A 144,179-nucleotide genomic window follows, 5' to 3' on the forward strand; every position below is an offset into this window, starting at 1 on the left:
GAGAGGGGTCGTAGGACCGGGGCGGTGTAGTCCAACTTAGGCAATATAATTGTTTTGTATATGTTGATAAGTGTGTGTTTGTCTTATGGCTCTCATTAAGTTGAGATCCTTTTGACAAGAGTTGACCAAGTTATGAATGTGGGGTGTCCATGTCATATGTTGGTCGAAAGTTACTCCTAAGAATTTGGCTTCCTTTTCAATTCAATTTTTTGATTATTTAAGTGCAGCTTGGGTGTGTAATTTTGCAATCGTTGAGTTTTGAAACGTATGCCCACGGTTTTTTTACATTTATGAGGAATCCCCATTGTTGGGCCCAATTTTGGATGTGGTTAAGCATTCTTTGACATTTAATAGAGACTTGTTTAATAGAGTTGGAAGAGGTCTAGAAGGAGATATCATCTGCAAATTTAGCTTTGGAAGTTTCTAGCCATTTTTCTGGGAATATATCATTAATCATGAAGTTAAGTGTTGGAGATAATATGCTGTCAATGAAGTGAAGCAACTCATCAACAAAAAAACCTACCGATGCCATTAAAATGAAATTGTTGTGAAAATGAGAACTGTCGGGCTGGGTCGACATGAGGTATTTGTACCAGGCCGGCAAAACTCGAGGGAGATAATCGGCAATGCACCACCGACCCCTCGTGGTCCATCAAAACGTACCACTTCGATCTGGTGGATATCAAAGAAGACGAACCCTATTTGTATTACCTCAAGGAAGAGCCGGTCAGGGGATTCATGTGAGAGGAATTACTCATCGTATCCCACAACACGGTAGTACCCCCTATCTAACGATAAAAGATTTGAAATCCTAACCTATGTATATCATGTGGAGATTGATTGAGAAACGGTTGTTCAACAGTGTCTTTGTGGACATCGAAGGGCTTGATATTTATTCAGCCCTTCGCCAAGTACTGAGACTAGGTGAATTCATGACACTGTACGATAGTTAAGGTCATGTGGGCATTGAACGGCTAGTCTTGAGATAAACGGTCCCCTAACCGGTACCAAACCTACTCCTTAGCCGACTTTGATCAGTTTGATCAGTTTAAATAATTAAATAAATGAAAAATAACACCATCAGTGGGGGATACCCAACGATGTCTAACACTCAGGGTGTTCTTTTTCAGTAGGTGATGGGAGCTTCATTGGCCAGAAATAACGCCCTGAGCGGAAGTGAGCCAGTACTCCTCATCGTCATACCACTAAGTGCAAAGTGGTGACTTACCTATATTCGGACCTTGTGTTCCTCTGGATCTGCGTCTGTGTTTCGTTGAGACTGGCTTAGGTCGGGAGAGCTTCTTTTATTTGTTTTAGGAAATCCATGACTCAGAACTGGAAAGAGCGGATGAAAAGCGGGACATCAGTGAATTATGTAGTGTTATTGGTACAATCAGTTTGACAACCAAGTGATTGTTCCTCAGTTATTTCTCCGTTGTTAGACTATCTTTCTCCTTTCAAACTATGCAACACATCGAAATACCTTTAGGAAAACGTTTGTAACTCGTGCTTGAATATATTCAGACTCGTGCTTGAATATATTAAGGCAGATTCTTGACTTTACAAACTATATAATGGTACCAATAACAGTTTATCTAACATTTTGCGTGTATGTATGGTCACTCTAAACGATTTGACTGCATGGCAGCAAAATTAAAACGTTGAAATGGCAGTGATTATACACTCTTAAAAAAAAGAAACGCATAGGCCGAAAATAAGGAAATATATTAAACGTATTTAAGTGTACATAGGACGATTAAGCTTGAACATAGATGAAGAAAATTTGACAGGTAGACGGATTTGGTGGAGCAAGCGTCATGGTGTGGGGGACCATGTCCTACACGGGTAGATCTGGTGGTGGTGGGCGTGGTGGCTCAATGCAATCTTACGACAAATCGCTACATCGACCTCACCTCCTCCCACTTTTTAACCAGAAGGAGCTGTTTCAACACGACAACGCTCGATCCCACACAGCTCATGTAACAGGTGCCTATCTCGCAAATGCAAACGTCAGTGGCCTTCAAAATCGACTGATCTGCTCGATCGAGCATCTATGGAACGAACTCGACGCGTCCGTAAACGTCACCTTTGTCTTCAGACACTTGCAGATCTTTCCAGCACGTTGCTGGAGGAATGGCAACAAATTCCTGAAGCAAATGTCCGAAGATTTGTGCAATCTCTTCCAAGGCGGTGTCGAGAAGTACCTGTGCATTACGTTCTTTCTTTCCTTTTTATTGTTTGGTTTTTTGGGGGGTGGTTTTTTCGTCATGCTCCAGCGCACACAGTGACTTGGTTCGTTCCCAGCGCAACTTCGGCTGCTTTTAACAGTACTTCAGCCAGTGTATTGTATCAGTCGGAATTTTACAATGAATGAATGAATGAATGAATTAAGAGCAAGAATTATATGTGAATGAATGAAAGAAAGAAATATAGAAAAAGAACAAAATAAAAAAAATGAATGAAAGAATAAATGATACACCACGGCCATCCCTCCCCAAACATGTTAAAGAACGCAAACCTATCGGTAGAACACGTGTTTACATCAGCTGTCCTTTTTAAAAAAAAATCTACTTTGAGACATTTTTTTACATTGGTAACTAATTCAGATATCTTATACTATGATCAACAAGAAAGAAAGAAGTTTTAGAACTATAACACTCAAGCATCACAAGCACCAATGGCGTATGTTATATTTTTCACACACCTCAAATACACCCTAACAAAAAAAAAATTAGTTATAAAACTATCACTATTACTTGCGAAAACCTTTCACCTGATGGTATATTCCCCTCATAAAAATTAAAGGTGTATGTGAAAGATGTTTTAGAACAATAACTAGAAACACTCAAACAACGCCCTGTAGTATTTCAATGGCAGATCGGCCATATGTCATATATTTCACACACCTCAAATACACCCTAACAAAACAAATTTAGTTATAAAACTATCACTTTTACTTGCAAACACCTTTGAACTAAAGGTATATTTCCCCTTCTAAAAATTAAACGAATATGTGAAAGAAGTCTTTAGCGATCGAATTTAGTCTTTCTTCGCTGTGTACTGAGAATTGAAGCCAGTGAGCTACAACAAGCCGACTTGAAACTTTACTACAAATCTACTGTAGTAATACTGACACTAATGACAATTATTTGACTTAAAATGAAGTGACAGAATAGGTAACTTATCTTCTACATGTAGGTTTTCAATTGTCACAACACTCAGCGTATATAATCAGCTGTTGAAAATAAACCGGGCTCAACCTTAAAAACTACACGTCCGCCATATTGCCTACACTGGTCACGTGACGAGTCGAGGCATAGCTTAGGGGTTTTCCGAGGAGTGAACACTCCCCCTTGTAGAGTCTCCTAGTCTGTCTCACAGTCCCTGAACCACATTATTTTCCCTACTACCAAGCCCTCTCTGCGGTGCTAAAGCCCTAAATAAAGCAAGTCTAGATTTCCTCAGGTTCTGAATCTCTGGTCTCCCTAGGGCTCCTTTTCCATATAAATGGGCTTGTTTGTTACTATCAAAATTATATATATATTCAGAGACTAAGCCTTAGTCTAAGAGTCTCCCTGCTATTTCTATTCATACATGAATGCCTTCCACTAGGCACCAAGCCACGCCGTTTTCAAATGAGACCACACATGTTATCCCTATGACATGAGATAAATGAAAACAGACTGACAAAGGTAGTCCATACAAAAACAAAAACAACAAAAAAACACTCAGAAATTTTAGGTACAAGTACAAATTCGTGGATAACCTTGATTCGTGGATCGCGGAAATTATCGTGCTAGCTCGTAAATTAAGTCTCGACTGACGTCACGAAGCGGTACTTTTGATGTACATACAATGCCACGCCTCGCTGACAAAAAACTTCCGAATCTCTGCATTATATGCAAGTACACTAAATATAATTGTCCAACATTGAGAAAAATAGCCCCAAATCACTAAGACCACTATAGTAAGTAAAAAAGATACCGTTAGCTCCAACTTCTCACTTCTCGTTGTCTGCTTTCCTTGGTGTCAATACCTACTGCAGTGGGATGTGGTACATAGTGGTATAAAGTAACCGAATATGTAATCCACGAAACAAGGTGACGTAACATTTTGTGGGCACACGATTGGGTGATGATTGCAAATGGCTTCCGTAAATAAACGTTTCATTCACGAACGGAATATTAGGCATTTTCGATTTGCTGAATCAATGAATAAAATAATCAGTGCGTATACAAAATGAAATCATGCATTTAAAATATGAATTTCGCCGCATTTCCCTTATATCCACGAATCAATGTTACTCGAGTGTATTTCTTTATCATGTTCAGTGCGATATAACATGTACTCAGATGGATGATAAACGTTATGTCTATGATGATGTATATTCGTGTAATCTACTTACCTCAAACTTATTTTAACCAATAGTAACAAATGATGATCCACATCCAGGCTAACCACATTATCGTAGGCGGACCCAGAGGAGGGCCCATGTTCAGTGAAACGAAAAGAGAAATTAGAATGGCCGTAGAAATAGACAAACATTTAACGCCTTGTGTTTTGTTTGTTGGTTTCATGTAGAGTTGTGGCATGTGTGTTATGTACAAATGTATTTAGATGAAGCAACTGTCTTGTACAACAACAATTCTTACTCACGTGACAAAGGTAAGCACTACCCGAGAGTTCCCGTGTTATTCCAACAGTGAAACGGGTACGTGAGTCACGTGATTATAACGACACCAAACTGCGTTCAATGAACCGTCAAAAGACATTGTTCCTTCAAAGCTTCCGCGTATGATAACACAAGCATTTCTATGTATATTCACAGTGTATGTCGACTATGGTTTTGTAGGTGTGTATCTATTGAACTATTAAATGCATGTGGGAATAATAAAGGGTTGGTGGTGGGAATTGAACCAAGGTCTGCAGCGTGACTTGCTAAAGCATTAACCACTGTGCTACCAGACCGCCCCACAGATTATGAACATTTCAGAACGTCAGTTTTTCGTTAGTGCGTCAGCCGAGGGGGCTTTCAGTGCCATGCGCCGTTTTAAAGAAAAAATAATTATCTTAATGAAAAGTTGTCTTCAATAACCAAAACAGTCCCGAGAGTAATAATTCTTCATGCATAGGGCGGATGCCACACCAAGCTGAGATAAAATTCACTGACAGATTTTCGTCCAGTAATTTGATTGTTGATAGTGAGTGAGTTTAGCTTTACGGCGCTTTCAGCAATATTCCAGCAATATCACTTCGGGGGTCGCCAGAAATGGGCTTCACACATTGCACCCATGTGGGGAATCGAAGTCGGGTCTTCTTCTGACGAGCGGGACTGTGCAGTCATTCTTAGTTAAGTTGTACAAATGCTGTCGGACTGGTTACAGGCCCCGCTATCCTTAACGTGAAACCGTTTTTCCTATGAAATCGACAGTATTCAATAGTCAAATGTAATGATGTAATGAAAGTTTTTGGGAAACTACAATAGTCACAAACATTTTGAGAAAATATTTGGAACTGACTGTTCTTTTACAGTTGGTTATAATTTTCTTACTGTCGGCAAAACATATTGCCGTCGATGATTCTCTTCTAGATAATACTAATTAATTACAAGTGAACGGAATAAACCAGCATTTTAATTTTATCGGTAGTCGTAACGTAATTTACGTTATGGTAACTTATATACATAACATGTACTACATATAAACAAGTTTAGCAAGTTAAATGGGTTGTATTCTATGTGGAACACAATACTACTTTCAAACAAATGTCAACTGATCAACAAGGAGAATTAATAGAACGAACTAACCTATTTTATCTTTATTTATTGGAACAATTTTTTTAAGGATGTAATCATACGTGACGGCCACAGTAAAATAAGTCTCATAGGAATCAATGCTGGCCCTAATCCATTTACATGGATAGCATTACCGTGAATGTTTCCGGGGCGGTGGGGTTGCCTAGTGGTTAAAGCGTTGGCTCGTCACGCCGAAGACCCGGGTTCGATTCCCCACATGGGTACATTGTGTGAAGCCCATTTCTGGTGTCCCCCGCCGTGATATTGGTGGAATATTGCTAAAAGCGGCGTAAAACTAAACTCAGTCAGTCAGTCAGTCAGTCAGTGAATGTTTCCAAACATTAAATCACCAAAACAGAGTAATGTGGCCCTCATCCTGGACATTTAATATAAGGATGTAATTTACGTTTTGAAAATTGCGTTTAGTAGATTTTTTGTAAGTGAAAAAGTGCACCACAAATACCCTATACAATCACACGTTGGAAGCAGTTGTCATTTCAGTACGTCAGTCGAATGAGAACTTTGATGAACCGGATTTTCCTGATTCATCCTGAAGTGGAATAAGTGTTTTTCAGTGATAAGGATGACTCTACTGTTTTGACACATGCTGTATAATGATTGCGAGTTACATTTTTGAAACATTACGACAACATATTGATTAATCAGTTTAAATACTTTCATAATTCAGACATGATTTATGAAAACCATTCTTTGCCTTCAATGCATGGCCCTGTAACGTAAATTACAGGAATTGTGACGTAAATTACTTTCCATTGCCTCTACAATAATCTTTTCTGTATAAAGCACAGGTGTATAAAGTAAGCTAAATGTTGAAACATATGGTTTCCTAAATCACTAAACCTGTGATTGGATCGTGGAGATGTAAATTAAAAGATGTAAACAGAACTAGTTTCAGTGTTTCATTATTTGTTGATGTAGTTCTTTACATGATACTTGTGAAACTGCACACAATGATGATAATACTTAAAAACATGCATGTTTTATCCTTAAACAAATGGCTTTTGAGATACTCTTCAAAGTAGTGATGTTACTGGATGCGATTCATAATAAAGCATTTATGAAGTCTAATATTAACTGTTAACGTAAATTACATTACTTTATTTGGAATTGTTTGGAAAGTGGCATTATGTTAAATGATGGAATCTATACATTATTGCTTGAATTGTGGTCATCTATTGCAGATATTATTGCTAAATCTCAAACAGAGAGACAGAGAATACAGAGAACGGGAAAATCAGAATTGGGAAACAAATGGAATAGGAAAGAATTGGAACCTGTTGAAAGTATTATAAGCAGGCCAGTACACTGTCTAGAGTTGGAAAAAAAAAACGTTGAGAAAGAAACAAAAAGAAATGTCAGAAAGTACTGTATGGAGAAAATGTAAATGGCATTCTAGCTACTTTGACCCAGAATGAAGCGACTGCAGAAGTTGTTCTACGGGAGCCTGTAGTGACTAAATTGTCTGATGACAATGGTGTGTCCAGTACAACACACGGACCAGTGATTTTAAGCTACCCGCTTTATTCATGTACAAGTTTCTATGTTTTATACGTTCATATACGTCAAATGTTCTCCGAAAGTTCTGCTTTGGTCCTTGCTTATGATAGTATCACCTATGCCCATTTATATTTAAAGTTGCAATTGTTTAATGGTAATTATAATTTACGTGACAGTCGTATTTTGATCTCAGCTGAATAAATACTAACATGTGTAGTGTATGGTGGCTCATTCGGGCCATCGCTTTATCGCCCTAAAAAGAAAGGAAGGCGATATCGCGACAAAGCGATAGTACTATAAGGGTAATGCTATTTTTGAGGGCATTATCATTTGCAGAAGCCCGAGGTCTTCCATAAAAGACCGAGGGCTTCTGCAAATGATAATGCCCTCAAAAATAGCATTACCGTTATTATTGCTAAAATACATGGAATTTGTGTTGAAAAGAAAAAGGAAACAATGAAGGAATCGGACTGTAAGTTTACCGAAATCAACTTCTGACGGGCTTGACTGCCCGAATGCAATTACGTTTTCGAACAATTCAAGTGACGTCACAACAGAAAGTGACGATTTTCGACCTTGGCCTTTGACAAGACCATAGCCTGCAACCTGTCAAACTATGACGGTGTTCGGTTTTGGTCCTTCAACAGTCTTAATAGTGCAATTGTTAAGGTTAGCACCAACAAGAAAGCCAATATTACCGCTATTTAAAGCGGGAATTTGGGTTGCTTTGACTTGTTTGACCCAGAATAACTGCCAGTCGAAAGCCAATTAATGTCGAACTATGACGTCACTTGACAACAGAACTGATAGTGGCCCGTCGTTAAGGTTGAGCGGTCCAATATCATTTTGCAGCGGACCGCAAATTTCTGATAATGGCCGGTCCGTTTCATGATAATTCCAGGTATTTTAGCTATAATATAAGGGTAATGCTATTTTTGAGGGCATTATCATTTGCAGAAGCCCGAGGTCTTCCGCCCGACGAAGGAGGGCAGTTGAAAAAGACCGAGGGCTTCTGCAAATGATAATGCCCTCAAAAATAGCATTACCGTTATTATTGCTAAAATACATGGAATTTGTGTTGAAAAGAAAAAGGAAACAATGAAAGAATTTGACTGCAAGTTTGCTCAAATCCAGCTTCTGACGGGGTTGACTGCCCGAATGCAATTACGTCATCGAACAATTCAAGTGACGTCACAACAGAAAGTGACGATATTTGACCTTGGCCTTGACAAGACCATAACCTGCAACATGTCAAACTATGTCAGTGTTCGTTTTTTTTTGGTCCATCAACAGTCTTAATAGTGCAATTGTTAAGGTTAGCACCAACAAGAAAACCAATATTATCGCTATTTAATGCGGGAGTTCGGGTTGCTTTGACTTGTTTGACCCAGAATATGTGCCAGTCGAAAGCCAATTAATGTCGAATGAACCGTAAGCCCACGCACCCACTATGACGTCACTTGACAACAGAACTGATAGTGGCCCGTCGTTAAGGTTGAGCGGTCCAATATCATTTGCAGCGGCCCGCAAATTTCTGATAATGGGCGGGCCGTTTCATGATAATTCCATGTATTTTAGCTATAAGACACGATATTGCGATACGTATGGCGACACGATATAGCGATATTGCGCCTAGATTTTTCAGGGCGGTAAAGCGATGGCCCGACTGACCCACCATAGTAGTGTGAGGAACACCGTTATTTCACTCATATCATGTGTTGTATCTCAGTATACCACCCCGTGTTATATGTACAGACAGAATGCGGATGTATGTTCGGTTCTTGGAAGTACTTTACCCTGGTTTACCCTCAGCCTAAATATAGAATCTGACGTGTTGTCGAAAGGGTATACTCGTAATAATGTTGTAGGATTTGTCAGCTACGAGTTTATTTATTTTGCAATGTCATATTTTATATCTTTAAATATAAAGGAATTACTTTACAGGGATGAAATATGCAAGAAAATGAAAATGTGTATAAAAAAATTTGTCATCTCATTTCTCTGACTGTTTATTTAACTGTTACATACCATGTTACAGATTGCATATAGACGCCATACATATTTATTTGCAGTAGGTCGGAGTGAAGGTTATATACTTAGAAGAGCATGATGCAATTTTCAGATGTAACCTTGACAAGACGGTATCGACAGATAAATATGTATTTTAGGCATTTTCATAACTGACTTAAAATTAACGGTAACGGTAAAAATGAGATGACGGTTTCTTTCGTTTCATGGACAGATTATTTTTAAAAAAAAAACAGAAATACCTATATCTGATAGTGTTTTCGGATTCATAATGCGATATGCACGTGATCTTGAAAGACCTGTTTAGTATATGTGTGGTTAGTTCAAGGGTTTGCTTCTCAAGCCAAATCCGGGGCGGAGGGGTAGCCTAGTAAAAGCGTTCGCTCGTCACGCCGAAATATTTCAAATTTGAACGAATCAAATCCATTTCTTCACTCATTTCTTCACTAATCACATAAAATATGTATTTTAATAAAATGAGTGTAGCGGGGTAAGTTTCTAAAAATTCCATTTCTTTACCGATTTCGTTCAAATTTGAAATATAAGTTACTCATAACATAAAAACAATATAAGGTTGCAAAATCCTAGGTTTTTATTTTTGAAAAATGATTGTCCAATCAGTGATTCGAACCCCTGTGTAATACATTATGTCATAATGTATTATATTATACTGTGAAGCATTTCGAGTCGGGGTTCATCTCGAAAAACAATATTTTTTTTTAATCTTTAATCCTCGCAAAGACACGAGGACCTGTGAAGACAGGTTGGGAGTGCACCATATCCTAACCAGCTACACAATGTTGGTCAAACAGCCCTCAAATCTTGATGTTTGGGCGAACTGTGTATACGTTTGTTTCCATGTCTATAATGTTGTAGGGACTGTGTCTTGTTGTTTTAATGCGTTAAATATCTCGATGGAACTACTAAATGTAAACGACACATGTACACAATTAAGCCCTTTATTTCTGTTTCACTAAAACGTCATGAGAATAAACGACGATAAGAGGTTGCCTTTTCTTGTCAAAAGGCTTATTTATCACGAGGGCAATATTTGGCAGAGAGCTGCATAAAACTGGTATTTTGTTACTCAAGGGCGGGTCCAGGGCTGCAAACTGTGGACTTCCCGATATAATATTTGCACCCAGCCTTCTTTAAAACCCTAGATCCGCACCTACATTATAGACATTGTTGCTATGCGACCTGGTTTCACATTGTGTTCACTGTAACTTCAAACTGTGTAACTGCGTGCACATTTACTAGAGACGTAAGACTTTGTTATGACTATAGCTCCCGAATACAAAAACTGTACCAAACGTACCTTTTCTGTACACAATTGTAGCTGATATACTTAACGCATAAACAAGTGTACCCCATGTACCTGCAGCTGTCTATGTACACGGAGAAATAGTTGCATAGTGTAACACTAGCAGCCCCGAGAAAAGAACGCTGTACACCTTGGTGACAGCAGATAGGTGTTGTGACTGCTACCGACTGGGGCATGGACGTATGACGTATGTCAGTCATTTTTTTCAGATGTGATAACACTGCCCTCGCTTAGGTGCGAGTTTGGCCATTCGTCATCGTTCATTACAATCTACTGACAATCGTTCATTACAATCTACTGACAATCGTTCATTACAATCTACTGACAATCGTTCATTACAATCTACTGACATATATTAAAGTATCAACAACTCGCGTCCAGCAGGCTGCCTTGCTGTGGGGGAAATAAGGTGACTGTATAGGTCACATGCATAGTCGGCCTATCTGCTGTAATGTGTAGGGTGAAGTGATGCTAGTACGCAGGTGGGATGGAGTAGTGGTACACTGGTACCCGGGTGTTGAGGAATGTAGTTACGCGAGTACCCGTGTGGGTAGAGTTGTGGTTGGATACATATGGGGGGAGGTGAAATGGGGTTTAGCGTCATACTTGAGAATATTTCCCTCATATGGCGACGTCCATGCATGCGTGTGTATGTGTGGCTGCTTTTTACTTGCCCAGACCTAGACTGGTTTTACAGTGATAGCTGGGATAGAGTAGTGGCTGCGAATGTACGTGGATGGGGTTGAGTAGTGGTTTGGCCTACGATGTGCGGACATAATCCCCTGTGGACGAAAGCCCCGAATGCGCAAAAAAAACCTAAGACAAAACCCTCTTAGAACAAACAAAAAACATCATGTCGGACAAAAAAAAAAAAGCTCCAAATGAATAATGAAGATTGTTTATTGTTCTAATATTTTATTTAGCCGACATCAAATACAATGTGTACATACATACATACATATAAACAGGTTACACCACATCACAATTTGAGGAGCACCAATGATGTTATGTCCTAGCATAAACTGGGTGCCAGCGTTGGCTCGTCACAATTTGAGCACTAATTAGCCCTGTCAACACAACCCGTGATGTTAAAAGCGGCGTAAAACACCGATCAGAGTCAGTCTTCAATGGAGATCTTAGCATTTCTTCGATCTGAACATAGGTTTAACAACCTTGAAGCCCTGTGGTCTCTTGATTTCATGGTTCTCTTGGCTGGACGTACTCCTCGGGCATACTGGTGGAGGAGAGTTGACACTATAAGCACCCGTCTCTCTGGAACCCTGGACAACAGACCACACTGAAGGATTGTCATGACCAACTAGTTTCTTCAAACCGGAATTCCAAGATTCGCAGATGTTGTTGGTTTTGCTGTCTCCCTCAGTGTGTCATTATGGACGTTCCATAGTTCTAAGTGGTGGGTACACAGGAGGCACTCTTCTCATTCTCGTGGGTGGTCGGGGTGCATCGATCAGGACTGCATGATGGGGGCTGGATTATCTTGAACGTTCCGCTTACATTGGTTGCATCAAAGTAACTGACGAGATCTTCAAGGCCACCTGGTGTATTCAGGTAGCTCATACTAGAGCTGATATCTTCCATGGGAGGAAGGGTAAGCATCCAAGATGCCACTGAAATGAGTAACAGTGGCATCTTTTTGTAAGCCTGAACCAGTCCATGTTCCTGGTCTGTCTCACAGTCCCTTGACCACATTATTTTTCCGACTGCCAGGCTCTCTACAGTGCTAAAGCCCTAAATAAAGCAAGTCTAGATTTCCCCAGGTTCTGAATCTGTAGCTGGTCTCCCTGGGGCTCTTTTCAATTTAAATGGGCTTGTTTGTTACTATCAAAATTATATATATTCAGAGACTAAGCATTAGTCTACCTTACGCCATGTAGTTTGAGTCAGGTGATGAAAAACAGCCCTGGGAGAGCACATGTTCAACACACTTAACATTATAGTTTGAAATGTATAATTGTATTGTTTATTATTGTCGTAGAATAATATAATTTGACCGAGTCACAATAAGGATGAAATACTGCCGACGTGGCTTACATTAAACTGACTCACTCATCACCCATAAATCGACTCCAAAAATAGCACTGATACGGCGTTGTGCAATATTGCCTACAACAATAAAAGCGCCCTGTAAAATCATTGTTAGTTTGGCTCCACGAATCGGAATGTCATCCTACAAAGCTCTTCACAGCGATAACGTAGTCCGAAAATAACTCACTGGAGGATGCGACATATGCAGCACGTGATGTTGTGGAGTTTGTATGTAAAGGTCAAGGCTGAATAGGAAACCTGAAGTAAGTGGATTACTTGGGTCGCTCACGGATCTCTCAGGTGTGATCCTACGTGTGCTTACAAGAAATAACCGGTGACAATGTCTGATCCGACGCCTAACCGTAATCCCGAAATCAAATACAAGCAAGTAAGTAGTTGACACCTTGGAGAAAGTGTGTAGACGTCGGCAGCTCGCCACACCCCCGTATAAAGTCTTGTACTTGTATTGCTCTGTTGATGTGTCCTGTGGAGACGTACAGTTAGTTATTGTCTCTCAGTCAAGATGACAGCAGTCGACGTCAGTGCAGCTTTCCCTTTTCAGTTTGACTACAGGAATTAGTAACTGAACGAGACTGAAAAACAGCATATTGGTGACCCATGGCGACATTTCTTGACCACATATATGTATAGTACGAGTTAATAGATCTCTATCCATTTGTGTACATTTGTTTACCAATTCATGCATTTTATGGTACATATGATCTGGTAAATTCCACATCTCCGACTCATCACAATTTTTGTATGTGTATGTTGTAATTACAGTACTGTCACATCTGCAGTAAATGTGTTTGGTTTAACATGCTATAAATATTCCAGTATTCCAGTGGATATCACATGTTGTGGGCTTCATGTTAGAGGCAGACCCTATACAGCAGACCCAATACAGCAGACCCTATACAGCAGACCCTATACAGCAGACCCTATACAGCAGACCCTATACAGCAGACCCAATACAGCAGACCCTATACAGCAGACCCTATACAGCAGACCCTATACAGCAGACCCTATACAGCAGGTCATATGTGAAACCCATGAGCCTATGTTTGGTGATAGCGAACTTTGAAACATGGACCGGTATTCGAACCCATGATCACACCTTCCTGCTGTGTCCAATGGTTGGGTGAATTGTTATACCTTGTGCATAGACCCCCAGCCCTGTTACTTGTGCGCTGTTACATGACTGTTTTTCAAAACCAGTCCTTTAAATTATCTCCACAACTTTCATTGTGGTGTGGCTCATGGTCTTCAAAATGTTATCAATGTAAAAATGTTATGTGAAAAGAAAATGTCTAACAATAGTATGCATACCAAGTGAGCATGATGTAATTTCTGCACGTGTGAAAGGCACTTTCAGTTTGCTCTCTTCTCTTTTATGTTAAATTATTATTTATTTACGATTAGCATGAAGACAATGACAAATGATTGTATGTTGAAGATGCAAACAAACAATAAATCAAAAATAGATATGTCATTTATGGTTAAGGTGCCTGAATTAGTTTGGCAGCTTTTATGTGTAAACACTGCAGCATGGTCTCAGTGTGTGCGTGCGTGCGTGCGTGCGTGCGTGCGTGTGTGTGCGTGCGTGTGTAGACTGAGTAGGATAGTCTAGTGATTAAAGTGTTCGTTCGTCAGGCCCAAGACCCGGGTTCCATTTCCAGGGCTCGATTCAGTGCTTTGTTACTTGCACTGGTGCAACCCAATTTTGCAAGGTGCAACCTAGTTATTAGTCTAACTTGCACCAGGTGCAAGTCATTTTTTGAGAAATAAATCAACAATAAATCTAACAATATAAGCATAAATATGTCAGCTCCATTTTGTTCTAAACTTTGAATAGCTATGGCAACGAAACATTGCTATTCATAGACACGTCGCGGCTATGATAGCTCAAGATTGTAAACAGGGATCAGCTGTGTCTCTGTGTTGCTATGGTTTCAATGGTACTACATGACAGAAATATGTTTATGTGCACCGAAACCTCTGATGTTTTAACACTCTACGTTGCAACTGGAATTTGGCTGGTGCAACTAGGTTTTTATCTTAGGTTGCACCTGGTGCAAGTAGGTTAACATCTTTTATATCAAGCCCTGATTTCCCACTTGGGTTTAATGTTGGAAGCCCATTTTGGTCGTCCCCACCATGATATTGCTGGAATATTGCTAAAACCGGCTTAAAACCATACCCACTCACTCACTCACTCAATGTGGCAGGGGAGGTAACTCTAAGACTGCTTCTCCTGACTGTCATAGGGCCAAACTATGACCTCCGAGTTCTGCCGATATACAAATTAATTATGCCCATACATGCTTTCAATAGTGAAAGAGTGCATGACTTTGAATTACAATATGCCATGTTCTTTATGTTTTAATTGCGTCTCGTACGTGCCTCCAATGTTAAATATTCATTGAGTTTTACCTGATGTTCGGCTTCCATAGTCCTTAATTTGTAATATACAGAACAACATTAGAAACGCACCACCCATATGATACGAAATATCCCCGTCAGACTGAAATGTACCCATGATATAGGAGCATTGTCGGTGCATTTTATTATGGTGCATTTCTAAAGTTGTTGAGTATATCATCTGCTCTGGTTTTACTGAACTTATCAGTTTCACATAATATGTAAAGCACAGACACATTCAGTAACAACAGGATTCCGATGTTCTTGAGTTCTTGAATCAAGCAGGCAGTCAGTCAGCAGTATCGCAATCAATATGAAATAACACTTTCATATGTGGGATATGTTTACATTAATGTATTGCTTTATTTTTATGTATGTGACTGCCTCCGTGGTGTAGTGGTTAGGGCATCTGCCCGGAGAGCGGAATGTCGCGGGTTCGATCCCCGAGCGCGTCATACCAAAAGACGTTAAAATATGGTACTTGTTGGTCCCTGCCTGACGCTTGGCATTAATGGTTACAACAAGGACTGGTCGGCTCGGAGTCAGTATACTGTGTCTGAGTGGGGTATTCATGTCTGCTGGATGGTATCTCAGTGGGCTAGCATTATAAAACCAGCTTACGTCTAGGCTAGTACCAGCAGCCACAGATACACAAACACACGCTGGGCGGTGGGGTAGCCTAGTGGTTAAAGCGTTGGCTCGTCACACCGAAGACCCGGGTTCGATTCCCCACATGGGCACAATGTGTTAAGCCCATTTCTGGTGTCCCCCGCCGTGATATTGCTGGAATATTGCTAAAAGCGGCATAAAACTAAACTCAGTCAGTCAGTCACATACACACGCATGTACGTCGTCATATGACCGAAATATTCTCAAGCACGACGTTAAACCCAATCTCACCTCACCTTTTTATGTATGTATGTTAGTTAAAGCAAGGAAATAATTTGGATTGTTGAAGCAAAACCGTGGAATGTGAGTTAGTGAGTTTAGTTTTACGCCACTCTTAGATAGTCCAGCAATATCACGACGGGGACACCAGAAATGGCTTTACAGATTGTACCCATGTGGCTTAATCAAACCCAGGTCTTTGGTGTGACAAGCGAATGCTTTAACCACTTAGGCTACCCCTCACACGCCCCTGTGGAATGTGAGATGATGGTAATTATTCTTTGGTCAGCATAGAAAATAGAATAGTAGTTCATTTCAAGACTGATGTCACAAAATGCTCCAAAAAGTATACAAGATTAGTGAGTATGCTTTTTATACATATGACTATATCTGTCACATCGTCACAGAAATGAACAAAGGTGAGTTACTGTAACTGTAGTGCTCTCATTTTTTGATAAAGGACAGAATATGGGTTATCTGATTTTATGATCTAAATTCCATCAAAATATGGGTTATCTGTAAATCTCAGATTCACAAACATCTACAAAATTGAGTTCAAATGTGTCACACAGCTTGTGTCTAAAAATAGCTGGATTAGGATCACAATCTATTAAAAAATAATAGTGTTTTGTTTATACTCACAGGATTTTTTCTATATGCAGAAACATCTCATACACACAGTAAATTGAGTGAGTGAGTTTTGAGGCCAGACCAATTCTATTTCTTGTTTTACATACACATACACACACGCGCGCGCACACACGCACGCACACAAATTCATTCATTCATTCATTAATTCCACGGCGCTTTTTAATTAATTAATTAATTGGCCAAAAATGTTAATATGCAAGAAAATATTTTTAGATTGTTTTTTGCGTGGTATACACTTCATAAATTGCCAAAAGTAAAATACATTTAGTATTTAAAAGGAATATTACTTTTACTGGTGATTTCTATTTTTGTTTTTTTCCCTCCTGCTTTAAGGTTTTCTGAGGACAAAAAAAAATATCATATAGTTTTCACTAGTTTCATCATGTAACTTTTGGAATGTACTTTGAAAATATTACATCACAGAGTTTTCCTTACTAGAGACTTGAATCCTTTAGGAAGGGATTGAGGTCAGGTTGTTCATTATTTTTCGATTCCTAGCAAACTATTCTTCACGACCTGGGCTCCGTTTCACAAAGCTATCGTAGGGCTACGGCTATCTTACCTCCTATACTGTAACATAGACTTATGACAGTCATGGTGCTGCGGCTATCGTACCTCCTATGCTGTAACATTGACTTATTACAGTCATAGGGCTACGGCTATCATATCTCCTATGCTGTAAAATAGACTTATGACAGTCATAGTGCTGGGGCTATCGTACCTCCTATGCTGTAACATTGACTTATGACAGTCGTGGTGCTACGGCTATCGTACCTCCTATGCTGTAACATAGACTTATGACAGTCATAGCGCTATGACTATCGTACCTCCTATGCTGTAACGTAGACTTATGACAGTCGTACTGCTACGGCTATTGTACCTCCTATGCTGTAACATGGACTTATGACAGTCGTGGTGCTACGGCTATCGTACCTCCTATGCTGTAACATAGACTTATGACAGTCATGGTGCTACGGCTACCGTACCTCCTATGCTGTAACATAGACTTATGAAAGTCATGGTGCTATGGCTATCGTACCTCCTATACTGTAACATGGACTTATGACAGTTGTAGCGCTACGGCTATCGTACCTCCTATGCTGTAACGTAGACTTATGACAGTCGTACTGCTACGGCTATTGTACCTCCTATGCTGTAACATGGACTTATGACAGTCGTGGTGCTACGGCTATCGTACCTCCTATGCTGTAACATAGACTTATGACAGTCATGGTGCTACGGCTACCGCACCTCCTATGCTGTAACATAGACTTATGAAAGTCATGGTGCTATGGCTATCGTACCTCCTATACTGTAACATGGACTTATGACAGTTGTAGCGCTACGGCTATCGTACCTCCTATGCTGTAACGTAGACTTATGACAGTCGTACTGCTGCTACGGCTATTGTACCTCCTATGCTGTAACATTGACTTATGACAGTCGTAGTGCTACGACTATCGTACTTCCTATGCTGTAACATAGACTTATGACAGTCGTAGGGCTACGGCTATCGTACCTCCTATGCTGTAACATAGACTTATGACAGTCATAGTGCTACGGCTATCGTACCTCCTATGCTGTAACACAGACTTATGACAGGCATAGTGTTGGGGCTATTGTACCTCCTGTAACATAGACTTATGACAGTTGTAGCGCTACGGCTATCATACCTCCTATGCTGTAACATAGACTTATGACAGTCATAGCGCTACAGCTATCATATCTCCTATGCTGTAAAATAGACTTATGACAGTCATAGTGCTGGGGCTATCGTACGACCTATGCTGTAACATGGACTTATGGCAGTCATAGCTCTACGGCTACCGTACCTCCTATGCTGTAACATAGACTTATGAAAGTCATGGTGCTACGGCTATCGTACCTCCTATGCTGTAACATAGACTTATGACAGTTGTAGCGCTACGGCTATCGGACCTCCTATGCTGTAACATGGACTTATGACAGTCATAGTGCTGGGGCTATCGTACCTCCTATGCTGTAAAATAGACTTATGACAGTCATAGCGCTACGGCTATCATATCTCCTATGCTGTAAAATAGACTTATGACGGTCATAGTGCTGGAGCTATCGTACCTCTTATGCTGTAACATTGACTTATGACAGTCGTGGTGCTACGGCTATCGTAGCTCCTATGCTGTAACATGGACTTATGACAGTCAAAGCGCTACGGCTACCGTACCTCCTATGCTGTAACATAGACTTATGACAGTTGTAGCACTACGGCTATCGTACCTCCTATGCTGTAACATAGACTTATGACAGTCGTGGTACTACGCCTATCGTCCCTCCTATGCTGTAACATAGACTTATGACAGTCGTGGCACTACGGCTATCGTACCTCCTATGCTGTAACATAGACTTATGACAGTTGTAGCGCTACGACTATCGTACCTCCTATGCTGTAACATAGACTTATGAAAGTCGTGGTACTACGCCTATCGTACCTCCTATGCTGTAACATAGACTTATGACAGTCGTAGTGCTATGGCTATTGTACCTCCTATGCTGTAACATAGCCTTATGACAGTTGTAGCGCTACGACTATCGTACCTCTTATGCTGTAACGTAGATTTATGACAGTCGTAGTGCTATGGCTACCGTACCTCCTATGCTGTAACTTAGACTTATGACAGTCGTAGTGCTATGGCTATCGTACCTCCTATGCTGTAACGTAGATTTATGACAGTCGTAGTGCTATGGCTACCGTACCTCCTATGCTGTAACTTAGACTTATGACAGTCGTAGTGCTATGGCTATCGTACCTCCTATGCTGTAACATAGACTTATGAGAGTCGTTGCTACGGCTATTGTACCTCCTATGCTGTAACATAGACTTATGAGAGTCGTTGCTATGGCTACCGTACCTCCTATGCTGTAACTTAGACTTATGACAGTCGTGGTGCTATGGCTATTGTACCTCCTCTGCTGTAACATAGAGTTATGACAGTCATAGCACTACGGCTATTGTACCTCCTATGCTGTAACAAAGACTTATGACAGTCGTGGTGTCATAAGCTACGGCTATCTTATCTCCTATGCTGTAAAATAGACTTATGACAGTCATAGTGCTGGAGCTATCGTACCTCTTATGCTGTAACATTGACTTATGACAGTCGTGGTGCTACGGCTATCGTAGCTCCTATGCTGTAACATGGACTTATGACAGTCAAAGCGCTACGGCTACCGTACCTCCTATGCTGTAACATAGACTTATGACAGTTGTAGCACTATGGCTATCGTACCTCCTATGCTGTAACATAGACTTATGACAGTCGTTGCTACTGGTACTACGCCTATCGTACCTCCTATGCTGTAACATAGACTTATGACAGTCGTGGCACTACGGCTATCGTACCTCCTATGCTGTAACATAGACTTATGACAGTTGTAGCGCTACGACTATCGTACCTCCTATGCTGTAACATAGACTTAGAACAGTCGTGGTACTACGCCTATCGTACCTCCTATGCTGTAACATAGACTTATGACAGTCGTAGTGCTATGGCTATTGTACCTCCTATGCTGTAACATAGACTTATAACAGTTGTAGCGCTACGACTATCGAACCTCCTATGCTGTAACGTAGATTTATGACAGTCGTAGTGCTATGGCTACCGTACCTCCTATGCTGTAACTTAGACTTATGACAGTCGTAGTGCTATAGCTATCGTACCTCCTATGCTGTAACATAGACTTATGACAGTTGTAGCGCTACGACTATCTACCTCCTATGCTGTAACGTAGATTTATGACAGTCGTAGTGCTATGGCTACCGTACCTCCTATGCTGTAACTTAGACTTATGACAGTCGTAGTGCTATGGCTATCGTACCTCCTATGCTGTAACATAGACTTATGAGAGTCGTTGCTACGGCTATTGTACCTCCTATGCTGTAACATAGACTTATGAGAGTCGTTGCTATGGCTACCGTACCTCCTATGCTGTAACTTAGACTTATGACAGTCGTGGTGCTATGGCTATTGTACCTCCTATGCTGTAACATAGAGTTATGACAGTCATAGCACTACGGCTATTGTACCTCCTATGCTGTAACAAAGACTTATGACAGTCGTGGTGTCATAAGCTACGGCTATCTTATCTCCTATGCTGTAAAATAGACTTATGAAAGTCATGGTGCTACGGCTATCATACCTCCTATGCTGTAACATTGACTGATGACAGTCATAGCGCTACGGCTATCATATCTCCTATGCTGTAAAATAGACTTATGACAGTCATAGTATTTTGGCTATCGTACCTCCTATGCTGTAACATGGACTTATGACAGTCGTGGTGCTACGGCTATCGTACCTCCTATACTCTAACATAGACTTATGACAGTCGTAGTGATGGGGCTATTGTACCTCCTTTGCTGTAACATGGACTTATGACAGTCGTACTGCTACGGCTATTGTACCTCCTATGCTGTAACGTAGACTTATGACAGTCGTAGTGCTACGGCTATCGTACCTCCTATGCTGTAAAATAGACTTATGACAGTCATAGCGCTACGGCTATCATATCTCCTATGCTGTAAAATAGACTTATGACAGTCATAGTGCTGGAGCTATCGTACCTCTTATGCTGTAACATTGACTTATGACAGTCGTGGTGCTACGGCTATTGTACCTCCTATGCTGTAACGTAGACTTATGACAGTCATAGCGCTACGGCTACCGTACCTCCTATGCTGTAACATAGACTTATGACAGTCGTAGTGCTACGGCTATCGTACCTCCTATACTCTAACATAGACTTATGACAGTCGTAGTGATGGGGCTATTGTACCTCCTTTGCTGTAACATGGACTTATGGCAGTCGTACTGCTATGGCTATTGTACCTCCTATGCTGTAACGTAGACTTATGACAGTCGTAGTGCTACGGCTATCGTACCTCCTATACTGTAACATGGACTTATGACAGTCGTGGTGCTACGGCTATTGCACCTCCTATACTGTAACATAGACTTATGACAATCGTGGTGCTATGGCTATCGTACCTCCTATACTGTAACATGGACTTATGACAGTCGTGGTGCTACGATAGGTTTGTGATACGGTACCCAGATATCTTGTGATGATTATGAATGCTGCTTCTTCTTCAGCTGTTCATCAACAATGAGTGGGTGGACGCGCAGAGTGGACGCACCTTCTCGACCTTGAACCCGTGCACAGGGGAGGTAATCTGTGAGATACAGGAGGCAGACAAGGTGAGCATGCTTTGGTAGAAAGGTTGGTTCAGTATATTGAAAATGATATTAATACCTGTTCTGTAAACAGAGTGAGTGAGTGAGTTAGCATTTAAAGTCACATCGCCAATTTTCAGCCTTATCGTGACTATGAAATTTAAATATTAATAAAAGACAATCTTTAACAATATGAAAACCTGTCAACAAAGGACAGTAAAATAACTAGAATATTACCTTTAGATTTAAAACTAGGACGTAACGAAGAAATGATATTTTCTCTGTAAATTGAGAGTAGTGAGATATCACATTGTGAATAACTTCGAACTTATGAACGTTTAGTTTTTTCATAAGGATTTGTGTAGATTGGGTAAGAATTGTCCCCAGACACCTACGCTTGTTGTAAGAGTGGACCATAATGGATGCTGTCTGACTTAGTGACGTGACCACAAGTGTGTCATCACAATCTGATAGCATCACTCATTGCTCATGGTATCAACCACTAGCTCATATGGCTCAGAGTCAGTGTTCATAAGGCTGGAATATTGATGACTCAGTCACAAGTACAAACTAACATATAAAAACTTGGACATTGACATGTTTCATTTAAGGAGAATGTTTGTAAATGTTTAGATCTGTGAGTCTTAACGATACAGATTTGGTTCCAATCTGGAAACGTTGTAGATTTTACCATATCATGACTCCATGTTGGACCAACTGCACAGCCCTGAATAAGTAAATCTTGAAAATGATATGCCTTCCCAATCACTGCGACTGAAATGCAACTAAGTACTAATTAAGTTCCCAGTACCAAAGCAACACATTGTGTCAGCATGAGATGACTGTTGTATCCAAAACATTGTGTCAGTGTGTAGATGACTGTTGTGTCCGAGGCATTGTCAGTGTGTAGATGACTGTTGTGTCCGACACATTGTGTCAGTGTGTAGATGACTGTTGTGTCTGACACTTTGTGTCTGTGTGTAGATGACAGTTGTGTCTGACACATTGTGTCAGTGTGTAGATGACAGTTGTGTCTGACACATTGTGTCAGTGTGTAGATGACTGTTGTGTCCGACACATTGTCAGTGTGTAGATGACTGTTGTGTCAGACACATTGTGTCAGTGTGTAGATGACTGTTGTGTCTGACACTTTGTGTCTGTGTGTAGATGACAGTTGTGTCTGACACATTGTGTCAGTGTGTAGATGACAGTTGTGTCTGACACATTGTGTCAGTGTGTAGATGACTGTTGTGTCAGAGTGTAGATGACTGTTGTGTCCGACAGGCTGATGTGGACCTGGCAGTAGCATCAGCCCGGTCGGCCTTCAGGACAGGGTCAGCATGGAGGACGATGGACGCATCCAAGAGAGCAGCTCTCATCACCAAGTTTGCAGATCTGCTGGAGCGGGACAAGGAGTACATCGCAGTAAGCAATCAAACCACAGACCTCTTCCGCTGCAGCTTACCTCCACGAATCCACCATCATATATAACCAATACACCATGTTTCCACTTCACCCCTGGGTATTCCAGCTTAGAGTTCGTTTAAAGACTGGTGCTTTATTCACTTGTCCTCAGGATTGTACCAAGTTCAAAAACAAGACAAACATGTTTACATTTCCTGTTATTCCTTTTCTTTTCTAGTCAGCATAAAAAATTACAGCATTGTGAACTGGTTGAGAAACATTGCCCAAAGATCTTTCTAGTTAATGAGAACTAACATTTGTAGACTTATACCTATGGGGGTCTGGAACTAAATGTCCTGCATATTATAAGCTATTAGCTCTAACCTTATGTTGTGGTGTTGACAGAGTCTGGAGACTCTGGATAATGGGAAGCCATTCCTGGATTCTGTAGATGACATCGGAGCAACCATTGACTGTTTCCGCTACTTCGCCGGCTGGTGTGACAAGATCACTGGTCAGACAATCCCTGTTGGTGAGTCGTCCAGAGCCATTATGACAGGGAATTGTAGTGTTAATCTCAATGATCACATACTCTTTGCCGTGACAAGAGAATCCCATCAGACATGTAGACTCTACATAGTGACAGACATATATGTGGTTACATGTGAAATATATTATACTGATTGAAAATATATCTGTTGTCTGCTATAATGTACAATTGCTTTAAAGCCATTGTTACATTAATTGACCGGAAATTTTCTATTTAAGTGGATTGGTTGGTTCTCATTGATGATTGGATGTGTTTAATAGTATAGCAGGTGTATTGTTATGTGTATTGGATGGTCACTTCACTACATTCCACCACCACCAGTGGATACACATGCCCACTGTGCTGTGGAGTTTCAATTCCTAACAGGACGGTGGGGTAGTCTAGGGGTTAAAACGTCCACTGGTCAAGCTGAAGACCCGGGTTTGATTCCCCACATGGGTACAATGTGTAAAGCCCATTTCTCGTGTCCCCTGCCGTGATATTGCAGGTGTAGTGCTAAAAGTGACAGAAAACTTACCTCACTCACTCACTGATCCTTCAGATGGAAGCTACTTCACGTTCACACGGCGCGAGCCTGTTGGTGTGTGCGGACAGATCATCCCGGTGAGATACTGATATTAAAAAACTTGGTGTTTTTGTGAAAAAGACGCACAATCTTCGATGCAATATGACACATAATGGATATGTTGACATAACTCAATGCCATTTACCAACATTAAGAATATTGTGGAATGATAATGACATGAACATAAAGAAACCTGACGATGGGGCTGGAATAGGCCCCGAAAAACGTATCAAAGAATAAAAAGAAGATGCAATCCAGAAAATGTTCATCAAGTAGCGTCTTCTGAAATGCCAGTCAAGCATCTGATAATGATATGGTTCAGTATTGGTGACTGAATTTCTAAATGTTTTGGAGTTAAATAAATATGATTATTATACATGACAGCACATAATGATCTTTTGAGTTTTAGGCTTCAAACTGAATTTGTACATGATTTACAGATATGTTGACGGATATGATTTGTTTCAGTGGAACTACCCCCTGGCCATGGTGTCATGGAAGTGGGCTCCAGCTCTCGTCTGTGGCTGTACCATCGTTCTGAAACCTGCAGAACAGACACCCATCACCGCTCTGTATGCTGGGGCTCTCATTAAGGAGGTAGGTGAACAGACGCCCATCACCGCTCTGTATGCAGGGGCTCTCATTAAGGAGGTAGGTGAACAGATGCCCATCACCACTCTGTATGCTGGGGCTCTCATTAAGGAGGTAGGTCAACAGACACCCATCACTGCCCTGTATGCAGGGGCTCTCATTAAGGAGGTAGGTGAACAGACACCCATCACTGCCCTGTATGCTGGGGCTCTCATTAAGGAGGTAGGTGAACAGACGCCCACCACTGCTCTGTATGCAGGGGCTCTCATTAAGGAGGTAGGTGAACAGATGCCCATCACCACTCTGTATGCTGGGGCTCTCATTAAGGAGGTAGGTGAACAGACACCCATCACTGCTCTGTATGCAGGGGCTCTCATTAAGGAGGTAGGTGAACAGACACCCATCACTGCCCTGTATGCAGGGTTCCCATTAAGGAGGTAGGTGAACAGACGCCCATCACTGCCCTGTATGCTGGAGGTCTCATTAAGGAGGTAGGTGAACAGATGCCCATCACTGCTCTGTATGCAGGGGCACTCATTAAGGAGGTAGGTGAACAGACGCCCATCACCGCTCTGTATGCTGGGGCTCTCATTAAGGAGGTAGGTGAACAGACGCCCATCACTGCTCTGTATGCAGGGGCACTCATTAAGGTGGTAGGTGAACAGACGTCCATCAATGCTCTGTATGCTGGGGCTCTCATTAAGGAGGTAGGTGAACAGACGCCCATCACTGCTCTGTATGCAGGGGCACTCATTAAGGTGGTAGGTGAACAGACGTCCATCAATGCTCTGTATGCTGGGGCACTCATTAAGGAGGTAGGTGAACAGACGCCCATCACTGCTCTGTATGCAGGGGCACTCATTAAGGAGGTAGGTGAACAGACGCCCATCACTGCTCTGTATGCAGGGGCTCTCATTAAGGAGGTAGGTGAACAGACGCCCATCACTGCTCTGTATGCAGGGGCTCTCATTAAGGAGGTAGGTGAACAGATGCCCATCACCACTCTGTATGCTGGGGCTCTCATTAAGGAGGTAGGTGAACAGACGCCCATCACCGCTCTGTATGCAGGGCTCTCATTAAGGAGGTAGGTCAACAGATGCCCATCACTGCCCTGTATGCAGGGGCTCTCATTAAGGAGGTAGGTGAACAGACGCCCATCACTGCCCTGTATACAGGGGCTCTCATTAAGGAGGTAGGTGAACAGACGCCCATCACTGCCCTGTATGCAGGGGCTCTCATTAAGGAGGTAGGTGAACAGACACCCATCACTGCTCTGTATGCAGGGGCACTCATTAAGGAGGTAGGTGAACAGACACCCATCACTGCTCTGTATGCAGGGGCTCTCATTAAGGAGGTAGTTGAACAGACACCCATCACTGCTCTGTATGCAGGGGCACTCATTAAGGAGGTAGGTGAACAGACGCCCATCACTGCCCTGTATGCTGGAGGTCTCATTAAGGAGGTAGGTGAACAGACGCCCATCACTGCTCTGTATGCAGGGGCCCTCATTAAGGAGGAAGGTCAACAGACGCCCATCAATGCTCTGTATGCTGGGACTCTCATTAAGGAGGTAGGTGAACAGACACCCATCACTGCTCTGTATGCAGGGGCACTCATTAAGGAGGTAGGTGAACAGACGCCCATCACCGCTCTGTATGCTGGGGCTCTCATTAAGGAGGTAGGTGAACAGACACCCGTCACTGCTCTGTATGCAGGGGCTCTCATTAAGAAGGTAGGTGAACAGACACCCATCACTGCCCTGTATGCTGGGGCTCTCATTTAGGAGGTAGGTGAACAGACGCCCATCACTGCTCTGTATGCAGGGGCACTCATTAAGGTGGTAGGTGAACAGACGTCCATCAATGCTCTGTATGCAGGGGCACTCATTAAGGAGGTAGGTGAACAGACGCCCATCACTGCTCTGTATGCAGGGGCACTCATTAAGGAGGTAGGTGAACAGACGCCCATCACTGCTCTGTATGCAGGGGCTCTCATTAGGGAGGTAGGTGAACAGATGCCCATCACAACTCTGTATGCTGGGGCTCTCATTAAGGAGGTAGGTGAACAGACGCCCATCACCGCTCTGTATGCAGGGCTCTCATTAAGGAGGTAGGTCAACAGATGCCCATCACTGCCCTGTATGCAGGGGCTCTCATTAAGGAGGTAGGTGAACAGACGCCCATCACTGCCCTCTATACAGGGGCTCTCATTAAGGAGGTAGGTGAACAGACGCCCATCACTGCCCTGTATGCAGGGGCTCTTATTAAGGACGTAGGTGAACAGACACCCATCACTGCTCTGTATGCAGGGGCACTCATTAAGGAGGTAGGTGAACAGACACCCATCACTGCTCTGTATGCAGGGGCTCTCATTAAGGAGGTAGTTGAACAGACACCCATCACTGCTCTGTATGCAGGGGCACTCATTAAGGAGGTAGGTGAACAGATGCCCATCACCGCTCTGTATGCAGGGGCTCTCATTAAGGAGGTAGGTGAACAGATGCCCATCACTGCTCTGTATACAGGGGCTCTCATTAAGGAGGTAGGTGAACAGACGCCCATCACTGCTCTGTATGCAGGGGCTCTCATTAAGGAGGCAGGTGAACAGACGCCCATCACTGCTCTGTATGCAGGGGCTCTCATTAAGGAGGTAGGTGAACAGACGCCCATCACCACTCTGTATGCAGGGGCTCTCATTAAGGACGTAGGTGAACAGACATCCATCACCACTCTCTATGCAGGGGCTCTCATTAGGGAGGTAGGTGAACAGACGCCCATCACCGCTCTGTATGCAGGGGCTCTCATTTAGGAGGTAGGTGAACAGACGCCCATCACCGCTCTGTATGCAGGGGCACTCATTAAGGACGTAGGTGAACAGACGCCCATCACCACTCTGTATGCAGGGGCTGTCATTTAGGAGGTAGGTGAACAGACGCCCATCACCGCTCTGTATGCAGGGGCTCTCATTAAGAAGGTAGGTGAACAGACACCCATCACTGCCCTGTATGCTGGGGCTCTCATTAAGGAGGTAGGTGAACAGACGCCCATCACTGCTCTGTATGCAGGGGCACTCATTAAGGTGGTAGGTGAACAGACGTCAATCAATGCTCTGTATGCTTGGGCACTCATTAAGGAGGTAGGTGAACAGACGCCCATCACTGCTCTGTATGCAGGGGCACTCATTAAGGAGGTAGGTGAACAGACGCCCATCACTGCTCTGTATGCAGGAGCTCTCATTAGGGAGGTAGGTGAACAGATGCCCATCACCACTCTGTATGCTGGGGCTCTCATTAAGGAGGTAGGTGAACAGACGCCCATCACTGCTCTGTATGCAGGGCTCTCATTAAGGAGGTAGGTCAACAGATGCCCATCACTGCCCTGTATGCAGGCTCTCATTAAGGAGGTAGGTGAACAGATCGCCCATCACTGCCCTGTATACAGGGGCTCTCATTAAGGAGGTAGGTGAACAGGCGCCCATCACTGCCCTGTATGCAGGGGCTCTCATTAAGGAGGTAGGTGAACAGACACCCATCACTGCTCTGTATGCAGGGCACGCATTAAGGAGGTAGGTGAACAGACACCCATCACTGCTCTGTATGCAGGGGCTCTCATTAAGGAGGTAGTTGAACAGACACCCATCACTGCTCTGTATGCAGGGGCACTCATTAAGGAGGTAGGTGAACAGACGCCCATCACTGCCCTGTATGCTGGAGGTCTCATTAAGGAGGTAGGTGAACAGACGCCCATCACTGCTCTGTATGCAGGGGCACTCATTAAGGAGGTAGGTGAACAGACGCCCATCACCGCTCTGTATGCTGGGGCTCTCATTAAGGAGGTAGGTGAACAGACACCCATCACTGCTCTGCATGCAGGGGCTCTCATTAAGAAGGTAGGTGAACAGACACCCATCACTGCCCTGTATGCTGGGGCTCTCATTAAGGAGGTAGGTGAACAGACGCCCATCACTGCTCTGTATGCAGGGGCACTCATTAAGGTGGTAGGTGAACAGACGTCCATCAATGCTCTGTATGCAGGGGCACTCATTAAGGAGGTAGGTGAACAGACGCCCATCACTGCTCTGTATGCAGGGGCACTCATTAAGGAGGTAGGTGAACAGACGCCCATCACCGCTCTGTATGCTGGGGCTCTCATTAAGGAGGTAGGTGAACAGACACCCATCACTGCTCTGTATGCAGGGGCTCTCATTAAGAAGGTAGGTGAACAGACACCCATCACTGCCCTGTATGCTGGGGCTCTCATTAAGGAGGTAGGTGAACAGACGCCCATCACTGCTCTGTATGCAGGGGCACTCATTAAGGTGGTAGGTGAACAGGCGCCCATCAATGCTCTGTATGCAGGGGCACTCATTAAGGAGGTAGGTGAACAGGCTCCATCACTGCTCTGTATGCAGGGAGCTCTCATTAGGGAGGTAGGTGAACAGATGCCCATCACCACTCTGTATGCTGGGGCTCTCATTAAGGAGGTAGGTGAACAGACGCCCATCACTGCTCTGTATGCAGGGCTCTCATTAAGGAGGTAGGTCAACAGATGCCCATCACTGCCCTGTATGCAGGGGCTCTCATTAAGGAGGTAGGTGAACAGACGCCCATCACTGCCCTGTATGCAGGGGCTCTCATTAAGGAGGTAGGTGAACAGACGCCCATCACTGCCCTGTATGCAGGGGCTCTCATTAAGGAGGTAGGTGAACAGACACCCATCACTGCTCTGTATGCAGGGGCACGCATTAAGGAGGTAGGTGAACAGACACCCATCACTGCTCTGTATGCAGGGGCTCTCATTAAGGAGGTAGTTGAACAGACACCCATCACTGCTCTGTATGCAGGGGCACTCATTAAGGAGGTAGGTGAACAGACGCCCATCACTGCCCTGTATGCTGGAGGTCTCATTAAGGAGGTAGGTGAACAGACGCCCATCACTGCTCTGTATGCAGGGGCACTCATTAAGGAGGTAGGTGAACAGACGCCCATCACCGCTCTGTATGCTGGGGCTCTCATTAAGGAGGTAGGTGAACAGACACCCATCACTGCTCTGCATGCAGGGGCTCTCATTAAGAAGGTAGGTGAACAGACACCCATCACTGCCCTGTATGCTGGGGCTCTCATTAAGGAGGTAGGTGAACAGACGCCCATCACTGCTCTGTATGCAGGGGCACTCATTAAGGTGGTAGGTGAACAGACGTCCATCAATGCTCTGTATGCAGGGGCACTCATTAAGGAGGTAGGTGAACAGACGCCCATCACTGCTCTGTATGCAGGGGCACTCATTAAGGAGGTAGGTGAACAGACGCCCATCACCGCTCTGTATGCTGGGGCTCTCATTAAGGAGGTAGGTGAACAGACACCCATCACTGCTCTGTATGCAGGGGCTCTCATTAAGAAGGTAGGTGAACAGACACCCATCACTGCCCTGTATGCTGGGGCTCTCATTAAGGAGGTAGGTGAACAGACGCCCATCACTGCTCTGTATGCAGGGGCACTCATTAAGGTGGTAGGTGAACAGGCGTCCATCAATGCTCTGTATGCAGGGGCACTCATTAAGGAGGTAGGTGAACAGACGCCCATCACTGCTCTGTATGCAGGGGCACTCATTAAGGAGGTAGGTGAACAGACGCCCATCACTGCTCTGTATGCAGGGGCTCTCATTAGGGAGGTAGGTGAACAGATGCCCATCACCACTCTGTATGCTGGGGCTCTCATTAAGGAGGTAGGTGAACAGACGCCCATCACCGCTCTGTATGCAGGGCTCTCATTAAGGAGGTAGGTCAACAGATGCCCATCACTGCCCTGTATGCAGGGGCTCTCATTAAGGAGGTAGGTGAACAGACGCCCATCACTGCCCTGTATACAGGGGCTCTCATTAAGGAGGTAGGTGAACAGACGCCCATCACTGCCCTGTATGCAGGGGCTCTCATTAAGGAGGTAGGTGAACAGACACCCATCACTGCTCTGTATGCAGGGGCACTCATTAAGGAGGTAGGTGAACAGACACCCATCACTGCTCTGTATGCAGGGGCTCTCATTAAGGAGGTAGTTGAACAGACACCCATCACTGCTCTGTATGCAGGGGCACTCATTAAGGAGGTAGGTGAACAGATGCCCATCACCGCTCTGTATGCAGGGGCTCTCATTAAGGAGGTAGGTGAACAGATGCCCATCACTGCTCTGTATACAGGGGCTCTCATTAAGGAGGTAGGTGAACAGACGCCTATCACTGCTCTGTATGCAGGGGCTCTCATTAAGGAGGCAGGTGAACAGACGCCCATCACTGCTCTGTATGCAGGGGCTCTCATTAAGGAGGTAGGTGAATAGACGCCCATCACCACTCTGTATGCAGGGGCTCTCATTAAGGACGTAGGTGAACAGACATCCATCACCACTCTGTATGCAGGGGCTCTCATTAAGGAGGTAGGTGAACAGACGCCCATCACCGCTCTGTATGCAGGGGCTCTCATTTAGGAGGTAGGTGAACAGATGCCCATCACCGCTCTGTATGCAGGGGCACTCATTAAGGACGTAGGTGAACAGACGCCCATCACCACTCTGTATGCAGGGGCTGTCATTTAGGAGGTAGGTGAACAGACGCCCATCACCGCTCTGTATGCAGGGGCTCTCATTAAGGAGGTAGGTGAACAGACACCCATCACCACTCTGTATGCAGGGGCTCTCATTAAGGAGGTAGGTGAACAGACACCCATCACTGATCTGTATGCAGGGGCTCTCATTAAGGAGGTAGGTGAACAGACGCCCATCACCGCTCTGTATGCAGGGGCACTCATTAAGGAGGTAGTTGAACAGACACCCATCACCACTCTGTATGCAGGGGCACTCATTAAGGAGGTAGGTGAACAGATGCCCATCACCACTCTGTATGCAGGGGCTCTCATTAAGGAGGTAGGTGAACAGTCACCCATCACCGCTCTGTTTGCAGGGGCTCTCATTAAGGAGGTAGGTGAACAGACGCCCATCACCGCTCTGTATGCAGGGGCTCTCATTAAGGACGTAGGTGAACAGACGCCCATCACCGCTCTGTATGCAGGGCACTCATTCAGGAGGTAGGTGAACAGACACCCATCACTGCTCTGTATGCTGGGGCTCTCATTAAGGAGGTAGGTGAACAGACGCCCATCACTGCTCTGTATGCAGGGGCACTCATTAAGGAGGTAGGTGAACAGACACCCATCACTGCCCTGTATGCAGGGTCTTTCATTAAGGAGGTAGACCACTTGCTGTGATCCCCCATGTAGAATTCCCATCATTAATGAACAGACCTACTAAAGTGATGCAACTCTCCCCACTTTTAGCCACAAAACAATATTCCCCGCTACACAGATGTAGTTTTCAGTGAGAATTTACATCTGAATTAAGCATTAATTAGTAATTCTCAAATTTGAGGAAATTCAGATGTTCTTGTCATATGTTTTCAGTGGATCATTTTTACATAACTGTACTTCCAGCATTCTATTGGCATGTGTGTCTTATCTGAGCAAAAACTGATGATACCTGTGTAATTACTCATTGAGAGTTTGACCAGCTGTGTGTGTTCAGGAATATTTGATGATTAGTTGTCCAGATCCCCTATGTCTATGAGCCTTGTGTTGTAGGCAGGATTCCCCCCAGGAGTTGTCAACATTGTTCCTGAAGTTGGACCCACGGCCATGCCATCGCTGAACACACATGGACGTGGACAAGGTGGCCTTCACTGGCTCCACTGAAGTAAGCAGATTGTTACACTGTTCCAGTCTCACCCCGTGGAGATTCCTGAATTATATGGTTTCCCATGGACATATGTTTGTATCAAATCTTTGTGGGATTTCTCCTTCTTGCATGCAGAGAGGACACAAAAGGGAGACAACTCTGAGACTATATAAAGTAGCCACTAAAAGATAACAGTGCACTATAGTTACATACAGCAATACCTTTTATAATAAAAAAATAATTATCTAAAGGACACTATGTGTAATGAAATATATAATGGACACAATGTATGATTATTTAAAGGACACAATGTATAATTATTTAAAGGACACAATGTATAATTAAATACTTAAAGGATGTAATATGTAATTAAATATGTAAAGGACACAATGTATGATTAAATATTTAAAGGACGCAATGTGTAGTTAAATATACAGAGGACTCAATGTGTTAATAAATATATAAAGATTAGGGGTGTCGCGATACGAATCGCGAATGTATCGATACATCGATACATTTTTACTGACGATACGATACGCGATACATGCTTGCGTGTATCGATTCCAATTTCAAAACTTTATCGATTCAAATTTTTATGCTATATCCATCTCCTTCAAAGTCTTGATAGTAAAATTATACGAGACCGCTCCGATAAATAGATGTAGCTAGCTTTACTTAAAAAATAGGTTGGAAACTAACAGCTTTTGTGATTGGCTAGACTATTTTGATGGACCAATCAGAGAGCGCGTATGTTGCCGGTAACGTAATGCTATGAATACGCGAAAATTATGTATCGCGATACGTATCGTAGTGTGACCTTAAAATCGTGATACGTATCGTATCGTGAGATTGGTGTATCGTGACACCCTTAATAAAGATCACAATATATAATTATTTAAAGGACACAATGTATAGTTAAATAGTTAAGAACGCAATGTGCAATTAAATATTTAAAGGGCACATTGTTCAGTTTGTTAAAAGACACAAGATTGATTGTTTATTTATTTGTTCGCAAAACATCGCCCTGTTCTTCACGTAGGTGGGCCACCTCATCATGCAGGCTGCCGGACGCAGCAACCTGAAGAGGGTCAGTCTGGAGCTCGGGGGGAAGAGTCCTCTCATCATCCTTGCTGATGCTGACGGTGAGTCACTCCATGTGGCCAGAATAAGAATAATTATGTCAATTAAACTGAGCTAAAATTACTACTTTGCCATCATATTGTCACTGATTGGTTGTCTAGTAATGGCATGCTTTGAATGATTAAACAGGAGTATTTGAAGGTATTATTGTTAATGTATTTATGTTATAAAAATTGACTTCAATATGTATTTGCTTATTTGCTGAGCATAAATATGCATGTCAGTTGCTAGTTCAGAAATACACCATTGATTTCAGTTTTGAAATGTGAGTCTGTTTCCACAGTGGAAGATGCAGCCATGTGGGCCCATGCCGCCATCATGACCAACCACGGCCAGAACTGCTGTGCAGGGTCAAGGACGTTCGTGCAGGAAGGGATCTATGACAAATTAAATTGGAGGTCGCGAAAACCATGGCAGAGAACCGCATCGTAGGAGATCCGTATGATGTCATGACGCAGCAGGGGCCTCAGGTGATACCTACACGCTCTTCATCGTCAGAATCTGTTTTACATTCAACATTCTTCTTGGTTATAACAGATGTCAGGGTGAGACTCATCCACAAGTCCGCCTGTCTAAGGCAGGCGAAAGTCCAGTGTGTTTCTTGTTAACCAAAATCTAGTTCTGTTGTGTAAACCACTGGTCTGAAATGAACCATCACACAGTGGTGTCTACAGTGGATGAGTGTGAACATAACAGAGAAGTTAAAGCCTTTTATGGTCAAACATTTGGAGTATGAAGCAGATGTCACTTAAAGGTCACATGCAACCAAAAAATCAAACATAATTAAAACACAATTATCACTTCTTCATGACATATAATATGCATAGCTGATTATGAAAAAACAAATAAACAAAATTATAAGCGTATAATCGCAAATCAAAAGTGCAATATTTTGTACTTGGGTTTACCTCCCTCGAAACGAAGCAGCCGGGATACCGAACCCAGTCAGAGCGGGTGGGTGTGCACTCAAGTGTAACGGCTGGTTCATTAGCAGATGCCGCCTTCAGGCCTCATATTGTGTGTGTATATAGAGATGTTGGGTTTTGTAAATACATGCTCATTTTTTGTGTATAACATTTTGCAATCAACAGACATCATAACATGTCATGTGTTCAAGTATCACACCTGCCTGTCTGTGTAATTACATAATGTGACAGAGACCGAACTCGGGCCATAAATCAATGCGTTTTGTTTATGGTGTATAGCCTGATTGGTGTTAAGTTCAAATTGCATGTGGTCAGTGATTGCAGTTGTGTATTGAATATTGTCATTAGCAGACAGGCAGGCAGACACATAGGTGCCAATAAAACAAGACATTGAGTTTTGTCTGTGACAATCGACATATCTATATCACAGTTAGAAACTGTGTCAACGCTAAATAATGACATTGCTTTTAAGCATCGAACTGAGAAAGCCGCTCTCGTAAGAAGAACGTGTGGTGAAATAGACAAATGAAATTATATAAACAGTTAATTTACTGTCATAACATATAAAAGCTCGCGCCTGTGACATATCAACAAAACATTAGAAAAATAGCTCACACCAAGGCCTTCACCGAGTATTCACCCGACAACCCGCTTCCAAGCTGCGCGAACCTATTTACTTGCGCACGTGCTAGGGGCGCAGCCCAGCTGTTGAAACCCGTTTCCCCAGAAATCTCTGGGGAAAATTAGTGAAACGTTTGAACTCCGATTTCGCGCGTTTTTTTTCATCGCGTTATTTTTCAACTTTATAAGTTGAATTTGCATTTTTGACTATTTGTTTCGGTATGTCCATACCGAAAGGTATCAGAATCTGCAAAGTTGTTTTACGTTGCATGTGACCTTTAAAGCACAAAAGAGTCAAAGGATATATATATGATCTTAAAGATGCCAAAGATGTCTTCGTGATAAATAGAGGATGAGAAATGTTTTGATATGTTGGTACAGTGGAGAGAACATAGGGCAAACAGCTGTTGCTTTTCATCCACTGTGTGACAAAGAAAGATACCAGATTTCTGAGTCCACATGAATACTATACTGTAAGCCATTAAAAACTCAATTGGTATTTGTTGTCCTGAAACTTACAGAAGTTCTATTAAAGATTTTTGTCCTGCGATACAGAGGATGTAGGGATAAAGGGCTGTTATTCTGGCCCATTTCGAGTTCGAGTCCAGGAGCATTCCTCTCACATGAACTTTGATACTTAAAACTGAACCTTTGACATTTTTCGTAAACACAACCGAATTCATGAAAGACGTTCTGCACATGCATTACCTGCACCCAGGCCCTGTAAATTCACAAGGCATTGTGGAACTCAATCACTTTGAGAAAATGCCACACTTGACACAAGACGAAAGGAATCAGGGTATCGGTATGGTCAGCCAAGGTGCTTCAGATGTGATGATTGCCAGGCACTTTAATGTGCATCCATCTACTGTAAGTCGACTCAGACAACGTTTTCGGGCTACCGGAAGTGTTGCTGATCGTCCACGACCTGGTGCACCACCTGTGATAACAGCTCGACAAAACCACAATATCCGAGTTTCACACTTGCGAAATCGGTTCCAAACAGCTGATGATTAGGCAAGGAGGACAATTGGGACAAGTCAACGTCATTTCAGCGCCCAAAAGGTGCAAGGACGCCTTGCTGCCTTCAACATCCGGTGTCATTGCCCGTACCGTGGTCCAACCTTATTGCATCGCCACAGACTTGCCAGACAGCGATGGCAATAGCAGTGACAAAGAGTATTCTCAACCAGGACTGGACTGTACAATGCTGTTATCACTGGCCATTTCCATTGTGGAATTCTTGGTTCAGAGTTATGTCCCTTGGTCATACCAGGATTTGCTTATCATACATTAAAATCACATGTCCTGATTGATCATGCTCCTTGAATTGTCAGTATTAAACATTTAAGCTTTTCATCTGTTTGTTATCTGGTTCACACAATTACACATTATATGCCTGGATAACAGGAGGAACGTCATGGTAGCAAGTCTGTCAGCCCTGTTGTTGTTACGGCCTCATGTGGCTAACTGTACCTTCCGTTGGCTGCAGGTGGACGATGCACAGTTCAAAAAGATCCTGGACATGATAAAGAGTGGCAAGGATGAAGGTGCCAAGCTGCAGTACGGGGGCGAGAGATGGGGGAACAAGGGCTACTTCATCAAGCCTACAGTGTTCTCCGATGTCACTGACAACATGAGGATAGCTAGGGAGGAGGTAGGTAGAGAGATGGGAGGAGACAGGAGTGTGTATGGGGGACAAGGGCTACTTCATCAAGCCTACAGTGTTCTCCGATGTCACTGACAGCATGAGGATAGCTAGGGAGGAGGTAGGTAGAGAGATGGGAGGAGACAGGAGTGTGTATAGGGACAAGGGCTACTTCATCAAGCCTTCCACAGTGTTCCGATGTCACTGACAGCATGAGGATAGCTAGGGAGGAGGTAGGTAGAGAGGGAGAGGAGACAGGAGAGTGTATATGGGGACAAGGGCTACTTCATCAAGCCTAGTGTTCTCCGGATGTCACTGACAGCATGAGGATAGCTAGGGGAGGAGGTAGGTAGAGAGGGGGAGGAGACAGGAGTGTGTATGGGGACAAGGGCTACTTCATCAAGCCTACTGTGTTCTCGGCGTCACTGACAACATGAGGATAGCTAGGGAGGAGGTAGGTAGAGGGGGGAGGAGACAGGAGTGTGTATGGGGACAAGGGCTACTTCATCAAGCCTACTGTGTTCTCCATGTCACTGACAACATGAGGATAGCTAGGGAGGAGGTAGGTAGAGGTGGGGGAGAGACAGGAGAGTGTATGGGGACAAGGGCTACTTCATCAAGCCTACAGTGTTCTCCGATGTCACTGACAGCATGAGGATAGCCAGGGAGGAGGTAGGTAGAGAGGGGGGAGACAGGGTGTATGGGGACAAGGGCTACTTCATCAAGTCTACAGTGTTCTCCGATGTCACTGACAACATGAGGATAGCTAGGGAGGAGGTAGGTAGAGAGGGGGAGGACACAGGAGAGTGTATGGGGGACAAGGGCTACTTCATCAAGCCTACAGTGTTCTCCGATGTCACTGACAGCATGAGGATAGCTAGGGAGGAGGTAGGTAGAGAGGGGGAGGACACAGGAGAGTGTATGGGGGACAAGGGCTACTTCATCAAGCCTACAGTGTTCTCCGATGTCACTGACAACTTGAGGATAGCTAGGGAGGAGGTAGGTTGTGTTAGGGGTGGGGAGGGCAGTGTCCTTCTTATTGCTGTGTGGGATACAGGTTTGCTTTTTGTTGACTTTATTGTTTACAACATGAAATACTGCATGCAAAAAAACTTTTACTCACCCCAAGCTGCAAACCTTACACCTATCTTGGGAAGAGTTGGGAGCATGGATCTTCATTTATCGTAAAGTGTGACAGTCTGATGAGCATAGTTGCTTCCCTTAGATAATACACTCAAAATTGCAAATTTGATGCATATTTTATGTATGAAAGGGAGGATGGATGGCCATGCAACTTAAAGTGGTGCAAGTAGATGAGCATAGTTGCTTCCCTTAGATAGGATAGGATCTTGTGATTATGGGTTTGAATCACACACCCTGTCACACGTTTCCTGAATTTGGCCATATGATTGTCAGTACCACAACCATACTAATCTTACTGCACACTTAAATGTCGCTGTCTGATTGGCTGAGCGTTCTTCTATTATTTTGAATTTACCCCGCTTACAAGCGAGAAACATTTCAATGTACCCCGCTGTCAATGGCAACTCATTCTGTACTTCGTGGTAGCACTTCTTGAACAACATGGCATCACAAAAATTACCGATGTTTTGCGAATGCAAAGCGATGGAAGGGAGATAACTCTAAATCTGATTTTCTTGTCAGCAAAATCTACAGATATGTACCCGTGCTTCAAACAATTCAAAATTAACATTGAGGTGTTTTTCGGTAAGATAAATATGTTGTTCACTGGTCCCTCGGGGGCCCTGGGTTGATGTACCCTCGATGTTTCTTTATGTTACAGATACAAACATCGAGGGTACATCAACCCATGGCCCCCTCGTGACTAGTGAACAACTTATATTGTAGGGTTTTGTGGCAAAACTCTCAACACATCACTTTTCTTCCACATCACGATGCATGTATTACATTCCAGTTGAAAGTGGCCTTACACCGAAGCCGTCACTAACACAATGAATACAATTCTACCTGCAGATATTCGGACCGGTACAGTCCATCATCAAGTTCCGTGACGTGGAGGAGGTTCTAGAGAGAGCCAACGCCACCAAGCACGGGGTCGCAGCGTCATCACAAACGACATTAACAAGGCACTCATGCTGTCACAGAAGCTCCAGGCCGGCAGTGTGTGGTGAGGCTGTTGTCATGGAAACCATTCCAATCTTGCCAGTATCATTACTTATTTCAAATGCTTGCTGAGACAGTATTCCCTAGACTCCTTGTGGGTGTTGAACAGTTGACATAAGCTGGTGATGACTTCTAAAACGTTTTAGTCAAAAGTCATGTTTTACTAAGTTAATGTAACATTTCATTATGTGGACATTTTTTAAGATAAATTTGCTTTTTGAAACTCCTGTCTACGGTACTGAGTAAAGTGAGTGAGATGTCATTTGATGTTGTGTTGACGATCAGTGCACTTCATGCCTAGCGCCACTTTTATGGTACTAAACCACTGAGATATTGTGCATCAATTTTAGATGGATACCCCACTCATGCAATCTGTACTGACTCTCAGGCAAATAGGCCTTTTATTACCTTCATGCTAAACTTGACACAGTGTAACAACAAGTACAGTGGAACCTGTCTAAACCGGCACCCCACGGGACCAAAATAAAATGCCGGTTTAGACGGGGTGCCGAATTAGACAGTGACAGTATTTTCCAACATGATCTTTTGTAATTGTGGAAGGAATAAAAACAATGTTGATGATGTATTGGATTAAGGGACCATGATTGGACTTCTCATACCAATGCCGGCTTAGAGCGTTTGATTCACCGCGGAATCACTACTACCTGATTACCTAGCGTGCCAAGAGGATTAACTAGTGTATTGGATTATGGGTCCTTGATTGGACTGCTCATACCCATGCCGGTTTAGACAGGGTTGGTTACAGTAAAATTGCTTGTTGCGACCGGAAAGTCGTGCCAGAATATGGAATAGACAGGTTTTGACAATGTTTTAGTGATCATAATATCATTGTAAATTTGTGGGACCAAAATTTGACGCCGGTTTTGACAGTGTGCTGGATTAGACAGGTGCCGGTGTTGGCAGGTACAAATGTTTGTGTTACATGCACCCTGTGCAGACATTTTGTCCAGTGAACCTCAGAGATGAAAATACAGAAATGTTCCAGACATATATGTCTGTATTGACACCAACTGACAATGCATTCCAGGATTGCTATGGTTTAAAATTCTAGATCAATAAAGTTAACTGTTGATGGTTGATCTTGAATCCAATCATATTGAGTTAATTAGGTTTTGTGGCTCCTTGGAGGTGATCATGAATAGTCGTTATCTGAGAATCAGGTTCTGCAAAACATTTTCTGAAAAAAAATGATGTAAAATATGATCTTCATATGTTTAATAAGAACTCAAGCTTTTACCAAGTTTAACAAGGTTGTTATTTTATTCCTTTGTAGGGTGAACTGCTATGATATTGTGACCTGCCAGACGCCATTTGTCGGCTATAAGATGTCGGGTCAAGGGAGAGAACTGTAAGTTGACTTGAAACAGTGGGTTGTTCTATGTAATACTTACATGCCAGTACTATAAGTAGGTTTGCCACAAAACTCAATCAGGACAGATTTGTATTGCCTGATGGAGTTTGGTGGAGCTGTATGAGATTCGTGTCAGTCTGCAGTAGTCAGTGGTTGCTCAGGGAACCCAAACTCATGTGACTGCGATGTTACTTGATGTTGTAGTTAGTTGTTCATGCTATCAACCCCTTGTTTGCCTCAAGTGTTTACAGGCTGCAATGTATACTATTCCAACACAGTGTTTATGTTTACATCTGTATCCCAGACATTTCAGACTGTTGGTCTTGGGAATAATGACAATTGTAAATATATATACATAGTTATGTCCTCTGGAAACTGTAAGCAACACACAAAGCTATTTGGTCAAAAACTATGGAACTAAGTTTGACCTACTACCAAAACAAACTCTTGTGTCACAGGAATTTTGCAACATTTTCATCAGTCACTGAGAAGTTGTCTATTGCTCTGGAAGGTTGTATGGTCAGAACAACTGTACATGGAACAGAGTTTGTCCTCCAGTTGTATATGTCCATGGATTGGATTGGGTCACAGTGTTGATGTTTTTGTTATCTGTTTGTAGGGGTGAGGAGGCTCTCAAACAATACACTGAGACTAAAACGGTAAGTAAATGTGATGAGTGTAAACAATCAACCCTGGTGAGCCGGGGTCAGTTGTAGTCATGTACAGGTCGATGTGGGGGAATATCACCGACTCGGCATTTACAGTTATCCCCAAGTTCTGTAGGGATTCCTGTGGTTGACTAAATGGTTTAGGGGGCAGTAGGCTAGCCTAGTGGTAAAAGCGTTTGCTCTAAGACCTGGGTTCGATTCCCCACATGGGTTCAAAGTGTGAAGCCCATTTCTGGTGTCCCTGATAATGCTGGAATATTGCGGCGTAAAATTAAACTCGCTCTCTCACTAAATGGTTTAGGTGGCACGAGGTGGGGATGTTGTTGACTGAGTTTCATCATAGCCTTGGTCACAATATCTCTCTCTTGTCTATTCAGTGAGTGAGTGAGTTTAGTTTTATACAGCTTTTAGCAATATTCCAGCAATATCGTATGGGTACACCAGAAATTGGCTTCACATTGACAAATCGCGTGGGGAATTGAACCCGGTCTTTGGCCCTCTGAGCAAATGCTTTAATCACTAGACTACCCCACCGCCTTGTCTATGCAGATCATTTGAAGGCTATGTCATTTAATTTAAATATTGTGTTAAACAAAAAGCAAGGTAGCATGTTTGTTTGAAAGTATTATTGCTATTCTCATGAGCCGTTTTAATTAATTAATGTTGAAACTACCATTTTATTCGTAAACCTCATTCAGCCATGTGATTTTGATGATAGGATCATGAGCCAAATAGATAGTAAGTAAAGATCTCACTTCAATTGGGTTGTTTTTTCAGGTGACCATCAAAATCCCACAGAAGAACTCCTAGCAGCCATGTGAGATAAAAGACCTTTCAAACTATGGAAGACAATCTGTGCCATAATTGTGTGGTTTCCTTCATTCGCATATATACACACAGATGTTGGGAGAAGCTGCTTTCCTCAGGACTCATTTCAAAGTTTTCTATAACCATGGTAACCTGTTAAGTATGCCTATATATTTACTCAGATATCAGCATTTTTCTACTCATCACACAAAGTATTATTTTTATGTACTGTGATGGAAATTCCTTGAAGCTGTATGGAAGAGGGATGTCCGAACACTTCCTGTGTTTTCCAAGGTTGTGAGTGCTTGAACAAACAACAACCAATACAAAATGAAGTCACAACATGCATGAATGCATTTATGTCCGGTAATCATATTTCTGCTCAAAACATTTTACTGGAGTTTACATATTTACACAAGTGTAGCTTTTGTCCTTCAAAAGTAAAAATAACCTATATTTGTTTCAATGAATGTACACGGTGAATCCTAACCCTGTTACAAATCATTCCCAGGTTGTTTTGAACCATGCGCACAAACCTGACCTCTGTGACTCGTCAATGTCTGTGATCAACAAATAAGGGCATTTTTTCCACACATGCTGCAATACACATGTAGTTTATCAAGTCTTTATTGTATGTAGTCTTTCATGCAGGTTGTGTGCTGACAACATGTAGTTAATCAAGTCTTTATTGTAGTCTTTCATGCAGGTTGTGTGCTGACAACATTTTAAGAAGCACAAATTTCTTACATTAAACAGAACTCAACTTTTTTACTTTGTTGTCATTACATGATGCGGACGTCTTTGTTAAGCAGATTAAGTCATCATTATCCAGTCTTATACCGAGTGAGGAGGTAACGTTGACTTGTCTGTTGTAAATAAAAGATGAGTTTTGTCTGCTGTTGTCTTTAACTTCAATCAGGAGCAGATACTTTCGGTAGATAAGGCGAGATGGATTTCCCTACATATTTTTGATATGGCAGCAAAAAGAAAACGAACACAGATGGCCATATTCCTTTGTTGCTGTGGCAACTCAGACTAAACGCCCTACACCAACTTCATGGTTGATACATGTGAACATGACATGCTTATATTAATGATAAAGTTATCATGGTGGTTGTTATCTATCAAATAACAACAATAAGTCCCATACAATCATACTTTTACTTTTGAAACAATAAGACAGAACAAATGAACCTCATGAAACAATATATATATTGTTGTTTAACGCAGCACTCACAATAATCCCTCCATATGGCGGCGGTCTGTAAACAATCAAATCTGGACCAGACAATCCAGTTATTAACAGCATGAGCATAGATCTACGGAACTGGGATACAATGACGTGTCAACCAAGTCTCTTACAACGAGCATGGGTTACTGAAGATCAATTCTAACTGGGATCTCAACGTGTCTCTGATGTATACTACAAGCAGAAAGTATGGGAACACCCTCAAATTTGATCGCCATGCACAAACCTGACAGTGCTGGTTTCATTAATTCATAAAAGTGAAATGTATCTGTGACATGTGCTTAGTGGACACTTTAAAAGACATGTTAAAACAACAGTTGAAGCAATTGCTTCAATATTCGTGAAGTTTTGATGAAATTAAAAAGTGTCCCAAACAGCAAAAAACGAAGGTATCAAAACACACCTGCACTGTGTCTGATTCAAACGCCCAAACACAACAACTAAGTGCACGTGAAAGACAGACTTCCCATGCATGGTGTGGCAACTTTTTCTTAAAAGAAGCTGAAGACATTTCTGAAGCCTCATATAATTACCCAACATGCCTCAGCGTAGACCATTAAACAACAACAGCAGAAGCAGGGCCATTGCATGGCTAGAGAATGGTGAATCCTTAAAGCGTTGGTCGTCGTCTTCAGGTGCCCCTTCAGTCATTCATAGGCTGAGGAACGGTTCCAAACCACCGGACAGAGCGCTCGATCAGGAAGGCCACTTAAAACCACAAGGGCAGACGATCGATATGTTGTACTCCACGCCCTTAGAACCGCTTCACAACTGCCAGTGCTCTACGGCTGCAGCTCAGACATGCAACCAACCACAAACGTCAGCATCTCAACCATCAGGAACCGTCTCAGAGCTGCTAATATGCGGTCACGCCGTGGATCCAGCCGGTATCGATCCTCATCACCTCCCACATCATAGAGCTGCAAGACTGGCCTGGGCAGAGCACATTTGAGATGGAATCAGCAGCAGTGATCCGGGTACTCTTCACTGACGAAGTCACGTTTCTGTCTTGAAGCACAACGATGGAAGGATTAGGGTTTGCAGGAGGCGTGGAGAACGTTACCATGATGCTACTGTGAGGGGAGAGGAACAGATTTGGTGGTGGCTCTGTGATGGTTTGGGAGGCTTCAGCTTACATCACAGTACTCCTCTGTACCATGTACAGGGCAATTTGACTGGATTGAGTACGGGATGAGATTCTGCGTCCTCTGGTTCTTCCAGCTTTGAACACCATTGGTGCCGGAGCACAGCTGCAAGATGACAATGCCAGACCACATCGAGCTCAAGTCATTAGAGACTTCTTGCAACAAAATAATGTGAATGTGATGCAGTGGCCAGCTAATACACCGGATCTGGCTCCAATTGAACATCTATGGGACAATCTTGCACGACGTGTTAGAGACAATCATGGAATGACACCGACTCTTCAGGTTCTTGTACAGTGGCTCCAGATGGAATGGCAGTTGATTCCCCAAGCTACCCTCCGCACCCTTGTCAGGTCCATGAGGCGCAGATGTACAGAATGCATCAATCAACGTGGAGGACACACCCACTATTGATACTGTGACTTTCAGTTTTGACCCCTATCCTCTTCCGCTGCTTGTACTGCCATTGCAGTCAATGATATCTCCCCATAAATCCATTACATTGTAAGAACAAATAATGTTTTATTTACCCTTGTAATAAACCGACACTGCCACTTTACATTTACTTTGTTATACTTTGATATTTGGGTGTTCCCATACTTATTGTCGGTAGTATATAAACTGAAAAAATACAGTTGGTGATCATGCATAGTTTGGGACATCTTTTGCAGTGAAAATTGAGAACACAATTTCATTAAGATAATAACATAATTAAGATATTCATGGTCCTATTTTTTAAAATACTATCTCGTCGATATTCTGTTTCATTTAATGACTGATCCCTGTAGTTTCTGGGCTGTGGCATCAGTATGAGGACGTATTCAATTCAAAACAGCGAAAGGAATTGTTATGTGTATTTTCTATCCCTTGAGAGACAGTGACATTATGGACAAACAGTCAGACTGAACTCTGCATTTACTTGAACATGAAAAACAACAGATTTTTATCAAAGACTAAGGGACCGTTCATAATTTATGGCTTGGGGGTGATGATGATTTTAAAGGGGGCTCACCCATTTTGTTCTGGGGAGCTAGGGGGTCATCAAGTTTGTAGACATGTACTGGGGGTGGGGGGTGTATTAGCAATTTTGTACATGAAAATATGTTTAAAATTATGCTTAGAAATTATGGGAAGTGGGGGTAATTGATTTTGTACATGACATGCAAGGGGGGTGGGGATGTCACTTATTTTGTACATAGATTTTAGGGGGGGGTCATTTACATTGTACATGCTTCTCCATAAAAATCATATCACATCACACACACACACCAGCCATAAATTATGAACAGTCCCTAAACAATAGATATGTGAAGACTTGATGTAGGACTAGAAATTACAATCTTCGTAAAATTGATTCCTATCAGAAAGAAAGTTCACCATCTACTGACTGCTTAGTCAGACTTGCAAATGTACCAACACAGATATGTGTATCAATTCACTAAATACTGAATCTACAGCTCATTGAGACTTAAAGCTCATAAATCTTAAAATATATTAAAAATGAATACTTGCAAATACATGCAGCAGCACATAAAAATTCATCAACATATTTGAAAGCTCCATAATATACTAACAGCAAAAGAAACGCACGTTTTCTAAAAATGAAATCTCATAAAAGTAAGCGTTCATGTTTATGTCTTCTATTTAAAAACTTGACCAAAAAACCCAGTTGCGTTTCTTTTGCTGTTCATTATAAATCTCTGCTAAAGGCTCTTTGACCCATATAACAGATAAAAGTGACTCACGACAGGAAGAAAGTTCCCTGTCCACCTGGTCAGCAAATGTTCTTGGTAATCTTCTTTGTACCAATACACAGTGCAAAATATGAATCTTTAGTACGCTGACACTTAGAACTCAAAAGGCATCCTCTTAAAATAACAACAATCACTACGTGACAAATAAACCACTCCATTTCAAGGCTCCATATTACATCTCGGCTAAAGGTCTTTGACCCATGTAACATGAAAGTTGACATATTTGCCAGCACCTGACACTCCGAGGACTGTATTTCAGTCTAACGTTTAAACTTGCTGACAATCCCACATGCCTGGTATCTCACGGTCTTGTTCCCCAGATCATTAAAGGCTTTGACGATCTTCTCCTTATCACGCCCTGGTGGGGTCTTCTTGAACAATCGGAAGAATTGGAGGAGCTCTGGCCAGTAAACGGTCAGTGAGTGAATGTTTCCTTTCTGTGTCAGGACGTCAATGATGGCCATTCCATAGCTCTCCTGGTCCTGGTCTGGGATCTGACGCTGACACGACTCACATAGCCCGTCTGTCAGTTGGTAACAGAAACATCGGGGGGTTGGGCATGACATGTACAGTGTGACGTCGATCCCGACAAGCGTACCTCTTTGGTAACGATCCTTCCGGATATGCTTTAGTTGTGTGGAGGGTAGGTACTGGAAATACAAATGACGGATCGTACAATAAATACAACGGCAACTAAATTTGCTGAAACTGGTTTAACCGAAACTCTGCACTGTTTCCCCAAAGGATGTCACAAAAATATGTTCAATCCCTAACAAGACCTGAATTCTGTAAGCTGTCTATATACCTTTAACTGAAACCAACTCAGTGAAGCACACTCAAGGCAAGTTGATACAAGCTTTATCTTCAAAATTGTTGACAACAGGATGCAATGCCACTAATGTTTTCTTAGTTACTGGCAACATTGACAAACAAGTAGAACCCACTTTGAACCAATCACAACCAAATGCCAGAGGTTACCTTTACTGAAGACTTGGTTGTTGTGGTGACCCATGGGTCATCAGGACTTGAAGTTTGTCGCTTCTTGCAAGATTCTACCTCAACAACCTTGCTTGATTGCATCTGCTCTGCGCTGTCGCCCCACACGTCCACGTAGACAGAACCAGTATCATCCTTCAGATTGACTTGGCGATATGATAACACCTTCCCATAGCACTTCCTTTTTCTGAGAGGGGATTGCTTGAACAATGATACAATGTGATGTGTGCAAAACGCCGTATAAAGAATAAAAAGAAGTTGTCATCCATAAAAATGTGTCATGTATTCAGGTTTTGGTGTAACTTCTCTGAGAGGCATTATAGAAGTTGTATAGATGAAGGAAAACCAAGTTTGATGGATAGTCAACTTCTTTATTGCAATGAGTGTGACGTTTTGGTGTAGGTACTAACGTGAAGCTTGATAACGGTGTTAGTACCTACAGCGAAACGTCGCACTCATTGCAATAAACAAGTTCACTATCCATCAAACTTGGTTTTCCTTCAAGTTTTGGTGTCGTAAAGATGACAAGCAGAAATGTCCCTTACAGCCTTTGGATTTCAACAAAGCTGTTTCACAGGCCTGCTAATAGTGCAAATGCTGTGCCTTGTAAATATTACGTTAAGAATGCCTAAAGGTCCACCAACCTTCACAATCTTTCCTCTCAATTTAATCCAGGACATATCAGGCAGAGTGCGGACTTTTGATATGGGCACTGGGTCACCTTTCCCAAATGCTTTGGCGATGACATGTTTGGGCACCAGAATCTCCGAAGCAAAGGTTGCTGTAGAAGAGGGCTTAGTGAATAAAACCTTCCCGTTCCAGGTGACATTTCTCAGAATAATGCAGCATTCCAGTTTGAACTTGTCAAAGAGTTTGTCATTCCTCACACAAATGTCAACAGCTGAGGTGGCATCAGCCACAGTGGCCCTGAACTGGTTCTTGTTGGACTTTTCCTCCACTTGTTCACCTCAAGGACCTTGACATGCAAGGTCACATCCTGCTCCTGAGGGTCCATCTTGAAATCTTTTATAAGCTTCAGCTGAGGGTAGAAAAACGGTCACAAAACTCAGATTTTGACATTACAACATTCAGTTGGGTTACTGACTGTTGGCACAGTATACTGGTATTAATAATAATAATGATAATAATGCACTTCTATAGCGCTAAATTCTAAAATTTAGAAACTCCGAACATGCCACCTATCCAAGGACTCTCCCTGACCACCATTGCTTAACTTCAACTGATTTGTGACCTGAGCTCTATACATAGGACCACACACCAGTGTTTTGAACAGTGTGTTGAACAACAAATAGAGCAGGCCAAAGACTGTGTTGGAATTGGTCTTCACAACCCAGGCTTGTCATAAGAGGAGACCACTACCATATAGCTGGAATATTGCTGAGTGCGACATTAAGCAACATACAAACCAAAGAGATTTACAGTGAAAACACACATGCATGTGTAGGGTGCATACAGATCATGATATAATCATGTGTAATTCCAGGATTTGAACCCAAACTTAACAATTGCAAACAGATGATTACCACAAATCAATCGATGAAAATCTGTGATTATGTGAAAGCGGAGTGATTTTTATAAAAATCTAAATTACAGTTACCCTGTCAACAACAGGGACTGGGATAGAGAACTTTAACAATGGGCAAGTTTCAGGATTGTTAGACATTTTCTGAATTTAGAATGGGCCACTGCCCCTGTATCAATAATAAACTTCAAAATTTTAATGGGCCATTTTTTATTCTAATGTGCAAAATTGTCCATGGCCCCTGCCTTTCCTAATCCCTGGTCAAAGCAATGCAAATGCAATGTTTATTCCTAAAACTTGATATTTACCATCCCAAAACACATTGAGTGCTAACCTCTATATATTTCCATATGGCAAAGTAAGTTTCATGTTGTCATGTTCTGTTTCATTATTTCATCTTAAAATATCACATGTATAACTTTCACATTGTCACACTGTCTATAGCTGGTTGTGGAACTGACGTGTTGTGTGGAGTTTCGAGGGGAATGTTCAGTCAGTGGTGAAATGGATTAAACAGATAACAGGCCTCACTGGCTGACCGCTGTCTTCGTCGGTGTCACTGCCCTCGCTTCCATCCTCATCACTATCATCGCCACAGTCTTTTTCAGTGTATTCATCCATAGGTTCCGGGTCCTCCGCCATTTCCACATCAGTGTTACTATTTTCTTCTGAAGATGCTGCTGTACAAGGACTAGAGTTTAATTACCGAGCATTCAAACATATATATTTACTGTATTTCAAACAATCAGGTTACTTTGAGACTTGAGGTCGTGTAGTTACTACCAAGACCAGGTTGGAACTGTACACTGGATGCTTATCATTATCATCATTATGGTTTAGTTGATTGTACATGTATAGTCAAAATTCTTACCCCTCTCCTCTTGAAGATAGTCCCTAACATGATCCTGTTCCCCTTCAAGTCCCTTCATGAAATGTTTAAATTCGTGAGCTGGCCTCTTCATCAACAACGTAAGCAGTTTTGTTATTTTCTTGCTGGTTTGGGGAATATCTAGGATGTCTTCCAGTTGTGTGGGAGTGATCACCTTCTTCTCGAGAAGATATTCTAAGAGACGTGTACCTTTCAGTTGCAGGCGCTGCTGTAGGTATATACGTTCTGTCTGGAGTATGCTAAAAGAATTCACAGGCGGCATGTTCCTGAAACAAAGATGGTTTATCAATAACTTTACCTGAAATAATGAGGACTGGTGCCCTGTTCCATGTAGAGACTGTAGAGACTTGGATCACTTTGTGCTACGTTCTACATTATACAGCTTCAAGTCATATATTGGGCGGTGGGATAACCTAGTGGATAAAACGTTCACTCATCACACTGATGAGGACCAAGCTTACAGACTGATGTAGTGGACTAGTCCAGGAGCAGGGATCAGATGGAGAGGACCAAGGTTACAGACTGATGTAGTGGACTAGTCCAGGAGCAGGGATCAGATGGAGAGGACCAAGGTTACAGACTGATGTAGTGGACTAGTCCAGGAGCAGGGATCAGATGGAGAGGACCAAGGTTACAGACTGATGTAGTGGACTAGTCCAGGAGCAGGGAGCAGATGGAGAGGACCAAGGTTACAGACTGATGTAGTGGACTAGTCCAGGAGCAGGGATCAGATGGAGAGGACCAAGGTTACAGACTGATACAGTGAACTAGTCTAGCAGTAGGGATCAGATGGAGAGGACCAAGGTTACAGACTGATACAGTGAACTAGTCCAGGAACAGGGATCAGATGGAGAGGACCAAGGTTACAGACTGATGTAGTGGACTAGTCCAGGAGCAGGGAGCAGATGGAGAGGACCAAGGTTACAGACTGATGTAGTGGACTAGTCCAGGAGCAGGGATCAGATGGAGAGGACGAAGGATACAGACTGATACAGTGAACTAGTCCAGGAGTAGGGATCAGATGGAGAGGACCAAGGTTACAGACTGATACAGTGAGCTAGTCCAGGAGCAGGGATCAGATGGAGAGGACCAAGGTTACAGACTGATGTAGTGAACTAGTCCAGGAGCAGGGATCAGATGGAGAGGACCAAGGTTACAGACTGATACAGTGAACTAGTCTAGCAGTAGGGATCAGATGGAGAGGATCAAGGTTACAGACTGATGTAGTGGACTAGTCCAGGAGCAGGGATCAGATGGAGAGGACCAAGGTTACAGACTGATGTAGTGGACTTGTCCAGGAGCAGGGATCAGATGGAGAGGACCAAGGTTACAGACTGATGTAGTGGACTAGTCCAGGAGCAGGGATCAGATGGAGAGGACCAAGGTTACAGACTGATGTAGTGGACTAGTCCAGGAGCAGGGAGCAGATGGAGAGGACCAAGGTTACAGACTGATGCAGTGGACTAGTCCAGCTGTAGGGTCAGATGGAGAGGACCAAGGTTACTGACTGATATAGTGGACTAGTTCAGGAGTAGGGTCAGATGGAGAGGACCAAGGTTACAGACTGATGTAGTGGACTAGTCCAGGAGCAGGGAGCAGATGGAGAGGACCAAGGTTACAGACTGATGTAGTGGACTAGTCCAGGAGCAGGGATCAGATGGAGAGGACCAAGGTTACAGACTGATACAGTGAACTAGTCTAGCAGTAGGGATCAGATGGAGAGGACCAAGGTTACAGACTGATACAGTGAACTAGTCCAGGAGCAGGGATCAGATGGAGAGGACCAAGGTTACAGACTGATGTAGTGGACTAGTCCAGGAGCAGGGAGCAGATGGAGAGGACCAAGGTTACAGACTGATGTAGTGGACTAGTCCAGGAGCAGGGATCAGATGGAGAGGACGAAGGTTACAGACTGATACAGTGAACTAGTCCAGGAGTAGGGATCAGATGGAGAGGACCAAGGTTACAGACTGATACAGTGAGCTAGTCCAGGAGCAGGGATCAGATGGAGAGGACCAAGGTTACAGACTGATGTAGTGAACTAGTCCAGGAGCAGGGATCAGATGGAGAGGACCAAGGTTACAGACTGATACAGTGAACTAGTCTAGCAGTAGGGATCAGATGGAGAGGACCAAGGTTACAGACTGATGTAGTGGACTAGTCCAGGAGCAGGGATCAGATGGAGAGGACAAAGGTTACAGACTGATGTAGTGAACTAGTCTATGAGTAGGGACCAGATGGAGAGGACCAAGGTTACAGACTGATGTAGTGAACTAGTCTAGGAGTAGGGATCAGATGGAGAGGACAAAGGTTACAGACTGATACAGTGAACTAGTCTAGGAGTAGGGACCAGATGGAGAGGACCAAGGTTACAGACTGATGCAGTGAACTAGTCTAGAAGTAGGGATCAGATGGAGAGGACCAAGGTTACAGACTGAAACAGTGAACTAGTCTAGGAGTAGGGATCAGATGGAGAGGACCAAGGTTACAGACTGATACAGTGAACTAGTCCAGGAGCAGGGATCAGATGGAGAGGACCAAGGTTACAGACTGATGTAGTGGACTAGTCCAGGAGCAGGGATCAGATGGAGAGGACAGCGGTTACAGACTGATACAGTGAACTAGTCTAGGAGTAGGGATCAGATGGAGAGGACCAAGGTTACAGACTGATACAGTGAACTAGTACAGGAGCAAGGATCAGATGGAGAGGACCAAGGTTACAGACTGATATAGTGGACTAGTCCAGGAGCAGGGATCAGATGGAGAGGACAAAGGTTACAGACTGATGTAGTGGACTAGTCCAGGAGTAGGGTCAGATGGAGAGGACCAAGTTTACAGACTGATGCAGTGGACTAGTCCAGCTGTAGGGTCAGATGGAGAGGACCAAGGTTACTGACTGATATAGTGGACTAGTTCAGGAGTAGGGTCAGATGGAGAGGACCAAGGTTACAGACTGATATAGTGGACTAGTCCAGGAGAAGGGATCTGATGGAGAGGACCAAGGTTACTAACTGATGTAGTGGACTAGTCCAGGAGTAGAGATCAGATGGAGAGGACAAAGGTTACAGACTGATGTAGTGGACTAGTCCAGGAGTAGGGTCAGATGGAGAGGACCAAGGTTACAGACTGATGTAGTGGACTAGTCCAGGAGTAGGGTCAGATGGAGAGGACCAAGGTTACAGACTGATATAGTGGACTAGTCCAGGAGTAGAGATGAGATGGAGAGGACAGAGGTTACATACTGATGTAGTGGACTAGTCCAGGAGAAGGGATCTGATGGAGATGACCAAGGTTACAGACTGATGTAGTGGACTAGTCCAGGAGCAGGGATCAGATAGGGAGGACCAAGGTTACAGACTGATGTAGTGGACTAGTCCAGGAGTAGAGATCAGATTGAGACGACCAAGGTTACAGACTGATGTAGTGGACTAGTCCAGGAGCAGGGAGCAGATGGAGACGACCAAGGTTACAGACTGATGTAGTGGAATAGTCCAGCAGTAGGGTCAGATGGAGAGGACCAAGGTTACAAACTGATATAGTGGACTAGTCCAGGAGTAGGGTCAGATGGAGAGGACCAAGTTTACAGACTGATGCAGTGAACTAGTCCAGGAGCAGGGATCAGATGGAGAGGACCAAGGTTACAGACTGATGTAGTGGACTAGTCCAGGAGCAGGGATCAGATGGAGAGGACAACGGTTACAGACTGATACAGTGAACTAGTCTAGGAGTAGGGATCAGATGGAGAGGACCAAGGTTACAGACTGATACAGTGAACTAGTCCAGGAGCAGGGATCAGATGGAGAGGACGAAGGTTACAGACTGATGTAGTGGACTAGTCCAGGAGTAGGGATCAGATGGAGAGGACCAAGGTTACAGACTGATGTAGTGGACTAGTCCAGCTGTAGGGTCAGATGGAGAGGACCAAGGTTACAGACTGATATAGTGGACTAGTTCAGGAGTAGGGTCAGATGGAGAGGACCAAGGTTACAGACTGATATAGTGGACTAGTCCAGGAGAAGGGATCTGATGGAGAGGACCAAGGTTACTAACTGATGTAGTGGACTAATCCAGGAGTAGAGATCAGATGGAGAGGACAAAGGTTACAGACTGATGTAGTGGACTAGTCCAGGAGTAGGGTCAGATGGAGAGGACCAAGGTTACAGACTGATGTAGTGGACTAGTCCAGGAGTAGAGATCAGATGGAGAGGACAAAGGTTACAGACTGATGTAGTGGACTAGTCCAGGAGAGGGGATCTCATGGAGACGACCAAGGTTACAGACTGATGTAGTGGACTAGTCCAGGAGTAGGGTCAGATGGAGAGGACCAAGTTTACAGACTGATGCAGTGGACTAGTCCAGCTGTAGGGTCAGATGGAGAGGACAAAGGTTACAGACTGATATAGTGGACTAGTTCAGGATAAGGGTCAGATGGAGAGGACAAATGTTACAGACTGATATAGTGGACTAGTCCAGGAGAAGGGATCTGATGGAGAGAACCAAGGTTACTAACTGATGTAGTGGACTAGTCCAGGAGTAGAGATCAGATGGAGAGGACCAAGGTTACTAACTGATGTAGTGGACTAGTCCAGGAGTAGGGTCAGATGGAGAGGACCAAGGTTACAGACTGATGTAGTGGACTAGTCCAGGAGTAGGGTCAGATGGAGAGGACCAAGGTTACAGACTGATATAGTGGACTAGTCCAGGAGTAGGGTCAGATGGAGAGGACCAAGGTTACAGACTGATATAGTGGACTAGTCTAGGAGTAGAGATGAGATGGAGAGGACAGAGGTTACAGACTGATGTAGTGGACTAGTCCAGGAGAAGGGATCTGATGGAGATGACCAAGGTTACAGACTGATGTAGTGGACTAGTCCAGGAGCAGGGATCAGATAGGGAGGACCAAGGTTACAGACTGATGTAGTGGACTAGTCCAGGAGTAGAGATCAGATTGAGACGACCAAGGTTACAGACTGATGTAGTGGACTAGTCCAGGAGCAGGAGCAGAGATGGAAGCGACAAGGTTACAGACTGATGTAGTGGAATAATAGTCCAGCAGTAGGGTCAGATGGAGAGGACCAAGGTTACAAACTGATATAGTGGACTAGTCCAGGAAGTAGGAGTCAGATGGAGAGGACCAAGTTTACAGACTGATGCAGTGAACTAGTCCAGGAGCAGGGATCAGATGGAGAGACCAAAAAGGTTACAGACTGATGTAGTGGACTAGTCCAGGAGCAGGATCAGATGGAGAGGACAGGTTACAGACTGATACAGTGAACTAGTCTAGGAGTAGGGATCAGATGGAGAGGACCAAAAGGTTACAGACTGATACAGTGAACTAGTCCAGGAGCAGGATCAGATGGAGAGGACGAGGAGGTTACAGACTGATGTAGTGGACTAGTCCAGGAGTAGGGATCAGATGGAGAGGACCAAGGTTACAGACTGATGTAGTGGACTAGTCCAGCTGTAGGGTCAGATGGAGAGGACCAAGGTTACAGACTGATATAGTGGACTAGTTCAGGAGTAGGGTCAGATGGAGAGGACCAAGGTTACAGACTGATATAGTGGACTAGTCCAGGAGAAGGGATCTGATGGAGAGGACCAAGGTTACTAACTGATGTAGTGGACTAATCCAGGAGTAGAGATCAGATGGAGAGGACCAAGGTTACAGACTGATGTAGTGGACTAGTCCAGGAGTAGGGTCAGATGGAGAGGACCAAGGTTACAGACTGATGTAGTGGACTAGTCCAGGAGTAGAGATCAGATGGAGAGGACAAAGGTTACAGACTGATGTAGTGGACTAGTCCAGGAGAAGGGATCTCATGGAGACGACCAAGGTTACAGACTGATGTAGTGGACTAGTCCAGGAGTAGGGTCAGATGGAGAGGACCAAGTTTACAGACTGATGCAGTGGACTAGTCCAGCTGTAGGGTCAGATGGAGAGGACAAAGGTTACAGACTGATATAGTGGACTAGTTCAGGAGTAGGGTCAGATGGAGAGGACCAAGGTTACAGACTGATATAGTGGACTAGTCAAGGAGAAGGGATCTGATGGAGAGAACCAAGGTTACTAACTGATGTAGTGGACTAGTCCAGGAGTAGGGTCAGATGGAGAGGACCAAGGTTACAGACTGATATAGTGGACTAGTCCAGGAGAAGGGATCTGATGGAGAGGACCAAGGTTACTAACTGATGTAGTGGACTAATCCAGGAGTAGAGATCAGATCGAGAGGACCAAGGTTACAGACTGATGTAGTGGACTAGTCCAGGAGAAGGGATCTCATGGAGACGACCAAGGTTACAGACTGATGTAGTGGACTAGTCCAGGAGTAGGGTCAGATGGAGAGGACCAAGTTTACAGACTGATGCAGTGGACTAGTCCAGCTGTAGGGTCAGATGGAGAGGACAAAGGTTACAGACTGATATAGTGGACTAGTTCAGGAGTAGGGTCAGATGGAGAGGACCAAGGTTACAGACTGATATAGTGGACTAGTCCAGGAGAATGGATCTGATGGAGACAACCAAGGTTACTAACTGATGTAGTGGACTAGTCCAGGAGTAGGGTCAGATGGAGAGGACCAAGTTTACAGACTGATGCAGTGGACTAGTCCAGCTGTAGGGTCAGATGGAGAGGACCAAGGTTACAGACTGATATAGTGGACTAGTCCAGCAGTAGGGTCAGATGGAGAGGACGAAGTTTACAGACTGATGCAGTGGACTAGTCTAGCAGTAGGGTCAGATGGAGAGGACTAAGGTTACAGACATAAGCTGACGGGGATGTCCTCTATGTTGGTTTGTTAAAAAATGTATAGTACAACATATAATACTGATTAGAATATCCTTGAAAATAGCATTCAAACATATTACAAACAAATACTGATTCGAGGAAATTGCCTTCTTTCACCTGGTGCCAACTAAGATAATTACTTGACTGCACCAGTAAAAAACAGGTTGCGCCTTCTCCTAAATATAGAATTATTTATATGATTGGAAATACATCAAATACAAAGTTTGGAATACTACCTGATCGCCATTGTAGGATCATTTTTATGCATGGAACAGTTTGATCGGTAAACACTGACAGTAACGCTTCTGCTGCAGTATATATTGCAAACATTGTAATTATAACAAAAACATTCTAGAGAATATATCAGGCAGTTACCTTGCAATGAGATATATATCCTTCTATCCATATATGGAACAATATCCAATATGTCTACAGTAGTTGAGAGAAACGTATGTAGTTCTTGGCCAAATGCTGGAACAATCTGCATCTTTTACTAAGTTTTAGGATCTCTCAGCAGCAGTATAAGTGTAATTCAGTAATAAGTATGACACCTCCCATCTTGCAGAAATTCTTGTTGATATAGATAGCCACAGAATGTATCAGGTTACTAAAACAAACAAGGGTTACCCCACTGTTGAAACAATGTCCACATGTTCATAGACCAACTGAATGAGTATTTAACTGCATGTTCTAATGGACGGTGACAAGCACTGGCGTTCAAGATGGTCAAGATATGCAGAGTGGGTGATAAGGTGTATCATATTATCTGATTTAGAGTTTGTCTCTACATTTGGTATTGGAGTATATTCCATGGCATGTGTCTATATAAAAGTATGATACTTCAGCATCTTGCAGATTCTGATACCTTTATGGACTTACCGAAACAAATTATCAAAAATACAAATTCAACTTATAAGCTTGGAAGCGGGTTGTCCCGTGAATACTCGGAAAATACAAATTCGGTGAAGGCTTTGGTGTGAGCTATTTTTCTAATGTTTTGTTGATATTTCATAGGCGCGAGCTTTTTATATGTTATTACAGTAGATTATCGATTTAACTATTTATATAATTCCATTTGTCTATTTCACCATACGTTCTTCTTACCGAGTCACTTTCTCAGTTCGATATTTAAAAGCGATGTCATTATTTAGCGTTGACAGAATTTCTATCTGTGATATAGATATGTCATTGTCACTGACAAAACTCAATGTCTGTTTTATTGACACCTATGTGTCTGCCTGCCCGTCTGCTAATGACAATATTCAATACACAACTTCGATCACTGACCACATGCAATTTGAACATAACACCTATCAGGCTATACGCCATAAACAAAACGCATTGATTTATGGCCAGAGTTCGGTCTCTGTCACATTATGTAATTACACAGACAGGCAGGTGTGATACTTGTACACATGACATGTTATGATGTCTGTTGATTGCAAAATGTTATACACAAAAAATTAGCATGTATTTACAAAACCCAACATCTCTATATATATACACACAATGAGCCGTGGGGGCATCTGCAAATGAACCAGCCGTTACACTTGAGTGCACACCCACCCGCTCTGACTGGGTTCGGTATCCCGGCTGCTTCGTTTCTTGGGAAGTAAACCCAAGTACAAAATATTGCACTTTTGATTTGCGATTGTACGCTTATAATTTTGTTTATATGTTTTTTTCATAACCAGCAATGTATATTATGTGTCATGAATGAGTGATAATTGTGTTTTAAGTATGTTTGATGTTTGGTTGCATGTGACCTTTAAACGGTTTCGGGATATTATAACCCATGTTCCTCTTTCTGCTCATGGTTTTAGCTATTTGACACAATCGTGTCATATCCACAGGGGCGTGTCACGCTTAGAAACAGCGCTAGAAAGACATATAGGTATATAGACCCAACCTTAGTACTATCCTTTCATATAAGTACTAGGGTTGGGTCTATATACCTATATGTCTTTTTAACTGTTTCTAAGCGTATTTCTAATGTCATATATCTAACTGGTCAGCTTAAGATTGGCACAAGTGACATCTATGCTCTTCTAAAACCATGAACAATGAATCAACATGTTATTGGTTAATCTATCATTGAGTAATAATTAATAAAAAATCTTTATTATTTATTACCACTGCAAGCAATATATTAGGATTCAAATATTAGGAAAATATAAATACAGAATATTAGTTTCATCATGATCAGTAATAACTTAGAGAAAGACACCAGTTTAAAGTAATAAAAACTCAGCTCACACACATACTAGGTATATGTTAAGACTACATAATTAAAAGATGTTTCTATATAAATCCTAGTCTATGGTAATAAGCATGACAACTACTCAACTCTTTAACTCACCTTTCTGTAAGATAAAAGCTATGTGTAGACAGGTTAATCAATTCCTTTGATGTATTTTATAAAGTAAACATGTCATTACCTACATTAGAATGATGGTATACAGTTAGCTAACTTTGTGACAGTGTACATAAGAATGCCACAAGTGTGATTTGATGGTTCAACATGATCTCAGCATCATCATGATCATGGTACATATACTGACATAAGACATTCTGACACATGGCAAGTTCAACATGTGAATATATTAATAATTCCATTTTCTCCATCCAGCGGTTGTTATTTGCAGGGTTTACACAATTAAAGGGATGAACCACAGACGGCCTGCCCATACCCTTGACAAGTAAATGTGTTGTTTACTTTCAGACTGTTGTTATTTTGGCATGCATATATTTGGGGAGGATCCTGTCTGAAGAACTGTTATATATGAGGCAAGTTCCTTGAAGCTGTTCAAAGTTCAAAGTCCATACAGCAACCATATATTCGGATCTAACAGATACTCAAGCAGCATGATACAGCATGATAGCAAAGATGTATGTGTACATATTATATGGTCTCTGAATAGGAAGTTTGACTCCGATATATTTATAAGCATGACCTATATATATAAGATATAATATATATAGGTCATGCTTATAAATATATCAGAGTCGAGCACCTATGGGTCTCTGATATAACCAGTTCATGTGCCTTAAAGTTAATTATTGATTCTAGTAGCTATGCTAAATGATTTTTCCAAACATGTGATATTATCATAAGAAAAATGGCTTTATCTCATATGAACCTTAAGAAAGAAAACCATATTTTGTAGTGATTTTATTGTCCATATATCTCATGTGAAACATCCTACAAAAATGGCACCGTCAGGACCTCGAGAAACACACAAAACAGAAAAAGTGAGAACTGTATATAAAATATTCACTTTTGGTGGAAAAAATGAAATCTTTAAATCACAAATGTGTCCTTATCAATGCTGATTGGTGGGAACAAAATTTAAGGTCAAGGGTGTTCATAGTGATTCTAGTAATAGAAAAATAGTGAAGAAAAAATAGCCTGAAATGGATGAAATTCTCCCAAAACATGCATTAATGTCTTTGCACTCAGTGTGTCAACCACAAATTCAAAGGAGATGTGTTAAGGGAACTAAGTGGAAGATATGTTTTATTGAATCGTTGCATATACATACAGTGAGAGTACAAGTTTCTTGTCTTGTGTAATATGTTGCAATCATCAGTGATTATCATTATGATACCGTTGGTCTGTTTAGTTTAGTCCAGCCCTACTTGATGATAAATCTTTAATTTAGGGAATGTATACTTGATTTTGATGATAACTTATTCAGTGAAAATTATGTAATATCCCACCAGTATGTAATACCTTGTCTGTCGTCGATCCGTCTGTCCTGTCCATCCGTCTGTAATTCATTTTGTTTCGGAGCAGATCTTGAAAAATGTTCATTATTTCTTTCTGAAACTTTGTACACATCAGCCAAGTACTAAAGTGGTGCCTTTTGCTATTTTCAGAATACTAAACTTTTATTTCAATGGTTAGACTTAGAATTGCTTCCGGGTAAGGGTTTGTTTATGGATCAGAAAAATGATCTTAGGATTTATGTGGAACTGGTGGGATAATTATCTTCTGATGATTCTTGTTGTCACATCGATATACAATAAACCTGACTTGACTTGATATAATAACTACTTTTAAAGCAAATTTAAAATATATATACTTAATATAAACTCATGTGAAATAAAATGATATGGTAGACTTACCAGGACAGGCAGGCCATGGGCTCTTAATAGACAAAGGCTGATCCTTTTATATCATTGCATTCAAATTTTCCAAATTTGTTTCATTTGCAAATTGTCTAAATTTTCGAGACTGAACGACCTTTTCTCATTGAAAACTTTTACAAAATCACACAGATTAGCATTAGCAAGGGGGGCTGGTGTGTGTGTGTGTGTGTGGGGGTAATACTACACTAACTGAGAATCGCTTGCTCACTGAGCGAGAAGCGTATGTAAACAAATGAAGAGATAGAGACATGTGACAGCTGTGATTGGATGAAATAGTGTAAGATGTTTATGTTTTTTAAAAGCATATCCAACCAGCAATTAAAACTGACCACAATTTTAAGTATTCAGAGCTGTGATTTTCATCACCATGACTTATGCTTATTGTGTGTACAGATATTTTCCAGTAGGTGACATTTGGTGCGGATCTGGGGTTGATGTGTTCCGCTTCCTGTGCTCGCAAAACAAGCAGGACAAGTTGGCCAGATAGTGTGTTTTATGGTAGTTTAAAGGCCAGAGTGTACCCATGTGCACATGGAATGGCTGTTGATAGCATGGATTATTTAAAAAAAAATATAAGGCTACTATAGAAGTCTATGGGAAAACATTTGGTGGTGTGTAACCTGTAGGGTTCGAAAGCACTTTTCAATAATTCATACTTTTACATGATGTCCTGTGTTTATTTCACCATGGAAACATGTTAGCATTAATGTAGAGGCAAATTTAAAGGTACTGGGAGTAAAGATAGGGCTGTTTTGAGTGGAATAGATTGTTTTAGTGTCCAGAATATGAGCGTTGCTTACGTTTTGTTGTTTAGAACAGTGGGAAAAAGACCCTCACGGTGAGTCTTACCATCAAGTAGTAGTTCCCTGGCTTCTAAATTTGTTGGAACTGATGAATTTGACAACAAACTGGGTTAAAATCACCACTGACACAACAATGTGAGTGTCTAAGTTAATCTACTGAGGGTCAATTTGAAGTCAAATGATAAGAATATCATGAAATATGTTCACTGCTGACAGCAGAACATGTCACAAACCCTTGTTTTAAATGCAAACAGTGCAGTATATGATCAATTCTTTCTGCCTGTCCCCTTTTGAATATGCAACGACCTAATTTTTCTTTTTCCTTTTTAAAAATATACCCCTTTTTCACCCATAGGACTGTCAAAATGAATTTCTGTTTTATTAACAACTGTCTCATTGCTGTTATAGATTTCATGATTTGACATTTAATGTAATCTCAACACTATTTTCAGCTTGTAGGAGAATGCCTGTTGGTGAATGGGGAGGTGTATCTTCACAAATACAGCAGAAAAGAAGCCTTCACATCCAATGTGGTATTTTCGACAAGCCGTCCGAAGTCTGTTGTTGGCAGTGTCTAATCAAGCATACTCCCTTTGCTTGATATGCTTCACCGCCTTGTAGAAGTTGCAGTACTTGGACATGTAGGTACATATAGTACATTTAAGTGACCCAGTCCAGTTAAGGCACCACAATGTCTCACTACCAAATTCCATCACTCGGTCATCCTCATACATTAGAAATTTCTGACAGTGTCCCCTTAATGCCTCAGTGTGTAGTATTTCAGCTTCCCAGACATGAAATAAGGGCTGTACATCAATCCCAAAAGCTGCTTAGATGTAAATAATAACAACTGACCCTTGTGGAATGTAATATTATGGGTCTGAATTCACATTTTATTGACATGAGAGTGTTCGATATCTTAAAATTATCTCCCCTGTTTACCCAAATACATTGTGTCTTTCTCTAACCCAGTAACCCATAAATTACTGCAGAGGAGCTCTGTTTTTAGCTGATATTGCCAAATACTGTTAATTTTAATTAAAAATATTCAGTTTAGGGCAGGGTAACCAATACATTTCCAAAGTTATGTGGATTTTTTCACTTTGTTCCCTCTAAACTGGCTTATACATGAAATTGGCAAGTGTAACAGCCTCAAAACAATACACAGTCAATAGTTTTGAATTTCTGGAAGTATTTCAAAGTCTTAGCTTGATGAATCAATAGATTCAAGTGTAAGTTCTTATCATGCTGTGGTCTAAAAGTGATTTCATCTGTGGAAGGGTCATTTGGCTTGATCGACTAACAGGCGGCAGGGTACTGTGGTCAGTGTTTCAGACTGCTAGAGCATAATCCAACCCCTCACTTATTACATTCTGGCAAAGTTCATCATCCAGCCTTACATATGTCAGGATGTTAAAGCTGCTTAATGTTGAACCTGTCCAATTTCTGGCCTGAATTCCATGATTTTTGTCGTTCAAAATATAGTTTGGATTGATATGATCAAGGCAGTCCCAGTCATGCATGGAATTAACCCATGGCCCCCTTTTGTGAAATAAGAGTAAACTCCCATGGTATATGTATGATTTAAAAACTTTCTCTATTAATGCAGAAGTGCATTTTGTATAGCTTTGGTGAAATAGACATGATATAACTCTTACAGCTCTGTCAGTGCAGCAAATCACTATATTCTTGTGCCATATAGATATGTTGGACAGGAAAAAGTATTGAAGCTTCATGCAGTTTTATATTTTTTTCTGAGAAGTTACATGTATATACAGTACATAAGTCACAGATTTGCCTAGGGCAAATGTTTCTAAATTTCCCTACAGGTTATACTACACTAAATGAGAATTGCTTGCTCACTGAGCGAGAAGCGTATGTAAACAAATGAAGAGATAGAGACATGTGACAGCTGTGATTTGATTAAATTAAAACTGACCACAATTTTAAGTATTCAGAGCTGTGATTTTCATCACCATGACTTATGCTTATTGTGTGTACAGATATTTTCCAGTAGGTGACATTTGGTGCGGATCTGGGGTTGATGTGTTCCGCTTCCTGTGCTCGCAAAACAAGCCGGACAAGTTGGCCAGATAGTGTGTTTTTATGGTAGTTTAAAGGCCAGAGTGTACCCATGTGCACATGGAATGGCTGTTGATAGCATGGATTATTTAATAAAAAAATATAAGGCTACTATAGAAGTCTATGGGAAAACATTTGGTGGTGTGTAACCTGTGTGTGTGTGTTGTTAGGTTTCAAAGGGAGGTAACTCGATCATGAAATTGATAAAAATGCAGACCACATGTGAAAGTCACCCATTTTGAATTTGTTTTAAAATGCCTTTGTCACTTGAAAAAAAATATTTTAAGGTATGATTTATTAAGTATATACTTTTTTCTTTAAAATACGAAAGTTTCATTAGTGTAATAACACATTTTCCCCACAAAATCAAATTTTCAAATACATATTTCTGATTTCATTATAACAAAACCATTAAACCAAGTCTAGCTCTAAATATAGTCATTACACATCTTCCATTTAACACAGCCTGTAGTGCACATACTATTTCCCGTCTTTGTAGAAGGGATTTGCTTCCAATCAACGTAAACTGAGGGTATCCTCATGACCAGGTCCTGGGTTTCAGCCCTCACTGGTCGGGATGAGTTATCCGCCCTTACCTTGAGCATTGCCAAATTCTAGACATCTCATCCTCATTTATCAAACTCATCGAAAACATCGCATGTGAACCTGGACCTTCAATCTCCTACCTACCTGACACTGGCATTTACCAAAGATGAACAGGTGCACAGTTAAATCAGTTTATGAATGCTACAAGATGCACATATGTTTTAGAGTTCGATCGACAGTTCTTGCACTTTGCATTTACCGCGGGGCGGGTTTTCCCCACTCTGTCTGGAATTCGTCCCTGTGGCTGATTGGTTGACTTGAATGATAATGACCAATGAGAGGTGGGTTCATTCAGGACCAATCGTATAATTCCGGTAATGGACAATCTTCATTCGGTCATACTCGGGTCGTTTTCCGTTACAAATTCGAGAATAAGCTGCAAACGGAATCCACTGATTGAGTCACGGCGATTGTATGTACGCTTCAGACATATATGGATCGTGGTTTTCCCTAACATAAACTAGTGTGTATCAATACTACGTATCGTTTTCATATGATATAACTGAGCACATGTTTACTGCGCCAACAGTTTAATTACGTGGTCAAGCCTTAACTGTGGGCAGCACCTGCTCCCTCGACCGTAACGGACTCAGTGACCGGGCAGCTGTCTACCTTGGAAGCATTTCTTCAACCCAAACAACGAGACATTCCTCATGTCTGCAGTAAATACTCAACATGATAAATTAAGGTCTGGTGTGGCAAATGCATTACATGTTATGTAATATGAACATGGAATTGTAGCTGAGATGCAAAACATGTATCGATCAAGGGATTAACCGATAACACATTGATTGATTAATTACTTTTATCTTTCACAGATGATTTGTCAAAAGGTAGTGTTTATGTTTGTCGAGTTACTAACGTATACTGAATACACCCACCCACGTAAAGTGCCTATGTAAACATGTAACGTCCTTCCTTCAAACGATATTAACCGACAATACGTTGATTTAACTCGGTAACATGTAACATGCAACATAATTATATCTCAGACAGGTAACATGCAACATGTTTATTCCTCATACAAGTAACATGTTTATATTCCAGACAGGTAACATGCGTTGCATGTTTATACCTCAGTCGGGTAAACTTCCGATGTTAGCTACGCAACATGTTTATACACGTGCAGACATGTAACACGCAACGTGCATGGGTATAAACGTGTGTGTGCCTGTAACATGTTACCTGTCTTGAGTATAAACGTGTATAAACGTGTGTTACCTGTCTGGGGTATAAACGTGCTGCGTGTTACCTGTCTGGGGTATACACGTGCTGCATGTTACCTGTCTTGGGTATATAAACGTATCGTGTGTTACCTGTCCAGGGTATACGTGCTGCATGTTACCTTGGGTATGTCTGTTGACCTGCATACACGTGCTGCGTGTTACCTGTCTTATAAACGGGTATAAACGTACCTGTGTGTTACCTGTCTGGGGCATACACGTGCTGCGTGTTACCTGTCTGGAGCATACACGTGCTGCTGTTACCTGGTATAAACGTATACACGTGCTGCATGTTACCTGTCTTGGGGTATAAACGTATTGGGTGTGTTACCTGTCTTAGGTATAAACGTATACACGTGCTGCATGTTACGTGCCTGTCTTGGGTATAAACGTATTATTGTGTGGGCATACGTTACCTGTCTGGGGTATACACGTGCTGGTGTTACCTGTTACCTGTCTTGGGTATAAACGTATTGTGTGTTACCTGTCAGGGGCATACACGTGGCATACACGTGCTGCGTGTTACCTGTCTTGGGTATAAACTGTGTTATTGTTGTATTTGTTACCTGTCTGGGGGCATGCACGTGCTGTGTGTTACCTGTCTGGGGTATACACGTGCTGCGTGTTACCTGTCTGGGGTTAACGTAGTGCGTGTTACATTCTTGCATCTGTTACCTGTCTACTTCTAATGAACAGTTTTATTGTTACCTTGATTGGGTCTACGATTGTGTATTGTTACCTGTCTGGGGCATAAAGTGTGCGTGTTATATAGAGGCATAATATTAAGTTCAGAGTGAGTGAGTATGGACTTACACCGCTTTTAGTTATATTCCAGCAATATCACGACGAGGGACACCAGAAATGGGCTTCCCCATTGTGCCCACGTGGAGAATCGGACCCAGGTCATCGGCGGACGAGCGTGACGCTTTAACCATAAGGCTACCCTACCGCTCCTATCAGTGAGTGAGTGAGTTTAGTTTTACGCCGCACTCAGCAATATCCCAGCTATATGGCGGCTACCGCTCCTATCAAGTTCAGAAACAAACTTATATGACGCTTAGGCTTTATGCATATTTTGTATGGCAACAAGTGTAACTTGAGATAAATTCTTAAAAGGAGCGTGTTTTGCCAGTATGCCGTTCCATCATTTCGCGTCTCAATACAAAGCGAGACACATTCAATTTTAATATCGGCCACAACTGTATGAAAGTGGACATGAATTACAGTTTTGCATTAAAGCTTTGAATAAAATCAACAGTGAATGAGTGTGCTTAGTTTTACGCCGCATTAGTAATATCCCAGCTATATAACGGCTACGCTGATATGTGTTCAGAAACAAACTTATATGACACTTGGTTCGATTCACAGGTTCAATACTCAGTGTAACTTTGGAGATAAATCTTCCGTGTTTATGGCTTATAGTTATTGCTGACCCGTGAAGGTCCGATTAGTTTGAGCCTTCAGTACAATGCTTGTCGTAGAGTGGCGACTATCGGGATCTGGGTGAATCAGGATGCTGGCAATTTTGGTTGACACGTGTCATCGGTCTAATTTGCGCAGATCGATGCTCATGCTGTTGATCACGGGATTGTCTGGTCCAGACTCGATTATTTACAGACCGTCACCATATAGCTGGAATATTGCTGAGGGCGGCGTAAAATTAAAGTCACTCACTCACTCACTCACTCACTCACTATTCTTATTGCTAATTTTGAACCAGTGCTTATACTAGATGTCCCACCGATGAAATTCGTCACAAACGAAAGGCCGGTAAAGTGTTCACGACCAATACATGGAATGCCAAATATATAAAAGAACCGTATATCATGTGTCACATTTAATGAAATCAGTCAATAATACTTTTCTTCCTTGTGTCGCCACGATACAGCTGGTGGATACTGATGGATATGTGAGCAAGCTGTGCTCTATAAACAACCTGTCATCAGCGCCTTTAACCATAAACTAAATGTGAACGATGTGCTGGCATTACTGTTGCTAGGCAACTATTCTTTGAAGGAAAGGTGCATGGAACTGAAATGAATAAGGAAACGTACATAACACACTTTGATGAAAAAAAAGACATTAAAAATATACGGCGGTTGGTAGCCCAGTCTGCCGAAATGCCAACAGGCGAAGGCGACCTCAAAAGCACCTAACTGAAGAAAGCACCTAACTGAAGAAGAAGAAGAAGAAGGTAGCCCAGTGGTTAAAGCGTTGGCTCGTCACGCCAAAGACCAGGTTTGATTCCCCGTTGTTGTTTTTTTTGTTACAATGTATTTTTTATCTATTGCTCGTGTCCCCTGTCGTGGTATTGTCCCACTATAGCTAAAAGAAGACTTGAAATCATACCTAATCAATCATATCAGTATATAGTATGACGATAATGTTTTACAGATAAAAATAAAATGCAACAGAAAGAGGTTGGTAAAGCTCATCACCGCCACAGGTACCCTTGCCCACTCGACACACAGCCCAGACAGCAAAGTGGGACTTCTCCTTGTGAACAGTCACTAGCCGAGAATGAAACATACAATGATTTTGTTTAGCTTGATAACGGTGTAAGAATCTACAGCGAAACGTCTCCCTATGCAATAAACAAGAAGTTGTAATCCATGAAGATGCATGTTTCCTTTTTGACTCACCAACTTCTAGAATGCCGATCAAACAACTCCCTAGTCGAACCCATCAAGACTTTTCCGGAGAATATGTAGACTCCCTATAAGGCAGCCTTCAGCAATACCCAGAGTGTCAGAAGGGCTGTACGCCGCGGAGAACACGGACACTCACCTGATCTGTTGCCAAACATTTGGGAGCGTCAGAAACTGTTGTACGTAGTCACCCTGACGTGTCCTTTCTCTATCCAAGAACTACAGACAAGTCTAACATTTTGTCTCTGCATGTAATCGTTTACTGTTGCTGGTTGATGACAGTATATTAAAACATATGACCAGTTCCTTCCATTCACCACATCACGTGATCCAGCAGGGAGGACATATAGTTCGAACAGAAGGAGACCCATTTACGTTTCCTTGGTAACAGTTACATACATTGTTATATATATTGTGTATGTGACAGTGTTATTCATTGTATCACAATGTGTGTAACAATGTTCCTTTATTACATTATACCAGTTGAGAGTTAGTGTGGGGCAGTGGTGTGCTCTATTTTTTAGTTTTGTGCTGTACTAAAACACAGTTCTGGAATGTACTACAGCCTGTGGGCCTCGTAAGCATGTTTCTCCTTCCCTGTCTAGGGTAAGCATGTAGCCTGTTCCCCGCGTGAAGTAAACATGTCCTTAAAACCATCAAAGGCTATCAGTTATGTTCATATCAACATACACGGCATCTTTGAAGTCAGCAGCGGTGGAGTAGCCTAGTGGTTTCCATTTCCCACATAGGGTACAATATGTGAAGCACATTTCAGCGATATTGCTGGAATATTGCTAAACGCGTCGTGAAACTAAATTCACCCACTCACTTTAAAGTCACCAGAAGCGACAAAATGACATACAGGTGATCTTTATTTTATTCCGTCATGTTACAAAAATATAGTTACAACCTAATTTTGTGATACTGAACCATCATTGTCAAATATACATTCTGTGGGTATATATATATTATTATTATTATTTTGATATTCGTGAATAATGTAATTACATTAGATAAACATTTTCAAAAGCATATATAGAACCAAGAACCAGTGAACAGTAGTAACATTGTTTATGCAAAATAAACAGTAGATAATACAAGAATGTTTAAATTCATTCCATCCAAGTCAGTCCAGTTTCTTTGCAGAAGAGGCCCATGAAGGGAGGCATGTATCTTCACCAAAGCATATACTTCATCAAAACGCGAGGAATAATGTAACAGGTGAATGATGGACCTGACGCAGGAACAAGGAAAAGCCCAGACACGTTGTGTATACAACACAGAAGAAGTTGACATCCACAATATGGTGTCTTATACTTGAATACCAACGTCTATATGCCTCTCAAGAGGCCAATGTAACAAAGTATAAGTGCCGTACGTTTTATTGCAACAAAAACAAGCACATACATCATGTGAGTGAGTGAGTGAGTCTTACGCCGCTTTTAGCATTATCACGGCGGAGACATTAATCATCTCTGGTGATATTTTGTGTAGTACAGAATTCACTTTCTGAAATGATTATCAACACTTGACATTCGATTTACTGAACATAATACAATTAATGTTTATGTGAATTGACAAATCTGAACATTATGGTTAGCATTTGTTATATCACTTGGTTATGAAGCAGTACAAAACGTCATCATGGAAAAAACGATTTGCAGTCAAGTAGGTTAGACGTAAGTCAACATGGAGATAGGCCATCACAAACAGGTATGATACGTATGCGAGGTAAATATCATCCCAAAGATGGGCTTACAATGTCGTCAGTGCACAGGCACACAGTGTGTCCTCAACGAGTCCCCGTATACTAATGTGTGAGCAACAATTCCTACATAATCGTGTGTGCTCAACGAACCCTATGTAATAGTATGTGCTCAAAGAGAAGCCCTTATATAATTATGTGCTCAATGAGTCCATATATAATAGCGTTTGCTCAAAATGAAGCCACTGTATAATAGTGTTTGTTCAACAAGCCACTGTATAAAACCTCCAGCTTCCAACTAGTCATCAACACTTAATCCACTTGTAAAAACTGTCGATAGGCAATTCACACCCTATTACTATATTTGGCAACAAAATACATTATTTTGCTTTAAATTATTATCTTCACCGCAAATCTACACTACCACCTGAATACACTAAACAGCAAACAAAGCAAGTCCCAAATGTATGGTAAAATATGTGTTCGGTTTGATACAGGATGAAACCCATTTCATTGAAAGCTTAAAGCCTGAATTCTGTTACGCTAGTACAGGTTTGATACTTGACAGTTTTGTCACGCAGGTGCCGAAACAGACCCTCAATTGTAAGCTTACCACTCTGCAATGATATTTGTTTGTCAAACAAGCTATATAGTTCACACAGCTGTGGCCAGAACATGTCAATCTTCGAACTTTGTTCTTTGTTGTGGTGACGATGACGCGAGCAGTTGCATAACAATCTGGGTCTACGACAGGAGATCCACACGATTCACAGGAGTTGTTGTCGTCAAGCTTAAAATGATAACATCCTGGTTTGGGGCAAGACTCGTAGATTTCAACCTCAATTTCATCAAGTGTGCCCTCTTGCAAACCGGCGATAGAGATGTCGAATTCTGTTGTTCGAGTTTCTGAAACATATGTTTCAAGTAAAGCGCGCGAAACATATATCGAGACTATAATATATATTTATATACACAATATTCAATTTAAAGGAAATGGTCGTAGACGGTAGATTGTTACACAGAGCCATAATTTCGTGATTTTGGGATATACAACTTTGTATAATATAGATAAATAGTTACGGGTCTATCCTGCAATTTCAAGGAACAGAGTGTATCAATATATAAAACAGAACATTATGTATCAGGTGGCATATCATTCTGTCACGTCAGTAATATTTACCATATACGTTATATTTTCATTTTACACTACCCTAGGCACTACATCGAAGAATAACTTAGTTGGTTGAACCACCTCACCCAGCACGCGGCGTTTTGCCTCAATACTTGAAAGGATAAAAGGGTGGTACCTTCACAATTGTCTTCCTGGTGGTTGTCACCGAGGATACATCGACGGATTCAGATTTCTTCCTTTTGCATCCTGTCATGTGGATGACGTCACCACTTTTAAGGTTGAGCGCTTCATCTTCCCAGACGTCAACATACATGGAACCTGACCGGTCTGCCAGTTTGATTTGACGGTGCCTCAGTAACTTCCTTTCATATGCGTTTTTTTCAGTGATGACCGATTGCTGTAACATAAGCCATATTAACATAAAAACATATATAACCTATGATAGGGTGGAGAACAATAGGAATCATGCATTGAATCATTAAGGCACGTGCATACCAAACTCCTACCATTAAGATAGCAGATATATCCTAATTACAGACGAAGTTGTCGGCACCCGAGTGAATGAAACATTGGCTTTGCAAGATCAAGTTTAATACCAGGGTCATCTTCATATCTCCACATCATGATATCACGAAGTCTCTACTGACTCATTCAATGACTCGTGCCCTGATGGAAGGTTATACTGTGAACGCCATTCAAAACAAGAACGACAACTCTATCTGTGCTTATTCCAGCAACAAACAAAACTTCCATAGGTTTTGCACCTTGACCAGCTAAACCAAATAAATTCAAAGATTGGTACTGAGTACATGGACCCATGGCGTCCTGGCTAGAAACCAAATCACCGAGCTTGACCACAGGAGGATTGGAAAAAACAATTAGTTCTTGAGATATTTAATTAATAATAATAATAATAATAATACAGACTCCTTCGCCTGGATGAAGTCGGCTGTTCTCAAATATGAAACTGAGGGCTTCTCTTTTTGCTGCTCAGGACCAGTCACTTTCCACTCGTAATCGCCTCAATGTGATTCTTAAAGAAAATATTTACATGAAATGCCGACTGTGTAACGAATTTACAGAGACTGTCCAACACCTTGTTAGTGGATGCCCTTCCTTGGCACAAACAGCATATCTTAAACGACATGATGGCATGGCTCGTTGCTTTTACAACCGTCTTTGCCATGTCTGTGGCTTTGACTCCGAGGTCCATCCAGGGTACGCTCCTGAACATGTCCAGGGCGTCATGGAAAATGATGCTTTCAAACTTTTGTGGAATATGCCCATAAACAGTCTCTGAAGAATTCCTGCCAACAAACCTGATTCCTTTTGATGCCAACAAACTCTAATTTTGTCCCTTTTGATAAAGCCAATGGATTTATTTGACCTCGCCTTTATCATTGAAGTTTGTCGTCAGGTCCCCATTGTTTTGACAGCACCTCCTGATCTCTTGGCGCAGATCAGGAGAGTGCCCGGGTTCTCCACCGGGAGCACAGCCCTTCTGACACTCTGGGTAATGCAAAAGGCTGCAGTGTTGGTGAGCCTTCATATTCTCCGGAAAGTTCTTGGTGGGTTCGACTAGGCAGCGTTTCCTGGGAGAAGTCCCATTCGCTGTCTGGGCTGCGTGTAGAGGGGGCGAGGGCCCTGAGCTGATGATGAGCCTTACCAGCCTGACTGTGCCAGGATGACCCGAACCATCTCTGCTTTATATTATCTTTAATCTGTAAAACATAATTAATAATAATCCGAACGATTACAATAGGTCTACTGCCTAGGGGCAAGGAGCCCTTATTAATGAAAAATTCGTCGATTCAGTATAAGCGGAGTTGTCGAATGGAGGACGAGTCTAATTGGAGGGCGAATGGTGACGAATGCACTCTGAATCCACACGGGGAACTTGTGAACTGATGTGTCGCTTTTCATTTACTAAACCTTGACAGCTATGGTGATTACAATGTCTATCTTACCTTCACGATCTTTCCTTTTAGTGCAACCCATAACTTGGGCTTAAGGGCAAGGGCTTCCTGGATGGAAACAACATCTCCTCTTCCAAAGGCTTCCTCAACTAAGGAAGGATCAACTTCGATTTTTGCAATGCTTGTGGCTTTTGATTTCTCATTTAGAAATATCACATTTCCGCTCCAGCTAACGTTTTCCAAGAACAGGCTAGATTTAACCTTGATTTTGTCAAACAGGTTTCTGTTTGTGACACAGATGTCGACGGCAGATGTCTTGTCAGCAACCTCAGCCATAAACTGCTCCTTGCCATTTCGCATTTCGATTTTGTCCCTGTGTACTACTGTTACAGACACTGCAAGATTGGATGTTTTTTCAGCCGTCTTAACGTCTTTAAGGTTTATCCGCTGGAATATAAAAAAACTTTTTTTACACCATTTGTAACAATTACAAACTTACATATTATAAATATGAAACATAAGCGCATGTAAAATTGTCTTTAGATTTTCTGCCGAAATGGATTCATTTTTGGTCGAAAAAGGAAAAATAGTAAAAGGTGAAAATTCATGGATGTCATCTTCTTTATGAGAACGTTTCGGAGTACATGCTTACTCATTCATCAAAATAAAGAAGTTGACATCCATAGATTTTCACCTTTCATGTGTATCACTTCTAAATGCCATTAAGAAGAAGAACATAGTGTTGAAAATATTATCACTGGACAACCGCCTATCCCCACGTCTTCGTGAAAAGGTTGAGCATGTCCTGCTATACCGATCCCTTCATGTATGTCAGGTACGGATTGTATTGCAAGTTGTAACAATTGATCAAACAGATAAACGCACTCACTCTATCTTCACCTGTGTTTCCATCCATATCTTCATGGTCATCCTCCATTTCCACTCCAGTATTAGCACTTTCTACTGAAGATCAGGATGTATAATTAATGACACAGTATTCAGACATATTGACTGCATCTCAAACGATTCTGTTCCGTAGCTGAAGTCTTGCAGCATTCACAGATGTGACTTCCGTGAACATTATTCGTGTTTTAAACAAAGTTGATCAGTTGTCGTATCATCAATTAATTTCAGCCAGCTGTTTAGCCCCAGCTTACACAACTGATAGTATTTAAATATTTCCTTCTTTGTATAGATAGAGATTTTAAATTAGATAAAGTCGGAACCGTACAATGGACTGCTTAGGAATCCTTAGCAGAGATTTCTTATGGTTATGAAAAGCCTTTGTAGCTAAAACAGCAGTCAGTCTGCTTACCCTTCTCCAAACAGTCTTGAAGATGGTCTTTACCTGATCTTTACAAGACCTTTCATGCTTAAAGTCACAGCTTGGCCTTTGCACCGAGAAGCCAACCAAGACTCCGAACATTTTACTGCTTTGACTTATAATGTATCGTGTTCATGGTTTAGAGTGAGGACTCTGTTTGATCAAGATCAAGATAGTTTATTGGACATACTTAATGACCCTAATACTTAATGACAGGCAAAGTTTGGACAGAAGAACTCAGACACTTGCTTTATGTGTTAAAACAGGGCTAATTTTACATGAACAGATTTGTCTTCTGATGATAAACTAAGGGGCAAAAGAAACTTATCACTTTTAAATTAACGTTTTCGCAATTACAGACACTGCCATAAAGTGAAATGTTTTCAGAAAACATTCGCCAAAACACATTCTGTGGTCGAGTAGCAAGGCATAAGTCCGTGATTAAGTGAATTTCGTGCTGGCATGAAAAATTCCAAAACAGCATAAATGGAGTTTGCGGAAAATACCCCGTGCCCAATTTTAAAATACAGATGTGGAACAGTGCAACCATGCAGTATCAAAAAGAACATCACAGACATGCCGAGACTTTCACAAGCCGAACGTGACAGAGCCATTGGTATGGCAGAAATGGGGGCCTCACAACGTCACATTGCAAGAGTCTTCACTTGCAGCCAAGCAACCGTCAGCAACTTGTTGAGCCGTTACCAACAGACAGTCCAGACACAAAACCGTCCAAGAACGGGTAGACCAAGGGTTACCATGCCAGGTGAAGACTGCTACATCCGGACAATACACCTGCGGAACAGATTCGTCACGGCGACGTCAACGGCGGCGATGGCCTTGGGGCACCCAATCAGCAGATGAACTGTACTACGACGACTCCGTATGGCTGGCATCAGAGCTCACCGTCAGTTTCGTGGAATGGCCTTGACCCGTCAACACTGTCAACGCAGGTTACAGTGGGCTCGAACTGTACGTCGGTGGCAGCGACGTGATTGGGAGAGATTTCTGTTTACAGACGATAGTCGATTCATCATGTTCCGAAATGATGGGCGAGTTCGTGTTTACAGACGTAGGGGTGAGCGACTGGCGCCAAACTGTGTCCAAGAGGTGCACCCTTTTGGTGGAGGCGGTGTCAAAGGTACAGAGACGAAGGCTTGAGACCATTTGTGTCACCATTTGTGCGTCAACAGCCGCAGGGTTCGATCTTGCAACAGGACAATGCATGTCCGCATACTGCCAGGCTCTTATAAGACCACTCAACAACGTGAACGTATTGCCCTGGCCAGCACGATCTCCGGACATGAATCTTTTGGTTGATCTTGATAGACAGTTGAGACAACGGCAACCTCCACCAGCAAATTGACAACAGCTCGAATATGTTCTCTTGGGTCTGTGGCACAGAATACCTGCTGACGTCATCCGGCGACTACGCTATCCACGAGGATACACGCAACTGAAGGCTTGGACAGTTCCATAAGGTGACTTGAAACATCTTGTGAATGGGTAACCTGTGATTGGGTAACATTTCATTTTGACCCCACGTCTCTTGTGCTTGATTCCGTGACCAGATTACTATCGATTGACATTTGATGTTTCATGCTTGGTAAATGGTTATATTTGTATAATAACCAGTATTTCTATCATATATGTCTTGGTGTCTTCTTTATGAGCCTCAACACCAGGTTTTTGCCCATTAGTTTATAAATCTACCCTAGTAGGTTGACACAACTATTTCTGTGTGGAATATACACCTTTCTTAAATCGACAAACATATGAAAGATGATATCATCTTCGATGTTGCCTATGTTTCATTCATTATATCTGTCAGAATAAGTCTGAATGTTGTAACTGTAACCTTTTTATGTTTCTTGTTAAAAATGATTGATAAATATCTCTTAGGTTCAATAATTGTTTTTATGGATCTATATACACTGCATTTAGAACTTAAACAAAGGACATTAATAACTTTTAACAAAACATGTTTCGAGGTTTCAAATGAAATTTAGAGACTATCACTTCGGTCGAACATTCATGTAATTTCCAAACAGAGTGCGTTTATCTCCTAATAAATGGTAAGCCGTTACTGGGGCAAGTGAATTTTGCGGATTGACGACCCCTAGGCTCGACAGGAAATGCATGTTATTTCATACACGTTTATGACAGTGCTAAATGAGGCAAATGCCGGACGTGTTTAATTAATTATCATTAAGACTGGTCAAACGTTAAAATACGTTATTAACAAAATTGGGACAGGTAAATCTTAGATTTGAGCGGTAGTTTCATTTTCTATCGTCCATAGGACCGTAAGGTAAAACGTGCTACTGGTAACAGAAGGGACAAAACCCTTTCCACATTTATGAGAAGTCTCTGCTAAAAGCAAAACCTTGTACAATTGTGACTATATCATGAACATATAATTGTTTCTGCAGCATTACAGCTGTACGATTGCTTGTAAACAAATTGAGTCTGGCCCCGACAATTCAGTGAACACTGTCGCATTATATTTTTAGACAAACTACTTATGCCTAGGTCACATATCCACTTTGCCTGGAAAGATCAGTTTCAATGCCCAGCCGGGCTGAAAATCGGCAAAATTGAGAAAAAGACGGGGAGCTGGACGATCATCCGGGGGCATCGGTTGTTTTTGACATCAAAAAGACCCCTTTGACACATCGTAGACAAATCGGCAGAAAATAACTCACGTGTTATTTTCTTACGGCGACCGGTGGTCCACACTCCCATTGGTAACGGATCTGTGGCACATCCTCCGGCAACCCACCAGTGACCCAACAGGCACCTGCCTGACGATTTGTTCAGTGCGCTGGTGTGGTATGGCCACGGGAGAATAACAGAAAGATTGACTGCCCGGAATCAATCAATACTCGGATTGTTCCTAACGTAGTCAGCAGATTAAACTAAATCAGAAGGCGACCAACCATGGTCTGGGAAAGCATCGAGCAAACGCCGCACGGGTATCATTCAGACAACGGGAAAGCAGCAAAGGTCAGCAGGATGCCTGACCCACCACACTTGCCGAGGCTGACCCGGCTCCGTATGTAGTATGCCCGAGCCCCACATTCATTCTTGCAGCGCTGTTGCCGGGGGGAAGAGAGGGTGGCAAGACTAGAGTAGCGTCAGGGGAGGTGTTGGATCTGGCCTTGGCTGTTGCGTCATCTCGCTATGTTCATCATATTAGCAGCTTAATGATGAAACCCTTGTCATGCCGACAGTACTTTATTCATGTATTCTTGTAATCGTTTGCTTAGGTTCTGCATTCAAATTTCGGACTAGTGAATTATTTTTTGGGCAAGTAACTTTCAGCATAGCAAGCCCAACTGGGTAACAAAATTTGGAAACTATTTCGCACACTGCCCACATCTATAAGAAATCTCTGCTAAAAACAGAGTCGATTGTACAATTGTGACTATGTCATGAGCATATATTTGTAACAACTGTACGATGTTGTTTGTAAACAAATCGAGTCTGGACCAGACAATCCAGAGTCGCATTATATTTTTAGACAAACTACTTACTCTTCATGATGCAGGTCTGAAGATGTTCCTTAATATGATTTTGATCCTCCTCGAGTCCTTCCATGAAATAATCAAAGTCTCCAGCCGGCCTTCTCGTCAACAACAAAACAAGTTTTTCTATTTTCTTACTGTTTCCTGAAATAACGTTCATTTCCTCCATCTGCGCTGGTGTGAGTACTTTCTTCGCGAAAAGATGGTCTATGAGTTTTGTACCATTCAGTTGTAATTTGGATTTCAGATATTCAAATTCGTCCTGGAGTAGTTCAAAGGGGTTTCTGGTTGACATGTTTCCTGAAACAGAGATAATTGAGGTTTCTCCATTTGTGTAAATGTACCAGGTCCAGTTTTCGGTTATTCCTCACATGTATAGTGTTTACTTTACATTGTTTATTGTGAAGGCGTTTTCACATGGTGCAGACAAGCTGTCAAATACTGTTTTTCTTTGACATTGACGTTATATATTTTCAATCATTTACTCACAGTTTTGACTTGCTCTTTTCAATACAACATTATGTCTTTGGTGTGCTAGGAATTTTTGACAGGGGTTTGGAATCGCATATTGCGCTCCGATGATGATCATTTTATACCAAAGCAACATTCTTCAGGGCCTCTCCTCTACAGGCCAGTTTTCACTCTATAGACCAGTCGAGCCTTCCCCAAAGTGAAGGGCAAAAGCACGTTGCATATTTCTTAAGTGTTCATTTTACACAAAAACTTCTTATAGTGATCTTTCTACAGGAGAGCCTTCCCCTTTGGTAAAAAGGAACCTTTGTATCTTTCTGGCCTGACTTTGGAAAAGGAACCTTTGTACGGGTACCCTTCAGCAGTACAAAACAAACAGAACCATTATGTCCTACACACTACATAAGAAAAGTGTGGACTGCCTTGTTTATGATGTGTTTTAAAAAATGGTCATGAAACAAATAGATGTGTGCACAATGATTATTCTATGACGTCCATGAAACCAAGTACCTCCAATCTTTCCACTCATATCAGTGAACAGAACCTTGAAGTGTTGGTTTTGGTTGTATAATTTCGTTAATTGTTTATTTTCAGTTTCCCCCCAAAACAAGTTGGATTTAGGTTCACAGGGTAGTGTTTGTTTTGGGGTAATAGGTTAAAACCCGTTGGACTTATATATACCGAGAGAAACAAATAAAAGACCACAGAGAAATTCAAGCGGTTCTTCAATATGTTCGAGTTTTCATCACCAGCTTTAAATAGCGCTGTCGGAGGAAATCTGAGAATCAATAAACACTACCATGAAGTGATGTTCCCTCATTTGCCATTACGTATATAAACAACATTTATTTCAAGAGCTATCTAGTAACGTATATATGTCCGGTTATTTACAAGTTGGTTTAGTTAGTACTTAATGACACACATAAGATACACAACATGACGCCCACAGACTTAAAGTTGTTTCATGTCTTCGTATGTTCAATTCTATTATACCAGTAGGTTAGCAACGCAACCCGTCGTACACGATAAACGACCTAGCTATGTTGATAACAGCGTACGAAATTAGATGAACTCAAGTGTACTCTTTAAGTTTGCTGTTGTATAAAAAAGCACCATACGCAAACATTACTCGGTTTGATTTCTGGTCACTGAAAATATGTATATCGGTTTTTGTAGCAGCTGTGGCCAGAACACTGTCAATGTTCGAATGTTGTCCTTTGGTGTGGTGACGATGACGTGAGCAGTTGCATAACAATCTGGGCGTCTGACAGGAGATCCACGCGATTCAGAGAGAGAGAGAGAGAGAGAGAGAGAGAGAGAGAGAGAGAGAGAGAGAGAGAGAGAGAGAGAGAGAGAGAGAGAGAGAGAGAGAGAGAGAGAGAGAGAGAGAGAGAGAGAGAGAGAGAGAGAGAGAGAGAGAGAGAGAGAGAGAGAGAGAGAGAGAGAGAGAGAGAGAGAGAGATAATATTTAACGTCACATCGGCAATATTTCAGCCATATCGTGACGGGAACATTTTTCATTGTAATGGAATATGTATATATTATAAAACCTGTCATCGAAGGACAGTAAAGCAACTAGAGTATCACAGATATATATATGTAAAACTGGTAATTGAATCTAAAACATTTTAACCATAGGGGACAACACAATCTAAAAATGGGCTATAGATCGCTAACAACTGAAGGTAGATCACCATACTAGGGACCATGGGGACTTACAGTACATTTGCTTCCTGCACGGGCCCTAGCTGGATTTATATCATCCCCTCAGCCGTTAGTAATTAAGACATATCTAGCCATACATTAAAATTACAAATATTCTACGATTAAAAAACGGAAAGTTGAAATTTACTTTGAATGTTTTGGGACTTACGTACCCTCTCAGGAGGACAATAATTCTACAGTACTTTAAGAGAGAGAGAGGGGTGTTATCGGATTTGCACGTAAAACAGAATATGACGAGGTTTGGTCTTGAATTTTATTCCGTGGTTAAGTTACTGTAACATGATGCATGGTTGAAATTGCAACAAAAATCTTATGTGCAGGTGTGTACAAACTGACGTATATGATGAGGACACGTACGACCTCACGCTGGTTTTATCATTATAGAACGATGTGCACATGAAACAAGCAGCTTGAAGATATTCATTCTATTTATTGCACAGCAACAATTCTCTACCAATACGATCAGTTCACAGTGTAACCCAGGAGTCGTACAAACCAGTACATACATTATACCTGTAGATCAAGCAAATGATCAAATACATTTCAAACGGGACATAAAGGTTCACCCTACCTTGTGCTTGCGCCATTGCTATGACAGTGATCTAATTATAAGCAAACTGCCTGGATCAGGTCAAGTTGGACTTTTCCCACTCGAACGGATAACCCAGTGTCACCGTGTACATATTCAGATTAAAAACATCAAAGTTTCCAAAGTGTAGCACGGTTACTTGCACTGATGCTAAACATTTGGATTGCTAATTTCATGTTGATGCGTTGAAATCTGGTCATAATTTGTATGTACTATAACGTTTTCATGTCTATTGTGCCAAATGTCGGCCATTTTGAAAAATGACTGCCATGGCTGCCTTTGGCTTATATAGTAATACTTCTACTGTAGTAGCGGATATGGGTGAATGTTGGTGGGTGGGTGGAGCGCACTCAACACAACGCTACTCGTGGTCACAGATGACAGCCATTTTATTTATCCATTAAAAAGGAATGTTTGAATAACTCTGAAAATATACATAAATATAACTATTTGAACATAAAGGTATAATATACCTTACATATACATGTATTACACTTTCTATATAGTCTTAGAATACAGCTAGCCCTGACAAAACACGTACTAGCATAAATACATCTTTAAATATGAATAGCAACATGAAAACTGTTCATACATATATCATTTATGACATTCAATTTTTATATTACAAATATACATGAAGAAAATATATAGAGTTTATTACATACAAGATCATAAAATACACTTACCACTGTGGCAATGAGTGTACACAAGCTCTCAGAGCAGTCAAGGATCATCAATCATCACGGCGTATTCTAAGAAAAATTAAAATACAACCTTGATAATACTAATAATGGTATATAAAATAAGTTATAATAAAAGCAACAAATCTCACATCCATGCCACCCTCACTATTTCATACCACATTTTCATACGATTATACATTTACACAATATGTTAAGTCATAATTTAGTTTTAATTAGGCTTAGACTGGTATTTACCTACCGCATACGCCATGTTAAATGTAAATAGCTAATTGATATTTAATGATATAATTTAGATAAATTACAAATCCAACCAACTGTACTGATGGTTGGAATACAATAGATACATTTAACTACACACCGATGCATTAATGTAACACTTCTTTAAGAAATACACTATATGCGATACCATATATACACATACAATATATGCACTAACCTGAATAATAAGATCCTCATTACAAAATCCAGCAATGTTCCACGAAAACACAAATCGTAGTGATCTGATCCTCCAGTCACCTTTAAAACTAAAAAGGCAATAGGTGGCAAGCTGACCAGAGAAACTGAGGCAGAAGGACAAAAGAAGCTTGTGCAGAGTGTAAGCGCATGGGTCAGAACCTGGCCTCACCCAGTATATGGTGGCTATTGTTAATTGAGTAATTGCATAAGTGCAGGGATACATTTATCTGAGAGGGTTTGTTATATTTTATCTGTAAACTTAAAATCTGACACCTATACAATATACAATGACTATATACAAGTACTTAAAATTGAAACTTATAAGCTTTGAAACTAATAATGATTAAACCATGGCTAGGCCACATACTTCCCCTCCCCATGAAATGACGTCCTCGTCATTTGGTAGTTCCATCCCAGAATGGAAATAAAAGCCTGAGAAAGACTACCACTCAGCCTTTCTAGAACACCAATAGCTGCAAGTTCTTGAATGGCTCTGGATGTCCTGTCGATATTAGCATCTGAACCCTCGCACACTGTGGCTCATGACATACTGCCCTGACGTCATCCAAGGAGGCTTCTTCGTTTGTTTTCCTGAACGTCTTGGTGCAGGTTCAGGTGGAGATCTTGGTATAGATGCAGCATCAGCCGTTTCATCATCTATTCCGGAAGCTGTCTGGGCTCCAGGTTCCTCCCGTTCTGTTCTGTTCTCAGCAAGATTCTCAGTTTCTTCTACTTCTTGGCTCTCTTATGTATCCTGCTGTTCTTCCAACGGCACTGACGTGTGGACGTCGCCACCAGAAGAAGATCCCTATACTTCAAGAAGTTCTTGGTCGTCACCAGTCCTCTCTTGGGTAGATAACTATAACTCATCTTCAGCAGACACTGTGTTCATCGCAAGGAGCCATGAACTTCTGCTGCTTCTTGAGACGTCTGAACAGGCAATGTTATTGTTTCAATTTCTATGGTATCATTTTCCTTGTCAGTTATCACCTCTGCTGTTGCCTCTTGAGCTGGACATGGTACCATCAAGGTCCTTCGTCTAGGAGTGGGAGTGGGTCTCTTCTTAGGCTTGTTGTCCTTTGCTTTTAAGATAGCTCCAATAGGTAGTAGATGATTACAGTGTAAAGTCCTCTTACGTCCTTCACCAGATTTCTTGTGGGCAACAAACACAGGAATGTCCATGTTGGGCTGCTCCATAACTATGTGCACATCCTCATCCCATCTGTCTGCCAGTTTGTGTCTTCCATCAAATGCCCAAGCCTTCACCAGCACTCTGTCTCCTACCTCTATGGTTCCTCCTCTAACCTTCAGGTCATATCCGGCCTTCTGTCTGTCTTGAGCATTGCGTGTGGTCTTGGATGCCTGCTCATAGGCATTCCTGAGTCGTTGCCTGAGGGCCTTGGTGTACTGATACTCTGACTTCTTATCTCTGTTGAGCTCTAGTCCAAAGGCAAGGTCGATGGGTAATCTAGGTTCACGTCCTAACATGAGGAAGAATGGGGTCTGACCGGTGGTCTAATGGCGGATGCAATTGTATGCATGAACTAAATGTCCTACATAGTTCTTCCAATCTCGTTTCTTGTCAGGTGATAAGGTGCCCAGCATGTCACAGAGGGTCCTGTTAAATCTCTCACACATGCCGTTCCCGTGGGATGATATGGAGTTGTCCTCGACTTTTTTATGTTGAGTAAGTCACACAATTCCCTGATGAGTTTGCCCACAATGTTGGTTCTTTGATCTGTGTGGAGACGCTGTGGCATTCCATAGTGTTGGACAAAGTTGGTGTAGAAGGCCTCTGCAGTTTGTCTTCGCTGTCTGGTTTCGTGTGGGAATGGCCATGGCATAAGGGGTAAAGTGGTCTCTAAGTATCAGAACATTTTCGTATCCTCGTGATGATTCCAGGGAAAGAAAGTCCATACATACTAACTCCAGAGGTTGGCTGGTACTGATACTCACTAAAGGTGCTCTGGCGTTGGTAGGAGACTTCCTTCTGAGACATCTTCCACAAGCACGTACCCAGGCATCAGTATCCCTTGACATTCCTGGCCAAAAGAATCTGTCTCTTAGTAATGATAGAGTACTGTCCCTTCCAGGGTGTCCAACTTCGTCATGACATCCTGTCATGGCTCTCTCTACACAGGAGATTGGGAGTACCAATTGCAGTCTCTTCTCTTCTCCTATGGTTATCCGCCGATATAGAACTCCATTCTCCAAGATCAGGCTGTCAAAAGCCTTGAACAGGCAAGCATAAGGCTTTGAAGGTGGAATCATTTCTTTCCTTGGCTTAAGACCAGATCTCACACTTGCAATCCATGGTCGGAAAATTGAATCCTGATATTGCATCTTCCTCCAGTCTCTGTTAATCAGGTTGCGGATATCTTGTCCTTGCTCCAGATCAAAGTCTATGACCTCAGCTGATAGGCACAGGATTCTACAAAGGGCTGGGAATGGATAACATTATACACTGCTTTGACAGATTCTATAGGAACCCGTGATTCATCCTCGTCCTCTCTAGACAATCTATAGGAACCTGTGATTCATCATCGTCCTCTCTAGACAATCCTGGTAGCCTGGATAATCCGTCTGCATCAGCGTTACTCTGACCTGGGCGATAAATAATATCTAAGTTGTAAGCTGCAAGTGCTGCTAGCCAGCGATGACCTGTAGCATCGAGTTTGGCAGTGGTGATCACGTCAATCAGTGAATTGTTATCTGTAAATGCTGGGAAGGCTTTTCCATACAAGTAATCCCGAAACTTCTCTGTCACTGCCCATTTGAGAGCCAAGAACTCCAAGCGGTGTGCTGAATAATTCCTCTCCGATTTAGATAATCCACGACTTCCATAACAGATTACTTCTTTCTTCCCATCTTCTGTCTCCTGGTATAAGACTGCACCAAGTCCATGCATACTGGCATCTGTATGTAGCTCAAACTTTCTTGTGTAATCAGGGTATCCTGATATTGGTGATGAAGAGAGGACTTCCTTCAACTTCTGAAAAGCTGATTCTTGTTCGGTACCCCAAGACCAAGGCTTACAAACATAGTTCTTCTCTTAGTTCTCTTGGATTCCTTTGGACTGGCTTCAGGCTTGAGAGTGGTTGAGCAATCCTTGCAAAATCCTTCACAAACTTACGATAGTAACCAGCGAAGCCCAGGAACTGACGAACTTGCTCTGGTGTTGTAGGACGTGGCCAATCCTTTATGCGTTGTACTTTGTCTGGATCTGCTTCAACTCTTTTTTGATGACACAACATGTCCCAGAAACTTTACCTTCTCCTTGAAGAAAGAGCACTTGTCGGGTGTCAACTTCAGTCCACACTCTCTGATCCTCTTAAAAACCCTCGCAAGTCGATCCAAGTGTTCTTCATAAGTGTCTGAGAGCACACTGATGTCATCAATATAGATAAAGCAGATCTTAAGATGAAGTCCGTCAAAGCCTTCGTTCTTCAGTAGCTGCTATGTGGCGGGACTGTTGCACAAACCAAAGGGCATCCTGGTATACTCATAAAATCCGAGTGGTCCTACTTTGTTGGCACGTGTGCACGTGCTCCGCGTACACCTGGCTGTTCCTCTCTTTGCAGTCCTTTCTTTGTGTTCTTCAGCCAACTCCACCTGATGATACCCGTTCTTCATATCCAACGTTGTGAAGTATTTGGATCCAACCAGAGCATCAAACATCTCTTCCACTTTCGGCAAAGAATAGCTGTCCTTGATGCTCCTGTTATTAAGCCGTCGGAAGTCAACACATAGTCTAAGTTTGCCATTTTTCTTTCTTGCCAATACCACATTAGATGACCATGGTGAATGTGACTTGCGAAGGAGTTGTTGAAGATGATCTCTTACTTCCTGGTACATGGGAGGTGGAATCCGTCTATGCCGCTGCTTGAAGGGACACTCATCAGTCAGCTCAATCTTATGAACCATCCCAGTTCATCAGGAGTGATGGCAGCTTCCTCGAAGTCCATCTTCTCAATCAATGGTTCATCAACATAGTCAGCTGTCAGATGTACATCTTCAACGGTCACTGGCTGCAGTTCACATAGTATAGCATTAGGAGATATAACAACAGTCCTAGCTGTCTCATTACAGATATAAACATCAACTCCCATCTTCTGTTTGCTGTTGTAAGAGACTAAGCTTGGTGCAATGTCAAGGTCATCTGGTATTGCTGAAGTTCTCGTGGCTTGTAGTACAGCACAAGTGGAGTGATAATCAAGCGGTTTATCGAGATATCCATGAATCTTCACTTCACTGTTAGGTGGGATGATAAATCTCTTGTACTCAGCACTCTTCACTATGGTCTAACCTGTTTTGACGCTTGGCTAACTCCTTCTCTCGAAGTACAAGGCATCCAAAAGCGAGGCACCATGGGGTGAAGAGGTTAGCACACTGTAAAAATCTGTTTCCATGATGCTCTTTACACTTGACCATAAAATAATTCAAAATATTGGTGCCAATAAGAACAGGTACTGTCTCGTTGTATTCACTGTCGGGAACAACTAAGAATAAACCTCGCTGGTCGGCTGGTGACATACCTGTTACCTTCAATGGTGCTTCAACATATCCGAGATAAGGTAGCGTCTTACCATCAGCGCACTCTACATGTAGGATACCTTGTAGTGGCTGTATAGGGATGTGGGACAGATTATCTCGATCTAAGGACTCACTCATGGTTGATACTGTAGCTCTGGTATCCAAAAGGGCTTTCTTGTCATTTATATGTGTTTGTATTAAACTGATTACCAATTTCAAAAAGGGAGTGACGTTTAATTGCAGTCAGTATAGTTATACTTTAGTTTGTCACTGAAGCATTTCTTTGCTATGTTTCATAAAGCTATGACTCATGTTACAGTTATTACAGATGTTGTGTCTATCCCACCATGCAGATGTATCTAGTCTGCCATACAGACCCTGAAGCAAATATATCCAAGAAAGCCAACACAAGTATAGAAAAATGTGGCAAGTCTAGATTTCAACAGCTTCAGGAAATGAAGAGAGTCTCGGGGATCCTTATCATTATGTTTAATGTTTTTTTACTACCAGCTGTTTTTCTCTAAAATATGTTCCTCTCAGAGACAAACTGTTAGTCTTATGTATCTATATGTATACTTTTTGCATTAGACTATTTTACTTATCTTTTAATTTGGGTTTACATATTACCTAGACCTTTAATGTATTCACCAGCGTTTTACTCATGGTCTGTTGTAGAGTAGAATAGATTCTCAGTAACACGTTTGTCTCCCAACATGGCAGATTACATCCCCTGCATCGCATACTTGTCTCTTGGAAGTCCAGTGCAGAACACACCAAGTGTTAACCACTCAGTTCCCTTAATAACCAGACTCGGTTTGGTTTTATACAGGGACCGGAAGTAGTTCCGATGTATACTATTAGGTCATTGCGAGAATGCAAGAGACAGAAAAGTCAACAACTTTGTTGATTTATTATAATAACCTGGATATCATAGATTATATACACATTCTTATAGACAGAAGGCTTTCACAAAATTCACTTGAAACTAGTACAATGTCACTGAGTGCATGCCAATGTGATGGCAGTAAAGCCAATAAAAACACTTTGATTATTAGGTGTTTTAATATGAAGCAGTGTGGTTACAAAAGCCTCAACAATCCATACTTTAAAATGATATGAGCATATTAAGAGAAATGTTCCCTGTTTACGTCCTGTCTTCTAAACCCATTCGAGGTCAACATTTTTGTCTAAACCTGTACTGTAAATGATGACATTAATATGAGCAGGGTTGTAATGTGAACACTGCGACTCCTCTAAGCCTCTGCCACTTTGGCGAACATCCCTATTTTTGTAAAAATTACCTTTACACGGCAAGACAATTTAAATAATAAAGTTATGAATTATATACCATTTTTTCCCAACCTAAATAATTGCCAACATCATACAAACGTATGCCTGTATTTAATTATTTGCATAGTTCTTAATAAATGTTTTTTAACATAGAATGAAATTAACATGTGGCCTTCTGTTTTATGAAGTTGCTTTCCATAAGTAGAAATGTTTCACAGTAAGCACAAATATTCAATATTACTTTTGTTAACATTTTTAATAAAAGGGCTATCCATGTTATTACCCAGAGTTACCATAAAAAATGATATGAAATGTTAAGAATCCTTTCAAGCTAAAATAATACTCCAGTTATCTACGTACAAATATATTTAAAGGAATTCTTTTAATAACTTTACAAACATTATCCATACTGTTGTCAAATTTGTCCACAGTGTTACCTGTTTTGTTCCACGTGAAACAACTGTTGAAATTTGGGAATTGAGAAAATACATTTAAGTCTTGACATAAAACTTAAAGCAAAACCAGAACATGTCTTCATATTAATAATAGTGCATGCTGAACAAGCCCTATATAATAGTGTTTTCTTAACATGCCCTATATAATAGTGCATGCTTAACATGCCCTATATAATAGTGTGTGCTGAACAAGCCCTATATAATAGTGTGTGCTTAACATGCCCTATATAATAGAGTGTGCTGAACATGCCCTATATAATAGTGTGTGCTTAACATGCCCTATATAATAGTGCATGCTGAACAAGCCCTATATAATAGTGTGTGCTTAACATGCCCTATATAATAGTGTGTGCTGAACAAGCCCTATATAATAGTGTGTGCTTAACATGCCCTATATAATAGTACATGCTGAACAAGCCCTTTATAATAGTGTGTGCTAAACATGCCCTATATAATAGTGCATGCTGAACAAGCCCTACATAATAGTGTGTGCTTAACATGCCCTATATAATAGTGTGTGCTGAACAAGCCCTATATAATAGTGTGTGCTGAACATGCCCTATATAATAGTGTGTGCTGAACAAGCCCTATATAATAGTGCATGCTGAACAAGCCCTATATAATAGTGCATGCTGAACAAGCCCTATATAATAGTGTGTGCTGAACATGCCCTATATAATAGTGCATGCTGAACAAGCCCTATATAATAGTGTGTGCTTAACATGCCCTATATAATAGTGTGTGTTGAACAAGCCCTATATAATAACAGTGTGTGCTTAACATGCCCTATATAATAGTGTGTGCTGAACAAGCCCTATATAATAGTGCATGCTGAACAAGCCCTATATAATAGTGCATGCTAAACAAGCCCTATATAATAGTGTGTGCTGAACATGCCCTATATAATAGTGTGTGCTGAACAAGCCCTATATAATAGTGTGTGCTTAACATGCCCTTTATAATAGTGTGTGCTGAACAAGCCCTATATAATAGTGTGTGCTTAACATGCCCTATATAATAGTGTGTGCTGAACAAGCCCTATATAATAGTGTGTGCTTAACATGCCCTATATAATAGTGCATGCTGAACAAGCCCTATATAATAGTGTGTGCTGAACAAGCCCTATATAATAGTGCATGCTGAACAAGCCCTATATAATAGTGTGTGCTGAACATGCCCTATATAATAGTGTGTGCTGAACAAGCGCTATATAATAGTGTGTGCAGAACATGCTCTATATAATAGTGTGTGCTTAACATGCCCTATATAATAGTGCATGCTGAACAAGCCCTATATAATAGTGCATGCTGAACAAGCCCTATATAATAGTGCATGCTGAACAAGCCCTATATAATAGTGTGTGCTGAACATGCCCTATATAATAGTGTGTGCTGAACATGCCCTATATAATAGTGTGTGCTTAACAAGTCCTATATAAGAGTGCATGCTGAACAAGCCCCATATAATAGTGCATGCTGAACAAGCCCTATATAATAGTGTGTGCTCAACAAGTCCTATATAATAGTGCATGCTGAACAAGCCCCATATAATAGTGCATGCTGAACAAGCCCTATATAATAGTGTGTGCTGAACAAGCCCTATATAATAGTGTTTTCTTAACATGCCCTATATAATAGTGCATGCTTAACATGCCCTATATAATAGTGTGTGCTGAACAAGCCCTATATAATAGTGTGTGCTTAACATGCCCTATATAATAGAGTGTGCTGAACATGCCCTATATAATAGTGTGTGCTTAACATGCCCTATATAATAGTGCATGCTGAACAAGCCCTATATAATAGTGTGTGCTTAACATGCCCTATATAATAGTGTGTGCTGAACAAGCCCTATATAATAGTGCATGCTGAACAAGCCCTATATAATAGTGCATGCTGAACAAGCCCTATATAATAGTGTGTGCTGAACATGCCCTATATAATAGTGCATGCTGAACAAGCCCTATATAATAGTGTGTGCTTAACATGCCCTATATAATAGTGTGTGTTGAACAAGCCCTATATAATAGTGTGTGCTTAACATGCCCTATATAATAGTGTGTGCTGAACAAGCCCTATATAATAGTGCATGCTGAACAAGCCCTATATAATAGTGCATGCTAAACAAGCCCTATATAATAGTGTGTGCTGAACATGCCCTATATAATAGTGTGTGCTGAACAAGCCCTATATAATAGTGTGTGCTTAACATGCCCTTTATAATAGTGTGTGCTGAACAAGCCCTATATAATAGTGTGTGCTTAACATGCCCTATATAATAGTGTGTGCTGAACAAGCCCTATATAATAGTGTGTGCTTAACATGCCCTATATAATAGTGCATGCTGAACAAGCCCTATATAATAGTGTGTGCTGAACAAGCCCTATATAATAGTGCATGCTGAACAAGCCCTATATAATGGTGTGTGCTGAACATGCCTATATAATGGTGTGTGCTGAACAAGCTATATAATAGTGTGTGCAGAACATGCTCTATATAATAGTGTGTGCTTAACATGCCCTATATAATAGTGCATGCTGAACAAGCCCTATATAATAGTGCATGCTGAACAAGCCCTATATAATAGTGCATGCTGAACAAGCCCTATATAATAGTGTGTGCTGAACATGCCCTATATAATGGTGTGTGCTGAACATGCCCTATATATGTGTGTGTGCTTAACAAGTCCTATATAAAGGTGCATGCTGAACAAGCCCCATATAATAGTGCATGCTGAACAAGCCCTATATAATAGTGTGTGCTCAACAAGTCCTATATAATAGTGCATGCTGAACAAGCCCCATATAATAGTGCATGCTGAACAAGCCCTATATAATAGTGTGTGCTGAACAAGCCCTATATAATAGTGTGTGTGTAACAAGCCCTATAATAATGGTGTGCTTAACATGCCCTATATAATAGTGTGTGCTGAACAAGCCCTATATAATAGTGTGTGCTTAACATGCCTATATAATAGTGTGTGCTGAACAAGCCCTATATAATAGTGCATGCTGAACAAGCCCTATATAATAGTGCATGCTGAACAAGCCCTATATAATAGTGTGTGTGCTCAACAAGTCCTATTGTAGTGCATGCTGAACAAACCCCATATAATAGTGCATGCTGAACAAGCCCTATATAATAGTGTGTGCTCAACAAGTCCTATATAATAGTGCATGCTGAACAAGCCCCATATAATAGTGCATGCTGAACAAGCCCTATATAATAGTGCATGCTGAACAAGCCCCATATAATAGTGTGTGCTTAACAAGTCCTATATAATAGTGCATGCTGAACAAGCCCTATATAATAGTGCATGCTGAACAAGCCCTATATAATAGTGCATGCTGAACAAGCCCTATATAATAGTGTGTGCTTAACAAGTCCTATATAATAGTGTGTGCTGAACAAGCCCTATATAATAGTGTGTGCTCAACAAGTCCTATATAATAGTGTGTGCTGAACAAGCCCTATATAATACTGTGTGCTGAACAAGCCCTATATAATAGTGTGTGCTGAACAAGCCCCATATAATAGTGTGTGCTTAACAAGTCCTATATAATAGTGTGTGCTCAACAAGGCCTGTATAATAGCGTATGCTCAACAAGCCCCATATAATAGGGTGTGCTTAACAAGCCCTATATAATAGTGTGTGCTTAACAAGCCCTATATAATAGTGTGTGCTTAACATGCCCTATATAATAGTGTGTGCTCAACAAGCCCTATATAATAGTGTGTGCTTAACATGCCCTATATAATAGTGTGTGCTGAACAAGCCCTATATAATAGTGCATGCTGAACAAGCCCTATATAATAGTGCATGCTGAACAAGCCCTATATAATAGTGTGTGCTCAACAAGTCCTATTGTAGTGCATGCTGAACAAACCCCATATAATAGTGCATGCTGAACAAGCCCTATATAATAGTGTGTGCTCAACAAGTCCTATATAATAGTGCATGCTGAACAAGCCCCATATAATAGTGCATGCTGAACAAGCCCTATATAATAGTGCATGCTGAACAAGCCCCATATAATAGTGTGTGCTTAACAAGTCCTATATAATAGTGCATGCTGAACAAGCCCTATATAATAGTGCATGCTGAACAAGCCCTATATAATAGTGCATGCTGAACAAGCCCTATATAATAGTGTGTGCTTAACAAGTCCTATATAATAGTGTGTGCTGAACAAGCCCTATATAATAGTGTGTGCTCAACAAGTCCTATATAATAGTGTGTGCTGAACAAGCCCTATATAATACTGTGTGCTGAACAAGCCCTATATAATAGTGTGTGCTGAACAAGCCCCATATAATAGTGTGTGCTTAACAAGTCCTATATAATAGTGTGTGCTGAACAAGCCCTATATAATAGTGTCTGCTCAACAAGTCCTATATAATAGTGCATGCTGAACAAGCCCCATATAATAGTGTGTGCTTAACAAGTCCTATATAATAGTGTGTGCTGAACAAGCCCTATATAATAGTGTGTGCTCAACAAGTCCCATGTAACAGTGGGTACTCAACAAGCCCTATTTCATAGTGTGTGCTCAACAAGTCCTATATAATAGGTTGTGCTCAACAAGGCCTGTATAATAGCGTATGCTCAACAAGCCCCATATAATAGGGTGTGCTTAACAAGCCCTATATAATAGTGTGTGCTTAACATGCCCTATATAATAGTGTGTGCTGAACAAGCCCTATATAAGAGTGTGTGCTTAACATGCCCTATATAATAGTGCATGCTGAACAAGCCCTATATAATAGTGTGTGCTGAACAAGCCCTATATAATAGTGCATGCTGAACAAGCCCTATATAATAGTGTGTGCTGAACATGCCCTATATGATAGCGTGTGCTGAACAAGCCCTATATAATAGTGTGTGCTGAACATGCCCTATATAATAGTGTGTGCTTAACATGCCCTATATAATAGTGCATGCTGAACAAGCCCTATATAATAGTGCATGCTGAACAAGCCCTATATAATAGTGCATGCTGAACAAGCCCTATATAATAGTGTGTGCTGAACATGCCCTATATAATAGTGTGTGCTGAACAAGCCCTATATAATAGTGTGTGCTTAACAAGTCCTATATAATAGTGTGTGCTCAACAAGTCCTATATAATAGTGCATGCTGAACAAGCCCCATATAATAGTGCATGCTGAACAAGCCCTATATAATAGTGTGTGCTGAACAAGCCCTATATAATAGTGTGTGCTTAACATGCCCTATATAATAGTGTGTGCTTAACATGCTTTATATAATAGTGTGTGCTGAACAAGCCCTATATAATAGTGTTTGCTTAACATGCCCTATATAATAGTGTGTGCTGAACAAGCCCTATATAATAGTGCATGCTGAACAAGCCCTATATAATAGTGTGTGCTGAACAAGCCCTATTTAATAGTGCATGCTGAACAAGCCCTATATAATAGTGTGTGCTTAACAAGTCCTATATAATTGTGCATGCTGAACAAGCCCCATATAATAGTGCATGCTGAACAAGCCCTATATAATAGTGTGTGCTCAACAAGTCCTATATAATAGTGCATGCTGAACAAGCCCCATATAATAGTGCATGCTGAACAAGCCCTATATAATAGTGTGTGCTGAACAAGCCCTATATAATAGTGTGTGCTTAACAAGCCCTATATAATAGTGTGTGCTTAACATGCCCTATATAATAGTGTGTGCTGAACAAGCCCTATATAATAGTGTGTGCTTAACATGCCCTATATAATAGTGTGTGCTGAACAAGCCCTATATAATAGTGCATGCTGAACAAGCCCTATATAATAGTGCATGCTGAACAAGCCCTATATAATAGTGTGTGCTCAACAAGTCCTATATAATAGTGCATGCTGAACAAACCCCATATAATAGTGCATGCTGAACAAGCCCTATATAATAGTGTGTGCTCAACAAGTCCTATATAATAGTGCATGCTGAACAAGCCCCATATAATAGTGCATGCTGAACAAGCCCTATATAATAGTGCATGCTGAACAAGCCCCATATAATAGTGTGTGCTTAACAAGTCCTATATAATAGTGCATGCTGAACAAGCCCTATATAATAGTGCATGCTGAACAAGCCCCATATAATAGTGCATGCTGAACAAGCCCTATATAATAGTGCATGCTGAACAAGCCCCATATAATAGTGTGTGCTTAAAGGTCACATGCAACCAAAAAATCAAACATAATTAAAACACAGTTATCACTTATTCATGACATATAATATGCATTGCTGGTTACGAAAAAATATATAAACAAAATTATAAGCGTACAATCGCAAATCGAAAGTGCAAAATTGTGTACTTCGGTTTACTTCCCAAGAAACGAAGCAGCCGGGATACCGAACCCAGTCAGAGCGGGTGGGTGTGCACTCAAGTGTAACGGCTGGTTCATTTGCAGATGCCTTCACGGCTAATTGTGTGTATATATATAGAGAGATGTTGGGTTTTGTAAATACATGCTCATTTTTTGTGTATAACATTTTGCAATCAACAGACATCATAACATGTCATGTGTTCAAGTATCACACCTGCCTGTCTGTGTAATTACATAATGTGACAGAGACCGAACTCGTGCCATAAAGCCATGCATTTTGTTTATGGTGTATAGCCTGATTGGCGTTAAGTTCAAATTGCATGTGGTCAGTGATAGCAGCTGTGTATTGAATATTGTCATTAGCAGACAGGCAGGCAGACACACAGGTGTCAATAAAACAAGACATTGAGTTTTGTCTGTGACAACGACATATCTATATCACAGTCAGAAATCCTGTCAACGCTAAATAATGACATTGCTTTTAAGTATCGAACTGAGAAAGTGTCTCGGTAAGAAGAACGTGTGGTGAAATAGACAAATGAAATTATATAAACAGTTAATTTACTGTCATAACATATAAAAAGCTCGCGCCTGTGAGATATCAATAAAACATTAGAAAAATAGCTCACACCAAAGCCTTCACCGAGTATTCACCGGACAACCCGCTTCCAAGCTGCGTGAACACATTTACTTGCGCACGTGCTATGAGCGCAGCCCAGCTGTTGAAACCCGTTTTCCCCAGAAAAGTCTGGGGAAAATTAGTGAAACGTTTGAACTCCGATTTCGCGCGTTTTTTTTCATCGCGTTATTTTTCAACTTTATAAGTTGAATTTGCATTTTTGACGATTTGTTTCGGTATGTCCATACCGAAAGGTATCAGAATCTGCAAAGTTGTGTTTTACGTTGCATGTGACCTTTAACAAGTTCTATATAATAGTGTGTGCTGAACAAGCCCTATATAATAGTGTGTGCTCAACAAGTCCTATATAATAGTGTGTGCTGAACAAGCCCTATATAATACTGTGTGCTGAACAAGCCCTATATAATAGTGTGTGCTGAACAAGCCCCATATAATAGTGTGTGCTTAACAAGTCCTATATAATAGTGTGTGCTGAACAAGCCCTATATAATAGTGTCTGCTCAACAAGTCCTATATAATAGTGCATGCTGAACAAGCCCCATATAATAGTGTGTGCTTAACAAGTCCTATATAATAGTGTGTGCTGAACAAGCCCTATATAATAGTGTGTGCTCAACAAGTCCCATGTAACAGTGGGTACTCAACAAGCCCTATTTCATAGTGTGTGCTCAACAAGTCCTATATAATAGGTTGTGCTCAACAAGGCCTGTATAATAGCGTATGCTCAACAAGCCCCATATAATAGGGTGTGCTTAACAAGCCCTATATAATAGTGTGTGCTTAACATGCCCTATATAATAGTGTGTGCTGAACAAGCCCTATATAATAGTGTGTGCTTAACATGCCCTATATAATAGTGCATGCTGAACAAGCCCTTTTTAATAGTGTGTGCTGAACAAGCCCTATATAATAGTGCATGCTGAACAAGCCCTATATAATAGTGTGTGCTGAACATGCCCTATATAATAGTGTGTGCTGAACAAGCCCTATATAATAGTGTGTGCTGAACATGCCCTATATAATAGTGTGTGCTTAACATGCCCTATATAATAGTGCATGCTGAACAAGCCCTATATAATAGTGCATGCTGAACAAGCCCTATATAATAGTGCATGCTGAACAAGCCCAATATAATAGTGTGTGCTGAACATGCCCTATATAATAGTGTGTGCTGAACAAGCCCTATATAATAGTGTGTGCTTAACAAGTCCTATATAATAGTGCATGCTGAACAAGCCCAATATAATAGTGCATGCTGAACAAGCCCTATATAATAGTGTGTGCTCAACAAGTCCTATATAATAGTGCATGCTGAACAAGCCCCATATAATAGTGCATGCTGAACAAGCCCTATATAATAGTGTGTGCTGAACAAGCCCTATATAATAGTATGTGCTTAACATGCCCTATATAATAGTGTGTGCTTAACATGCCCTATATAATAGTGTGTGCTGAACAAGCCCTATATAATAGTGTGTGCTTAACATGCCCTATATAATAGTGTGTGCTGAACAAGCCCTATATAATAGTGCATGCTGAACAAGCCCTATATAATAGTGCATGCTGAACAAGCCCTATATAATAGTGTGTGCTCAACAAGTCCTATATAATAGTGCATGCTGAACAAACCCCATATAATAGTGCATGCTGAACAAGCCCTATATAATAGTGTGTGCTCAACAAGTCCTATATAATAGTGCATGCTGAACAAGCCCCATATAATAGTGCATGCTGAACAAACCCTATATAATAGTGCATGCTGAACAAGCCCCATATAATAGTGTGTGCTTAACAAGATCTATATAATAGTGCATGCTGAACAAGCCCTATATAATAGTGCATGCTGAACAAGCCGTATATAATAGTGCATGCTGAACAAGCCCTATATAATAGTGCATGCTGAACAAGCCCCATATAATAGTGTGTGCTTAACAAGTCCTATATAATAGTGTGTGCTGAACAAGCCCTATATAATAGTGTGTGCTCAACAAGTCCTATATAATAGTGTGTGCTGAACAAGCCCTATATAATACTGTGTGCTGAACAAGCCCTATATAATAGTGTGTGCTCAACAAGCCCCATATAATAGTGTGTGCTTAACAAGTCCTATATAATAGTGTGTGCTGAACAAGCCCTATATAATAGTGTCTGCTCAACAAGTCCTATATAATAGTGCACGCTGAACAAGCCCCATATAATAGTGTGTGCTTAACAAGTCCTATATAATAGTGTGTGCTGTACAAGCCCTATATAATAGTGTGTGCTCAACAAGTCCCATGTAACAGTGGGTACTCAACAAGCCCTATTTCATAGTGTGTACTCAACAAGTCCTATATAATAGGTTGTGCTCAACAAGGCCTGTATAATAGCGTATGCTCAACAAGCCCCATATAATAGGGTGTGCTTAACAAGCCCTATATAATAGTGTTGCTAAACAAACCCTATATAATAATGTGTGTCCAGAATCGCTATATAATAGTGTGTAGGTAGAGAAACCCTGTATAACGGTGTGGGCTCAACATACCCTATATAATAGTGTGTGCTCTAAGAACCCTTGTGTAATAGTGTGTTTTCAACAAGCCCTATATAATAGTGTGTGCTCAGAGAACCCCTATATAATAGTTTGTGCTGAACAAGCCCTATATAATAATGTGTGCTCAGAGAACCCCTCTAAAATAGTGTGTGCTCAGAGAACCCCTATATAATAGTGTGTGCTCAACAAGCCAAATATAATAGTGTGTGTTCAGAGAACCCCTCTATAATAGCGTGTGCTCAACAAGCCCTATATAATAGTGTGTGCTCAGAGAACCCCTGTATAATAGAGTGTGTGCTCAACAAGCTCTATATAATACTGTGTGCTCTGAGAACCCCTATATAACAGGATGTGCTCAACAACCCCTTTATAATAGTGTGTGCTCAACAGAGCCCTACATAACAGTGTGTGCTCAACAGGCCCTACATAATAGTGTGTGCTCAACAAGCCCTATATAATGAGTGTGTGCTAAACAAACCCTATATAATACTGTGTGCTCAACAAGCCCTATATAATAGTTTGTGCTCAGCAAACCCTCTATAATATTGTGTTCTCAACAAGCCCTATATAATAATGTGTGGTCAGAGAACCCCTGCATAATAGACAGTGCTCAACAAGCCCCATATAATAGTGTGTGCTCAGAGAACCCCTATGTAATAGTGTGTCCTCAACAAGTCCAATATTATAGTGGGTGCTCAAGAAGCCCTATATCATAGTGTGTGCTCAACAAGGCCTGTATAATAGTGTATGCTCAACAAGCCCCATATAATAGTGTGTGCTTAACAAGCCCTATATAATAGTGTGTGCTCAACAAGTTCTATACAATAGGTTGTGCTCAACAAGGCCTGTATGATAGTGTATCCTCAACAAGCCCCATATAATAGTGTGTGCTCAACAAACCCTATATAGTAGTGTGTGCTCCAGAATCCCTATATAATAGTGTGTAGGTAGAGAACCCCTGTATAATAGTGTGTGCTCAACATACCCTATGTAATAGTGTGTGCTGAGACAACCCGTGTATAATAGTGTGTACTCAACAAGCCCTATATATTAGTGTGTGCTGGGAGAACCCCTGTATAATAGTCTGTGCTGAAAGAACCCCTGTATAGTAGTGTGTGCTCAACAAGCCCTATATAATAGTGTGTGCCAAGAGAACCCATCTATAATAGTGTGTGTTCTAAGAACCCCTGTGTAATAGTGTGTTTTCAACAAGCCCTATATAATAGAGTGTGCTCAGAGAACCCCTATATAATAGTTTGTGCTGAACAAGCCCTATGTAATAATGTGTGCTCAGAGAACCGCTCTGCAATAGTGTGGGCTCAGAGAACCCCGAAATAATATAGTGTGTGCTCAACAAGATCTATATAAAATGAGTGTGTGCTCAGAGAACCCTGTATAATAGTGTGCTCAACAAGCCCTATATGACAGTGTGTGCTCAAAAGCCCTACATAATAGTGTGTGCTGAACAGGCTCCATGTAATAGTGTCTAATCAACAAGCCCTATATAATAGTGTGTGCTGAACAGAGCCCTACATAATAGTGTGTGCTCAACAGACCCTTTATAATAGTGTGTGCTCAACAAGCACTATATATTAGTGTGTGCTCAACAAGCCCTATAAAATAGTTTGTGCTCAAACAAGCCCAATAAAATAGTTTGTGCTCAACAAGCTCTATATAATAGTGTGTGCTCAACAAGCCCTATATAATAGTGTATGCCGAGAGAACCCCTGTGTAATAGTGTGTGTTCAACAAACCCAATATAATAGTGTGTGTTGACCAAGCCCTATATAATAATGTGTGCTCAGAGAACCCCTCTTTAATAGTGTGTGCTCAGAGAATCCCTCTATAATAGTTATGTGTGCTAAACAAGCCAAATATAATAGTGTGTGTCAGAGAATACCTCTATAATATTCTGTGCTCAACAAGCCCCATATAATAGTATGTGCTCAGAGAACCCCTGTATAATAGTGTGTGCTCAACAAGCCCTATATAATAGTGTGTGTTAACAAGCCCTATATAATAGTGTGTGCTCAAGAAACCCTATATAAAAGTGTGTTCTCAGAGAACCCCTCTATAATAGTGTTTTGAGCAAGCCCTATATAATGGTGTGTGATCATAGAACCCCTGTATAATAGTGTGTGCTCAAAAAGCCCTGTATAATAGTGTGTGCTTAACAAGCACGATATATTACTGTGTGCTCAACAAGCCCTATTTAATAGTGCGTACTCAACAAACCCTATGTAAGAGTGTGTGCTCAACAAACCCTATATAATAATGTGCGTTGACCAAGCCTATATAATAATGTGTGCTCAGGGAACCCCTCTTTAATAGTGTGTGCTCAGAGAATCCCTCTATAATAGTGTGTGCTAAACAAGCCAAATATAATAGTGTGTGTCAGAGAATACCTCTATAATAGTCTGTGCTCAACAAGCCCCATATAATAGTGTGTGCTCAGAGAACCCCTGTATAATAGTGTGTGCTCAACAAGCCCTATATAAGAGTGTGTGCTTAACAAGCCCTATGTAATAGTTTGTGCTCCAGAAGCCCTATATAATAGTGTGTACTCAGAGAACCCCTCTATAATAGTGTGTGCACAACAAGCCCTATATAATAGTGTGTGCTCAACTAACCCTATAATAGTGTGCACTCAACAAGCATTATATAATAGTGTGTGCGCAACAAGTCCTATATAATAGAGTGTGCTCAACAAGCCCTATATAATAGTGTGTGCCCAACAAGCCCTATATAATAGTGTGTGCTCAACTAACCCTATATAATACTGTGCGCTCAACAAGCCTTATATAATAGTGTGTGCGCAACAAGTCCGATATAATAGTGTGTGCGCAACAAGTCCGATATAATAGTGTGTGCTCAACAAGTCCTATATAATACTGTGTGCTGAACAAACCCTATATAATAGTGTGTGCGCAACAAGTCCTATATAATAGAGTGTGCTCAACAAGCCCTATATAATAGTGTGTGCCCAACAAGCCCTATTATATATAATAGTGTGTGCTCTAAGAACCCTTGTGTAATAGTGTGTTTTCAACAAGCCCTATATAATAGTGTGTGCTCAGAGAACCCCTATATAATAGTTTGTGCTGAACAAGCCCTATGTAATAATGTGTGCTCAGAGAACCCCTCTGCAATAGTGTGGGCTCAGAGAACCCCGAAATAATATAGTGTGTGCTCAACAAGATCTATAAAATAGTGTGTGCTCAGAGAACCCCTGTATAATAGTGTGCTCAACAAGCCCTATATGACAGTGTGTGCTCAAAAGCCCTACATAATAGTGTGTGCTGAACGAGCTCCATGTAATAGTGTCTAATCAACAAGCCCTATATAATAGTGTGTGCTGAACGAGCCCTACATAATAGTGTGTGCTCAACAGACCCTTTATAATAGTGTGTGCTCAACAAGCACTATATATTAGTGTGTGCTCAACAAGCCCTATAAAATAGTTTGTGCTCAACAAGCCCAATAAAATAGTTTGTGCTCAACAAGCTCTATATAATAGTGTGTGCTCAACAAGCCCTATATAATAGTGTATGCGAGAGAACCCCTGTGTAATAGTGTGTGTTCAACAAACCCAATATAATAGTGTGTGTTGACCAAGCCCTATATAATAATGTGTGCTCAGAGAACCCCTCTTTAATAGTGTGTGCTCAGAGAATCCCTCTATAATAGTGTGTGCTAAACAAGCCAAATATAATAGTGTGTGTCAGAGAATACCTCTATAATATTCTGTGCTCAACAAGCCCCATATAATAGTATGTGCTCAGAGAACCCCTGTATAATAGTGTGTGCTCAACAAGCCCTATATAATAGTGTGTGTTAACAAGCCCTATATAATAGTGTGTGCTCAAGAAACCCTATATAAAAGTGTGTTCTCAGAGAACCCCTCTATAATAGTGTTTTGAGCAAGCCCTATATAATGGTGTGTGATCATAGAACCCCTGTATAATAGTGTGTGCTCAAAAAGCCCTGTATAATAGTGTGTGCTTAACAAGCACGATATATTACTGTGTGCTCAACAAGCCCTATTTAATAGTGCGTACTCAACAAACCCTATGTAAGAGTGTGTGCTCAACAAACCCTATATAATAATGTGCGTTGACCAAGCCTATATAATAATGTGTGCTCAGGGAACCCCTCTTTAATAGTGTGTGCTCAGAGAATCCCTCTATAATAGTGTGTGCTAAACAAGCCAAATATAATAGTGTGTGTCAGAGAATACCTCTATAATAGTCTGTGCTCAACAAGCCCCATATAATAGTGTGTGCTCAGAGAACCCCTGTATAATAGTGTGTGCTCAACAAGCCCTATATAAGAGTGTGTGCTTAACAAGCCCTATGTAATAGTTTGTGCTCCAGAAGCCCTATATAATAGTGTGTACTCAGAGAACCCCTCTATAATAGTGTGTGCACAACAAGCCCTATATAATAGTGTGTGCTCAACTAACCCTATAATAGTGTGCACTCAACAAGCATTATATAATAGTGTGTGTAACAAGTCCTATATAATAGAGTGTGCTCAACAAGCCCTATATAATAGTGTGTGCCCAACAAGCCCTATATAATAGTGTGTGCTCAACTAACCCTATATAATGCACAATAAGCTCAACAAGCCTTATATAATAGTGTGTGCTTAACAAGTCCCGATATAATAGTGTGTGTAACAAGTCCGATATAATAGTGTGTGCTCAACAAGTCCTATATAATACTGTGTGCTGAACAAACCCTATATAATAGTGTGTGCGCAACAAGTCCTATATAATAGAGTGTGCTCAACAAGCCCTATATAATAGTGTGTGCCCAACAAGCCCTATTATATATAATAGTGTGTGCTCTAAGAACCCTTGTGTAATAGTGTGTTTTCAACAAGCCCTATATAATAGTGTGTGCTCAGAGAACCCCTATATAATAGTGTGTGCTGAACAAGCCCTATATAATAATGTGTGCTCAGAGAACCCCTCTAAAATAGTGTGTGCTCAGAGAACCCCTATATAATAGTGTGTGCTCAACAAGCCAAATATAATAGTGTGTGTTCAGAGAACCCCTCTATAATAGCGTGTGCTCAACAAGCCCTATATAATAGTGTGTGCTCAGAGAACCCCTGTATAATAGAGTGTGTGCTCAACAAGCTCTATATAATACTGTGTGCTCTGAGAACCCCTATATAACAGGATGTGCTCAACAACCCCTTTATAATAGTGTGTGCTCAACGAGCCCTACATAACAGTGTGTGCTCAACGAGCCCTACATAATAGTGTGTGCTCAACAAGCCCTATATAATAGTGTGTGCTAAACAAACCCTATATAATACTGTGTGCTCAACAAGCCCTATATAATAGTTTGTGCTCAGCAAACCCTCTATAATATTGTGTTCTCAACAAGCCCTATATAATAATGTGTGGTCAGAGAACCCCTGCATAATAGACAGTGCTCAACAAGCCCCATATAATAGTGTGTGCTCAGAGAACCCCTATGTAATAGTGTGTCCTCAACAAGTCCAATATTATAGTGGGTGCTCAAGCCCTATATCATAGTGTGTGCTCAACAAGGCCTGTATAATAGTGTATGCTCAACAAGCCCCATATAATAGTGTGTGCTTAACAAGCCCTATATAATAGTGTGTGCTCAACAAGTTCTATACAATAGGTTGTGCTCAACAAGGCCTGTATGATAGTGTATCCTCAACAAGCCCCATATAATAGTGTGTGCTTAACAAGCCCTATATAATAGTGTGTGCTCAACAAACCCTATATAGTAGTGTGTGCTCCAGAATCCCTATATAATAGTGTGTAGGTAGAGAACCCTGTATAATAGTGTGTGCTCAACATACCCTATGTAATAGTGTGTGCTGAGACAACCCGTGTATAATAGTGTGTACTCAACAAGCCCTATATATTAGTGTGTGCTGGGAGAACCCTGTATAATAGTCTGTGCTGAAAGAACCCCTGTATAGTAGTGTGTGCTCAACAAGCCCTATATAATAGTGTGTGTCAAAGAGAACCCATCTATAATAGTGTGTGTTCTAAGAACCCCTGTGTAATAGTGTGTTTTCAACAAGCCCTATATAATAGAGAGTGTGCTCAGAGAACCCCTATATAATAGTTTGTGCTGAACAAGCCCTATGTAATAATGTGTGCTCAGAGAACCGCTCTGCAATAGTGTGGGCTCAGAGAACCCCTATATAATGAGTGTGTGCTCAACAAGATCTATAAAATAGTGTGTGCTCAGAGAACCCCTGTATAATAGTGTGCTCAACAAGCCCTATATGACAGTGTGTGCTCAAAAGCCCTACATAATAGTGTGTGCTGAACAGGCTCCATGTAATAGTGTCTAATCAACAAGCCCTATATAATAGTGTGTGCTGAACAGGCCCTACATAATGTGTGTGTGCTCAACAGACCCTTTATAATAGTGTGTGCTCAACAAGCACTATATATTAGTGTGTGTGCTCAACAAGCCCTATAAAATAGTTTGTGCTCAACAAGCCCAATAAAATAGTTTGTGCTCAACAAGCTCTATATAATAGTGTGTGCTCAACAAGCCCTATATAATAGTGTATGCCGAGAGAACCCCTGTGTAATAGTGTGTGTTCAACAAACCCAATATAATAGTGTGTGTTGACCAAGCCCTATATAATAATGTGTGCTCAGAGAACCCCTCTTTAATAGTGTGTGCTCAGAGAATCCCTCTATAATAGTGTGTGCTAAACAAGCCAAATATAATAGTGTGTGTCAGAGAATACCTCTATAATAGTCTGTGCTCAACAAGCCCCATATAATAGTATGTGCTCAGAGAACCCCTGTATAATAGTGTGTGCTCAACAAGCCCTATATAATAGTGTGTGTTAACAAGCCCTATATAATAGTGTGTGCTCAAGAAACCCTATATAAAAGTGTGTTCTCAGAGAACCCCTCTATAATAGTGTTTTGAGCAAGCCCTATATAATGGTGTGTGATCATAGAACCCCTGTATAATAGTGTGTGCTCAAAAAGCCCTGTATAATAGTGTGTGCGTAACAAGCACGATATATTACTGTGTGCTCAACAAGCCCTATTTAATAGTGCGTACTCAACAGACCCTATGTAAGAGTGTGTGCTCAACAAACCCTATATAATAATGTGTGTTGACCAAGCCTATATAATAATGTGTGCTCAGGGAACCCCTCTTTAATAGTGTGTGCTCAGAGAATCCCTCTATAATAGTGTGTGCTAAACAAGCCAAATATAATAGTGTGTGTCAGAGAATACCTCTATAATAGTCTGTGCTCAACAAGCCCCATATAATAGTGTGTGCTCAGAGAACCCCTGTATAATAGTGTGTGCTCAACAAGCCCTATATAAGAGTGTGTGCTTAACAAGCCCTATGTAATAGTTTGTGCTCCAGAAGCCCTATATAATAGTGTGTACTCAGAGAACCCCTCTATAATAGTGTGTGCACAACAAGCCCTATATAATAGTGTGTGCTCAACTAACCCTATAATAGTGTGCACTCAACAAGCATTATATAATAGTGTGTGTGCGCAACAAGTCCTATATAATAGAGTGTGCTCAACAAGCCCTATATAATAGTGTGTGCCCAACAAGCCCTATATAATAGTGTGTGCTCAACTAACCCTATATAATACTGTAAAGCTCAACAAGCCTTATATAATAGTGTGTGCTAGCAACAAGTCCGATATAATAGTGTGTGCGCAACAAGTCCGATATAATAGTGTGTGCTCAACAAGTCCTATATAATACTGTGTGCTGAACAAACCCTATATAATAGTGTGTGCGCAACAAGTCCTATATAATAGAGTGTGCTCAACAAGCCCTATATAATAGTGTGTGCCCAACAAGCCCTATTATATATAATAGTGTGTGCTCTAAGAACCCTTTGTGTAATAGTGTGTTTTCAACAAGCCCTATATAATAGTGTGTGCTCAGAGAACCCCTATATAATAGTGTGTGCTGAACAAGCCCTATATAATAATGTGTGCTCAGAGAACCCCTCTAAAATAGTGTGTGCTCAGAGAACCCCTATATAATAGTGTGTGCTCAACAAGCCAAATATAATAGTGTGTGTTCAGAGAACCCCTCTATAATAGCGTGTGCTCAACAAGCCCTATATAATAGTGTGTGCTCAGAGAACCCCTGTATAATAGAGTGTGTGCTCAACAAGCTCTATATAATACTGTGTGCTCTGAGAACCCCTATATAACAGGATGTGCTCAACAACCCCTTTATAATAGTGTGTGCTCAACGAGCCCTACATAACAGTGTGTGCTCAACGAGCCCTACATAATAGTGTGTGCTCAACAAGCCCTATATAATAGTGTGTGCTAAACAAACCCTATATAATACTGTGTGCTCAACAAGCCCTATATAATAGTTTGTGCTCAGCAAACCCTCTATAATATTGTGTTCTCAACAAGCCCTATATAATAATGTGTGGTCAGAGAACCCCTGCATAATAGACAGTGCTCAACAAGCCCCATATAATAGTGTGTGCTCAGAGAACCCCTATGTAATAGTGTGTCCTCAACAAGTCCAATATTATAGTGGGTGCTCAAGAAGCCCTATATCATAGTGTGTGCTCAACAAGGCCTGTATAATAGTGTATGCTCAACAAGCCCCATATAATAGTGTGTGCTTAACAAGCCCTATATAATAGTGTGTGCTCAACAAGTTCTATACAATAGGTTGTGCTCAACAAGGCCTGTATGATAGTGTATCCTCAACAAGCCCCATATAATAGTGTGTGCTTAACAAGCCCTATATAATAGTGTGTGCTCAACAAACCCTATATAGTAGTGTGTGCTCCAGAATCCCTATATAATAGTGTGTAGGTAGAGAACCCCTGTATAATAGTGTGTGCTCAACATACCCTATGTAATAGTGTGTGCTGAGACAACCCGTGTATAATAGTGTGTACTCAACAAGCCCTATATATTAGTGTGTGCTGGGAGAACCCCTGTATAATAGTCTGTGCTGAAAGAACCCCTGTATAGTAGTGTGTGCTCAACAAGCCCTATATAATAGTGTGTGTCAAGAGAACCCATCTATAATAGTGTGTGTTCTAAGAACCCCTGTGTAATAGTGTGTTTTCAACAAGCCCTATATAATAGAGTGTGCTCAGAGAACCCCTATATAATAGTTTGTGCTGAACAAGCCCTATGTAATAATGTGTGCTCAGAGAACCGCTCTGCAATAGTGTGGGCTCAGAGAACCCCTATATAATAGTGTGTGCTCAACAAGATCTATAAAATAGTGTGTGCTCAGAGAACCCCTGTATAATAGTGTGCTCAACAAGCCCTATATGACAGTGTGTGCTCAAAAGCCCTACATAATAGTGTGTGCTGAACGAGCTCCATGTAATAGTGTCTAATCAACAAGCCCTATATAATAGTGTGTGCTGAACGAGCCCTACATAATAGTGTGTGCTCAACAGACCCTTTATAATAGTGTGTGCTCAACAAGCACTATATATTAGTGTGTGCTCAACAAGCCCTATAAAATAGTTTGTGCTCAACAAGCCCAATAAAATAGTTTGTGCTCAACAAGCTCTATATAATAGTGTGTGCTCAACAAGCCCTATATAATAGTGTATGCCGAGAGAACCCCTGTGTAATAGTGTGTGTTCAACAAACCCAATATAATAGTGTGTGTTGACCAAGCCCTATATAATAATGTGTGCTCAGAGAACCCCTCTTTAATAGTGTGTGCTCAGAGAATCCCTCTATAATAGTGTGTGCTAAACAAGCCAAATATAATAGTGTGTGTCAGAGAATACCTCTATAATAGTCTGTGCTCAACAAGCCCCATATAATAGTATGTGCTCAGAGAACCCCTGTATAATAGTGTGTGCTCAACAAGCCCTATATAATAGTGTGTGTTAACAAGCCCTATATAATAGTGTGTGCTCAAGAAACCCTATATAAAAGTGTGTTCTCAGAGAACCCCTCTATAATAGTGTTTTGAGCAAGCCCTATATAATGGTGTGTGATCATAGAACCCCTGTATAATAGTGTGTGCTCAAAAGCCCTGTATAATAGTGTGTGCGTAACAAGCACGATATATTACTGTGTGCTCAACAAGCCCTATTTAATAGTGCGTACTCAACAGACCCTATGTAAGAGTGTGTGCTCAACAAACCCTATATAATAATGTGTGTTGACCAAGCCTATATAATAATGTGTGCTCAGGGAACCCCTCTTTAATAGTGTGTGCTCAGAGAATCCCTCTATAATAGTGTGTGCTAAACAAGCCAAATATAATAGTGTGTGTCAGAGAATACCTCTATAATAGTCTGTGCTCAACAAGCCCCATATAATAGTGTGTGTGCTCAGAGAACCCCTGTATAATAGTGTGTGCTCAACAAGCCCTATATAAGAGTGTGTGCTTAACAAGCCCTATGTAATAGTTTGTGCTCCAGAAGCCCTATATAATAGTGTGTACTCAGAGAACCCCTCTATAATAGTGTGTGCACAACAAGCCCTATATAATAGTGTGTGCTCAACTAACCCTATAATAGTGTGCACTCAACAAGCATTATATAATAGTGTGTGCGCAACAAGTCCTATATAATAGAGTGTGCTCAACAAGCCCTATATAATAGTGTGTGCCCAACAAGCCCTATATAATAGTGTGTGCTCAACTAACCCTATATAATACTGTGCGCTCAACAAGCCTTATATAATAGTGTGTGCGCAACAAGTCCGATATAATAGTGTGTGCGCAACAAGTCCGATATAATAGTGTGTGCTCAACAAGTCCTATATAATACTGTGTGCTGAACAAACCCTATATAATAGTGTGTGCGCAACAAGTCCTATATAATAGAGTGTGCTCAACAAGCCCTATATAATAGTGTGTGCCCAACAAGCCCTATTATATATAATAGTGTGTGCTCTAAGAACCCTTGTGTAATAGTGTGTTTTCAACAAGCCCTATATAATAGTGTGTGCTCAGAGAACCCCTGTGTAATAGTGTGTTTTCAACAAGCCCTATATAATAGAGTGTGCTCAGAGAACCCCTATATAATAGTTTGTGCTGAACAAGCCCTATGTAATAATGTGTGCTCAGAGAACCGCTCTGCAATAGTGTGGGCTCAGAGAACCCCTATATAATAGTGTGTGCTCAACAAGATCTATAAAATAGTGTGTGCTCAGAGAACCCCTGTATAATAGTGTGCTCAACAAGCCCTATATGACAGTGTGTGCTCAAAAGCCCTACATAATAGTGTGTGCTGAACGAGCTCCATGTAATAGTGTCTAATCAACAAGCCCTATATAATAGTGTGTGCTGAACGAGCCCTACATAATAGTGTGTGCTCAACAGACCCTTTATAATAGTGTGTGCTCAACAAGCACTATATATTAGTGTGTGCTCAACAAGCCCTATAAAATAGTTTGTGCTCAACAAGCCCAATAAAATAGTTTGTGCTCAACAAGCTCTATATAATAGTGTGTGCTCAACAAGCCCTATATAATAGTGTATGCCGAGAGAACCCCTGTGTAATAGTGTGTGTTCAACAAACCCAATATAATAGTGTGTGTTGACCAAGCCCTATATAATAATGTGTGCTCAGAGAACCCCTCTTTAATAGTGTGTGCTCAGAGAATCCCCTCTATAATAGTGTGTGCTAAACAAGCCAAATATAATAGTGTGTGTCAGAGAATACCTCTATAATAGTCTGTGCTCAACAAGCCCCATATAATAGTGTGTGTGCTCAGAGAACCCCTGTATAATAGTGTGTGCTCAACAAGCCCTATATAAGAGTGTGTGCTTAACAAGCCCTATGTAATAGTTTGTGCTCCAGAAGCCCTATATAATAGTGTGTACTCAGAGAACCCTCTATAATAGTGTGTGCACAACAAGCCCTATATAATAGTGTGTGCTCAACTAACCCTATAATAGTGTGCACTCAACAAGCATTATATAATAGTGTGTGCTAACAAGTCCTATATAATAGAGTGTGCTCAACAAGCCCTATATAATAGTGTGTGCCCAACAAGCCCTATATAATAGTGTGTGCTCAACTAACCCTATATAATACTGTGCGCTCAACAAGCCTTATATAATAGTGTGTGCGCAACAAGTCCGATATAATAGTGTGTGCGCAACAAGTCCGATATAATAGTGTGTGCTCAACAAGTCCTATATAATACTGTGTGCTGAACAAACCCTATATAATAGTGTGTGCGCAACAAGTCCTATATAATAGAGTGTGCTCAACAAGCCCTATATAATAGTGTGTGCCCAACAAGCCCTATTATATATAATAGTGTGTGCTCTAAGAACCCTTGTGTAATAGTGTGTTTTCAACAAGCCCTATATAATAGTGTGTGCTCAGAGAACCCCTATATAATAGTGTGTGCTGAACAAGCCCTATATAATAATGTGTGCTCAGAGAACCCCTCTAAAATAGTGTGTGCTCAGAGAACCCCTATATAATAGTGTGTGCTCAACAAGCCAAATATAATAGTGTGTGTTCAGAGAACCCCTCTATAATAGCGTGTGCTCAACAAGCCCTATATAATAGTGTGTGCTCAGAGAACCCCTGTATAATAGAGTGTGTGCTCAACAAGCTCTATATAATACTGTGTGCTCTGAGAACCCCTATATAACAGGATGTGCTCAACAACCCCTTTATAATAGTGTGTGCTCAACGAGCCCTACATAACAGTGTGTGCTCAACGAGCCCTACATAATAGTGTGTGCTCAACAAGCCCTATATAATAGTGTGTGCTAAACAAACCCTATATAATACTGTGTGCTCAACAAGCCCTATATAATAGTTTGTGCTCAGCAAACCCTCTATAATATTGTGTTCTCAACAAGCCCTATATAATAATGTGTGGTCAGAGAACCCCTGCATAATAGACAGTGCTCAACAAGCCCCATATAATAGTGTGTGCTCAGAGAACCCCTATGTAATAGTGTGTCCTCAACAAGTCCAATATTATAGTGGGTGCTCAAGAAGCCCTATATCATAGTGTGTGCTCAACAAGGCCTGTATAATAGTGTATGCTCAACAAGCCCCATATAATAGTGTGTGCTTAACAAGCCCTATATAATAGTGTGTGCTCAACAAGTTCTATACAATAGGTTGTGCTCAACAAGGCCTGTATGATAGTGTATCCTCAACAAGCCCCATATAATAGTGTGTGCTTAACAAGCCCTATATAATAGTGTGTGCTCAACAAACCCTATATAGTAGTGTGTGCTCCAGAATCCCTATATAATAGTGTGTAGGTAGAGAACCCCTGTATAATAGTGTGTGCTCAACATACCCTATGTAATAGTGTGTGCTGAGACAACCCGTGTATAATAGTGTGTACTCAACAAGCCCTATATATTAGTGTGTGCTGGGAGAACCCCTGTATAATAGTCTGTGCTGAAAGAACCCCTGTATAGTAGTGTGTGCTCAACAAGCCCTATATAATAGTGTGTGCCAAGAGAACCCATCTATAATAGTGTGTGTTCTAAGAACCCCTGTGTAATAGTGTGTTTTCAACAAGCCCTATATAATAGAGTGTGCTCAGAGAACCCCTATATAATAGTTTGTGCTGAACAAGCCCTATGTAATAATGTGTGCTCAGAGAACCGCTCTGCAATAGTGTGGGCTCAGAGAACCCCTATATAATAGTGTGTGCTCAACAAGATCTATAAAATAGTGTGTGCTCAGAGAACCCCTGTATAATAGTGTGCTCAACAAGCCCTATATGACAGTGTGTGCTCAAAAGCCCTACATAATAGTGTGTGCTGAACGAGCTCCATGTAATAGTGTCTAATCAACAAGCCCTATATAATAGTGTGTGCTGAACGAGCCCTACATAATAGTGTGTGCTCAACAGACCCTTTATAATAGTGTGTGCTCAACAAGCACTATATATTAGTGTGTGCTCAACAAGCCCTATAAAATAGTTTGTGCTCAACAAGCCCAATAAAATAGTTTGTGCTCAACAAGCTCTATATAATAGTGCCTTAGTGTGTGCTCAACAAGCCCTATATAATAGTGTATGCCGAGAGAACCCCTGTGTAATAGTGTGTGTTCAACAAACCCAATATAATAGTGTGTGTTGACCAAGCCCTATATAATAATGTGTGCTCAGAGAACCCCTCTTTAATAGTGTGTGCTCAGAGAATCCCTCTATAATAGTGTGTGCTAAACAAGCCAAATATAATAGTGTGTGTCAGAGAATACCTCTATAATAGTCTGTGCTCAACAAGCCCCATATAATAGTATGTGCTCAGAGAACCCCTGTATAATAGTGTGTGCTCAACAAGCCCTATATAATAGTGTGTGTTAACAAGCCCTATATAATAGTGTGTGCTCAAGAAACCCTATATAAAAGTGTGTTCTCAGAGAACCCCTCTATAATAGTGTTTTGAGCAAGCCCTATATAATGGTGTGTGATCATAGAACCCCCTGTATAATAGTGTGTGCTCAAAAGCCCTGTATAATAGTGTGTGCTTAACAAGCACGATATATTACTGTGTGTGCTCAACAAGCCCTATTTAATAGTGCGTACTCAACAAACCCTATGTAAGAGTGTGTGCTCAACAAACCCTATATAATAATGTGTGTTGACCAAGCCTATATAATAATGTGTGCTCAGGGAACCCCTCTTTAATAGTGTGTGCTCAGAGAATCCCTCTATAATAGTGTGTGCTAAACAAGCCAAATATAATAGTGTGTGTCAGAGAATACCTCTATAATAGTCTGTGCTCAACAAGCCCCATATAATAGTGTGTGCTCAGAGAACCCCTGTATAATAGTGTGTGCTCAACAAGCCCTATATAAGAGTGTGTGCTTAACAAGCCCTATGTAATAGTTTGTGCTCCAGAAGCCCTATATAATAGTGTGTACTCAGAGAACCCCTCTATAATAGTGTGTGCACAACAAGCCCTATATAACAGAGTGTGCTCAACAAGCCCTATATAATAGTGTGTGCTCAACTAACCCTATAATAGTGTGCACTCAACAAGCATTATATAATAGTGTGTGCGCAACAAGTCCTATATAATAGAGTGTGCTCAACAAGCCCTATATAATAGTGTGTGCCCAACAAGCCCTATATAATAGTGTGTGCTCAACTAACCCTATATAATAGTGTGCGCTCAACAAGCCTTATATGATAGTGTGTGCGCAACAAGTCCGATATAATAGTGTGTGCGTAACAAGTCCGATATAATAGTGTGTGCTCAACAAGTCCTATATAATACTGTGTGCTGAACAAACCTATATAATTGTGTGTGCTCAACAAGCCCTATATAATAGTGTGTGCTCAACAAGCCCTATATAATAATAAAGCAAATCTTAAATGAATTGTCAAAAGTGCCTTCGGTTTGTTACAAACTGACAAAATGAACCGTATCTCATTGAATGCTTACAGTCTGAATTTTGTCACATTACCACAGGTTTGATATCTGACCGTTTTGCCCCGCAGGTACTGAAACCAGTCTTCAATTGTAGGCTTACCACTCTGCAATGATATTTCTTTGTCAAACAAGCTATATAGTTCACGCAGCTGTGGCCAGAACACTGTCAATGTTCGAATGTTGTCCTTTGGTGTGGTGACGATGACGTGAGCAGTTGCATAACAATCTGGGCGTCTGACAGGAGATCCACATGATTCACAGACGTCGTTGTCGTCATGCTCGAAATTATAACACCCTGGTTTGGGGCAAGATTTGTACATTTCAACCTCAGTGTCTTCAAGGGTGCCCTTCGCGAATCCCTGGGCGATATTAATATCACCGAACTCTGTTTTTTTCAGTTTCTGAAAAATATCGTATGGAGGCTTTCACGTAAAGAAATATAACACACACGCGCGCACGGGAGTGAGAGTGAGTGAGTGAGTGGGAGAGAGAGTGAGTGAGAGAGAGAGAGAGAGAGAGAGAGAGAGAGAGAGAGAGAGAGAGAGAGAGAGAGAGAGAGAGAGAGAGAGAGAGAGAGAGAGAGAGAGAGAGAGAGAGAGTACACAATCCTGCAATTTCAAGGAACACAGAGTATTAACATATAAAACAAAATATCATGTATCAGGTGACATATCACTCCTGCACGTTTGTAATATTTTTCATGTACAATATACTATATTTTTCTTTATACACTCAACTCGAGGAACTATTTCGAGAAATCGTTTATAGCCCGTTTGGCTCAAAATCGGACCGATGAATTGCAATCTAACTCGAAAACTACTAAACATATAATACTCGATGAAACACTGATCATAATTAAAACATCAGACCATCTCTGTGGTTTTTTGCATACTTTATGTACCAAAAATAAAGTTGTAAAGTTTTTTAACAAACTATCATTAAAAGTTTGACAAAGTTCCCTGTTTGTTACGAGGGAGGACTGCAAAGAGAGGAACAACCAGGTGTACGCGGAGCACGTGCACACGTGCCAACAAAGTTACTGAATAATTAACCTGATGAGTTGAGCTGTCTCCATCCTTTCTCGCACACCGTTTCGATTTTGAGCAAAACGGACTATAGTTGGTTAAACCACCTCACCCAACAGGCAGCGCTTTGCCAAAATAATTGAAAGGTTAACAGGCCTTGGTACCTTCACATTTGTCTTCCTGGTGGTTGTCACCGAGGATTCATCGACAGATTCATATTTCTTCCTTTTGCATCCAGTCATGTGGATGACGTCACCACTTTCAAGGTTGACGGCTTCATCTTCCCAGATATCAACATAGCCAGAACCTGACCGGTCTGCCAGTTTGATCTGACGGTGTGTCAGCAACTTTCCAAAGGAATATCTTTTAGTGAGAAACGATTGCTGAAACGGAGCAAATAATAAGCATACAAACTAGTGTAGGAATAGGAATAGGAATCTTATTTTGAATCATGTTTACCTTGTCAGCAGCCAAGTGGTTGAAATATTGGCTTCAAGACCAAGCTTGAGTCCAGGGTCATGTATTTCTCTCCACATCATGATATTGCTAATGCTCTGCCCACTCCATCATTTAGGTAAGGGCATTTCCAGAAGGTATTGCAACTAGACCAACTTGACCTGACAATCCAGTGATTATTGCGTACACCTCGCCGGAGGTTCCATGATACTCTAGAAACCAAGTCACCGAGCTTTCAAGATCACCTGATCCATTTGGTGCGGTCATTTAAACCCTGAACCCACACATGGCAAGTCATGAAACTGTACAGCTAAGGTGATTACAATGTTACAGTGTCAAACTTACCTTCACGATCTTTCCTTTTAGTGCAACCCATGACCTGGGCTGAAGGGCAAGAGCTTTTTTGATGGAGACAACCTCTTCTCTGCCAAAGGCTTCTTTAACTAAAGACGAATCAATTTCGATGGGGGTAGTGCTCGTCGCGTTTGATTTTTTATGCAGAAATAACACATTTCCGCTCCAGCTCACGTTTTCCAAGATAAGACCAGAATTAACCTTGAATTTGTCAAACACTTTTCCGTTTGTAACACAGATGTCGACTGCAGATGTTGTGTCGGCAACTTCAGCCATAAACTGCTCCTTGCCATTTCGCATTTCGGTTTCGTTCCTTTCTACTACTGTCACAAACACTACTAAATGCGGTATTTTTGGAGCTGTCTTAATATCTGCCAAGTTCATCCTCTGGAATATGAAAAAGGTTTGTACACACCATTTACAATATTTACGAAATTACATGTTATGAATTTGAAACATCAGCGCACGAAAATTTCGATTTTATCTCGAAACTGATTCATTTGGTCGAATCAGCATAAAACAGCAGAAAATAGTGAAAAAACATGGATGTCATGTTGTTTATGAGGAACACGTCTCGGAGTACACTGTACATTCTTAGTCCTTGATCAAAATAAAGAAGTTGTTATCCATATATTTCCATCTTTTATATGTATCACTAAATGCCATTCGGGGCGGTGGGGTAGCCTAATGGTTAAAGCGTCCTCTTGTCACGCTGAAGACCCAAGTTCCATTCTCCACATGGGTACAAGGTGGGAAGTCCATTTCTGGTGTCCCTCGCCTTGATATTGCTTGAATATTGCTGCAAGCGGTGTACAAACATATTCACTCTAAATGCCATTGGAAATATTAATACTGGTTCACCGTATATCCCCATGTCGGTGAGCATGTCCTGCTACTTAGGATTGGGTTTTTATTTGCATTACTTATCCCGAATTCGTTACTTTCTGTAGCATCTACAGCATCAATTTGACATAGCTCCAGTGCTCAATTAAAATCAGATCAAAGGTTGTTCTTTGCAAGAGGAAAAAGCCGACAAGAAAGACACTAAATATCAGACGCCCGATGTCTTAAATGCTCATGGCACTAAGTATATGTAGAATTTCGAGTGCGGATTGTATTGCAAGTTGTAGCAACGGATTGAACAGTAAAATCACTCACGGGGCAACCGCTGTCTTCCTCACTGTCTTCATCTTCGCTGCCAGAAGTTACTTCCTCATCATCGTCTACATTTCTGTCTTCAGCAGTGTCTTCATCCATATCTTCATTGTGCTCCCCCATCTCCACTTCAGTATTAGCAGTTTCCACTGAAAATCAGGTTGTACAATTAATTACACAGTATTCAGACATACAGACTGCATCTCAAACGATTCTGTTTTTAGTTGTAGTCTTGTACGTCTTGAAACATTCACAGATGTGATCTTCGTGTTTTAAACAAAGTTGATCTGTTGTCGTATCATTAATATTTTCAAACAGCTATTTAACCCCAGCTTGCACAGCTGATAGTATTTACATGTTTCCTTCTTTGTGTAGATATACAGTTACATAAAGTTGGAACCGTACAATGGACAACATAGGAATCCTTAGCAGAGATTTCTTAGGATTATGGAAATGCCTTTGTGGCTCAAAAATATATAGTCAGTCTGCTTACACTTCTCCAAACGGTCTTGAAGATGGTCTTTTACATGACCTTGGTCGCCTGCCAGTCCTTTCATGAGATGCTTGAAGTCACTGGTTGGCCTTTTAATCAAGAAGCCGACCAGGATTCTGACCTTTTTACTCTTTTGCGGCGTTTTTTCTATCAAATCCATTTGGTCGTGACTGAGAACTTTATTTGCAAACAGATGGCCTATGAGATCTGTGCCTTCAAGTTCTAGCGTTGATTGCAGGTATTTATATTCCTCCTGGAGTACGTCAAAGGCGTTTAAAGGTTTCATGTTACCTGACATAGAAAAAAGTGTTTCATAAGAAATCATGACAACAGTATTACTTAATCATATGTCAGGCTTAAAGTTCGAGGGAATGACGTATCTCTCTTGTAACAGATTTCGATCGTAAACATTTTGTAATGTATTGTAAAAGTGTTTATAATGAATGGGTGTACTTTGATCGTAACCATGCGCTGGGCTAGTGTTAATTGTCAAATGTTGTCTTTCTACTAAATACATGGTATAGAGCCAATTTATTTATCATCAGTTATGTACTTTTCAAAAAAAAAGGTGATTGAAAGAAAACTATACATCGGAAAAAATTGAATTTTAGGAAATTGTTTGACAGAAACCAATCCATGCTGAATCCCAACATGTTGGGGAATGGTTGCCGACGACAAAGCGTTTGAAAAAGAAACGTTGAACAAAAACTGCACTCAGTAAGTAAACTCCAAAACAGCGTGTGTTGGTTCTTTTTTTTTAAGAGTATAGTTGCAGCATGTGAGTGAGCGAGTATAATATTACATTCAGTTTAGTAACAGGCGGGGACAGCAGAGAAGGGCTTCAAATATCCAATGTGTATTCCTTTTTCACACTTACCCGAATATTCCGCAAGTGATTTTATGCGTATGCCAATAAATAAAACACATGAACTCTTTGTATTGTAAAATGCATCTTACTTCCTGTCAGAATATACTGTGCACACTGCTATGACTATGTTTGTGAACCAAAAACAACGAACTGGAAACATAATAAAGCTAAAAAACGAAAACAAAGCATCGTTGTCCACATGTTACATACAGTGAGTGAGTGAGTAAATATTTATCGTCACATTTTTATCAGCAATATTTCAGTCATATCGCTACGAGAACAATTAACAATTATATTATAAATATATAAAAATAGAACATAAAAGCCTGATGACAAAGATCAGGAAAACTACTAGTGTATCACAGATATCCATTTAAAACTAGTAATTAAACCTAAAACATTTTAATTAGAAATAACAAGACAATATAAACAGGCTATAGATTGCCAACAGCTAAAGGTTGATCACCATACTAGGGACCATGGGGTTTTACAGTACATTTGCTTCCTGCATGGACCCTAGCTGGATTTACACCATCCCTTCAGTTGTTAGCAATTTAGACAAATTTAGCCCTGCATTGAAAAGACACATATTCTACGATTAAAAAAAGTGGGTAGGTTTGATTAGACTTTGAATGTTTGTGGACGTACGCACCCTCTCAGGACGACAATACTTTGCTTCATACAGAGTACATATGAAATGTGTACATTCATACAGTTGCAGTGAGCTCAAAGTTGAATGCTGAGTTATGCTACAAATTGGTGAGACGTCTCAACAATTCCGTTGCATATTCGAGATATCTTTTTTCCAGACAATGACAGTATCGAGTGGGAAAAGTCTTCTCTTGAGCATGAAGAAACTTTCTGTTTTACTTTTCAGGCCAACCCACTTCAACCAGGTGACTGACTCTGCAAGGATGCTCTACTTGTAAGAAGACATTGGAATGCCTAGTTAGACCACGAATTTTGGTAAGGATCATCATATAAATGGACGTGTTGAAAAGTGCGTAATAACATCAAAGCAATAAATAGTTCCATGTGAGGGTGTCAATACCTCGAATTTCTATTGTCGGTTCAACAAAACAAACCACCAAGGGCAGATGAAGCAAAACTGTAAAAGGATTCGACTCTAAAGGATACTCTAGAGTCTACATCTGTATTGCCCCCGATGCTTTTCTCTCTACGGGCCTTCTGGAGTTTGTCTCTAACCAACATCACTGAGTACGACCACGTGATGGTCAATTACGCTCCCAAGTGACTGATTTTCCCTCTTCAATTTTCAGATTAAGAATGTTGTATTTGCCGTTGGACTCAACGCGTGAGTGAGTTTAGTTTTACGCCGCACCCAGCAAAGCTATATAGCGGCGGTCTGTAATACACGAGTTTGAACCAGACAATCTAGTGATCAACAACATGGGCATCGATCTACTAAAGTGGAATACGAAGGTACACTGGACTCTGGCAATATCGACCTCTGTAAACACCAGCACTCTGTATGTGTAAACCAAGTCAGCGATCCCGGTTTACTGAAGACCAATTCTAACACGGGTTTGGACTCAACGAGGAGAATATGGTTCTTTTGTGTGGATTCTCCCTTGGAAAGGAGTTGAGTTATATCTGTGTTGAAAAGCTTAAAGACGTTAGTGGCAAGGGACAGGACTACAGAAATCACCCTGGAGAAATCACATTCTTACAGAAATAGGTTCAACAGGTGGCCAGCATATCATTAAAATGTGAGCAAATACAACAATAGCGTTCCAGACATACCAAATTAGTGAGGTACAGAAACTCATCTTTAATGCCCAGCCGGAAGTTAGTTAATCTGATCGTATGTACTAATAACTTTGTTGAAATGGAGCTGGAACCCAGTCACTGGCGTCCTGTACATCAGTAATCCCTGTAGTCCACACCGCGTCATCATGTATCATCACGTGCTTATGTGGTGTGGGCATTGTACTAAACAGCCACACGCGTGTATTCTATGTCAATGTCCAAATGGCACCTTCTGTAAGCCCTTCTTACCCACCGAACTTACATATTTAGACTTTCTTTCAAATCTGATGCCTTTAGAAGGCAGCCATTTCCCCCACCCTCAGAAAATCCTTCTTAGCATTGCATGGATGTTACTATGTCATCAGGCGAAGCATGTTGATTAACAGTAGACTTAATTCTTGTTTTGATATACATACATACTTGGAGTTTGTTAGAAAGTAATACCAGACGTTCGACACACTAGGGGCGTTTAAATATGTTTCAGGTCTTTGTAACTTTCAATTATATCAGTCCATGCAATAACAAAGGCACTGAACGCCCCATGGTCGTTCGTATGATGATCTACCTTCAGTTGTTTGCGATTTATAGCCTGTTTTCATATGGTTTTATCTTTATAAATATAATAGTTTTAGATTGACATGCTATTGATACTCTAGTTATTTTACAGCCCTTAGATGACTGGTTATTTAACTTGTATTTATTATGTATGTAAAACCTTTCTCGTCACGATATGGCTGAAATATTGCCGAGGTGACGTTAAATTATAACTCACTCACTCAATTCTATGGGTGGGTGAGCAACTGCAAGAGTCGTACATAATACCCGACACCGTAATCGATCAAGCTGTGTACATAACAACGCAAGAAGTTTGATTTACAGATTTACCAGATAGTACACGCCTGCTGTTAAAAAACACAGGTCATACTGTTAAACATTATTCTGCGTGAGAGAGAGATGTTATCGGATTTGTCATGGCGTGCCTTTGCACGTATGTAAGACCCTCAGCAACCATCCTAAAACAACAGAGCAGATTTATGTCGATCCAGTTTTATTATAGCGGGCTCCAGACACATGTGTCATACAAACTACAACCACTATTGCGCAACGGATATAATATCCTGAGTACATCAGATTCTCACACCATTTCTATTATAAAATGTTTCTGACATTTCCCAAAGGATTCAACTGGAAAATTAACTGTCAACTTTTAAATGAATTAATCACAACGAGGAAATTGTAAAATTACTCATATTCTTTTCACCAAGATAATACTCCAACGGATGACAATATCAAATCCAGGCATTTGGTGATAATACATTTTATTATATAGGTAGCATTTTTCCTGTACCACGATTGGTCAAAAGACCGTCACATGATTGACTACAAAACACGATATTGACTTGAGTTTTCTAATAAATTACGATATTGACTTGGGTTACTAAAAATAGACAAGGAATCCCGTACGAAGGGGCTTCCACCGCTTTTCAGCCAATCAGATCACTCGGATAGATGGCACAGTGTGTGCATTAAAAGTTTATGTTAAAACCCGTTTCTCTTTCATTATATAATAAAACAATTATAGACTCTTGTAGAGGTCGATATCGGTTTTTATTGACCTGAGAAAAACAATATCGACCTCGCAAGCTCGGTCGATATTGTTTTACTCAGGTCAATAAACACCGATATCGACCTCTACAAGTTCGGTCGATATTGTTTTACTCAGGTCAATAAAAACCGATATCGACCTCTACAAGAGTCTATAATTGTATAATGTCACCCAATGATATTTTGAAATATTGGAAATACTTATTCATTTGTTACAAAAATCACTAATGTTTGATTACGCCATGCATGAAAAGCAGTTATTTCTGATTGACATATTCATAGAAATACCATGTTTATACATGACCCATAGTCACATAAAATATGTAAACAATACTATTGCTTTATTCAAAATAACTAAAATGACTTAACAATAATTCCTATAGAATACCAGTTACATGTGTTTTACCAATTTGCAAGTGAAAATACATTGAGATAATACACAGTCACAACATTACCCGTAACTCACTTCTCGATGAGTAAAATCAAATTCCACCATATAAACAGATTAGAGTTACTTCCCCTATGGTGGGGGTATACCAGTCACGTGACCCACGAAACTAGGAGACACTCAAACTTCAATCAAAGTTGGCGGCTTTTTACTATTATTGGTTTTCCTTCAATAACATATGTCTATAATAATTGTTTTGACTATTTAAATAAGTAAAACACCTATTGTAAGTACGAGATCAGTAATAATTAAATCTAAATCGAGAGTAAGCGTTACTCGACAACTTGACCTTCACAAAATCACGAGCGTTTCACCTCGACATGGATAAATTACCAAAAACATCATATAAACAGCATTACAAGTCCCTAAATGAATATTTTCCGGTACCCGGTAATGTTAGAAATACGTAGTTGTGTACAGAAGACCTTATTTCGACCTACAGAAATGCATACATACCTAAAACAACAGAGCAGATTGATGTCGATCCAATTTTATTTTGGCGGGCTCCAGACACGAGCATGCCGATGCAATCTCATTGGTTCGTTGACAACGGACGTGCCTCAGCTCTTCGGCCAGAGTTATCACCCTTTTACCATTGACATATTACCGAAGGTAGCTAATATTCTACATTCTTACACGTACAGCAGGATATGCCGAGATTTTTTCTTGAATATTTATATACCGTAATTAAGTTACTGTGACATGGTGCATGGTTGAAACTGCAACAGAACTCTTATGTGCAGATGTGTATAAATTGATGAATATGAGGACAGGTACGAACTCACGCTGGTTTTATCATTACCTGAATGATGTGCACATGACACAAGCAGCTTGAAGATATTAATTCCATTTATTGCACAACTAATACGATCAGTTCACAGTGTAACCCAGGAGTCTTACTAGCCAGTAAATTAATTATACCTGTAGATCAAGCAAATGATCTGTTGTAACATCCCGAATGTACCCTGTATATTTGCATTTATCATGTACTTTGACGTGCTAATGGTTTTTTGTTATAGCTGCAAACGACAGACGTGTGCTTTACAGGTACAATTATCGGATCTGTCTTGGCGTGTCTTTGAACGTATAGCATAATATGACATTATGTGGTCCTGAAGTTTATTATTTAGTGATAAAGTTTCTGTAACATAAAGCATGGATGAAACTGCAATAAAAATCTTATGTACACAGAAGCCGAACATCTCTACCCGTCGTACATGACACATGACCCCTTCGTCGGCCTAGCTGTGTGAATAATAATGCCCGAAGCTCAGATAGAACAACATCACTCGAGAGAGATGCAGGGTTGAAAATGCAAGAACATATTATGTACAGATGACTACGAACTCACGATGGTGAGGACACAAACTCGTGCCAGTTTTGACATTATATTAATGATGTGGATATGTCGTGAAACAAACAGCTTGAAGATTCCTTCTATTTATTGCACAGCAAGAATATACTACCAACACAATCGGTTCACAGATATATAAAGGTTCACCTTACCTAGTGCCTGCGCCATTGTTATGACTTGGGTCTATATATAAACAAACTGGCTTGATCTGGTCAAGTTGGATTTTTCCCAGTCGAGCGGACAACTCAGTGTCAGTGTGGACCTATTCACAATATAAAATGAGTGAAATCTTTTCTAAAGTATCAGGGTTGATTAAATTATACTGGTGGAGGGTGAGTTGTTATATCATGACTGTGAAATAAACGTGCGTTACAATAGACACTTTAGTTCCCTTAACCGAAATTATGAGGTTGTAATTATGAGCAACTCACACTCTACACTGGTACTTCCACTGACAACCATAGGTGTTTCCAGCTTTAAGATTGCGTGATTATTTTAATGATTGTGTAACACGCACAGCAGTAAGTTGATACTGTGTGTGTCTATAATTGATGATTGTGTTTGAAACTTGTCTGGAAAACACACATAGGGTCTCGGTGCAGGATAGCGACACTGCATGAAATACTTCCTAATATAATACACAATTCGTGATTTATCGCAATAAAGACAGTGATGACAATATTCACCAGTTACAACAATGGTAAAGCTACCAAGAGAGTCCAAAGCTGGGAATCCGGGATGAAACCGTTCTGAAATGAGAGAGGCAGCTGCTGGTCCTCTACTAACTTGATATAGATGTCTTCTGGAACATTCTGAGCTCTGTTGGATTGTGTATACACAATGCTATTTAGAAAGTGGTCAAATGTAACATATGTTATATTTGGGATTACACTCTCTTCGTACAGTGGGGCAGTGCGGTAGCCTAGTGGTTAAAGCGTTCACACCGGAGAACCAGGTTCGATTCCCCACATGGGTACAATGTGTGAAGCCCATTTCTGGTGTCCCCCGCCGTGATGTTGCTGGAATATTGCTGAAAGCGGCGTCAAACCCAACTCACTCACTCTTCGTAAAGTACAGATTCTAGTACCCACACCCTCAGAATCAGTCACACAATCGCCAACACACAAAGTCAGCCGCCTAACCCGCTCAGCCACCGCAGCGTTTGCTGGATTGGATTATTCCGGCTGCTGTAGAAACTTCCGGATTAGCCTTTATTCAAATTCACCACAGCCCTCGAATGAATCCCCACAGAAACACTGCAATACAACTACAACACTGTTTTACAATGAATACCACTGTCATATGCAGTGAGGTTTTATAATGTGTCAGGGCAGGATGAAATGGAAAGAAAATACCTCTCATGCATGTATGTTCAGATATTCTAAAGATCCACAAGGCAATATTCTGTACTGGTTGAAAGTTTCAGGACACATGCACCGGGACGAAGTACCCATCGATAACTTCGTGTGTCACGTAGTGTACAAAACAAAATGTGCTCAGGTCCTTGATTAAAATGGTTAAAAGAAATTCCCAAAGGGATTCTTTTCTCAACAAAATATCGAACTGCATGCTAAGTAGTAAACCAAATACATATCACCTGCGACACAATGAATACACTGGGAACTCAGAATAATGACCCTTTAGGCTATCGTTTCTGGACAATTCTGTACATTTCAGATTCAGGAAGCACGCAAAGCACTCATTCCTATCAAACGGTTGCATTCTATATTGAAGAATCATTAACATTGAGTGAGTGAGTTTGTTTTTTTACGCCGCTTTTAGCAATAATCCGGCAATATCACGGCGGGGGACACTAGAATTGGGTTTCACACTCTTTTATATTGAAGAATTTTCAAAAGGAAGTAGCAGATTGTTATATATCCAAACATTTTCGAAATCGATTATAGAGTATTATATCGAGACATGGTTTCAAAGATTAGTCATCCCTCGAATCTAGATTTTTATGCATTTGTAAAGCCTACTTTCTTCAAGGAACAATAGTTTTTGAAAGTACACCAAACGGATGTGACGGGATGAAATGTTTGTATATATTCCTTAGTTTTTGACTAAAAAAAATATTCAGTTTAGAGTATTTTAAACATTATGAAATCGCTGTTCACTGACCAATCTATACAAACTACAATATTGATTATTACACATCTTAGGGACTACGTACATGATTTATCTTCTAACACAATGTCATGTCTAAAAACTGTCATGTACTGAAAGTGTCAATTCATGAGGTAAATATTATTTTAAAAAGTTCAAAGTATAAACATAGCTTATGACAACCAGCTACGTATCACTTGATATTGAACAAGGCAAAACGTACATGATATTAGATTCATGAACAATATCTAAAAGACAAAATATACGTCATAATATTGAAACTGAAAGCAGCTGAATAGGATGAACTTTGGTAATTCTATTTACCAAATCATATTTTTTAGCTTGACATATATTTCCTCTCAGCCTTTGTGAATGGCGTTTTGTTTTTGCTTTTCTTTAGATGTGATTTGAAGGGCAGCTTGTTTGTCCACATGTACTGTCCCGCTTCCGCTTCAGTGACGAAATTTGATCAAATTTGAGAAATTAACAGAAATCATAAGACAAAGTTTACCACTGCGAATAATAGTATTTTAAATTTCTTCAAACTATGTGATAGATCGACCAGCGTCGTGTTGGTATTTCCCACCAGGAAATCAAATGGCGTGTGCGTGGCTCAGTGCACGAACATAGCAAGTCAATTGAACGAATGTAAAAAAGGGCATCATTACAAGGTGACACTCTGAACTTGGGAGGCGATCGATGCTAGCTTTCGCTTCAGTCTTTACTATTAACCGCATGAATAGAACGTCAGTGTCATGGATCCTAAAATGTATGAGGGAATCCGGTGAGACGTGTGTTGCAGCTGAGTGTAAAATATACGTAATGCAATAGGCATCTCATGAACGGCCATCGCGGAACACCATCCAATATCGCACGACACTTCCGCGTTCGTGTTCGGGCTTTCCCCAAACATCCCAACTGACTAGTTTTATTGCTGACGTTCAGAAGTATCGTTTGTGATTTGAGGAATGAAAAACAGACTAATCACTAATATGTTGTTTTTGCAATTCGATCCCAGTTTAACTTTTCAAAACATACAAGAAATAACATACACGAAATATGTCAAAAATGGCGACATTTACAGTGTACCCAAAATGTCCAAAGGCTATTTCCAACACTTTTGCTTAACGGGAAGTATTCTGTAGAATTAAAAATTGCAAAGTGCGTTTATGTGCATTATATTATGAAGAAATGGAGGGACATATGCCCCCATGGCATCCTGGTTTAAACACTAGTATGTACAAGCTACCTCAGAGGATGATAGAATCTAGATGTTTGAAGAGCTCCAAGCCAGTGGAGTACAACTAAGCTGAGATGTGTTATGTAATTGTCGGTTTCGTCGGTTTTAAGATGAAAACAGATAGTGAAAAGCTGCTTACCAAAGTTTGTCTTCAACACAGACAGTTTCAGTTCAGGTCAGTAGCGTCCCGGAATGACTGTGGTAATATCACGTGATTCAAGCCTCTTCTTTCCTTGTGCGTTACACCCGGATTTGTGCAGCTAGTGTATTGAAAACCTGACTTGCTACCGACGGGTAGGTCATTGTATAGCATAACAATAAACACTCGCTACACCATAACTATGGGTTTGTCCGTGTAAGTGTGCTGAAGACTTTCTCCATCAATCTTATAAGAAAACCTCATAGCGGGTTCATTGGAAATAGGGCGGCCACTCCAATTTTATTCTTCTCTAAACAACTAACGAAAGAATCATCTGGCCGAGGCTTGTTGATTGGACCTGCAGTATATGACATAAGGCCTGTCCGACTGCCCCAGACAGGCTAGGTTTCTGACGGATGATCTAAATTTACAGCTAGCCAGCCCGATGGTAAGGTACAAATTTTAAAAGCTCCATACATCTGAATAAATTCATCATATCTTGGTGTCTGGTCTGCTCAAATCTATTTTGGGCAGGTGGCATTTTGAAGTTGCCACCCATGATGTCTGGTTGGGGTTTTGGCTTATTTCATATACTGGCACCTCGAGTTCCATCCAAATTCTATCCCTGAATATGTAGTGGGCGTCAAGGAGAAATGACAAGTACATACGGCCTCAGGATTACGGCCTCATCAACAAATGTAATCTTGTTGCTTTTGACAAAACGTATGAACTTATTTGTGTTATCTTTATTAACTTTCTGTCGATTCTGACAGCAATGTGATTATCAAGATTCAGGAAAATCATGACAAATATATAAAGCTTGACAATCTCAAGTATACTCTCGTCAGACCCCAATTGTTCTTTGTGCCCTCGGTTGGGTACTTCTTGATCTCCTGGCGCAGATCTGGCGTGTACATGTGTACTCGACAGGACCACAGCCTTGTGGCTGTGCCCTGGCGACCCAATCTCGTTATGTTACACTTTTCATTTTAATTAGTTAAATCTGGGAAACAAAATATGTATCAAGAAAGTACATTTCACCCAAACTGTAGAATTGTGAACGCTGTCAGACATTCAGTAGATATTGCGTCAAAAACATTAAAGCATTACTAAGGTCAACACCTCGACGGGTTTGAACATTCCAACGCCCAATTACATTGTGTACGGAGAACAAGTTAGAGAACATTTACAAATGCTAATAAATGACAACGCTGTGCCATTTTGGTAAATTTCACCTTTCCCAGCTCCACACATTAATTTTAAAATCACATTTTATAATGATGTTGTTTATATTGTGAAAAGGGTGTTCCATTTATTGTTTAAATTCAGAATGTAACTTCTCAATATAGTATGACCAGAAATTATTGAGAATTTTAGGAATATGTTAAAATGGATGTCTAGTATAAACAACCTTGACCAGCTATCAAGTGCTTGGTTTCATTCAAGAGAGACAACTCCGTTAATCCTTTTTCAGTAGTTTGTGAAGAGTTATTCCCCTTTGTTTACTTGCTATCAGACGACATTCTCTTTAATCCTCAGCATGGATGATTTAGAGAAGAGAAAGTTGATTTTAGAGTATCATAACAAGGACATCAGATCAGCTAAAGTGATTTCAAGTAGAACAGGCATCCCTTTTTCCACTGTTTATCGTGTTTTGAAAAATATTGCAAATGGATATGGCACTGAGCACCCGGGAGGTGCAGGTAGGCCCAGAAACTTGACTGTCGGTGACAGGAGGCGGCTTGGTATTCTTGTTTCTAAAAACAAAAGAAGGAGTTTAGAAAACTTAAGGCTGGATATGATTGATATAGGAACTGTGGCTGTCTGTAAGGAGACAATTAGAACTGAGCTGCATGCACTGGGTTGGCAGAAAAGTCGAGGAATTCCATCACCGATCATGAAATCTGAACAAAAGGAGCGAAGGTTGAACTGGTGCTTGCAGCATAGAAATTTTAACTGGGACAATGAGATTTTCTCAGATGAAAGTTCTGTGTGGCTGTTTCCTAATTCACTGAGATTCGGGACCAAGCAAACTGAAAAACCTTTGTATCAGCCCCCAAAGTACAGTCCGAAATTTAACGTGTGTGGTGGCATATCTGTGTTAGGGGCAACGCCCCTCTGTGTATTTGAAGGGAATATGAACAGTGAGCGGTACACAAATATTTTCGAGGGACATTTACTTCCATCTGCTCACGTGTTCTATGGATATTTTTGGATTATCCAGCAGGACAACGACCCAAAAGATCGTTCAAAGCATTCACAGGCCCGGTTTCGGACCCAAAATATGACATTATTAGATTGGCCAAGCTATAGCCCTGACTAAAATCCAATAGAAAATGTTTGGGGACTTAAAGTGTAAAAAAGAAAAATCTGACAAATATTGCTGAAATGAAAGTAGAGGTGGTCCCATATTGGGACTGCGTGGACCACGACTTTCTACCTTCTTTGATCAGTAGTATGACCCGCCGCATTGAAGCCTGCATTGCTGCCCAATGGTGACTTGACAAAATACTAACTGTTCATCTGTCTTTGAATCTGGAGTTATGTTCTGCTAATATTCACATAAATACGTGAGTAATGAATGAAATTTTTAACAATTTTTAAGTTACAATCTTAAATTCTCAATAATTTCTGGTTGTACTGTAAGTGTAGTTTTTCCGCATTATCTGAAGAGTTAGTGTATTTAAGGGCGAAACTGTGTCAAGTGAACGTTATTAGTAGCGGTTATTAAATCGAATGGCCAAAAATAAATTAGTTTATAAATTATAACAACAAAATAACAAACTACATGGTCTGAGAAACATTTTGAAAATGATATATAAGATCAAGTGATCAAAACTGTATATATGCATGCTATTCATAAATCGTAAGAAATAAAGTGTATTTTTAGTAGTCATCAATTCTCACAGAGAATGCCCAATTTGAAAACGACACAAATCGTAAAAAAATACAATATTTCTGCCACTTGTTGCTGTTTTATCGAAGAAAGTGTCACGAACGAAAATATGAAATTGTAGCACTCAATAACATCTCATGCAAAACCACCCTACACGATCGCTGTAATCTATATGACTGTTCTTTATGATGGCTGCATAACACATTGAAGGGAGATATCATTGACAAAGTTCAGTCGTTAATACCTAAGAAAACAACATTACATGTAACATCCTCTCCACTCAGTTGAGTTTGTTAGCATAATAAGAATAAACCTGATTAAGTCAAAGCTCTTGAAAATATAACTTTATGTTATACTGTTAAATGCAGTTCTTTACGCAAAAGAAGTCAACAAAAAGAATTGACACCTGAGAGGTAGTAACATGAACTTCACTGACAATACAACAGCATTTATCAAAGGTAATATTATTGATCAGATTGTTAATGAAAGCCTCTGTAACGTAGATTATAGATTTGCACAAGAACAACAGCACTTGTTCACATGAATATCATCCATTCCCTTTTTCTCCAGTGACGTCACTCTATTGTTCTTGCAAGGCAGTATTTCTAGTCATATCCTGGATGACCCGTCGATTAGGCGGCATTACTTAAATATTGTCCCTCTACCCCCGGGATATTACTTCAATATTGTCCCTTAATCTGCAATTAAAGCATTCTTACTCAAACAATATTTTGCACGATGGCCGGTATAACGGTGTGACCAGTTTATAGAAAATTCAGTTTTGACAAATGAACACCATAATTCATACACAAAAGAAAGGAACTAAAGCTTTTAGAAACTTTATTTTGCAGACAAATTCAGTTACAATTTATGTAATAGTGAAATTGAACACGATTGGTCGGTCTTTTGACGTACTGACACTGACATCCTTTGGACAGTTTGTTGAAGTGCTGGCATTGACATCCTCGGAAGAGTCAGTGTCGGACTTGCATTTCTTTGCAGAAGAGATGATACGCGATGCATATTCCTGCTGCTCATCACAAGTTCGCTTGTAGCTCCGAACTGCTCAGCTCAAATAACCTAAAACATAACAAGTACAAATCAAAACGACATTCTCTCTGAAAATTGGTGAGTATTCATTAACCCATGAAAATCTGGCTTCGAACTGGTCCTCAGCAACCCAGGCTTATTATACGAGGCAACTATGAGGATGGAGTGGCCAGGTTCACTGACCTGTTGATGCATGTCATTGTATCCTATTTGCGTTGATCCATGCTCATGTTTCCAGCCATTGTTTTCTTGTCGAGATTATTTACAGATGGTGAGATGTGGCTGAAATTGGTGAATGCGGCGCTAAGCAAAACCCAAACACACAAACAAACAGTAGGATTGCTTAACGTTGTAGTAGACACTAATGTTTTAGCATGTATGCGCATTGAAAACCAAATTTACTAGGCGTCATTAATAAAGTGTTAAATGATATACAGCACCTGTGAAGAAAGGTTTCTCAGAAATAATAGAACTAAGAGTGTCATCATAAGTGTTTAATGTGTTGACAAAGGTGACAGTAAGACAGCCAGAAAGTTCCAACAGCACAAGCAAACATACGTTGTATAGACTAACCCCCCCGAAATGAAAATGAGAAACACACAGATGCACCTAGTTCACATGCTCCCTATTTACGAGTATTGTAGAAATTGTTGGCACAAGGATTTCGGGAAATGGAAATCAGTCCTGTGTCGACATGATTTTACTTTCCAATCTCAATGTCAGTTCACCGTCAACTCCAGCACATTCACCACCATGTATCATCCCAACCCGGACTTCCTAGAGATTCTATCTGTGAAGGTCCGGGTTAGAATGTGCCTTCAGCAACCCATGCTTGTCGTAAGAGGCGACTAACGGGATCGGGTGATCAGGCTCGCTGACATGGTTGACATTTGTCATCGGTTTCCAATTGCGCAGATCGATGCTCATGCTGTTGATCATTGGATTGCCTGGTCCAGACTCGATTATTTACAAACCACCGCCATATAGCTGGAATATTGGTGGGTGCGGCGTAAAACTAAACTCACTCACTCACTCCAATAGACTCTGTTTGGTAAAGATCATTCGGTATCCACTCGGACATGAATGGCTTTAGCTCCGCGGTGAGTGTTCAGACAGCCATCCACTGAGCGACTTCGTAGATACTGGCCGGCACAATTTCGATAGTTCCAACTTTTAACACACCAAAGATAAACCGTATGTTAATGATAACTCCAAATTTCGGAGCTTTCTACTACTGAAGGAATAGTTTTCAAATATCAAATTATCATGACTTTATTAAGTAAATAAAAACATCATGAAGGTCTGGGTAGAATTGGTCTTCAGTAACCCATGTCGTAAGAGGCGAATTTGTTTGACACGTATCATCATATCCCAACTGTACAGATACTCATGCTGTTGATCACTGGATTGTCGGGCCCAGGCTGGAATATTTACACACCCGGCATATATATAGCAGGGGTATTGCTTAGTGTGGCGTTAAACAAACCAACCATAAAATGGTCATTTTCATTTTCCTGAAATAGAGACTCGGGTTTGACATTTGAGAATAGATTTACATTTGTTTATAAATTAGCACAGTTGAAACACAGTCTCATATCTCATAGGGTTGAATTATTTAAAGTGGGTTCAAATGTAAGTGTCACGACAGGGACGTGTGTGCTTTATTAATAAGTTGAACTTTGTTTATGAATTTTTAGCCTATTCACGACATGCTGTGCACTTATATTAGTTAGTCAACGTGTGATGTGGACTTTCTCCATTAATTGATATGGTCTGATATTCTAAAGCTTATAGGCCAGGGGCATTAGACATGACATTGGAAAAAAAATAGTAGAAAACTGATTTTTTCAGGAACGCTTCAGAACATCATTGCCATGTACAAGATTCAAAGTTCTGCAAATTCTACCTTGTGGCATTTTCATAATGGCCGCCAATTTCAAGATGGCCGCCAAAATCATTAAAATGATTATGCAAACAGATATTTTGTAAATAATTATGCCATGTGATATATCAAATGAAAGCTCATCTCACAGGGATTCCAAATATATTGATATCATGCCTTGTGGCATTACAAAATGGCGGCCAATTTCAAAATCCTTGTCCTTAAAAGAATAAAAATAATCTCACGAAAATATGTGTTTTTTAATTAACCATATCTTGTGATATATTAAAAGAAAGCCCTTCTCACCAGGAGTGTAAATATATTACTTTTAACACCGCAAATACATAAGACAATTAATTTTGGCATGATAACCACACATTTGATGCTTGTGCGTTTGGTACCAGACGTCAAAATAGCTACTCATGGTAGGTTAATCAAGACAGCTGTAGTCACCAAATTGATTGTAAATCACTTGTACGATAATCAATATCATCATCTTTAGTTAGTAAGTCTTGAAACTCACCGTAATCTTCACTCTTTGATTCATGTATCATAAGGGCTTTTTGTTAATCACAACATCTCTCAGGAGGGGAAAGGATTACAGTTTGAGGAGCTGAGGAGGACACAGAGGCTCGATTAATGGACTTGAAGTACATGTTGTAGTGATGTTCGTCCAGTGATGTCGAGTTCACAACTCCATAGAATTTAAGCATGAACATCTCTCCAACTTGTGCAATGTCATCATTTGAACTGCCAAACTGAAGGAAAACATCCAAGCAATCCCAATTGGACCTCTCCTGGAATAGAGCAAGAGCTTTCTCTTTCCCCTGATTGTAGAAGGCTGATGCTGCATCACAACCTGTTATTGCATGAACAAACATCAGATGCTGTCTGATATTGGTAATGGTTTTCTGTAAAGATCCATGCCATTTGTGGGTTGTGTAATCAACATTACCAACAGGCCCGTGTAGTTCCCCACGACAACAACAGGTGATTGGGTTGTCTCTGGCCTTGATAATTGCAGTTGAAGCAATCAAGCAGTCAGCATCAGCAGGGCCCTGTTGCACAGCTAAACCTTCTCTGACAAGTCTTCAAGCGACATTTGTTCTTCTTGTTGCTCAGAAAAGGTTTTGATGAAGTTGTTGCTTTCATGTCTGGCTCAAAAATGATTTCATATGATATGTCCGGCTGAGCCCGACTGTTCAGCAGATTCTGTGGAACACACACTGCCATACCCATCAAACACAACTGAAGATGCTGAACCGTAATGTTGAAGCACAAAGGACACATAGCTGTCACATATCTTGCTGCATGTAGCATCCGTGGGCCAAGGCAAACTTTGTAGCAGGTTGCCACCGTCAATGACATAATGCGCTCATTTGGATGGTCATTGTGGACTTGGACTTGTGATTTCAGTTGATTAGCCAAAACACTCTTCGTAGGTAGTCTTTCGCATCATGCCTTTGTCAAACAAGGCAGGTGGTTGCTTGGCAAATTCACAAAGTAGGTACAACCTCATCTCTGACTTATCCTCTATCACGCAGGTGACTCACATGAATAGCAGCTCAGAGTTTTCTTGGACTGGCTCTCCTCTGATTTTGATTTGATTCTTTTCCTCACTGATGCTTATCACTCTATCTTTGCGCTTCAACTTCACGTCAGCAAACATCAGACCTGTCACTTCTGAAGCTGCTGTCATTCCTATAGAAACTGCTTTGTCTGCGTTTACCGATTTGGCAGCTACAACACTACTTGCTATGCAGATGAGCGACTCATGCTCTTCATAGGAGAAAGGAGAATGATCTTTCAGCCAATGGACGAATGTCCCATAGTCATTGTTGTCTCACGATGTTACATAAATGAAGCTGAACATGTTGCTCAGATGTTTGGCTGTGCACTCCTGTGAACCTTCTAAAGCATCACATATTGGTATGCACTGAGGCATTGCATGGACCCATTTGGCGAGAGTGCTTTCAGTTATACCACGACCACGAGCTATGCAACCAGAGATCTTCAGCAGTCGCATCAGATCTTGCTCGATCACTTGGTCTGTGAATTGCAACTCCAGAATTTGTCTGTTCTATGGACGGTGTAGGCCTTGAACTGATCTGGTGACAGTATGTCCTTCAGATTTGGGAAGATGACCAGCAGCATGGAATTAGGGAATCATCTTGCTGACAGACAGCAGATGTATATTCCAGTCTCCTGTGCGCTCCGCGGGAATGAACTGCTGAATCAATGACATATTGTTCCACATATTCTAGCCAAAGTCTACCTGTCCTGCTGTTTAATGAGACTTTGATGAGTCTTCAAATCATCGATAATTTCAGCTAGCCGTAGGACATTGTCCTGCTTTTGAGAGTCAAGGGAGCCAATACTGCAATCGCCACCTGACAAACTGCTTTTCCACATTCAAAGAATCAAGAACATCTGTTGATTGTAGTAGGATAGACATGATAGCTGCAGATGGCAACAAATGAGTTAGAAGTGCACGAGCATAAGCATGGCCTGTCAGCATGTGAAATTACAGAATTAGGTGCATAAACAGTCGCCAAAAGATCTTCCAAACCGCATTCACCCATCGCATATCCAATTGAACCCATTTATGACATGAGTAATGAACAATCCTGTTGAGCTGTAGATGTGCCGATTCCACAATTTCTGCTGCTTTAATGTAGAGGGGCTTGTCATATGTTACTGGACAAATCCCAAGATGTTGGTTTTCAGCAGAGTCGATGGTGTCGGGCCTTGATGGGTCCTGGTTGACAAATGGCAAACTCTGAATTTTGCTTCTTTCGTTGTTGTCTCCAGTTACAGCTGACTGCATAAATCCGCTCGATGATGGACGTTTTGAGAGTGGAATATCAAGTGAAAAACTTTCTAGCCATAGATTGTCCAAAGGTTTTATCAAGCGAAAAATTGGCGCAGATGGTTTGGGTAGTTCAATTCGTCCAATCTTGACAGACTCTAGGCCCGATGTAGAAGGTTTGTGGTATACCTTGACAGGGAACTTTGCGCCCTTAGCTGCTATGCCATGATTTGAGTGGAGCGAGGTATAGATATGTCAATGGGCTCTTTCCTGACTGGCGTCACACAAACAATTCCACCTTAAACATGCCATGTACCAAAGCCAATGGTAGTTCAAACATTGTTATCAGCATTGTCAAATATGAAATTGACAAGCTCACCCTCGATACCCAAAAGTTGTCGTCTGAACGAAGTGCATCATACAAGCGTTGGACCTCTCTATATTCATCAGCAAAGGAAAACCTGTTTAGGATATCAACCAAGTCTCTGCTTTCATACTTACAGTTAATGTAAGTAGATACAAATTTGACATCTGGTACCAAAAGCACAAGCATTAAATGTGTGGTTATCATGCCAAAATTAATTGTCTTATGTATGTGCTGTGTTACACACATGATTACTTCTGTACATTTAGGACACAGAAGATATGTGCAAGACTACAACTATGGTGACAGTTGCCCTTGATTTTGATGAAGAAAGTATTCCATTCTCACAGAAAGTAAGAGATCTTGGTGTCAACCTGACTCCGACATCTCTTTGGATGATCACATATCACATCTCTCTAGGATCTGTTTTGCAGCTCTACGCAATATCACTTCCATTAGGTAATACCAGACTATAGATTCAGCAAAAATTCTCACCTTATGCCACGGAATGACCCGTCTGGACTATTGTAACTCCGTCCTAGCTGGTGCAAACAAATCACAAATCCAGACATTAACGAATCCAAAATGCTGCAGCACATGTTAGACCACATCTCTCCCATTCTTCAATCTCTTCATTGGCTTCCAATCGAGAACCGGATCCGCACTAAACTCCTCTACCTCACCTACCGTTGCCTGTTTGGATGCTCTCCTGCTTGTCTCTCCAATCTTCTTATGCCATATAAACCAGCTAGATCCCTTCGTTCTCAGGACAAAAACCTTCTGCTTGATCCTAGAGTAAACAGCGTTCGCTACGCCAGCAGATCATTCGCCTACGCATCTTCAACAGCCTGGAATGATCTTCCCTTCTCTCTCCAGAACACCAGTGACTTCTCTAGCTTCCGATCAAAACTGAAAACTCACCTCTTCCTGATGTCTTTCCAACTGTGCTGAACACTTTGTATAGTATAGCGCCTTGAGCATACATCAGTTTGGATATACGCGCGTTAGAAATGCCCTATTATTATTATATCACCAACATTGTATTTGACAGAAATGAATTATGTATGGTTCTCGCTAGTCAATTTGCATTGAAGCCACAGGGTGAATGCAACAAACTCTTGATTTGACTGTCCATTGTGTCAATATTTTCATTTGTAAAATCCTTTCCCAGATTCTAACCTACCATAATTAGATTCTAACTTACCAACATTAGATTCTAACCTACCAACATTTGATTCTAACCAACCACCATTAGATTCTAACCTACCATCATTAGATTCTAACTTTCCAACATTAGATTCTAACTTACCAACATTAGATTCTAACTTACCAACATTAGATTCTAACCTACCATCAGTGGACTCAAACCTACCATCAGTAGACCAAGGTTACAGGCTGATGAAGTGGACTAGTCCAGCAGCAGAGATCTGATAGAGAGGACTAAGGTTACAGACTGATATAGTGGACTAGTCCAGGAACAGTTTTCAGATGGAGAGGACCAAGGTTACAGACTGATGTAGTGGACTAGTCCAGGACTTTTCCAAGATGGAGAGGACCAAGGTTACAGACTGATATAGTGGACTAGTCCAAGAGTAGGGATCAGACGAAGAGGACCAAAGTTACAGACATAAGCTGACGGGGATGTCCTCTATGTTGGTTTGTTAAAAATGTATGATCATATAGTTACAGCATATAATATTGATTAGAATATCCTTGAAGATAGCATTCAAACATATTATGAACAGATATTGATCTGAAGAAATTTTTTCTTTCACCTGGTGCAAACTAAGGTAATTACTTTATTGCACCAGTTAAAAACAGGTTGCGCCTTCTCCTAACTATAGAATTATAGATATAATATTTAATTTGAAAATAGATTAAATTCAAAGTTTGGAATACCTAATTGCCATGGTAGGGTAAGTTTTATGCATGTAACAGATTGATCGGTAACGTTTCTGCTGCAGTATATACTAGTATTGCAAACATTGTAATTATAGCAAAAGAATTCTAAACAATACATCAGGCAGTTCTCTTGCAACGAAATATATAAGATAAGATAAGATAAAACCAGGTGTATCATATTACATGTACCTGATTAAGAGTCTGTCTGTACATTTGGTATAGGAGTATATTCCATGACATGTGTCTATATACAAGAATGACACTTAAACATGCCTAAACTGTTTCGGGATATTATAACCAATGTTCCTCTCTAAGCTCATTGTTTTAGCTGTTTGACACAACCTTTCATATAAGTACTAGGGTTGGGTCTATATGCCTATATGTCTTTCTAACGCTGTTTCTAAGCGTGACACGCCCCTGTGGTCATATCTAACAGGGCAGCTTAGATGGCACAAGTGACATCTATGTTCTTCTAAAACCATGAACAGTTAATCAACATGTTATTGGTTAATCTATCATTGAGTAATAATTCATAAAAAAATCTTTATTATTTATTACCACTGCAAGCAATATATTAGGTTTCAGATATTAGGAAAATATAAATACAGAATATTAGTTTCATCATGATCAATAATAGCTTAGAGATAAACACTAGACACCAGATAAGAATTCCACAAGTGTGATTTGATGGCTATCTCAACATCATCATGATCATGGTACACATATAATATATTGACATAAGACATTCTGACACATGTCAAGTTCAACGTATAAATATATTAAAAATCCCATTTTCTCCATCCAGTTAGTCCAGCATATAACTAGACGACTTAGCACTATACCAAGGTGCGTCAAAAAAAAATGCACTCGCCGTATAAACTCGATGTCGGCCTTGGCTGGAATATGAGTTTATTTATATTAACTACACCCAATGATTGTTATTTGCAGGGTTTACACAATAAAGGGATCAACCAGAGACAGCCTGCCCATACCCTTGACAAGTAAATGTGTTGTTTACTTTCAGACTGTTATTATTGTGGCATGTATATATTTGGCCAGGATACCGTCTAAAGAACTGTTAAATCTAAGGCAAGACTTCAAAGTCAAGATATGGTGTGTGATCAGACGGTTAATTCTTGACTGACAAGGAACGCGCTTGTCACCACCCACCAGCAACCATATTCGGATCTAACAGATACTCAAGTAGCATGATAGCAAAGACGTACACATATACTAGCCACATAAAGAAACTGTGCATTGTCAAAATATTATCCCAGTTGATAAGTACGATAACAATGTCAAAGGTACATATAAACTTTAATGGGGGGATCATGAGACCATAACAAGTCGGGAGAATTTCAACTGAAAAGTCAATCACAATGACGTCACGAGTCCACAAGCGGGACAGGGGTCAAACGACCATGTCACAAGCTCTATAACGGGTATGTCCACCATTGGCATTGAGAACAGCAGTGCATCGACGACGCATAGAGCCTATCAAACGTGCAAGGAAGGCTTGTGGGATGTCACGCCAGATTCTCTCAAGTTCTGTTGCAAGGTCAAGGACGTTATCTGGCGGATGAGCAAGACGGCGTAGATGTCGATCCATCTCGTCCCAAACAGGCTCCATCGGGGAGAGATCCGGTGAATTTGCAGGGCAAGGCAGTAAGTCAACGTTGCAAGAAATCCACAGCAACCCTTGCCGTATGAGGGCGGGCATTGTCCTGTTGGAATGTTAACCCAGGGCCATGACGTTGCAGAAAAGGAATTGCCACAGGTCGAAGAATCTGATCCCTGTAGCCCACACAAGTTAAGTTGCCCTGAACAATCACCAAAGGAGTTCTTTGGCGTGTTGTTATTCCACCCCAAATCATCACAGACCTGCCACCAAAGCGATTCCTCTCCAAGACACAGGCCTGTGCATAACGTTCTCCCACGCGTCTATAGGCACGTTGACGTCTATCACTATGGGAAATGTTAAACCTGGACACATCTGTAAAAACAACATTTCTCCACCAAACTAAGGGTCTGCGGACATGGTTTCGGCACCACATTCGTAGATTGTCAATGGCGTTGTGTCAGGATAGGCCGTATGGCGGGACGTCGTGGTCTGATCCCATGATGATGTAAACGTTGTCGAACGATGTTGGGGTGGATACGGCGAAGTCCTGGGATGGTTCGGGCAGTCATCACTGCAGTCTGAAACCTGTGGCGAAGATGGGTCACCCTTATCCATCTGTCCTGTCTTGGCGTTGTTACACGTGGACGTCCAGAACGTGGCCGATCGATGACGTCATTTGTGTTCTGGTAGCGTCTCACCAGTGCAGAAATGGTGTTCCGGTGGCAGTGGAAATGTGCAGCCACTTGTCGTTGAGACATTCCCCCACGGACCATCCCAAGGGCCTCATGACGTTGTGCAGACGTCAGCCTTGGCATGCTATGCATTTCAATAGCCGTTTAATTTTTTGAACGATCGCAAGGGCAGGGGTTGAGCTTTCCAAAGTGACAGTATTGTGTGGCATTCATTTGCTCTGTTTCTCTTTCCCGGAATGCACGTGCAACAACGTATTGCACGTCTCAAGGACAAACCCACTAACGTCACGGAACGTGGCACGTGCATGCATGTTGGATACATGTCACTATTCTCTGAGTTTTAATCCTTATGTGTCTACACAGGTTTGATAAATTTAGATTTTAAATTTTTGTATGCAGTTTCTTTACGTGCCTAGTATATGTATGAAAAGAATGAACATATCTGATTCGCAAACTTCATAAAATTCTGCATACAATTGGCTCAGTTATTTTTCTTCAAATCTCCTACATGTCATGCATGATGCAGTTGGAACCAGTTGAAGACATATGTCGGCAGTATGTCAGACAAGTTCTAGCAGTGCTGAAGGCTAATGGTCAGTTATCTAGTTAGAAAAAAGACAAGGTATGTGTTCAGATTTGAGAGTTTTGTTGAGTATTTGATAAACAGAAATTACATTTGGAACAGACAAGTTTAGCTTGAGGTTTGAAATGTAAAGGATTTTGGCATTGACTACTCAATGAAACCTACAAACCTAGAACCTTGGAAATTTTAAGTATAAATTGTATACTTATATACTTATCCTATCTCACGGTATGCACTTCTCTCTCTTGATTCGACACTGAGTGGAATGATGTAAACTTATTTCCTTTGGCCTCTCAAAGGAAAAGTATATAAATTTACAATTTCTATTTAAAATTTCCAAATTTTTAAACTTATCCTATCTCACGGTATGCACTTATCCCACGTTCGGACGGCGGGACGCAGATACACTGTGTCTTGTCTGTGCGAACAGTAGGACTGTGTAGACTGGAAACAACCGTAGATAGCGATGCACAAGGGAGGCCTGTTACGGCTAGCGCAACTCCTATGCTTGTGACGAGCTCCTCTGAACTCATTGGTTTACTAAGCACAATGTCTCCCAGGAAGATGGGTGTTCCCGAGCGATGTGGTGTTCGGCCGCAACCTCCGGAGAAGGATGCAGCTCAGCGAGAAAGGATGTCACTTCGCCACGATTTTCAAGGTATCCCCTTAAATTAAAGTCATAGACAATAATCAGGCCAGCCCCTGCTTCGATAAGACCCCCACAGACACCGACCAGGGGCGGGTGAAAGAGAAGCACAACTCGGAAAACTCACAGTTTTAACATTCAGTTCCAGTCAGCATCAAATTGACCATCACTCATTTACATAAGCTTAGTCAAAGGATGAGCCTGGCAACTTCAGAGCCGGAACGCAACAAAATCCACTGGAATTCGGGAGTGACACACTTCACTGACGTAATTGCTTCGAAAAGTAGAGGTCAGGAAATGTGAAATGTCGAACCCTTCCACATTGTGATACAGAATCGTGCTCCAGATTCGTCCAACTACCAAGGTGGTAGTATCCCTTAATATAGAACTGATGAAGTAGTTCTAACCCACAGGCAATCAAAACATAAGGCAGACATCAAGTTCAGATTTATATTCTGGAAAATACAGGGAAGCAGCAACCGCGTGGGACCATCCCCTATCTGGGCCGGAAACAACTGTTGTGCGAGAACAAGGGGTCCAAACTGATACAGGCCATGGACGTCCTTGACTGAGAGGTCCCGAAGTTAGTGGGAGGAGAAGACAGAGTCAGTTCGCCAGAAGCATCCTTCCATAATGGCGTGGAGAGAGCAGTTACTATGCAGAGCCATCGTAGATGCTAACGCCTATGTCTCATGTGGATTGGAAGCTTTCGAGGCCGGTAACCCAACGCAGGTGTAAGCCCGTAGGATGGTCGCTCTCATCCAGACGGATAATGTGGTGCGAGACACTTCCGCCCTGGATGTTGAGGACTGAAGGGGCACTTGCGGAGATGGCGGCAATCTTTAGAAGCAGGAAGAAAAATCTTCAAAGCCCTAACAGGGCAAAGCTGCAGGTCTTCATTGTCATGTGGCCCAAGGATCGTGGACAATGGTGGAATGGTAAAAGTATGATCGGGTTGTCCCGGCAGCTGATTCTTCGCTACGAAATCCCAACAGAGTCCAAGGAAGTCTTTACCATGCTTCTTCCGTTCAAACTGCACTCTGTTCAGAAATCCGAGCAGCTGTAGCCAGGGCTACAAGGAAAAAGGTCTTGAAGGAGATCTTCTCAAAGTCCTTCTGAGCAAAGGGTTCATAGATCGCCAAGGCCAAATTATGCAGCACCACAGATAAATCCCATGCAGGAGGTCTAAACTTCTTAGACTGATCGGTCAACTTGAAAGACCAGAGCAAATACTGAAGCTCAGGAACCATTGAAACTTTAGAGCCTGTGGTGGTAGCCAGGACCGAGTTGATCGCAGCAAGGTAAGTGGCCAAAGTGGAACACTTGAGTTTCTTAGACGACTGCAAATGCTGAAGAAATTCAGCGACGATTTGAGGTGAAGTAGAAATGGCAGATGTAATACCTCTGGACATGCAATATTCCTCAAAACACTTCCACTTCTCATCATAAAGTGAGCGGGTGAAGAGTCCAATGAGCAGAAGTGATGGCCATAGCCACTCTCCGAGAATACCCCTTGGCGATTAAGGACTTCTGCAGATGCGCCAAACCTGCAGAGACAGGGTGCAAATGGTTATGTGGCGCCGATCCGAGTGAGGGAGTAACAGTAGGTCGTCCCGATCGGGAAGAGGAACTGGGTTTAGGTCTGCGAGCTGTGCAAGATCAACAAACCAACTCCTAACTGGCCAGTAAAGGCGCGACTAAAAGCAGTAGAATCTGTCTGGTCGCCCGGAGATTCAGGATGACTCTGGGTAGAAGAGCCAAAGGTGTAAGCGTTGAACCCCTCCCACGAAATTGCCAGAGCGTCGAGATCCCATGCCAGTTGGTCTGGTATCAGCGAGACAAACATCGGGAGCTGATGGTTGAACCGCGTGGAGAATAGGTCGACTTCGGGCCTTGATAACGGTAAGACCAGTTCCCGAAAGGTCTGTGGGTTTAATTGCCACTCCGTGGGAGATCATCTGTGATGACATTCCTGACTCTGGGAATGTGTCTGGCTCGAGCATCGATGGTGAGGGAGTTGATTAGATGGAAGAACCAATGCGCCAGCTGGAGAAGGTTCGCCAAACCTGTCAACCCGAGATGGTTGATGTACCAGACGGCCGTGGAGTTGTCTGTCTGAATCAGCAGGGAAGACCCCCTGAAGTTCCATCGCCCAATGTCGAATGGTGAGAAGAACCACCAAGAACTTGAGTTTGTTGATGTGCAAGTCCCGTTCTGCGGGCGCCTACAGCCCGGCCGCCTGATGATGAAGAAAATAAGCCCCCCGACCCGTGAGGGATTTGTCGAGGAACAATGATGAGTCGACACGAAGGACAACATTCTGCTCGTCTAGCACGACTGAAGCTGAAGCTACCCTCTGGTAGTTGGGGCTTGAGCTGACGTCAGAAAGCCTAGCAGCTGCCACTGAGAGAGCGCTGGAGGAATGCATTGCGGGGTCATGATGCACCTGTCTTGAAGGGTGAACATCATCCTCTGACAGGTGTCGAACAATGTATCGATGATGTGGAGTCTCCCGGATCGCAGCATGTTGGTGAACTACAGTTAGCGGCGAAGTACTATCAGATCCTGTTGTGCCTGGATACAATCATCAATGTAGCTTCGAAGATGAAGTTGACTTCTGTAAGTGAAGGCTTGAGCTTAGGTGAGGAGACCCAGCAACTCTTGCCACTAATGAAGGGATATCTCCTGATAGAGTGCTGTATGTAGTAGATTCAGAGCATGGAGATTGTCAGTCAATCTAGAGGAACATGTACATTGTAAACGGGTGATGAAGTTCGTACGATCGGCATCTGTGGAACATTAGTTCACCAAATGAAGTGTTGGTCCGCTGGATGGAGTCAAAAATGTAGTAGACTAGATGCATGGGGATCGTGAACCTACCGGAACGTTCGCAAAGTTGTTGGAATGACGAAGGTAAAAGAAGAACGGCGACCTCGGGAATGTTTGTTAGGAAGACGAAGGCAGTAAACAAGTGCCTGGGGACTGCAGTGACCTCTGAACGGAGGGTTTGGGCTAAAGTAGAAAACCCGAGTAACACAAGTTGAAGTGTTCTGGGACGTTTCTGTCTAACACCCTCGGTAAGCTGTCTCTCTCGGCTGGCTGAGGAATTCCGACATAATCACTCTTACCGGGAATAGCACCGTTCATCAGCACTGGCGATTAAAAGCTGGGGTTATTATCCGCTGTGTAGGACCAAGACAATTCTGTCAGTGCACTTCATAGTCACTCTCAACATCATAATTCTCCGGTAAACAAACAGTAGTCCGCCATTTGCAATTGTTACCCACAATGCAACACTGACAAAAATCCAGACAACATGGTCTTCGGTCACAGCCTATAAAAAACGGTAAAGGGATGCTTGGTACTTGACAAGACATCACTGCTGGTACCATGCGCAGAAACTTTACCCGTCTGTCCAGAAGCTTGCTGGTGATGGAAGGGTGAGGAAGATGATGAACCAGGCCATGATTGCATCCCGAGATACACCATGACGTTACAAGTTGTCTGTATAGTAGTAACAGGACTCAGTGAAGCATCATTCTTGTCTGGTAATGCACAAACAAGTTGTCGGAGAGCTGATATCTTCGTCGGAGGGTAGATTCCTAAACCAAATCATTCATCAAGGTGAAGATCGGATGGTAGAAGAAATCGGGAACGATATGAGCTCTAGTCACGTAGAAGTCGTGGAGATCCGGGATCGTCAGAGCGTCAAGTGCCGGCGTAATGTAGATGTGTGCGCTACTGACAGCTACTACCTTTGTTCAACCAGTTGAAAAAGGGTACCAGGTGGGATAAGTCATGTGACTGAAAACTTCTAGTGCCTCACATGCCGTAGGGTAATCTGGAGAACCAAGTCAGATTGTCATGCTAAAAGCATTCCACGTCGTGGTGAGAAATTCAGCGTATAACAAAGACCCTGAATAGTAACATCGTGTTGAAAGCTGGTAGTGTTTGATTAATAGCTGGAGTAATTGGCCGTATCTAGATGCAAGTTGACGATCCTCGATGAAAATGTAATAAACCAATGTTGACAAGTTCCGATCCTTCAAGTTGAATGTAGTAAGTATAGATCATCTGGTATCTCGCTCAAGATAGTTTT

The 144,179-nt window shown here is 41.2% G+C and overlaps 4 protein-coding genes and 1 long non-coding RNA gene across 13 annotated transcripts in view; 2 read left to right on the plus strand and 3 right to left on the minus strand.

Moving 5' to 3' along the window:
* Positions 1 to 12,753: 12,753 nt before the first annotated feature.
* Positions 12,754 to 42,925, plus strand: LOC124267498 (aldehyde dehydrogenase, mitochondrial-like). Its single transcript, XM_046702412.1, is given in 17 exon segments — positions 12,754 to 13,098; positions 21,800 to 21,904; positions 23,165 to 23,305; positions 23,690 to 23,816; positions 24,376 to 24,437; positions 24,868 to 24,996; positions 32,611 to 32,678; positions 32,680 to 32,722; positions 33,744 to 33,846; positions 34,128 to 34,226; positions 34,229 to 34,314; positions 36,884 to 37,048; positions 39,035 to 39,119; positions 39,122 to 39,188; positions 40,479 to 40,553; positions 41,176 to 41,215; positions 42,002 to 42,925. Coding segments are annotated over 17 exon segments (1,476 nt in total). The 5' UTR covers positions 12,754 to 13,050; the 3' UTR covers positions 42,035 to 42,925.
* A 2,675-nt stretch (positions 42,926 to 45,600) lies between these two features.
* Positions 45,601 to 64,268, minus strand: LOC124267499. Of its 6 annotated transcripts, none has more exons than XM_046702415.1 (6): positions 59,934 to 60,052; positions 49,590 to 49,873; positions 49,250 to 49,398; positions 47,820 to 48,214; positions 47,158 to 47,376; positions 45,601 to 46,829 (listed from the first exon to the last, which is right to left on the minus strand). In XM_046702415.1, the coding sequence occupies exons 4-6, from the start codon at positions 47,853 to 47,855 to the stop codon at positions 46,440 to 46,442; spliced, it is 645 nt and encodes a 214-aa protein (XP_046558371.1). In that variant the 5' UTR covers positions 47,856 to 48,214; positions 49,250 to 49,398; positions 49,590 to 49,873; positions 59,934 to 60,052; the 3' UTR covers positions 45,601 to 46,439. The 6 variants fall into 5 exon arrangements, with proteins under 6 accessions (XP_046558370.1, XP_046558369.1, XP_046558374.1 ...); XM_046702414.1 differs by lacking the exon at positions 59,934 to 60,052 and adding an exon at positions 64,119 to 64,268 and having other exon boundaries at positions 49,250 to 49,395; XM_046702413.1 differs by lacking the exon at positions 59,934 to 60,052 and adding an exon at positions 64,119 to 64,268.
* Positions 64,269 to 68,762: 4,494 nt separating this feature from the next.
* LOC124267502 lies at positions 68,763 to 78,159 on the minus strand. Of its 2 annotated transcripts, none has more exons than XM_046702424.1 (5): positions 77,519 to 78,159; positions 73,548 to 73,618; positions 72,710 to 73,105; positions 70,918 to 71,139; positions 68,763 to 70,516 (listed from the first exon to the last, which is right to left on the minus strand). In XM_046702424.1, the coding sequence occupies exons 1-5, from the start codon at positions 77,802 to 77,804 to the stop codon at positions 70,355 to 70,357; spliced, it is 1,137 nt and encodes a 378-aa protein (XP_046558380.1). In that variant the 5' UTR covers positions 77,805 to 78,159; the 3' UTR covers positions 68,763 to 70,354. The 2 variants fall into 2 exon arrangements, with proteins under 2 accessions (XP_046558380.1, XP_046558379.1); XM_046702423.1 differs by having other exon boundaries at positions 73,548 to 73,621; positions 77,519 to 78,153.
* A 34,425-nt stretch (positions 78,160 to 112,584) lies between these two features.
* LOC124267500 lies at positions 112,585 to 122,349 on the minus strand. 3 transcript variants are annotated; one of them, XM_046702422.1, is made up of 5 exons: positions 122,300 to 122,349; positions 115,613 to 115,758; positions 114,446 to 114,841; positions 113,809 to 114,027; positions 112,585 to 113,020 (listed from the first exon to the last, which is right to left on the minus strand). In XM_046702422.1, exons 1-5 carry the CDS (start codon positions 122,313 to 122,315, stop codon positions 112,628 to 112,630), a joined length of 1,170 nt encoding a protein of 389 aa, XP_046558378.1. In that variant the 5' UTR covers positions 122,316 to 122,349; the 3' UTR covers positions 112,585 to 112,627. The 3 variants fall into 3 exon arrangements, with proteins under 3 accessions (XP_046558378.1, XP_046558376.1, XP_046558375.1); XM_046702420.1 differs by lacking the exon at positions 122,300 to 122,349 and adding an exon at positions 116,103 to 116,392; XM_046702419.1 differs by lacking the exon at positions 122,300 to 122,349 and adding an exon at positions 116,067 to 116,392.
* A 3,633-nt stretch (positions 122,350 to 125,982) lies between these two features.
* The window catches only part of LOC124267505, an 18,201-nt gene continuing 4 nt past the window's right edge, over positions 125,983 to 144,179 (plus strand). Inside the window, exons 1-3 of the long non-coding RNA XR_006896051.1 lie at positions 125,983 to 126,088; positions 128,459 to 128,463; positions 144,172 to 144,179. The exon at positions 144,172 to 144,179 is cut by the window's right edge and continues 4 nt beyond it. This is a non-coding gene — a long non-coding RNA (uncharacterized LOC124267505). The remainder of the gene's footprint in view (positions 126,089 to 128,458; positions 128,464 to 144,171) is intronic.

Source organism: Haliotis rubra, unplaced genomic scaffold (genome assembly GCF_003918875.1).
Source record: "Haliotis rubra isolate DU_JTF1 unplaced genomic scaffold, ASM391887v1 Scf1316, whole genome shotgun sequence".
NCBI lineage: Eukaryota > Metazoa > Mollusca > Gastropoda > Lepetellida > Haliotidae > Haliotis > Haliotis rubra.

Coding starts and splice junctions, on each gene's coding strand:
- LOC124267502 (XM_046702423.1), bottom strand. CDS start 77,804: ATGTCAACCAGAAACCCCTTTGAACTACTCCAGGACGAATTTGAATAT. Junction 73,622..77,518: donor TCAGACCTGCATCATGAAGA/GTAAGTAGTTTG, acceptor CCTGATCTTCAG/TAGAAAGTGCTAATACTGGA. Junction 71,140..72,709: donor TAAAAGGAAAGATCGTGAAG/GTAAGATAGACA, acceptor CTTATGTTACAG/CAATCGGTCATCACTGAAAA.
- LOC124267500 (XM_046702419.1), bottom strand. CDS start 116,388: ATGAAACCTTTAAACGCCTTTGACGTACTCCAGGAGGAATATAAATAC. Junction 115,759..116,066: donor TATATTTTTGAGCCACAAAG/GCATTTCCATAA, acceptor CCTGATTTTCAG/TGGAAACTGCTAATACTGAA. Junction 114,842..115,612: donor AGGAAGACAGCGGTTGCCCC/GTGAGTGATTTT, acceptor TTCATATTCCAG/AGGATGAACTTGGCAGATAT.
- LOC124267499 (XM_046702414.1), bottom strand. CDS start 47,855: ATGTCCTGGATTAAATTGAGAGGAAAGATTGTGAAG. Junction 47,377..47,819: donor TGAGAGGAAAGATTGTGAAG/GTTGGTGGACCT, acceptor TCATTGTTCAAG/CAATCCCCTCTCAGAAAAAG. Junction 46,830..47,157: donor CAACCAAGTCTTCAGTAAAG/GTAACCTCTGGC, acceptor TTGTATTTCCAG/TACCTACCCTCCACACAACT.